This window comes from Xenopus laevis, chromosome 1L (assembly GCF_017654675.1).
Source record: "Xenopus laevis strain J_2021 chromosome 1L, Xenopus_laevis_v10.1, whole genome shotgun sequence".
Lineage (NCBI taxonomy): Eukaryota > Metazoa > Chordata > Amphibia > Anura > Pipidae > Xenopus > Xenopus laevis.
The window spans coordinates 60,198,414-60,342,592 of record NC_054371.1 but is presented as its reverse complement, the minus strand read 5'-3'; the positions used below and the strand labels follow the sequence as shown (position 1 = coordinate 60,342,592).

The 144,179-nt window shown below is 37.8% G+C and overlaps 2 protein-coding genes across 6 annotated transcripts in view; one reads left to right on the top strand and one right to left on the bottom strand.

Annotated features, from left to right (window-relative positions):
- The first annotated feature begins 41,862 nt into the window (after positions 1-41,862).
- On the top strand, positions 41,863-109,316 carry LOC108699412 (serine/threonine-protein kinase DCLK2). Of its 4 annotated transcripts, none has more exons than XR_001932776.2 (18): positions 41,863-42,932; positions 58,471-58,805; positions 78,206-78,305; positions 79,048-79,143; positions 82,676-82,714; positions 84,238-84,332; positions 88,171-88,237; positions 89,729-89,837; positions 91,607-91,664; positions 92,522-92,641; positions 93,304-93,450; positions 94,740-94,873; positions 95,889-95,966; positions 97,441-97,537; positions 98,906-98,986; positions 102,150-102,263; positions 103,679-103,766; positions 106,977-107,115. XR_001932776.2 is itself a non-coding variant. In XM_018231499.2 (18 exons), exons 1-18 carry the CDS (start codon positions 42,512-42,514, stop codon positions 106,988-106,990), a joined length of 2,118 nt encoding a protein of 705 aa, XP_018086988.1. In that variant the 5' UTR covers positions 41,863-42,511; the 3' UTR covers positions 106,991-107,138. The 4 variants fall into 4 exon arrangements, 2 of the variants coding, with proteins under 2 accessions (XP_018086988.1, XP_018086978.1); XR_001932775.2 differs by having other exon boundaries at positions 103,679-104,938; positions 106,977-107,090; XM_018231499.2 differs by lacking the exon at positions 103,679-103,766 and adding an exon at positions 104,926-104,938 and having other exon boundaries at positions 106,977-107,138.
- A 30,311-nt stretch (positions 109,317-139,627) lies between these two features.
- LOC108699406 (lipopolysaccharide-responsive and beige-like anchor protein) overlaps positions 139,628-144,179 on the bottom strand; it is a 392,949-nt gene continuing 388,397 nt past the window's right edge. For both annotated transcript variants that reach the window (XM_041589518.1, XM_018231478.2), the window contains exons 55-56: positions 141,888-142,039; positions 139,628-140,943 (exon numbers count right to left, since the gene is read on the bottom strand). In XM_041589518.1, coding sequence (XP_041445452.1) covers positions 140,853-140,943; positions 141,888-142,039 — 243 coding nt within the window. In that variant the 3' untranslated portion in view covers positions 139,628-140,852. The remainder of the gene's footprint in view (positions 140,944-141,887; positions 142,040-144,179) is intronic.

Below are 144,179 nucleotides of genomic sequence, written 5' to 3'. Positions count from 1 at the left end.
AAATCTGCCCTATCTGTCCTCATAGCAAGAGTTGAACTAACTGTTTTTTCTTTTGGTTCAAACTCATAATCAGACTTATTTACAAGACTCACATAATCATTTACCTGTTGCTGTGAAGGCAGAGGCTGTAATATTGACAACATCACCAATTGATTGCTAGCAGCATGTATAGTTGTGCAATATGAAAATCGCTTGTAGCGCTGACTGTTGCACAAGGAATACGCTGGATAATATCAAGTTGGCTTTATTAAATCACACAGAGTGAAAACATTATACAGTGGGTGCGCAGTTTATGGGAAAACCTACGTGTTTCATGCCTATGTAGTGGGCACTTCCTCAGGGTTGAGTATAGTACCTCTTCACAAATCTCCATAAAGCCTGTTTAAAATGTATATATTCATATATGAGTTTAAATACATGCAGCGACATTCTTACCTGTTAATATCTGTTACTTTAATTTAACGTTTATTTGACTATTATACTATAGTTTTAAAAGCCCAATATTGTCAGTTATAGCATATACTGTATGCTTGTTCAATTCAGAACATTAACAAAATAAAAAAAAATGTCTAGGTTAAAGCATTGTTATCTTTCTTTGATGAGGTTTGCTGCAGCAAACTACACTCGTGGCTCTATAGTAGAAAGGGTCAAATGGTGACTTGTTAATGCCTTTTATGAAAAAAGTAGACAAATATAGTAAAAAAAGGTGGAAGCAGAGGGTATCATTACTGAAGCTTATGCAATGGAAATGTCACAGCAATAAGATTTAAAGGTTAGCTTCCAGGGAATTGTGTCTGTATAATGCTATGGCTTTTCAGTATATTCTCAGAAAGTAATTATCACAAATTGACATTGAAACCAGGAACGTTTTAACAAATTCCAAACTTCATAATATTTCATGAATTGCTTTTCATCTTTTTCTGCTTCATCTTTCTTTTTCCTATTTTTTTCACCTTTTGCCCCTTTTTTTTATTAACCGCCCACTCTTTTTTTCTTTCTCTCGACTGCATTACATTGTCAATGACACAATCACAATTCCCACATTCTACAGCAGTGATCCCTAACCAGTGGTTTGTGAGCAACATTTTGTTCACCAGCCCCTTGGATACTGTTCTCAGTGACCTCAAAGCAGGTGCTAATTTTTGAGTTCCAGCATTGGAGACAAGTTTTGGTTGCTTAAAAACCAGATGTAATGCCAAACAGAGCCTTTTGTAGGCTACCAGCACATATAGGGGCAAATTCATTTACCTCCGAAAATTCGCCAGCAAAAGCTTCGCTCACAGCGCAACACTTAGCCAGGCGTAGATTCACCAAGACAATGCTAATTCACTAAAATCCGAAGTTGCATCCAGAGTGGCGAACGCTGGCGAAGTTGTGCGAGCATTACTGCGGCAAGCAAAGCGAAGTTGCGCTAGTGTTGCCTAATTTGCATATGGCAGGAAGTTAAAGTACAATGGATGTACAGGTATATGTTGCAGCAAATTCATTACACTAAAAGCCCAGGAAACCTTAATAAAATAAAATAGAGCTGTGATATTGCCCTACACATGAGCCCGGTGTATAGTTTATGTGCCATATTGTAGGAAATGTAGGGGGAAAGCTGGTTACACCATAAAAAATTTACGCTCTTTTGCTGCCTATAACCCTGAAAAAAGGAAGACGCTAGCATTTTTTGGGACTTTGAAACATTTTTAACTATTGTTTAGGAACTCCTATCTACTCTATTGCACTTCGCCTGGTCCGAGGTGGCAAAGGCAAGTCTGGCGCAAGAGGTAACGTTCAGTAAAATCTGCATCTTAGGGAATTTGCGTAGTTTGGTCCATTCACCAGAGAGCAAATTTTCCTGGCGTTAGGGAGGGAAGTACCGCTAGAGTCTCCTTCGCTAGCGAAGTTATGCCAGCGACCGTTAGTAAATCAGCGAAGTTCCAAAGTCACTTTAGTAAATTTGCCCCCATGTGGCTATCAATAGCAAATCACAGCCCATATTTGGCACCCCAGGAATGATTTTTCCATGCTTATGTTCCTTACAGCACTTTGATCCCAAAGATTGGACACGTTTTTCATAAACAATGTTGCCCTCAGTGCTGGCACTTCATCAGAGTCACAGAGGGCACGAAACACGTTAGTTTGACCACTTACCCACTGCCGATGTAATCACATATTGTGTGTAAATAAAGCCATATTTCAAAGCAAACAGTAGCAATTCTGTTGGATGTTTCGGTCAGCGCTGAACAGCGGGTCACATGGAGTGATGCAAGTTCTGGACTGAATTTGCCCGGTTACCGCGGGAGCAGCGGCCGACTGGGATGTGCTACAAGAGAGTGAGCTCTGTATATTTTCACAACCCTTATTATGGTGGAATGTGCACATGGTTTTAGAGACTCACATTTGCTTCTTTATTTGCAACTGTTTCAATATATATGCACAATTTTTTTTCTATGTTACACAGGTGTTAGCTTTTTTCCTACTCTTAACACAGTTCCACTTATTTGTTTACGGGCGTTGCCATTACAACCAGTGTTTTTTTGGCGCCATTCGCTTCTGGGGGAGGTTATTTAGCAGTTTGTGTTAGTCATAGTCTGGTTTATTATCCTGGAGACAGAGCACAGTTGGTGTTCGAAACGTCAGATTTTTTTCAATAAATCTTGATTTTTTTCACAAGTATTCCCGTTGAGTGCGGTACAATGTCACACACACATCAAGGACCTTGATACAACAAAAATAAAGACCTGAAGATTTTTTACATGGGTGTGCCGGTTCCTTTATATTCGTGGATATGCATAGATTTTATACGTGCACCCCTGCAATATATGTAAAATTGCCTTGGAGTGCAGATACTCATCAGGCTGATATATATATGGAACAAGGAGGAGCACTCACCAAACAAAAACACAGCATGCCTGGGTGCAGGTAAAATGTGTACAAAATACTGTAGCAAAAAAATACTGCACTCAACAGACTCAGTTAGAGTATATATACACACACACATACATATTCCTTAAAAATCTTTTAATAAAAGTATATTTCACTTCTATTGCCATTATATTATACAGTTCCAATTCTATTAGTATTAGTTAATAAGTATCAATATTTTATATTGCTTTTAATTTTTTTGAACAAAATGCTGGCAGTTTCCCTATAGAGATAAAGTAATCCCTGTAGCACTTTTAAGCAGGAGTTTTATATGAAGTAATTAGACTTGGTTTACTACCTTTGTATGCAAATCGGAAAGGATTTGGTCACATTTACAATATTTGCAAATGAAATATGTAGTCCGAAAATATTAACTACATATTATTTGTTACAGATTACAAATATGTCTTATCTGTGATTACAATGTATAAATAATCCATTTGTATTTGGATCTTGAAAATAATTTATGTAAATAAAGTGGTGTATGTAAAGCAGAACGTTAGGTTTAACATTACTAATGATTTAATGTCCTTACTTCAAAATCTGATTGGGACGAGTTAGCAAGATATTAAATTAATGTAAATTACATGCATAACAAAAATAGTTTTGCTGCCAAATGTTTCCCTTGGGGTTTATTTCACTTTCTATAGTCTACAGAAGTTACAGAATTTGTTAGGTATTGAAATATTTATGAAAGTGTGACTTCAAGGAATGGTTTAAAAGTACAGCTTTTTTTCCAAATAAGGAAATGTAAGAATAAAGTATTAATCAGTAAGAAAAAGTTGCATTATTGGTGTCAAATCTTAAAGGGTACAGTATGTGCTCCTCTATATGAAGAGAAGTATCAGCAAGCACTTTATAGAAAATATGAAATAGTGTAGCTCCCAACATTGCAAACTACTACTTTTTAGGTTACACCCCATATCCAACAAGGCCAGGATTAGTAATGGGCCCTTTAACATTCACGCTTTTCAGTAATGCCCATTTTTTGGTTTGTACCCAATTCAGGACTCCCTGAATTGCTTTACCCCATAGATATTCACCACCCTCCCTCCCTACTCCCCAGTGCTCCTTCTTCCCTGTGACTGACGAGTCTCAAAATTTTTGGCTTCCTCACCTCATCTTACTACCTTCCTACTTGATCCAATTCCTTCCAAACTTCTCCGCAATGCCATTCTCTGTCAAAGCTTTTACTGTTTAGTCTCCCAAAACATTCACAAATGGATAAAACAGAGAAACCACCAAACTAGAGTTCCTTCCCCACCCCCACTTTGTAATATGACTCCAAGCCATCGTCTGTTCTACCAAACCTAAGAGATCTTTTATCCATGTTGTATATCTTTGTGTATATTTCTCTACAAATGTGGCATCTACTATCTGGAAACCCATTATCCAGAAAGTACTGAATTACAGGAAGGACATCTCTCTTAGGGGCAGATGTATGAAGGGTCGAATATCGATGGATAATTAACCGTCAATATTCGACTAGGAACTAAAATCCTTCGACTTCGAATATCGAAGTCGAAGGATTTAGCGCAAATCCTACGATCGAACGATCGAAGGATTATTCCTTCGATCGAACGATTAAATCCTTCGAATCGAACGATTCGAAGGATTTTAATCCAACGATCGAAGGAATATCCTTCGATCAAAAAAACTCAGGCAAGCCTATGGGGACCTTCCCCATAGGCTAACATTGACTTCGGTAGCTTTTAGCTGCCGAAGTAGGGAGTCGAAGTTTTTTTTAAAGAGACAGTACTTCGACTATCGAATGGTCAAATAGTCGAACGATTTTTAGTTCGAATCATTCGATTCGTAGCCGTAGTCGTAGTCGAAGGTCGAAGTAGCCCATTCGATGGTCGAAGTAGCACAAAAAATACTTCGAAATTCGAAGTTTTTTTAATTCGAATCCTTCACTCGAGCTTCATGAATCGGCCCCTAAATGTCCTTTTAAGCAAATAATTCGAAGTTTTAATCATTATTTGTTCCTTCTTTGTGATAATAAAACAGTACATTACTTTATTCCAAATAAAATATATTTTATTCCTTGCAGGGGGGGTTTGAGCACTGTCATTTAATCTAATGAGGAAAATAAAATGTGTGAATAATGTATGGAGAGACCAGAGAGAAATTAGCAAATTCTGGCTTTATGTATGGCTTCTCCAACCTAATTAATATAAATGGCCTAAAGGCTAGGGGTGTCAACACAGTATGCTAATATCACTACCAGGCTTTGTTTCAAGAGGAGAAAATTGAGGACATTTTCCCTCCAAAGCAAAGGACAAAAGGATTCCAGAGAGAGACAATATGGAGGCCAGATGGAGGGGCAAGATGGATACCTAGGGAGGGGACAGGGGCGCTCCACCAATGAGGCGAATTGAGACACTCGCCTCAGGCGGCAGCGCCCCCCTGGTTGCCAGGGGCGGCAAAAGTGCCGCTCCTGGTAACTAAGAGCTGAATTTCCGGTTTTCAAACCGGAAATTCGGCTCTTCTAGTGCAGAGAGCGCTATTGCTAAGAGTCGCGGACCGCCCCTGCCCTCTCTGGCGCTGTAAAGGTTAGTGCCGTGGGGAGGGGTGGCGAAAGAAGGCAGCCTCAGGCGGCATAATAGCAAGAATCGCCCCTGGGAGGGGATAACTGTAAACTAAATAGGAGGTATTGGTAATGCATTGACATTAGTGTTCTATTTGCTGTTATCAAGGAGTCATCTAAATCTCTCTTAGCACTTTCCATTAAAGAGAGCAGAGAGATAAGGCTTAATAAACCTAGGGGCTGATTCACTAACCAGCAAAAAAATCGACATCAACTGCTTCGCACCAATCGACCAGTAGGGATGTCGTGGACTGTTCGCCCGCGAACTAATTCGCGCGAACATCGACCGTTCGCGTCCGCCGAATGTTCGCGAACGTCGCGCGACGTTCGCCAATTTGGGTTCACCTTAGCTGGCGCTTATTTTTGCCCTCTCACCCCAGAGCAGCAGATACATGGCAGCCAATCAGGAAGCTCTCCCTCCTGGACCACCCCCACACCCCCTGGACCACTCCCCTTCCATATATAAACTGAAGCCCTGCAGCGTTTTTTCATTCTGCCTGTGTGTGCTTGGAAGAGCTAGTGTAGGGAGAGAGCTGTTAGTGATTTGAGGGACAGTTGATAGTAAGTTTGCTGGCTAGTAATCTACTTGATACTGCTCTGTATTGGAGGGACAGAACTCTGCAGGGATTTGAGGGACATTTTAGGTTAGGTAGCTTTGCTGGCTAGTAATCTACCTTCTACTGCAGTGCTCTGTATGTAGCTGCTGTGGGCACTGCTTCTGATCTCTCATCTGCTGACTGCTGCCTGTAACCCAATAGTCCTTGTAAGGACTGCTTTTATTTTCTTTTTTGTTTTTTTACTTTGCTACTATAAGAGCCCAGTGCTATTAGTCTAGCTGTGTTGGGGAGTGGGACTGGTGTGCTGCTCCTCCTAGTAGTTCACCACTACCAGCACCAACCAGAGTCAAAATTGTTACAAAGTATCTTATTTGCACCTGTTAGCTGTTCTGAGCTCTCTGCCAAAAGCTAATTAAGTTAGAAACTGGTTTTTTTCTGGCTGTTCAGTTCAGAGAAAAGAGGGACTGGTGTGCTGCTCCTCCTAGTAGTTCACCACTACCAGCACCAACCAGAGTCAAAATTGTTACAAAGTATCTTATTTGCACCTGTTAGCTGTTCTGAGCTCTCTGCCAAAAGCTAATTAAGTTAGAAACTGTTTTTATTCTGGCTGTTCAGTGCAGAGAAAAGAGGGACTTTCCAGTACAAAAGAGGGACAGGGGGTTGAGTGGTCAAAAGAGGGACAGTTGGGAGGTATGCAAGTGCCACCTAGCTGTGTGAGCTTTTTCACATTCTGTCTAAATAACAATAATAATTCCGTGTCCGTAAACATCACCTGAGTGATGTTTTTACAGCAGCAATAATATATTCCGTATCCACTACTGTATACATTGCCCTTGCAGGCATTGTTTGCCCAGTCTTTAACCAAGTGCCACCTAGCTGTGTGAGCTTTTTCACATTCCGTGTTCAGAAACATCACCTGAGTGACGTAGTGTGATTTCTGCCCTTTACAGCACAAAACGCAGCGCTGTGTCAACAATGTATTTTTCAGATACATTTTTGCCCTTGATCCCCCTCTGGCATGCCACTGTCCAGGTCGTTGCACCCTTTAAACAACTTTAAAATCATTTTTCTGGCCAGAAATGTCTTTTCTAGCTTTTAAAATTCGCCTTCCCATTGAAGTCTATGGGGTTCGCGACGTTCGCGAACCGTTCGCATTTTTGGACGCATGTTCGCGAATATGTTCGCAAACATTTTTTCCGCCGTTCGCTACATCCCTAATCGCCAGGTGAAAATTCGCTCAGACAACACATTCTCTAAAATGCAGAGTTTCGTTGTGGGCGTTGAACGCTAGCGACTTTTCGCTAACGTACTTCAGCAATGCAAGCAATTCAGAGTGACGATGCACTAGCGTTCATTTCTGCCTAGAGCAAATTCGCTAGAGGTCTTGCACACAGGTTAATTTGCATACGGCGGGAAATTTAACGTTGAATGGATGTCTTTATGTTATATGTTGCAGCAGATACATTACATTTCCACTGTTAATTACACATGTCCAGGGAACCTTAATAAAGACAATAGAGTTGTTATAATGCCCTAGAGATGATGCCATATGTTAGAAAATGTATGGGGGAAACCAGTTACCCAAAAAAAATTTTTAGGACTTTTGCAGGCTATCACTCTTTGATGCTTTTTCCACTCAGAATAAAAAAGATTGAGGAAGATCTATGTACTCCAGTGCACTTTGCCTGGTCTGAGCTGGTGAAGGCAAGTCTGGTGAAAGAGGTAACGTTCAGTTAAATCCACATTTTGGGGAGTTGGCGGAGTCACGTCCATTCGCCAGAGCGAATGGTCACCTGCCGATAGCGTGCGAATGAACGTTAGCGCCTATCTCTTTCTCTAGCGAAATTGTCGCTTGAGTCCGTTAGTAAATTTGCGGAGTCCCTGCAGGCGGTAAGGCCGGCAAATCGTCGCCAGCGTTTGCCACTTCTCCCTTTAGTAAATCTGCCCCCTAGTGTCAAACAAAAGCTGACCCTCGACTATGCACGTTCATGTTACTTTCCAGGCACCACCTGCTGCCTGAAAACAAAATTACAATATAAGAAAGCTTTTCTCCCACTGCAGTGAGATGATACGAGATAACATAAGCTGTCCTGTTTGTAACTAGTTTCGTTTTGGGATTATTGGCAAGTCATCTGTATGAATCCAACAGGTGACTTACTTTAGAATAAAACATTTGCATTACATTTTGGTTAGATTTCCAGCCTTGGTTAAAGCTCTAGTGTGCTTCCAATGCAGTGTTTAGTGGGAAACAATTCAACAAGTAAGTAACATCATTACACTGACACACCCATCCCATACAGGTGAGTAACATCATTACAGTGAGACATCAATCACAAATAGTAAACAAATGCACCCACATGAACAAATTCAGATAAACAAAAAGTAACAGATGAGTAAAAAATGGTGAACAAGATACAAATCCATTAGTTATTGGCCAGTTGTAGTTTTCATAATACATTGTCGTCAGTTCTAGCATGTTATACATACAGTATAAACCTTATTAAAATACAAAGTAAAAGATGCATGCTAATTAATTAGTCATGAATGTCCTTTCTTAAGATGTTTCAATTAACAAAGCCTTATGTGAAGTAGAGATGTTTTCAATGTCGCTTTGAATAGTGTTTCAGTTAAACTATGACAAATGCCATATTTCTCAGGAACTTTTGTGATAGTCCAGATTGTACATCCCTGCACAATATGGTGATGCTAAAAATAAAAGGCAATAATTGCTATTTTTCGTTTGTAAATAGAAAAAAAACTAAAAAATGAGTTGACTGTTAAACTAAAACAAAAAGGTCAGCACTGTAAAAATCATTGACTCAGAATAAGACAGAATTTGATATTCCTTCCTGCTAAGTAACGATCAAAGTGTCATAGTTATATCCACAGGCTAGTACACATGATTAAGCTGTTTACAGAAAACATTAGTTCTTATTTACATAGTTACACAGTTACATAGTTACATTGTTACATAGTTAAATTGGGTTGAAAAAAGACAAAGTCCATCAAGTTCAACCCCTCCAAATGAAAACCCAGCATCCATACACACACCCCTCCCTACTTTTAATTAAATTCTATATACTCATATCTATACTAACTATAGAGCTTAGTATCACAATAGCCTTTGATATTATGTCTGTCCAAAAAAAAATCATCCAAGCCATTCTTAAAGGCATTAACTGAATCAGCCATCACAACATCACCCGGCAGTGCATTCCACAACCTCACTGTCCTGACTAGTGATGGGCGAATTTCTCCCGTTTCGCTAATCACACTCGGCGATTAGTTTTCCGAAGTCGCCCTGAGGTTTGAGGCAACTTCGGGCGAATTCGGAAAATCGTTTGCGGTGGTTACTAGGGAATACACCATTAATATCAACAAAAGATCCGTGGAATTGGCTTAAAAAAGCTTGCTCCTAGGGCCTTGAAAGAGATCAGGAAGTTTGCAGTAAAAGAAATGCGTACTCCTGATGTTCGTATTGATACCAGACTAAACAAAGTTGTATAGGCCAAGGGTATCAGAAATGCTCCTTATCGCATACGTGTTTGTCAAGGAAACGCAATGAAGATGAGGATTCTCCTAAGAAACTTTACACACTGGTCACATATGTACCTGTCACAAACTACAAAGGCCTACAAACTGTCAACGTTGATGGAAACTACATGGTGTTTCATTGTTAAAATAAAAAAAAAGTAAAACTGAAAAAAAAAAAAAAAAGAAAATGTGCATTGTACAGCAGATTGCTTTCTATTGTCTATCTATTTCCCAAAATTAATTTTCACTTTAATCATAGTAAAATCAATGATCGGCTGGGATGATGAGAATCATTAGGTCTTCTACAGAAAAAAAGGAACAACTTTCTTCCATTTCTATTAGTCAGAGTGAGAGCTTTCATTTCTGTGTTGAAATATTGCATAATAGAACGATGTTTTTGTTGTCAACTGCATATAACCTTTACTTAAAAAGGTCAAAATTCTAAAAGAAATACAAGCAAACCAAACTCTTTTTGGCAAGTATTTCCTCTTGAGATATGAAATAGCTAAACTAACTTTGAGCAATACTTCAAATTTATGTGCTGTGAGACCAATTCACATATAATACAGGCATCAAGGAAGAAGAACCTTGTCACTTGGTATGCTAATAATTCAAAGCTACCAAGGTGAAGTATCAGCATTTTCAGCACTAGTGGATCTTTCATTACAGATCTGATAATGATACAACAACAAAGAAAGTAAATTTTGTGACCTTAGCTATAAGTCACCAACTCTTAAAGGACCAATAAAGACTTCTAGTTGAAAGTGTATCGCTTCTGTGTTACATATACAGAATCATCTGATTTATTGACCTCCAGATTAAAAAAATGCATATGATACTAATCTATCATAATGCTCATTTCAATTTGCCGAGTATTACAGTACAAAGTTGGGAAAGTTCAAGAACAAGATCGGTACTTTGTCGTTAGTATCAAGACTGATACTATGCACATCTCCATAGAACATAGGACATGTTTTTGCCTAATAAAAGAAAACACAATTATAAGCAACTTTCTAACATCAATTTATTGAAAATCTGTGGTGCTTTAAAAGTTATTTGTAAATGTAATTTCTATTGAAAGCAGCATTTGCTTAACTCCTGGTTGTTACTTTTTAAACAATGTTGCAACAGCCGATCTCCTCCAGCAAAAAAATGTCTGTCCATTCTTTGTATTACGTTGTTTCAAAAGCCAGAGCCACCAGGGCTGAGAATAGAAAGGAACAAACATTACTTTCAATAGCAATACATATTCAAATAACTTAAAAACCATAGAAAATTTGTAATGAATGTATACTGAAAAGTTGCCTAGAATTACAGTGAAACCTTGATTTTAAGTTCCCTGATTTTAAGTTTTCACGCATTTTACATTTTTTATTTGTGGTCCCACCAATTTATAATGTATTTCAATAGGTGCATTTCCATAATGTTAAGTAATGTTCTCCCGCATTTTACATCTAAATTTTGTCCTGATGTACCCAAAACTGCTTTTTTTCTCTATGAATGTTATTATTTGTGAAATAAAGAGGTTTGAAATACTAATTAGATGTATATTTTGCCATGGTTCTGCCTGTAAATGGTCAATTCCAATGATTCTGTCCCTTATAGCATCCTGCACCAATCACTTATTGCTTTAGGTTGTGTATGTGACTGACAGAGAGTCTTGCACATGCCCCCCATAGTGTAACATTAAGGGGCAGATTTATCAAGGGTCAAAGTGAATTCAAGGGAATTTTCGAAGTAAAAAAATTCAAAATTCGAAGTAATCTTTTGGATACTTCAACCATCGAATAGGATACTATGACTTTGACTTCCAATTCGATTTGAAGTAAAATAGTTTGAATATTCGACCATTAGATAATCAAAACTTCGATTTCAATACTTCGCCAAATTAAACCTACCGAAGTGGTATATTAGCCTATGGGGGCCTTCTACAGCTTTTTTTGAAGTCGAAGTAAAATCGTATGATTGTACGATAAAATCGTTCGAATCGTTCAATTCGAAGGACTTAATCGTTTGATCGAATGATTTTACTTCGACTGCAGAATACCCAAATTCGATGAAAAAAGTTCGAATTCAATATTCGAATTTGAAGTATTTCAATTTGATGGTCGAATTTCAAAGTATTTTTTACTTCGAAATTCGACCCTTGATAAATCTGCCCCTAACTCTGCAATGTTTAACCCTTATTATTAACACACTAAATATATTGTATCTCAAAGTAAAAAGGACTCCTGTGCTTATTCAGTACTTGAAGAAAAAGTTACTTTAACACATTTCCCTGATTTTCATTTTCCCGGATTTTACATCATTATTTCCAGGTCCCCTGAAAAACGTAAAATGGGGGTTCTACTGTATGTTTTATTTTATTAGAAAAAAATTATTATTAAAAAAATATAGTGAACCTCAAGGCTGCTGTTAAGAAAGCCAATCCAAAAGGCTTATGTAACATAAGCCTTTTGGATTGGCTTTTCTAACAGCAGCCTTGAGGTTCACTATATTTTTTAAATAATAATTTTTTCCTAATAAAATAAAACATAATTCTAAGCAACTTTTCAGTATACATTCATTACAAATGTTCTATGGTTTTTAAGTTATTAGTATAGTATTGAAAGTAGTGTTTGTTCCTTTCTATGTTATGTCTTTCCTACATAGCACTAATGTTTTTAGTTGGTTGGCCAATTTACTAACTAAAGTTGCTACTATGCTGTCTGTTGGGGATGTTGGGAATGACAGAAACTTTATTCAAAATTCTGTTCAGTCTTGGACTTCTTTTTCAAAGGACTGTTCAATATATATTAAACTTTTCCAGTACATGCTGATAATTATGCAGACATAATATAATAATAAAACTCAATAAAAAGCTAATTTTGAAAATGAAACCGAGAAAACTAATGAAAAGCTAAGAAAAATGTTAGACTGACAGTTTAACTTTATAATTAATTTAAAGGCCATTATACCTGCGATGAAGTTAAGCCCTCAAGGAATTTAATTTTCCAATTTTACTGCTGCAGACCGAAGCACATATTCTTTCATGTTGTCCATACTAAACTATAAGACTTTGGTCTTGCTTTGGATTTAATACAGTCAATTGTAAGTAGCCTTGCTCACTTATCCAAGCATTGGAAAATATATATTTTTCCCTATCACAACCTGGCTGGTGCACCTTGTAATTATGGGTGGAAAGGCAATATACTGTTGCTCAATGTGAAGATATTTTTCTAGGTCACCCTGTGTAAGTCGAGGAAAAACAAGCTGTAATCTCACTTTTACATTTACAAAGTCACTAGGCTTTAATTTAAATGGTAGCTGAGGAAATTATGTTATTGACACTTTTCATGTAGGTTTTATTTGAGCTAGGTAAAGTGTAATTACAGTTAGTCAAACAGACAGACAATGGAAACTGCAAAACTGTGATAATTGCAGAAATGCTTTAGTTTATGTGAGGTCAGAGAAGTTAACAAAGCTTTCAGCATTTACCTTAGATTTTATAATCCTAGTAATTAAAGAAAGCTCTTTACTTTAATGATAATATGTTTATCAACTAAAAATATTGAAATGTAACTTAGACTCTTATTGCAGAAAACCAGTAACCTCTACCAGCCTGATTGGTGATCTTGCTTCAATATGGGAGAAGCTACAGACGTTGCAACCAGACCTAGGGGCCCAATTTTTTTTACAAAGGTCTTAATGCTGCAGTATGAATTGTCTGATTAATAATCCGATATGCAGGAGCAGTGGTACAAATGGGTATAGGATAATAACACTAGTGGGTATTGGGGATACAAGGGCATGCATTTTGCACTGTGGGCCATGTATCTCCTTCCATGCTCCTGACTTTCAATGAATCATATACGGTTCTTCTTATATTGTCAAAATGAGCAATTGAATTGCTAAATAATAGTTGGTTTGTTTGCAATCTCAAAGCATGTGCTAATTTATATAGTGAATAAAGTACCCCCTCTTGTAAAATATAAGGATATTATAATATCCTCATATTTTGCAACTGGGGGTACTTTATTTATTATAATACACAAGTTTCAGTGAGTCATGTGACAGAAATGACATCAGAACTCACCGTTTATAACTGATGACATCAGAACTCACCGTTTATAAGGATATAATTTACAAGATATTCATGGCTTTTGTGTATTATATACCACTACCCACCACATATACTGCTGGACATGCAGCATTTACATAAAGTGGATAAACTTTCAATGAGAGGCTTTTTTCTCTTTTCAGAGAGGCATCAAGAGTGTTAAGTACCTTATACAAATTATTCTACTCATTAATTGGATCATCTTTTCAGTTAGGTTTTCATTTTATGTGGGGTACTATATACACACATATATATATATTATCAGTAATCGGTAGATTATCTGTAATCTTATAGTCTTCTTCTGGTGCTGCTGTAATTTTTGTCACTTCCTCTGCATGCACAGTTATCACGAAGCATAAGACTGCTCCATCAGCGAATGTGCTGATACGGTGCTTAATAAACGAAGATTACTGAAACGCTGAAGATGGCCCTGTGAGCTCCACTGCGCTGACTCTGCAACGAGGGGTAATTACAGTCTTAGGGGCATATAGATGTTAACACCTGTTCAGGGGGAGCAGGGAGGGGGGGGGACTATGGAGGGTAGGGGTTTTTATTAGCAAGGGGGTTTAGTTCTCCTTTAATGGTTATGGCAGGAGGCAGAGGTTGGCTTTGGAGTAGAAGTAATTCGTTTTCCCCATTTTGCTTGAAGACAAAATTCCCTTGTTGTTAATCTCAGGGACGTTTTGCCACACCAAATGCAGTATACATGGTTGCACCTAGAGAGGTAACACACCCATAAACTGCTGGTGGGACAAGATTGTATGGGGAACCAAAGAAAATCGATCAGTGCTCCATGTGGTCTACTGTTAAAATTGAGATACAGTGTTCAAAACTTGAATGCAGCATTCCTCCCTCCTCACCCATATGGAGCTTTCTCCTGAGGAAATGTGGCATGCACCACTTAAACCGTGTAGCGCTGTTTCTTATTCTCTTAATCCTACTGCATACTACAGAGTATGGCGAGTGAGTGTACTTGTATTCTATGTCATGAAAGGCAGCAAAACTCCAGATATAAGAAAAGCTTTCCCCCCATACATACTGTATGCAAAATGTGTGCAAGGCTTATCTTAAAGTCATGAACATAGTGACAGGATTTCCAAGTCATGACTCACAGATAATAAGGACTTCAAGACAAGAAGAATATAAGATGGATGAATACCTATCAAATACAAAACAATCTTAAAAATATAGTTACATTTGGTTATTTATGGAACGCTATATATTTTTTATATAGTTATCCAAATATACAATGCTTGTTTTTCATCAAATTTGTAAAAGTAATTTCTTTAAAGATTGTCGTTGTTCTCCAGTGAGTTCCTGTGTGCATAATACTGATACATATATTTATAATACGGTACCAAACTCAGATATGGGTATGTGTCAGGGTTTTTTAAAGTCATTTACCACTTAAGGCAGCAGACCCGTGCTGCACCCCTCCTTTATCCCCACCTTTAACTCTTCTTTGGTGTCTTAAAGGTTCTCTACTGAAATTTAATGCATTTCTTCTTTTTGGGGGTGCTGTTTGCATTATGTCAAGCTTGCCCATACTTGCCACAACTGGTGTAATGTTAGGCCAAATGCAGCAACCACTGCATTGAATCCTCACTAAATCCTCACCAAATAAAGCAGCAGTAACAGCACTTTGTGGATGGATGTTCACCAGGTCAGTTAAAATGCTATTTACTAAACCTGCACAGTTTCAGGGGATGTAGAGCTAATAAACAGTTTTGATGGATTATTCTTAGCATTATTTAACAAACACTTAATAAAACATTCATGCTCCGAATCTAGTTTAGCAAACTGGCAATCACATTAATTACAGTCTAATGATATAGCATTATAAAATTAGGTTACGCATATTAGTCATTGCCATTGAAAATATAACTCCATGTCCACCATACACAGCTATTATAAAACACAAATTTCAGTAAGTCATTGCACTGCTGTTTATAAGGATATAATTTAGAATACTCAAAGCTCTTGTGTATTACCTACTACCTAAGTAAAATTAAACAAAAATAAAAAGTGCAAAATATCAGGATTCAAAAACTATGTGGATGAATTAAAAAAGTTGATTTTGGACCAAACTGGTTCATATGGGACAAATAAAATGCAATTTTTTTTAATAGTGTAGGTGACCCAAAAGATCAACTTCCCTACTTGCTCAAGAAGGCCCAGTTTTGCTACCTATGCTCTGTTTGAGGAAGGTTTCCCCAGATGGCCCAGAGATCTTGTGATATGTTCCTGCCCAGAAGTTATATAACAGAAGGGAGAGCATTGCTCTTTGTTTTTAGACTCAATCTTTTACCAGTGTTGGATATGCTGGGGATCCTAAAGCAGAAGGTCACAGTATTAACAGAAATAACCCCTAATGAAGCCAGGTAACAGGAGCCTGTGAATGAGAGAAAGGCAGTGGATATCAGTTCTGCCATAGCATGTTCATAAGAGTTGTGAGCCAGACATGACAGTTTAGAAAGAGCAACATTGAGCTTCACTGAGGAGTAGAAGTAGTTTGGAGATGTTTTGCCAAATTGACATCTACTTATTGTAAAGGCTACAGTTTGGAAAGTGTCGCAGGCTAGTGTATTTCCCAGAGAGAATTTCACTGAGAGCCTCCGTTACATTGAGGTTTGCTGTGTAAAACAAATATCACCAAAAAAGGTATAAAAAGCTGTGTCAAATAAATGGCAAACTTATCAAGGTGTGTGTATTATTTTATGCAATCTGAATGCCGGATTTGACACTATTTTACATCGATTCAGACTTCACAAAGTCCATTACAGTCAAAGGGGAAAATTCAAGCACCAAGTAAGTTCTGGTGAAAGTCGCTCTAGGAAAAACCCGAAAAAGTCTTGATGGACAATAGCTGTATTTTTCCATAGCGTGGCTTAAAGTTATGTTATAACTCTACGTGGTCAACAAAAATCAGTAAAAAGCTTGATAAATAAGCAAAGCCTGGTGATGTGTGACTAAATTGTGTCACTGCAGCAAATGTAGTTTAATCCTCCTAAAACTGTAAATGGCTGTAAATAATACTGACACTGTATGCCCAAGATGAATATGCCTGATTTCGAAGTGTGCCTTTAAGATTCCATGATGAGCTCTTTGTTGTGGCTCATTCCACTGGCAATGTTTCTTGATTTAGGCTTTTAGGGTTTTTATTATACACCATTATCAGAAATAGGTGTGGCCTAAATAGCCAGTTCCACTAACCATAAGTGGTGCTTGAAGAATAATACAAGATATAAATATCCAAATGTCTGGAAATGTGTAGTGTAATCACATATATATTCTTTAAAGGAGAAGGAAAGGTTAAAACTAAGTAAGCCTTATCAGAAAGGTCCATCTACATATACCAGTAAACCCCCAAAGTAATGCTGCTCTGAGTCCCCTGTCAAAAGAAAGACCGCATTTCTTTCCTTCTATTGTGTACACATGGGCTTCTGTATCAGACTTCCTGCCTTCAGCTTAAACCTCATTGCCCTGGGCAAGAGCATGCTCAGTTTGCTCCTCTTCCCCCTCCCCCTCCCTTCTCTGCTGTAATCTGAGCCCAGAGCAGGGAGAGACTCAGGCAGGAAGTGATGTCACACCACATTAATTAGTGGTGCTTGCGAAGCAAAGCATCACTACTGTTATCTTGCAAACTTATTTTTATTCTTCTTCCGTATGAAAGTTTGGCGCGTTACTAGTCCCGCACCGTTTGTCCTAGACCCATGAATGAGGTGTCAAATCGTGCGGCTTAATCGGGAATGGGGTGGTATGACTTTTCTAAGGGGTGGGTGGTTAATTGCCCCTTGCGGGGGCAATTAACCACCCCGAAAAGTCCCATAGATTAACATTGAGGCCAACTTTTGACGGATTCTAGCGCAGAGAGGGAATCTTGTAGAAACGTTAAATTTACCACATTTGAAGAGGTTTGCGACCTGTGTCAGATGATACCCCACACGAGGGTATAAGTTTTACCCCACGGGGCAGGAGAGGTCCCCAAATTTGCCCCATTGACTTATAATGGGGAATTTATCGAATAATTAGTTTGTCGCAGACCCATGAATGAGGTGTCAAACCGTTCAGCTTATTCGGGAATGGGGTGTTGTGACTTTTCTGTCCTATTTTGGGGACCCAAAAAAGTGAGCGGAGCCGCAAACAACCAATCAGATTTTCCCTATTGACTTCAATGAGAAAATGTAAACAGCTGTAATTCTCACAGTAATAAAGCCAGAGCTCCCAAACTTGGCACCGTGGGTCACTGGGTGACTGCAGCCAAAATTTACAAAAAGTGGGCGGAGTCTACAACAGCCAATCAAATTTCAGCCATTCAATTAAATAGGAAAATTTTAAACTGCTGCCGCTCTTAGACGGTTAATGGCAGGGTCCTCAAACTGGGCACAGTTGGTCACTGGGGGACTGGGATTAAAATTAAGAAAAGTGGGTGGAGCCAAAACCAACCAATCAGATTTCTTTGATTGGTTTTAATGGGAAAAATTAAGAAGGCTGCCATTCTCTCAGTATTGATGTCAGGGACCTTGAATATCACAAATGTGGTCGCTGGGGGTTTCCACTTCAAGTTTAGAAAAAGTGGGCGGAGCCACCAACAACCAATCAAATTTCATTCATTGATTTTCAATAGAAAAAAATAGAAATGCTGCCATTTTTACACATTAAATGACAGCATTCCCAAACTTTGGTATGTTAGTCACTGAGTGACTGTGGTTCACAATTAGGAAAAAAAGGGGCGGGGCAACAACAGCCAATCAGATTTGGGCCTGAGTTTTGCCACGGCAAGCACCACTCACATTTTCTTCAGGAAATGTACCTCTCTAGTACTGCAGCTCCTATCCTAAACAAACAGAGAGTTTCTAGAGCTTTTTACTCAGGTATGGTAAAACATTCTACAGAATAAATATTGCATTCTAGCTTGCACTATTGCAGCTAATCTATTGCCAATAAAATGGCTCCATAGCTTTCCTTCTCCTTTAAGCTGTATCATCATGGGCATTTATTATTTATATATTCATGTATGAATTAGCATACACTTTTCAGCACTGTGGTGTTCAGCAAAGGAGCAAAGTCAGAACAAGCTTATTTTCGGGCTTCTGCTGTTATGCTGAACATCAGAGAGCAGAATTGGATGTAGCTGATTTTGAAGAAAACATTTCAGAAAATAAACTAATATTTTCTCCATAGAAGTATGCAGGGTGAGTTGAATGTCTCTTTGGTAGAGAATTTGCCTACCTGACCCAAAGGGCATTAAAAAGGTATATTAATCAGGAAAGAGAACTTTAGGCATCAGAGATGTCATTTTATGGTCATTTTAGTTGGACATCAATGCAAGATATTTGTACATGTAGGTACATAACAGCTGTCACCAACTGGCAGAATTTATTTGAAATGGGACAAGTAGCCCATGTGTTTGGTAATATACATATAGATTGGAATACTGAAGCATTCTTAAAGGGCAAGTCAACCCCAAAATAGAATTTTGCCTAATAAAAGAAAACTTAATTTTAAGCAACTTTGCAATATACATGTATTTAAAAACGCAGTGCTTTTAAAGTTAAAAACAATTGCTAACAATTAAAGCAGCATTTGCTTAACTCCTAGTTTTTAAACAATGTTGCAAAAGTCTTAGTTGCCCAGCAAAGGCAGGTTGGGCCTTGTCTTTATGGGGTGCCGTTTGTCCCAAATACATTCTGTATACAAAACTATCCCTAATACACAGAATGAATGTCTCTCATGTTATATAAGAATTTGTGACCATACACAGATAAAAAAATATACAAAAGACATTTCTATTAAAGAATGAAAACAAAATCTGGTTAGTGCACAAAAGGATGTCATTATATCACAAACTCCATTCTGTACAGTTTAACAAGCAATCTGTCGCACAAATGTATAACCTCCATGTAACGGACGCACTTATGTGCAAAGTTACTTACAGAATGAATTATGTAAAAACAAAGTTGGACATAATATATAATTGTGTAACTAACTAGTGCTTGTCAAGCTAGATTTGAATGACAAAATAGATATTTGTGACAGAAAGCAAGATTTTATAGTACAGGATTCATTCTTTCCACAAAATTACAGTTTTGTTTCACAAAACAGATAAAATAACCATTCTGTGAAGCAACACTGTCAGTCACATTCCTGAACCAATAAGAACAAAGCTTATTGCCATATACAAACAAGATGAGAAGTGGCCAGCTCTGCTCCACATGGCTAAGGCAAAGTATCTGGCCTGCTATAGAGGGCACCCTCTAATGTCCCCTTTGCTGCATAGTAATAAACATGAACAAACCTTTCCTAAAAGAACTGCAGTTAAACACTACAGGTTCATAAATGGAAGTTTTTACAAATGGCTGAGAAATATAATGCTGCACTTATAATGATTGTAGAAAAAGAAAAGTATGCAAAACATAAATATGATCATTTCAGGTGATATGGCTATTCTTATTGTAGTAACCTGCTTGTGTGGCCATTTTGGTTAAGGGCATTCCTGCTGTTTTGCCATTATCTTATGATTTACTCCTATTCCTCTTCCTGTCTAAGCTGAGAGCAATAATGGGACAGGCCACACCCACCTGCCATCTTCTATTAAATGTACCAGAAGTTACTGTGCTTGTCTGGCTGCTTTGCCTGACTAGTCAGTTATAAGTTTTGTCTCCTCCTAGCTGTAATCTTGCACCAATTAGCTTGTAGTAGTCTCTTAATAATGTGCTTAGCTATAGTTCAACTACTACATAATAGATTTAGCCAGAGACTTGGGACTGATCATGTGCATCACACATTGTGTATAGAATGATGTGTAGGTTATATGAGCAGCCACTCCTGAGTACTGTGTGTAAACAAAAGACTTCAGGATTTCAACTTCACCTCCTTCCGTGAATTCGGGTCTTTTCACCGCTTCGGGACTTCAGCTTCGTCTTTTCGGCACTTCCGCATTCGGTAACATGTGAAATGGCCGCGAGGCTCGGGCGCTCATAAAGGGGACCCGGCTCTTTGAAAAATACAGCACTTCTGGGCCCCCCTTCAGGCCCGGAACACTTGTCCCCCCCCCTGCTGGCGGCCCTGGACATGCATGTGACATGGGCGCAGTTGTGCTCTCTGCTCTAGTGTTGTGCCCCCCTCGACCCACTCTGATGTGAAAGGGTTAAGCACTGAGCAGGTAAGGGGACGGCATCATTAGAGTCTTTTGTTATAAATAAATATAAAGCATTGTATAGCTTGTTGCGTCTATATAAATAGATTATGATCCCCTAAAATTGCCCCTGCCTAAATGACCCCCTTTTGTTTACAGTACTCAGGAGTGGCTGCTCATATAACCTACACATCATACTATACAGAATGCGTGACTGTGCACATGATCAGTCCCAAGTCTCTGGCTAAAGCTATTATGTAGTAGTTGAACCATACCTACCAACATTTTGGAAATAAAAAGAGAGACAAAAATTTTTTTTGCATGTAGTGCAGCAATTTTTTTTGACCACACCCATTTTGTGGCCGCACCCCCTAATTACCATGTTCATTTTACAAAGTTTGGCAAGTTATAAAAATTTGAAAATATTTCTCCTTATCTAAACTGTTAAAATTACTTATTTTCTTATCTCAAAATTGTTATAAAGCATCTTAGTTGCACCTGTTAGCTGTACTGGCCTCTCTGCCAAAAGCCAATTAAGTTAAGTTAAGTTTTTCTGGCTGTTCAGTGTAGAGAAAAGAGGGACTTTCCAGTACAAATGAGGGACCTCAAGTTGAGCTGTCAAAAGAGGGACTGTCCCTCTGAAAAAGGGACAGTTGTGAGGTATGTGTGCACATGATCAGTCCCAAGTCTCTGGCTAAAGCTATAATGTAGTAGTTGAACTATAGGTAAGCACATTATTAAGAGACTACTACAAGCTAATTGGTGCAAGATTACAGCTAGGAGGAGACATAGGAGTCTAACTATCATATACAAAACTTATAACTGTCTCTGAGAGTCAGGCAAAGCAGCCAGACAAGCACAGTAACTTCTAGAAGATTGCGGTTGGGTGTGGCCTGTCCCATTATTGCTCTCAGCTTAGACAGGAAGAGGAACAGGAGTGAGTCATAAGATAATGGCAAAACAGCAGGAATGCCCTTAACCAAAATGGCCACACAAGCAGGTTACTACAGTAAGAATAGCCATATCACCTAAAATGATCATATTTATGTTTTGCATACTTTTCTTTTTCTACAATCATTATAAGTGCAGCATTATATTTCTCAGCCATTTGTAAGAACTTCCATTTATGAACCTGTAGTGTTTAACAGCAGCTCTTTAGGAAAGGTTTGTTCATGTTTATTACTATGCAGCACAGGGGACATTAGAGGGCGCCCTCTATAGCAGGCCAGATACTTTGCCTTAGCCATGTGGAGCAGAGTTGGCCACTTCTCATCTTGTTTGTATATGGCAATAAGCTTTGTTCTTATTGGTTCAGGAATGTGACTGACAGTGTTGCTTCACAGAATGGTTATTTTATCTGTTTTGTGAAACAAAACTGTAATTTTGTGGAAAGAATGAATCCTGTACTATAAAATCTTGCTTTCTGTCACAGATATCTATTTTGTCAGTCAAATCTAGCTTGACAAGCACTAGTTAGTTACACTATTATATATTATGTCCAACTTTGTTTTTACATAATTCATTCTGTAAGTAACTCTGCACATAATTGTGTCCGTTACATGGAGGTTATACATTTGTGCGACAGATTGCTTGTTAAACTGTACAGAATGGAGTTTGTGATATAATGACATCCTTTTGTGCACTAACCAGATTTTGTTTTCATTCTTTAATAGAAATAAGTCTTTTGTATATTTTTTTCTCTGTGTATGGTCACAAATTCTTATATAACATGAGAGACATTCATTCTGTGTAGAAGGGATAGTTTTGTATACAGAATGTATTTGGGACAAACGGCACCCCATATGTCTTATGTTGTTTCAAAAGTCTGAACCAGCAGAGAATAGCAAGGGACAAATACAGCTTTCATTAGCATTACATATACAAATGAACTAAAAACAATATAACATTTTAATAAATATATATATTGCAAAGTTGCTTAGATTTATGTTTTCTATTATTAGGCAAAAAAGTATTGTTTGGGTTCACAGTCTGTTTAATATTATCTTTAGTGATGGGCGAATAAATTCGCCTGGCACGAATTTGTGGCGAATGTGCGTGTTTTACCGGTGTCAATTTCCTATTTTCATGATTTTTTGGTGAAAATTTTCGAATTGCTCGATTTTTTGGTGAAAATTTTCAAATTGCTTGATTTTTTTGTGAAAAGGTTTGAATTTCTCGATTTTTTTTGTGAAAACATTTGAATTGCTCTATTTTTTGTGAAAACTGTAAAATTTCACAATTTTTTAGGAATTTTTCGCCTTAACGGGAGAGATTCGTCCATCACTAATTATCTTTCCTCTAGGTAACCCAAATACAATGAATCTGTTTCCATTGGGCAATGATAGGAAAAATGTTGTTCACTGGGCTTTTCTTTAGTAGAGAAGTCTATTCCTTTACCAAAGGTGGTTTGACATTACTATGAAGTATCTTAAGATTCATTACCCCAGCTGCTTCCATGTCCCCTGTCTGTGCACACACACCTCTTTCTTAAAGTATACTCCCCACCCTTTCTATTGTTCCCTCTTTCCCTCAGAATGATGATGATATTTCATTTCTTTGTTCTAAGGACAACTCTGGACTATAGATGTGAAGCTACGGCCAGGAAACCCAGCACAGAATGGGACTTCTTAATCACAGACTAACTGAAACCCTTAAATCATCATTATCATCATCATCATCATCATTTATTTATATAGCGCTGTCAAGATATGCAGTGCTTTACTGCAGTTATAGCAAACAGGGATGAATGGTGGATAACAAACAAGGATTACAGAATACAATCCAGTAAGGGATGGTCCTGCAATTACCGACATAAAATGAAGCAATAAAAATAGGATATTAATGAATAGTTTTCAAGCCCATGACATGATTTTCTGCGGAATAGACTGAGTTTAACAGGTTAATTGTGGGTGCAAAATATCCTTTTAGAACAGTCTATTAGTGTAGGGGCTATAATCTTTCATGAAACAAACCTATGGTGGGTTGATGGTCTCCTACATAACAAATTTAATATTAGGGACATGGTCTCCACTGAAACAGAATTACTGTTCACAAATACTGTATTTATCATGTGTAACAGACTAAATGATGCTCATTAATGAATGGGTAAGCACAAGTTGTGACAAGATTCATTCTAATGAGCATCAGCATGTGATGTAGAATCATTCCATGTGAACTGGTCCTTTCTCTTGTTAGGCAAACGTCCAGATAATAATAATAATAAAAAAAATAATAATAATACATCTGTGCTCTGCAAAGACAAAGGAAGCCATGGAATTAACATTGTGCAGGTTTTCTAATTAAAGTAGTTAGCTAACAATTTACCAAACCTTTTTTAAGTCTTTTATAAATTACTATATTACATTTTTTTTTTTTAAACTAAAGGTGTTTTACGTGCAAAAGCGGGCAGAGGTCATATAGTTATCTGGACAACTCACTATAGGATTCATGAACATCTCTTGAAGAGGTTTAATGCAGCAATGATCTCTAATAGATTTAAACAGGGTCAAACTGGGCCGGCCCAGATCTGCACCCAGATCTGCGATAGGCTTCTTTCTATCGCGACTGCCAGAAAAACATAGTGGGTGTGTGCGCCTGTGCACAAGCGCATGCACTTGACGGCGGCGATGTGGCTGGGGGGGGCAGGGGGTTTGGAAGAGGGGCCCAGTCCAACCCTGGATTTAATTAATCTAATAAATAATTGTGGGGGGGACTGTCCCATGCGGGCAGACTTAGGGCCCCATTTAAGAATTCTCAAGCCTTCAGGCTTGAGCTTTGACTAGTAAAAACACAAGAATACCTAAATTCTCACATGGTTTCTCCTCAAATTTGTCAGTGGAGTACCGCAGGGGTCTGTACCTGGTCCTTTGCATTTCAACTTGTTTATTAATGACCTGGAGGTGGGCATTGATGATACAAAATTGTGCAGAACTACAAGTTCCATGCAGGATGTTGCCAATTTGCAGAGTGATTTGACTACATAAGAAAACTGGGAAGCAAATTAGAAAAAAATGAGGTTCAATGTTGATAAATGCAAGGTTATGCACTTTGGTACAAATAATATAAATGCAAGTTATACACTAAATGGCAGTGTGTTTCCTTAATTGAGAAGAATGTAGGGGTTTTTGTAAATAACAAGTTGTTTTTATATACATTCTCTTGCTGATTATGATAATTAAAAGCCCAATAACAACAGTTATATACACATTTTAACAATTTGAAATAAATTAAATAACATTGTTATGCGAAACATGGCCCTGCCATTGCCCTCATATGGATACCTTGGAGCAATGGTAAACATATAATTATAAAATAAAAGCAACCGTCCTGAATCCTTTTAGTTTTTCCTTCTAGACAGTTCAGAGTCTTTTAAAACATGGCTAGTTTTCCTACTTCTCTCTTTGATGCACTAACACTGCCATCTTGAGGATTTCTAAATAGCTACTTTAGTATCTGTAAATGGCTACACTAGCATAGTACAGTATTGCACCCATTCTGAACCTGAAGAAATCCAAGTAACTAAAATGAAACCACGGTTTCCATTAAAACAGTTTTTCACAACTAGCCTGACAATTTGCTAGACAACAGTTTTTTTCTCTATAGGTTCCCATAGAAAAACAAAATATAATACACTTCCTAATTCCTGGAATTGGTCAATTTAAAAAAACAGAAACAAAGAGCTCAGAGGAAAGTAAATCCAATATCTTGGCAATTCATAAATATGTGTTTTTAATAATAATAATAACAATAGTTAAATGTAATGGTCAGGAAGAAAAGGATAATGTCAGTACAAAAAGGGTCCCAACTTGAAAAATAAAACTATGTAAATCAGAGAAGTCCAATTTGTGACTTTGCAGGCATTGTTTGACAACAACTGCCAGATATCAACTCATAGCCAGTGGGGTGTTGAATTGTTGTTAACTTTTACTACTAAAACATACTCATTCCTGAGAAAACACTATAAGGTTATCCATAACCATAGAATAAAGTATGTATAAGACTGTTGGATACGCATAGTTGCTCAAACTAGCCATGTGTAACTGGAGCAACAGTACTGCTACGACAGTTAATGATAACATGTTTGTAAACTTGATTGTTGATTACTCAAGTACAAATGAGTATAGGGGTCATTTTTAAATATCCTTGATGCAAAAACATTGCACCCTTTAGTGCTCATTCAGTGCTGCTGGACTAAAAATAGTCAGTAAGGACATGGTTCGTTGCACTATGCGCATGTCATTGCTTCCTGAATTCTGTGTCCAAATGACATGCAAGTAAGTAGTAGGCAAAATGAAGGGCTTTATGATTCTGACCCAGCCCACCCCTCATGAATACAGCGCTGTATTAATGGGGAAAATAGAGGTCTTTGCTTTCCTTTCTGGAGCACAAGGTTCTGCACCTGTGGGCATTCATGGCAGGGACAGCATATAAAATGAGTTGCTTTTGTTTTAATATATGTTGCCCGAAAATACATACATTGGGGTAATAAAGGCCCCAATGTTAGAATCTAATGCAAGTTTATGTATATGACATTAATGTTATGCAAGCTAATTACAGTAGGCACTTAATGGAACTAAGTTATTCCTAGATGGAGAAAGACCGTAGGCACCTAGACCTAAGGAAATTGTTTATAGTAAAGCAAGTAGCAAGTGCTCAGACCCAGTGCTCAAAAGAGCTTACTTTAAATAGACAGAATCAAAAGAAGAGCAACTAAACTGATGAAAGAATATGGAAAGTCTTAGCTATGAAGAAAGGCTTGCCAAATTGGCATTGTTTACAGTGGAGAAGAGGTTCTTAAAGGGAACTCAGTAACTATATATACATATATAAGGGCACCATATATATTAACCTTTTTAAGTACAGTTAAACTTTGATGATAAAATACCTTTGAGCATTTATACCTAGGGAAACTGGTGTATAATAAAATTATCTGTAGCAAGTGTCTCCAGTGCTCAAAAAGGCTTACATAATTAGACAAAAGATGGAAAGTATGGAAAGATGATAAAAAAAAGATGATAAAAGCGTATGGAAAGTCTCAGCTATGAAGAAAGGTTTACCAAGTTGGCATTGTTAACACTGAAGAAGAGTTTCTTAAAAGGGAACGCCCGCAGCATCATCCTCCCACTGAATCTTGCAGTGATACTGGCCTTCTCCGGTTCCTGCATCTCTTCTGCCTTTTCTTGACTGATCTGTAGCCTGCCTACTCAAAGTTAGTGTTTCACACACACGCTAATACAGAATCACACACTTTTTACACTAATACACACATTTTCCTCTCTGCACAGCCTTTCTGTCCCGATAGTGTAGATTTAATTAGGCTGCTGTTGCTGACAATCACCACTAGATGTCACCACTATTTCTCAATATGACTATGAAGATTTTCATTCATCCAGGTCATGGTATATCTAGTATAGGTCAATCTAAAAACAACTGGACTTGCTGAGTAATCAATGAAGACATTTCACTACTCATCCGAGCAGCTTCTTCAGTTCAACTGACTGGTGTGGGAAGTTTTCGGCATATAAACTCTTCCACTAATCCAATCACAATGGCACATTGTAACTCTTCAAAGAGGTGACATCTGAAGAATTCTGTAGATGTGGATTCTGTGTAGTTGTGATAGGATTATCCAATATGTCATGCAACTCCTCGATACAGGTGTTACTGGTGAGAGTTGCATGAATGGATGTGTGAAGTGTTCTGAATCCGCCGGGGTACAGAAGTTAGAACAGCATTGTATGTAGCAGACAAGTGGTATTGAAGGCCCCCGCCTCTGTTCGGAGATGGTCTCTCCACCTTGACATGAATTGCCTCTTTCACGCCTCGTTCAAACCAGCGGTCCTCTTTATCCAAGATTTGGACCTTGCTATCTTCAAAGGAGTGTCCCTTTGGTTTGAACGAGGCGGGAAAGAGGCGATTCATGTCAAGGTGGAGAGACCACCTTGGCGGGGGCCTTCGACACCAGCAGGAGAAGAGCTCAACCCGCACCCGCCCGCGAGGAGCAGTGCGAGGTCGACCCAAACCCGCCCCTGACCCACGGGTTCCATGGTTGTTTTTGCCTGTAAAAATACTGTACACTATATTCTTATTTGGGAGCCTCTACACACCACATAGATTGATAAATCTATGCATATTCAGGCCCGGATTTGTGAAAAGGCCACCAAGGCCCTAGCCTAGGACGGCAGGACTTTAGGGGGGCAGCATGCTGCTCAACCACACCCTCATTGGTTCAAGAACACTGGGGATGTGCTGGAGATACAATCAATTCTTAAATTCCCAGTACTCCAATCCCCATTACTCTGGTCCTGATGATGAAAATTTGCAAGAATAAAGGGGGGGGACAGGGGAGACAGACAGCAGTGGGCCTAGGGACGACCACTATGTAAATTGTGCATATTGGATATCAAAACTGTTCAGCAGACCCCTGGTGTTCGTATTTAGGATGTTTTATAATTGTTTGTAATGAATTGTGGAGCATAAAATGAAGTGAAATGCAAGCTGTTGAAATTTCAGAAATTTCATAAAAACCTCTCTCTAAGGGGCTGATTTAAGAAAATTTGTAGAATGTTTGTTTCTCCAAATTGTACGCAAACAAACTTAATCCACGATTTTTTCATAATTTATCAAGTGTAAAAAACATAAAATACTCATTTTGTAAAAATAGTGGGGGGTAATGTAATGAAAATTGCAAAGTTCATACCAGGAGATGTATGCATTTTATCTTTAATTACTTATTATTTACCACAAAACCTTCTTAGAACATAATCCTTAGCAAAGTTATTCATCATCAATGCATATTTTAACTGTAAGAACTTTACAAAATTGAAATATGGATGGAATCTAGTTCTGGCAGTTAAATCCGAAAACTAGTAATTACTATCAGACAATGCCAGTCTTCATTCTTTTGTATGAATCTGAGCAACAGCCAGTGATGGTGGGAGTGATGCAGTTAGCAGAGGGAAGTTTCAGTTTTATCTGGGAGATTCCCAGGCTTGACTACTAGGTTTAAATTTACTCAGGAGCAATCTAAACGAATGCATAAGAAAAAAGAAGTAAATTATATTGTGTTAGCTTTGGCACTTCATGGTTCACTGCATTATTTTCCACATCAATTACATTTTCTCCACATTCACATAATGTAATTCAAATGTTATCACTACCAACCTGAAGAATGATATAAACTGTGATAACGTGTATTTAGGGCTTCCTAGATTAATCATTAGCACCATAATTTAAATGAGAAAAAAAACCCTTATTAAAAAAAACCCTACCCCCCTACCCTACATAGACCCCCCTCCTTCCTCACCCCCAGCCTAGCTGCCCCCCGGGGAAATGCCCCTAACTTTTTACTTACCATTATTCAGGGATCGGAGTTCACGACAGCCATCTTCCAGGTCTTCGTGTCTTCTTCCGGCACTTCAGCAATTTCCGTCCATTTCAGCGAATGTGCAGTTGTCGCATACCGGGAATTTGCTCCAACTGCGCATGCGCCACTCCGCCGGTCTCATTCTCAGATTATGGAAGTAACATCTATTGAATGAGACAATCATAGGGGAAAAAAGCATTTCTCCACAGGGAAGGTTTAGTTGCCACTTTAAGAATAGACCCACAGGGGTCTGGACTTGTAACTACCAGTACAGTACAGTTATCAAGAAAAGGCTTCAAATAATGGGAAGGTCATCCCCCATAAAGTTAATTTTAAGCAAATAATTCTAATTTTTAAAATTATTATTTTGAATAATTTCCTTTTTCTCTGTAATAATAAAACAGTACCTTGTACTTGATCCTACTTAACCTGCATGAATTCATATTGGTGGCAAAAATCCTATTGGGTTTATTTAATGTTTAAATGAGTTTTAGAAGACTTGAGGTATGTTGATACAAGTCATAGAAAGATACCTTATTCAGAAAACCCTTGAGCATTCTGGAAAATAGATCCCATACCTGCCACCCATTGATACTGGTTCCAATAATAAAATAAGTGTTTTTATATTACGATGCATGCAGTGAATATATACTGATTCAAATACCTTCCAGAGAAAACGTTAGCATAGCCAATAAAGTGCAAATTAATTCATGGAAAATGTAAAGGCCCACGTTCCAAGCATTCTGGATAATACATCCAATACATGTATGTATCAGATACACATAGGTACAAAGTCATACACATATGAGATTTGGAATTATGGAATTCTTGGGACCTTGGTTTGGATACATGGATACGTGGTCTTTCCATAATTTGGATCAACATATGCTAAAAAAAATTCAATATTAAATAAACCAAATAGGTTTGTTTTGCCTCCAATGTGTATTTATGGTAGCTTAGTTAGGAAAAGAGAAATCATTTTAAAAATGCTTAAAATATAACCTATGAAACATGACCTTCCAGTAATTCAAAGCTTTCCAGATATTAAGATTCTAGACAGATCCAATAGCTTCTTCCAACTTTAGCATTGATTTTTTAACTACATATGTTGCTAGCAGAGATGTTTCAGCTACATATCTTGACAGTAAAGATTTTTCTGCAGAGCATTTGCAGTACAAATTCTGTCTATGTACATTACCTTAAGCTGTAGAGCCTGGCAAATGAATATGTTTAAAAAGAGAAAGAGAGACAAATACAGTTTTTTGTTAAAATATAGTATATAGACAAAGATACTAACACTCAACAGCCATTGTGTAGCCTGTAGGCAAGAAACTATATCTTAGTAAAACAATAATTCAAGCTATATTGCAAATTCTGCAGAGTATCATTAACAGATTCTGCTGAACTGAAGGTCTAATTGCACGTTTATTGCTATTAAAAGAAGAAAGTTCTCCTGATGTTCCTGCTTATGTTGCATACTTATGACTTTTCCATTTAATTACTTTAAAAGGAACGTCAACCTCAAAAAAAATATTTTTAGCTAATGAAAGAAAACATAAGAAACTTTGCAATATACATGCATTACAATTTTTTATGGTTTTCAAGATGGCTCAGACTGTTGATACAATGTAAGACAAGGCAGCTGATTAACAGACCTGTCTTTCCTGGGGAACCAAGACTTTTGCAACATTGTTTAAAAAGTAACAACTAGGAGTTAAGCAAATGCTGTTTTTAATAGTAATTGTTTTTACAAATAAGTTAAAAAGCACTGGAAATTTTTTAATACAGGTATGGGATCAGTTATCCGGAAACCTGTTATCCAAAAAGCTCCAAATTATGGAAAGGCCATCTCCCATAGACCCCATTTTATGCAAATAATACAAACTTTTTAAATTATTTGCTTTTTTTCTGTAATAATAAAACATTACCTTGTACTTGATCCAAACCAAGATATAAGTGACCCTTATTGGAAGCAGAACCAGCCTATTGGGTTTATGTAATGTTTACATGATTTTCTAGTAGAGTTTAGGTATAAAGATCCAAATTACGGAAAGATCCATTATCCAGAAAGCTCCAGGTCCCGAGCATGCTGGATAACAGGTCCCATACCTGTAAGTATATATTGGAAAGTTGCTTAGAATTAAAGGACATCTATAACCCCCAAACAATGTAGGTCTCTATAAAAAGATATTGCATAAAACTGCTCATATGTAAAACCCTGCTTTGTGTAAATAAACCATTTTCATAATAATATACTTTTCTAGTAGTATGTGCCATTGGGTAATCATAAATAGAAAATTATAATTTTAAATTTTTTTTAACAAACTTACCTAACAAACCATACATGTTAGGTCACATGAGCCAATTAACAGACAGAGTTGTGTCTTTTGCTTCAACACTTCTTCCTGTTACAGTTAGAGCTGTAGTATTTCTGATCAGGTGATCTCTGAGGCAGCACACAGACCATCGTGAAATGGTGGTTCAAAACAAGAGATGTAAAAGGACAAAATTTACTTAAGTATATATACCAGTTTGGTAAGAATTTTTGATATGCCACTTAATTTGATATAAACTAACTGTTGCTTACGTATTCGTTTTGGGGGTATAGTTTTCCTTTAAGTTGTCTTTTATTGGGCAAATTTTTATTTTGGGGTTGACTTGCCTTTTAATAATTTTCCAGATTTTATTAAACAGATCTAAAACAGAAATGCTGCTGTTTATCCATTAAGATCCATTTAGATCCACTAGATGGCAACAACATGCTCAGACTACTTTTTTTTGCATAAGAGTTTGTGTTTTTTTATTACAGTTTGCTTTTTTTCTTTTGATAAAATTGGCTTCTTTTCTAATGTGAAAGCCAGAAAGGTGTAAGAAAAATCAGCAGGATCTATCTACAGTGCTCTGAACTAGATGTTTGTAATTAGTAGAACCAGTGGGCCCTCTTGCTTCATGGTGAAAAAATGTTTATTAACGAAAGAATATAGTAAGTAGATAAAAAAGACTATGAGAATAAAGAGGCTGAGTGAGGAGAGGAGGTATAATTGTTTAGAAAGTGGGCCCATGGTCCAAGGTATTCTGGTGGGCACATGGTCTAAGATTTTCTGGTGGGCCCCTGGTACCCCAGTCCGACACTGAGTAGAACAAGTTATTTCACTAAACTAAAACTGTCATTTACTAATACAGTAGCACGTTTGGTTGCTCTGCAATAGACAGAAAAGGTAATTGAGCTCCTGCCCGGATGCCAGAAAAAGTTTTTGAAACTTAATTAAAGAAGCTTTTTGGCAGAGAGGCCAGAATACGCAGCAGCTGCACTTAGATACAATTGCAACTTATAAGATAATTAGGTCTCTTGGGAGAACTGGGACTTGCAGTTTAAGGACAATTCACCTTCATTAGCAAAACTGTCATAACAGATAAAACATGACCCTAAAACCCCCAGAAATGTGTTCAAACTTTCCGTAACCTGCCACATTTTGTAAAATGGATATGGTATTTAGGGGGTGTGGCCACAAAAATACCTTTTTGTCCCTCTTTCCATTCTTCAAATGTTGGGAGGTATGTCCTTGTACTTTTGTATATTTGTGCCATTCACCACTCCCTGCGGCCTCTTCTGCTTAATTATATATACAGTAAGTGAGCAGATCAATAGGTGCAGCAGACTTGCGCCAAAAGTATCACACTCTAACATAATTTTAACACAGATCACCAAATGATATAATCCTGGCTCTGAAAATTGCTTTTATTTTCATGCACTAGACACAATTCTCAACTCAGCAGCAATTATAATAGTTTTTGTGCACAAACATATATAGGTAAAACATCTCGTGACTTGCTCTTTCTTCAACTGTCAACAACATGAAATTGTTAATAAAATGCACTTTGCAATAAACTCATCTCATACAAATGGACTCATTTTCAAATAAAAATATTAATTACTTTAAAAACCAAATGTACTCACGTGAAAATGATTGCCTTTAGAACTCAAAGCTTCGAATAGCCATAAAGTCACCTTGGTCCATTACATTGCAGTGCCTCTTTGCCTGCAGAATAGCATCATGAAGTCCACTGGGGTCCAACAGGGGTCCTAAAAATGCGAAAAATCAACACAGTGAAACAGCAACCCGAGATGTACAAGATTAAACAGAACTGGCACCATGCAAAGTCACACAGGTTTCTCTGTTGTTTTTAAAAAAATTGGACAGGCAACCAGAAGTGTTAGATGCTTTGAGGGCATTCATTTTCACCCATACAATGTATGCAAAAGTTTATTTTCTGTTCCCTATTAAAACTGACTCAGTTGTATGGTTAGCCCTGCTTTTTTCCTCAGCCCTTTAACATCAAGTGACATCTATCTGCAGCTTAATGAAAACGAACCATTTATGTTGGAAAATTTACATTAAAGCAACACCATTGCTTACTGAAGATATGCAAAAATAACTCCATATAAAAACACCATCAGACATGACTATTAAAACACATTCATTAGCTTGGGATAAAGGACTGCAATGATGGATATAGAAACAGAAATGACTCAACACTGGTATATTTTTGGCCTGCAATTTCACGTGAAATTCCTGAGGTAAGGTGGCAATGAGGAGTGTAATTGGGTGGGTCACTGTTTTTCTGTTGTCAGCATGGCTACCCTTTGGCAGTGAAGTTGCTATCCTTATAAATATAAATTATTGATATCTTATCCATATTGATATATTTATTAACATGTGTCATGTTATTTTGAGCCCCCCTCCTATCAAAGTCTTGAAAGCGATATATACAACCTTTTTAGTGCTGTAGTGGTGTTGGCAGAAGTAGTAGTGGGCCTGCTTCCATCCAACCTGGTGACAATTCAAGTCCCCAGTAACCAGGCACACAAGAATGTCAGTGCAATGGGCACAGCCTGACTTTATTGAACAGCTGCAGATGTAAGAAAGGATTGCTAAGAAATGGGAAACAATAGCAGAAAAAAATAGAGTGGTATCAGAGTGGTATACAGATCTGCAAGATGGCGCCCTTGAGCTCCACTGATCTTACTCTGCACCGATACATGAGCAATGTATGTTCGGGACACTTTCAGGGGTAATGAACTATGCAGGGGAAGCATGATGGGGGGACTGTCCAGGGTAGTAGGTAGGGTATTTTCTTATTGGGGGGTTCTCCTTAAAAGACTCATTTATAAACAGAGTGCAAATTTGCACCTGAGCAGTAATTTATGCCAACAAATCAAATGCTTTAGTTCCTCACATTTTTATGCAATCTTTTTGTTCAACCCACTGAATTAAAGCTGAAAGTCTGCAGTTCAACTGCATCTGAGTTGTTTCATTTAAAATTCATTGTGGTAATGTACAAATTTATTTAATTTATGGTAGTAGAATAAACAGAATTAAGTTTTCATGAATTATCATAAAAAACAGTGTTATGCTGATCTAGGTGGGCCATGTTAATTCTAAATTTATTTTACAAAAATACAGTATCTGACCCATATGATGCAAAGGATGATCACACTAAAGGATGATTAATGCCATAAATGAGAAAAAGTCTGCTTTTACACATAAGGTATTTAGCAGTTATTTAAGGGGAACATCAAACACAGAATTCCATTTTATACAAACCTATAATGACTATGATTTCAAAATTAAAAGAAGAAGGAACCTTTGTTATTTATCCATGAAACTATTTACAAGCCTTGAAAGCTTTCTATAGCATTTTATATAACTTCTTCTTCATTTAACAAAATTATATCACAGACTTTTATTTATGTTGAAAGAGAAATAGCTTGGGTATTTCCCCTATCATGTCAGCATGTAGGCTTGATCCTAACTCCAACCCTATAAGCAAGAATGTTTTTGTCCCAGAAATACATTACTTTTTTATACACAGTGAATGCTTTATGAATGACAGTAATTGACTGCTACAAAGAAGACATTGGTGGTGCAGAATTGGTTAAAAAAACAGAAGCCTCCCAAGGCTGATCAGACACTAGCCACCACTATATTGAGTAACTGTAAGAACTATAGCAGAAGAAATACTGTATGTTTACTAATGTGAGATCTACTTTTAGTGACCTTGTTCCATATATGATCTACATACATAAAAACATTGTTAGCATTCTGTTCCTTGGAAAATATTACTTGAATATTATATTGATTTATGAGAGAATTTATATTGCTAGATTTAACAAACAACTATTTTTTATGTAACCTTAACATAATAAATATCTGAATGAAAAGCATGAAACAGGAGGGTGATTTAGACAAGCTTTTTGTTGACAGTGTCTACTGATCTACTGATCATCAGCTAAAGGTCTACTGGTAGATAGCAATCTATCTTTTGGGCATCCCTGCTGTATGATATATTAAAGATCATAGGAAGCATGGATTTGATAAATAACAGGACAAGCTTACCGCTTTCCATGGTGGGTCCAGGTGCTCATGCCCCAGACTTTCAGCAAATGGGAGCAACACCAGTCCGGAACACCAAACTCAGTCACTCAGTAGAATCCAGGAGCCCACATTTTTAAATAGTACAAAAAGTCTTTATTTTACATTGTGTATAAAGGATAAAAGCCTGATGCGTTTTGTGTCCCCCAAGGAAACAATCAAAGGCTAACTTATTTCTGATACATGCATTGTATTTAAAGGAAAAGGAGCCAATAGAAAATGTCATGAGCGGAGTTGAAGTTAATCAACAGATATCTGTATATCATTGCCCCAAGTGGCTCATTTATAGAAAACATTGTATATTGTTAAGCTATTTAAAGTACAACTAAGTGCTTCAGCATAAACATTAGAGTTTTTTTGTTTTTTTTTATAATACAGATTATATACATAATGTTAGATAACTAGTATTATAGAAAAATACAAATATAAATACAAGTTCAGGGTTTTGTTAGATAAAGCAAGAGATATCAAAATCATAATTTAAACCCAATGGTTGTCTGGTCCCTAGGTGAAAAATCCATTTCGACTCTTTTCTTAAAAGGTCTGAAGTTCTATTCCCTCCATGAATATTTGGTACTATTTTATAGATGCCAATTACACTTAAGTATGCCACATTTCTATTGTTACAATCTGCAAAATGTTTGGCTACGGGAGTCACACAGTTTTCTTTTGTAATATTTAGTATATGTTCCCTAATTCTAACTTTCATTTTCCAACCAGTTTGACCAATATATTCTTTCTGACATTTGTTACATGTTAGTTAATAGATAACGTTTCTCGTATTACATTTAATGTAATGTTGTATTTTGTGTGTCTTGTTTGTGGTAGAAGAAGTAAAATCTAATGTTTTCTTTAAATATTTACAGGTGATGCATCTATTCGCACCACATCTAAAATAACCTTTTTATTTTGTAGACAAGTATTGTGTTGTTCTTTCAATCTGATAAGACTAGGTGTTAGTTTATTACCTAGTGTTTCTGTTCTCCTAGGAATGTGTGTCCTTTTTTAAGGATTTGCTTTAATATAGAGTCAGTTTCTAGACTAACCAGATTCCTCTTTATAATATTCTTTATTTGGTTAAATTGTGGACTGTATGTTAGTATACATGATAAAGTTTCAGATTGATCCTTCTTTATTTTCTTTGGGTTGTTTATGGTATCTATATTAGTGTCTGTATTGTCAGTAGTATATATTTTAAATACATCTTTTCTGTTTATTTTAGTTGCTCTTTCAAGGGCTCAAATCTAAAATATCTCTTTTATAGCCCCCGTTGTGATAATTTTGTGTAAAGATCCTTAGATTTAACAAAAAAATCTTCGTCTTTTTTACAGATGCGACGTAAACGTAATCAGTGTCGGACTGGCCCACCGGGATACCAGGAAAACTCCCGGTGGGCCAAGGTGTCAGTGGGCCCTCCTGCTTCCAAACTGACAAAGGTCAGTATCACTTTAAGACCTTTGTGGTAGGATTGTAGCCCAAATAGACACTATTGCTAATGATATATATATTGTTTTCTCCACTATCATATACTGTATATGCCAGTGTACTGTGCCTGTCAATGCATGTTTCTATGGTGGTCAGGTTGCATGAACACAGGGGATGGAAGGCAGAGGATTGCCATTTCTCCACTGGTGTACGTATGACAGCAGAATATGGCCCGTGAGCCTTTAACTAAAGGACACATCTCCTTACACACAGCTCAGGATTAACACTCAAAGGTGCTTGGACTTATTTAAAGCAATAAATGTTATTAATTGAAAAAAATGATAACTTTGATTGCCTAACCATTTTACAAAATATATTGATGTTTATTCTTTTCAACATAGAAATTATAGGTACCACTTTTGTAGCCTTTATACTCACCCTTTTCAGTCAGCATTGCAAAACATATTTACAAGTACTGAGTAAAAATATGAATTATACATGAAATCAAGACAATGCAAATTAGAAGGGTGTGCACTGTGAACAGATCAGTACACACCAAAAGGGCATCTCAGAAGTCATAACTAGATCCCACGGTCATGATGTACCACACCCATATAAATTCAAGAGAACATGATCGGTTTTGCCCTGGCTAAAAGGAAAATAAGATATGTATAATATATGTTCTAAAAGATCATGTCATTTATTCTTAGTCATAAAAATATGCAAAAACCATAATTGCTAATTGTAATGCTAATAACTAATAAGTAAATTCATTAAAGAGGCTTTGAGAGGGTAAGGGTTATATAATATATAGCAGTTGTACGAAGAGAGAGCACTGTACTCGCAGTCCTAGTTAAAGGAAAACTTTACCCCCGAACAATGTAGGTCTCTGTAAAAATATATTGCATAAAACAGGACATATGTAAAAACCTGCTTCATGTAAATAAACCATTTTCATAATAATATAAATTTTTAAGTAGTATGTGCCATTGGGTTATCATAAATATAAAATTGCCATTTTAAAGGGCTTCCCCTTGGGATCACAAAGAAACCATATATGTTAGGTCACATGAGCCAATAAACAGACAGAGTTCTATCTTTTGCTTCCACACTTCTTCCTGTTACAGTTAGAGCTGCAGTATTTCTGGTCATGTGATCTCTATTGCTGCACACAAGACCATCACACAATGGTGGTTCAAGGCAAGAGATGTAAAAGGGCAATATTTACTTAAATACATTCCAGTTTGGTAAGATTCTTTAATATGCCACTTGGGGTTGTTCACCTTCCAACATTTTTTTCAGTTCATTTGGTTTCAGATTGTTCACCAGAAATAAAAACGTTTATCAATTACTTTCCATTTTTTATTTTTTACTGTTTTTCCAATATCTAAGTTTAAAGTTTAAAGTTCGTGTCTCTGGTATTTCAGTTTGGCGCCTCAGTAATTCAAGTGCAGATTCTGAACTGTTACAAAAACAACATTTAATTGATACATTACTCAGCAGCATCTCTGGAGTATTAGCAACTATTGTATCAACAGCTGCCTGCAATGAGATTCAGGGCTTCTGCTCAGCAGGGACAAAAATAAGAAATGTATCAACTAAATTTATCAATTTAGAACAGTTTACAGGGTCGGTGTTGCTTAAAGGGCACCAATCATAACAAAAATAATTTACTAAGTAATACACTATGTGAAAATTCAAGAAATTCTATTTTTAAAACATTTAGAATTGTTTGTTTAATGTAAATCATCAGCTCACTATACCTTCTGCAAAATCTCCCCTATCTCCACTCCAGTTCTAGCTGAGGCAGGCATCTTGGATTTTACTGGCTCCTCCTACCTATATCTTTCGGTTCATCTGTGCCATCTTCTGCATACTGCTTTCAAGAGCGACCTCTACTTTCGATTCGGCAGAATCGCTCCACCCATGCCCAAGATGACCTGTCTACTCTTTGGCGCATGTGGCAAATCGCCTGTTTCCCTGCCCTAGTTCCAGGCCTGCTTGGTACCTGTCTGTTGAACACAAAGACATAGGTTGCATTTACCTCAGGCTGCATTAACGAGTGATAGATACGTAGGTTCGGTAAAGCCCAAAAGCTGCGTTTTCCTCAGGCTACATTAACGAGTAACTGACCTTTACTAATCAGCTTCTCAAATCCTTTATTTTTAAGCTTGGTAGAAAAGACTGTCCTCATTAAGCAATTTGCCATGGTCAAACAGGTGCTTTCCTGAATGCGCCATAGAACAGCCACGTGGGCATGCTGCTTTTGCTGACTCCAAAGAAGCATTCGCTCTTGAATGCAGCCTGAAGAAAATGCCACTGGCGAGCCTAGAACTGCTGGGAGCTGTTCAAGATGACTGTATCACTGATTGTCCCCTTGTGCCTCTTCATTGATTATCAGTGCTGGAAGTCCATCTCCTGCCTGATAAAGTCAATACCAACCTGAGATCCATCTCTAAAAGAGGCTTCCTGAATAGCTGAGTCATTAGAGCATGTGCCTTTGGTCCAAAACCTGGTCCAAAAGGTTGTGGGTTTAATTCCCGACACTGCTAAAAACTCAAAGCACCAAAGCTGCATTTTCCTCAGGCTACATTAATGAGTAGCCAACATTTGCTAATCAGCTTCTCAAATCCTTTTATTTATTTATTTATTTTTTTAAGCTTGATACAGAACACTGTCCTCGTTAAGCAATTTGCCATGCTCACACCAGGCAATTTGCTGCATAGAACAGCCATGTGGGGATGCTGGCTTTGCTGACTCCAAAGAAGCAGTCGATCTTGAATGCAACCTGAAGAAATTGCCACCGGTGAACCTAGAACTGCTAGGAGCAGTTCCAGATGACTGTAATAACCAATTGTCCCCATGTGCCTCTGCTCTGACTGGCAGTGCTGGAAGTCCTTCTGCCTAATAAAGTCAATACCAACCCGAGGTCCAACCCTAAAATAGCCTTTCTGAATAGCTGAGTCATTAGAGCGATTGCCTTTGGTACAAAACCTTGTCCAAATGGTTGTCGATTTAATTCCCACCACTAGCAAAAACTCAAAGCACCAAAGCTGCATTTTCCTCAGGCAACATTGACGAGTAACCGACCTTTGCTAATCAGCTTCTCAAATCCTTTTTTTTTTAAGCTTGGTACAGAACACTGTCCTCATTAAGCAATATACCATGGTCAAACCAGGCAATTTGCTGCATGCACCATAGAACAGCCACGTGGGGATGCTGGTTTTGCTGACTCCAAAGAAGCAATCGCTCTTGAATGCAGCCTGAAGAAAATGCCACCGGCGAGCCTAGAACTGCTGGGAGCAGTTCCAGATGACTGTGATAACCGATTGTCCCCTTGTGCCTCTGCATTAACAGCTCTGGTCCGCTGTGCATCCCCAACCCTCAAGAGTGATGGAAGGACAAATCCATAATCCGCCTTCCATTTGGCTGACCCTTTTTCTTACAGGAGTTGTTTTTCTAAGCTACCCAGGTATGTACTTCAGGCCAGGGGTTCCTCATCTAGCACCTTCCATTACCTTACCATCAACTTGGGTCTTTTTCCTCATACAGTACCCTTTTTGGGGTTTGCCTAGCATCAGCCTGAAGTTGACCATGGCAAATTACTTAATGAGGACAGTGTTCTGTACTAAGCAGAATGTTGTCTTTGGTAAACAATTTACCAAGGTCAACAGTGACCTGATGCAATGCACGCCCAAAAAGGGAGTAGAGGAGGGGTTCTTACAGGCAACCCTTGTAAGGGCAGCCAAATGGATTTTTTCCTGGAGACAGCCCTTCAGCGAAGGAAGCTGCCAAGGCCCCTCCTTCCCTTACAGGCAGCAGGCAGGGTAGCTTCACCTCCACCTTGCCGGTTGATCTGTGCCATCTTCTGCAATCTGCATGCTGCTTTCGATTTGGCAGAATTGCTCCACCCATGCCCAAAGAGACCTGTCTACTCTTTGGAGCATGTGGCAAATCGCCTGTTTACCTGCCCTAGTTCCAGGCCTGTTTGGTACCTGTCTATTGAACACAAAGGCATAGGTTGCATTTCCCTCAGGATACATTAACGAGTGAGATATACGTAGGATTCGGTAAAGCACCAAAGCTGCATTTTCCTCAGGCTACATTAACGAGTAACCGATCGACCTCAGCTTCTCAAATCCTTTTTCTTTTTTTTTAAGCTTGGAACAGAAAACTGTCCTCATTAAGCAATTTGCCAAGGTCAATATCAGGCTGATGCTAGGCAAACCCCAAAAAGGGTTCTGTATGGGGTAAAAAGACCCAAGTTGATGGTAAGGTAAGGGCAAGGTGCTAGATGGGGAACCCCTGGCCTGAAGTAGATACCTACAGGGCCAGATTTCACTGGCGGGCGCCCCTAGGCCTTTCAGTCCTAGCCTCCCGCACCACTCTATGGATTGTAGGTGCTCCGGAGCACTGGGGAGCTGCGTGCCCTAGGCCCGGGCCTTTTTGGCCTCGCCACAAATCCGGGCTGGATACCTGGGTAGCTTAGAAGGACAACCCCTGAAAGAAAAAGGGGCAGCCAAATGGAAGGTGATGATAGATAGATAGATAGATACCTTTTATCACATTACCTACAGCCTCAGCCATTAGATAAAGTATTATTACAAAGTACATACAGATCACAACCTGTAAAACGCTAAGACTCTCCGTCTTTATTATCAAAACTGCAGTTTATGCGTCTGAATAAATGACATTTCTCAGCCAGAAGTACCTTTACTATTAACCAAACGCTGCAGCAAATGAGACGGGTGTAGCATGAATATGACGCTCATATGGCAGTTGCAAGTGGTGATGGATGTCTCAGCACACAGTGTATCCCTATGACTGCGGTACAACTGGAACCTTTTGCAGAAGAGTCAGTGACGTCAGAGGGCGTGGCCTAGATGCTCTTTGGGTTCTCCTACACAGCTGAAAAAGGACCAATCGTGTGGCGGGGGTGTTGGTTGCTGCCACAATCGGCGTTATCTGCATATGAAGCGGCGTTATCGTGCTGGAAGCGGCTCTTGCTGAAAGGCCAACTGGTTTCCCTATTGTGGGCGGCTGCCGGGTTGTGCGACTCAAGAGGCAATTTTAAAGCGGTGTCCGAGCTGAGTAGAAATTCCATGCGTCCCTGGCAAAAGGAAGAGCCATTGATATAAGTGCCACTGTGAGAGGCTGAGGGCAGGAAGCAGAGTGAGCGAGGCATGAGGATTGGGCTCCAGCCTTATGTGAAGGGAACGCTCTCGTATCCGCAAGGAATAAGCAGCAGGGGGGATGCTGCTCCCTGAAAGGACTCAAGGGGGTGTGCCATTGAATTGTGCGGGGGTGAGCCCGGCGCTGAACATCTCTCAGCTGTACCACATGCCTGTCACAATCCCAGCGCTTTAATTGATTGTATCGTTCCGTCACCGCCGCAGCGTTTGCTGGGATAGCGTCCGCTAGTGAGTGAGCTCGCCCAGGCTCTGACATACGTGACAATGGCGAGCGCCCGGAGCATCGAGCTGGAGCACTTCGAGGAAAGGAACAAAAAGCAGAGACAGTCCCGGGGGGGTCGCGGAGGGCAAAGCACAAGCTCTAGCGGCTCTGGGCAAAGGGGCAATCACGGCCTCATTCCCAGCCCCGCGCACAGCGCCCACTGCAGCTTCTACCGCACCCGCACCCTGCAGGCGCTCAGCTCGGAAAGGAAGGCCAAGAAGGTGCGATTCTACCGCAACGGAGACCGCTACTTTAAGGGCTTACCCTACGCCGTGTCCGCGGAGCGTTTCAGGTCTTTGGATGCTCTGCTCATTGAACTCACCCGCTCGCTTAGCGACAATGTCAGCCTCCCGCAGGGGGTGCGCTGTATCTATACACTGGATGGCACCAAGAAGATTGGCAGTTTGGAGGAGCTGCAGGAAGGTAATGCTGTTCTTTATGTCCTTGCACCCCCCATTCCCATATACACAGTCAGTAGCCCATGGGCAACCTAAAGGCCTCCTACACACTACAGTCTGCAGCTGCATTGTCATCTGAGTCTATAGCAGCCGGCCATTGCTTCAATCCAATAGAATGTGTGAGTGTATCTATTGATCAGAGCCCAGGAGTTTAGCCCAACCTTACCAGCCATGGACCAGTTTGCTTTGGAGAAATAGAATCCAATTTTACTGGCTACCCAAGATATACAACTGATTATCCACAGGGACAAATGGTCAGCTATTGGTATTAAGTGTATGGGCAAATGTCTGTGTGCTCCTGCAGCCTATAGATCAAAGTGCATTGCAAGGAGTGTGAGGCTGTTCAGTACTGGACCAGTGATCCCAATATTCCCAAGTCAAGTCATCTGTTGGTCTAGTATTATGTTTTGCACCATCATTTTAACTGCAACTGCAGTTGATGGCTTGGGGACCACACAGTACAAATGATGATAAAGTTAGGCCACTAATTTGTATGAAATATATGTGCGGAGACAGCAGATGAAAAGGTATTCGACAAGAAATCCATGAAGTTTATTTTGTGAATGTGGAGTATGGCAGATTCCATCTCTGAATTGTGTCCGTTTCTGTTACAATCACAGGCGTAACTATAACCTTTTTTGAGGTGTTGGGTCATAAAGATGGGGCTTCTACCCTAGAGGAGGCCCCTTTGATAGAAAAATTCGGATGCACAGAATTCTTTTCCTTAATTTTGGATTTGGCCAAATCCTCCACAAATGTCAAACGCCAATTCCAAACCTAATATTGAAAATACAATACACCATCTAAAAAGTTGCAATGGAGGGCCACAGGTTCAGCATTTCTAATTTGTTTTCATCTTTCTTTCTCATATTGGTGGCCTCAGCTTTTTTTTTGTTTTTGCATTGCCTGAATCCTCTTTATTTCTAAACTGTGGCCATGGATACCATTATTTCAGTTATAGGCCTGCTTATATAATAGTCTGAACAGTATTTATCGTGATAGTAAAGTGATTAGCACAAGAGCCTGAGACAGACACCTACATATGTCCATCTTATTTGTGACCTTTTTCTACTGCTTTAAATAATGACTCTGCAGGTTTTTCCACACATAGAGACAGAGAGAATCATGCCAATCAATACTGGGAAAGCCTGACGAGTACAGGAGTTCTTGTCCCGAAAGAGATTAAGGCATCAGAGCAATTAGGCTAGCAGGATTACATAGCAATGTTGTAACATCTATATGTTTTTGATTAGGAAATTCCAATTTTACTCAATGAATTCTGTTTTTTTTATTAATCTTCAAGTGGTTGTTGCTAAGTGTCATGGTGGTGACATGGTAAAATATAACCATCACCATGATTTGCCATGTTGTTTTCGCCCACAAAATATATATATATATATTTTTATTTTTTTTCTTTAAATTTAACTTTAGAGTGCAAATTAAATTTGTAAAAGGGAAACATGGTGCAAGAAAACACATGTGTTTATGTATGAGGTTTAGGTGCCTAGAGCTATACCTGCTTGCAGCAGGAAAAAATCTGTGATTTCTTTGGGATAGGAGTTCCCCTGAAGTGCAGAAAGGTAATCAACCACCAGACTGGACTGGAAGAGTAGAGAAGTGACTGGAAGCTTTTAGGCACAGATGGGATGACTGGAGATGCTTGACAATACCACACAGACAAATAACAAAGCCTCTTAATCTGTCAATCAATAGGCTAAACAGCAGCTGCAAAGCATTTAGTGAAAGCGTCCAGAAAGGTGGGTGGACCTAACCAATTATTATTAGAAGGAAAAGTTAACTCTTACGATAATAAATGGGTACTCAGACTCTACAGTCACACAAGGTATCAGTTAATTGTAATGAAAAGAGAAAAAGAAAGAAAAGAACCTTGTTTTGTAACTGTATCAAATGCTACACCTCTGTAGTTCAACCACTTCTCTCCAAAAATAGTTTCAATTCGTTGTATAGTTTAGAAAAGTATACCCTTAATTATTGCAGTAATCCGAATTGAAACTATGTTGGTAATCTTTAAGGTAAACTGATAACACCAGATTAGCAAGTTACAATGTTGCTTATTGTTAAGGTCTAGTGAATTTAACTCCTCTCTACTGGATATGGCAATTCATGTGCAACATTCACCTTCAAACACCTTTTAATAATGATTCTAATAAGGAAACAACTTTACAGTTGGTATCATTTGTTATTTTATTCCGGTTTGACCCACACAGTCGATAACCAATTAAACTAAAAATTAAGAGTTGATTACTCCCTATTCAATCACTTATAATTTAAGGTGCCGTTTATCTTATAAGGATTCCAAATTCATTGAATCCACTCTCAATATTCTTAATCAATTTAACCAATAAAAGGTTTACTATTGTAATTCATTAAAATGTATAATATAAAGTGACCTGTGCAAACAATTCAATGTTGAATAATTCTGATGTGCTCTGATTAATAAAGTGCCATGTGCAATTAATTAATTCACCATTCCATTAAAGGAAAACTATACCCCCCAAACAATGTAGGTCTCTATTAAAAGATACTGAGTAAAACAGCTCATGTGTAAAACCATGCTTCATGTAAATGAACCATTATCATAATAATATACGTTTTTTAGTAGTATGTGCCATTGGGTAATCATAAATAGAAAATTGCCATTTTAAAAAATAAGGGCCGCCCCCTGAGATCGTAAGATTCACTGTGCACACATACAAGCCACATGTAAGGTCACATGAGCCAATTAACAGACAGAGTTCTGCCTTTTGCTTCCTCACTTCTTCCTGTTACAGTTAGTGTTGTAGTATTTCTGGTCAGATGATCTCTGAGGCAGCACAGATAGAGTCACGAAATGGTGGTTCAAGGCATGAGATGTAAAAGGGCAATATTTATGTAAATATATATTCCAGTTTGGTAAGATTCTTTAATATGCCACTTAATATGATATGAACTATCTGTTGCTTAAGTATTCATTTTGGGGGTATAGTTTTCCTTTAAGTGGCTTGTGCATAAATTAATTAAAATCTAGGAGTTAATCACTATGGTCAAAACCTCCTGGTTATCAACCTCTTAATTAAAAGTTGAGAAAAGTGAAATTGTATAGAGGGTGGAGTTGCTCCCAAGAATATAACTATAGTTTTTTCTAAGTCCCTAGGAGCACCACAAAGATGTAGAACGACAGGACCTGTAGGGCTGCGGTCTCAAATGTACCTTTCTATCTGTTTGAAAGAGGCTATCATAACCTACAAAACCGCAAACCCCACAGTCCTTAGAAGAGAAAATAGATGAGTAAAAGAGTCTGAGAATATTAAAAGGATTTTTTGTTTCAATCCCGCCCCACCATCCGGTGGTTTAAAGCTAAAAACAAGGAGACCGTCAGTTGCCCTGACGCACGTTTCACAATTCGCTTTTTCAAAAGGCAATTAATTACAAAAGGCAATCGCTTTCAATTCGGATTACTGCAATAATTAAGGGTATCCTTTTCTAAACTATACAACGAATTGAAACTATTTTTGGAGAGAAGTGGTTGAACTACAGAGGTGTAGCATTTGATACAGTTACAAAACAAGGTTCTTTTCTTTCTTTTTCTCTTTTCATTACAAGACCTAACCAATTAGACATTTTTATAAAATGCCTAATTTTTAGAAAATGCCTAATTTTTAGTTTTATGACCATTTCCACTAATGTTTTGATATCCTTATATGTGTAAAAGGAAATGATACTCCCCTTTTTGATATTGATGATTCAGTTGGGTTTATGTATTAAAGGTGCATAAACGCTATTGGAACCTCCAATAGATATAAGAAAAAAATCTTCTCACAGACATAGCTTATTCAGTAGATCAAAAGGAAGCCACAAGTCTTATCTCTGGTCATGATGGACTCTTGAAGTATGTGGGTTCTCGATTTCATTATAGTCAGTTTGTATGTTGTCCTATGTTTGAATGGATTTTTGTGCATTCTGGGCTCTGGTCACTTTAGTTTAACTTCCACACTCCCCAGAACATACTGGCAGGTTTAATAGCTATTAATAAAATTGATCGTTGTGTTTGTAAATGCAATTGAAACCTTAGTTTGTAAGTTACACTAAGGCAGGGGCTGATGTATAACCTCTGTAAAACACTGGAATATGTTGGCTCAATATCAATAAAGGTATAGGCCAAAGGTCCCCATAAACACAAAGATTTCTCTTTGGTGAATGTCCTATTTTAGTGCAATCCAACCAATCTGTCAAATTATCGTGACGTAAGTGAGAATCGAACGATTGCGCATCTCCAATTTTTCGTTCCACATCTGTCAAAAAATTCATCGGCCAGGTTAAAAAATTTTGATCGGTCACAGTGAAATCTATCTATGTTTAAAGGGCCAAGCAGGCAGCTACCCTCAGTTTTCCTGGTGTCAAGTAGACAACATTGCTTAAAATAGTCTTTTTAGTTGATGGACAAATTGTACATTTAAATGATCCTTTCAAGATAAGCTTGGTCTAACGATAACAAAAAGATCTTTTAAAAATCTTTACATCTATCACCATCTTTAGAGCAGTAGGGCAAAATCAGACTGGAGGCAGCTATTGTAAATCATAGAATACTTGAACAGAGTTCAGAGTAAGGAGGTTTGCAGAATTACCTTGAGTCCATTACTTACATTGTGCCATTTGCTTGTTTTGCTTGAAACCTTCTGAAATTGCACCTACACATAACAGTACAGAGCCTAAGTTTTAAGCATTTCAATGTAATAGATGAAAAGTCTTGCAGATGCTTACACCTGTGCAACTGGCCCTGCAGAAGTAAGGGGTTTGACAAGGGAAGGTAATACAAAATGGCAAGGGGCTTTAACCAAATAAACAATGTACATCAAAAAGATTTAAGAAATTAACAATATATATCAAAATAGATTTTTAGGACTTCAGATTAAAATTTTCATTCAGATGCTTTATGTCCACCCTAAGACTTTTTATGCACAATATTTTGTTTGGCTGGTCCACTTACTGTTCATAGAGAAGGATTTTGAGGAAAATTACATTGTGCTATTTCTATGAGCAAACTCACAAAGCATTTACTTACTTGTTCAATTTCCTTTTTTTCAGTTCAGTTTTTTCCAGATTTTTCACAAGAAATAGACTTTTTCCATTTTTTTGTGTGACCATTTAATATTGAAGTGTAAAGGTTAATTTTTCATTTAAAGCAGGGGTCGTAAACCTTTCTAAATTGATACATTTAGTTGATACATTTCTTATCTTTGTCCCTGCTGAGCAGAATCCATGAGTTTCATTACAGGCAGCTGTTAGAATTGATACAATAGTTGCTAATACTCCAGACATGCTGCTGAAAAATGTATCAACTAAATGTTGCAAAATTGTAACAGTTTAGAGTGCAACTGAATTAATGAGCTGAGAGACACCAGAGGCAGGAATATTAAAAAGATTTCTTTATTTCAGGGAAACAAGCTGAAAACAGTTGGACTAAAAAATTTGGAAGGTGAACAACACCTTTAAATATACAGTTAGGCCCATAAATATTTGTACAGAGACAATTTTTTTCTAATTTTGGTTCTGAACATTACCACAATGAATTTTAAATAAAACCACTAAGATGCAGTTGAACTGCAGTCTTTCAGCTTTAATTCAGTGAGTTGAACAAAAAGATTGCATAAACATGTGAGGAAATAAAGCCTTTTTTTAACACAATCACTTCATTTCAGGGGCTCAAAAGTAATTGGCCCAGGGGCTCAAAAGTAATTGGACACTGACTCAAAGGCTATTTCATGGGCAGGTGTGGGTAATTCCTTCGTTATATCATTATCAATGAAGCAGATAAAAGCCATGGAGTTGATTTGAGGGGGGGGGGTGCTTGTATGTGGACGATTTTGCTGTGAACAAACAACATGCAGTCAAAGGAGCTCTCCATGCAGGTGAAACAAGACATTCTTAAGATGCAAAAAACAGAAATATCTGAGAAATTGCTACAATATTAGGAGTGGCAAAATCTACAGTTTGGTACATCCGGAGAAAGAATGAAAGAAAGCACTGGTGAACTCAGCAACGCAAAAAGACCTGGACGTCCACAGAAGACAACAACGGTGGATGATCGCAGAATCATTTTCATGGTGAAGAGAAACCCCTTCAGAACAGCCAAACAACACTCTCCAGGAGGTAGGCATATCAATATACAAGTCTACCATAAAGAGAAGACTGCGTGAAAGTAAATGCAGAGGGATCACTGCAAGGTTCAAGCCACTCATAAGCATCAAGAATAGAAAGGCTAGATTGGACTTTGCTTTAAAAAAAACATATAAAAAAGCCAGCGCAGTTCTGGAAAAACATTCTTTGGACAGATGAAACCAAGATCAACCTCTACCAGAATGATGGCAAGAAAAAAGTATGGAGAAGGCGTGGAACAGCTCATGATCCAAAACATACCACATCATCTGTTAAACATGGAGGAGGCAGTGTGATGGCTTGGGCGTGTATGGCTGCCAGTGGCACTGGGACACTAGTGTTTATCCATGATGTGACACAGGACAGAAGCAGCCGAATGAATTCTGAGGTGTTCAGAGACATACTGTCTGCTCAAATTCAGTTAAATGCAGTCAAATTGATTGGGAGGTGTTTCATAATACAGATGGACAATGACCTAAAACATACAGCCAAAACAATCCAGGAGTTTATTAAAGCAAAGAAGTAGAATATTCTTGAACGGCCAAGTCAGTGACCTGATCTGAACCCAATTGAGCATGCATTTCACTTGTTGAAGACTAAACTTCGGACAGAAAGGCCCACAAACAAACAGCAACTGAAAGCGGCTGCAGTAAAGGCCTGGCAGAGCATTAAAAAGGAGGAAACCCAGAATCTGGTGATGTCCGTGAGTTCAAGACTTCAGGCTGTCATTGCCAGCAATAGGTTTTCAACCAAGTATTACAAATTAACATTTTATTTTCAGTTTTTTAATTTTCTAATTACTTTTGAGCCCCTGAAATAAAGTGATTGTGTTAAAAAAAGGTTTTAGTTCCTCACATTTTTATGCAATCTTTTTGTTCAACTGCATCTGAGTTGTTTCATTTGAAATTTATTGGTAATGTACAGAACCAAAATGAGAAAAAAGTTGTCTCTGTCCAAATATTTATGGGCCTAATTGTCCATACAGGGAGGAATCCAGTATAAAAGTACATCATACATATGCATTACCATGTTTAGACAGGACAGCTAAGGAAGTTATTCCCTTTAATAAATTAACAGGCAATTTTATACTCAGTTTCTCTTCAGTATCCAGGCCCCAAAAAGCATTCCAGGCAATTCATTTAGTCATAAAAAATTCAGTGACTGGTGCTGTGAAGTAAGGAATGTATAATATTCTTATTATAGCCAATACATGCATTGTACATATAAAGTAGCATGGTAAGCAATTAAATGTAAGGTTTCCCGGTAATTGCAGGTAGAAACATTCATCATTTTTCTAAAATAAATAATGCAGGTGTTTGGTAACTGACCAGTCTGCAGATTCTCTGAAGCAGAGGTAAATGTGAGTAGTTAATTGTAAGGGAATACTGGACCATAAATAATTTGTTTTAACAAGAACTCAAGTTTCCCAGCCTGATAATTCTAGCTTCATTTGTAATGACTGGTGCCGCTAGATAAATTACACACAATTTTATGTCTGTTTGAGATGTTAAAGGAGATGTCCACCAATATTTTTACAGTGGGGATATTTTTTTTAAATAAACACTGTTTTTTGTTATGTTAAAATGCCATACCATTTTAATTTAGTGTTCACAACATCTCTGATTGGCTACCATCAGAGTAGATCAATTAACTTTATCCTTAACAGTGGGCAATATTTCCTATATAATGATGATCATAATTCTTTATGGATAATAGAAAGGTTCGGAATGGGCCAGCTTTTTTGGTGCAATTCTACTTCTCTAATATTATTATTTTTAACACGTATTTATAAAGCACCACTTGTACATATTTACCTTTGCCTAAGCAGCCATTGTGTCTCTGGCATCCTGACCACAACCTTCCTTATCCCCACACAGACCTTCTGTTGTGTTTATAATTCCACTGCAAGAAGGTCGAAGTTAGGGAAGCCTTTGTTTCCGGGGCCCTTGTATCATGTAATTGAAACCATGACCAGATGAACAGGCTGTAAAAGGTAAAGTACATAGCAAGGACAGCTCAGAAAATGCTGTGCCCCACAGCTATTGCCTACTGCTCAATTCTGCAGGATAAATTGAGTGTACTGTGTTCCTTTAAATCTCCTAAAACTAACCTTGTTTCTGTAATGATATAAATACATAGTATCTATACAGTTATAGGGTTTTCCAGATAAGAATTAATTCTGTAATTTGGATCACCATACCTTAAGTCTGCTAAACATCATATGGACATTAAATAAACCCAATAGGATTCTACCACCAATATATATACCCTGCAGCTTATCAAGTACAAGGTACTGTTTTATTATTACAGGAGAAATTTAAATATTAATACAATACAATAAATAAGTATTAGAATCATTTGCTTAAAAAAGACTCTATGGGATGTGGCCTTCCCACAGTTCTACAGCTTTCTAAATACCAGTTTTCCAGATAAAGGGATCCCATACCATAATAAAAAAATTGACTGTGTCTTTAGTTCAATATCTGCTTTGCTTCTGCAGAAGAGAGATATACATTGCCATTTAAAGCTGCCAAAAGCAAGCTAGAATTGCAGCAATTGCAAGGGAGCCAAAGATTTCTGATCAGTATGAGGCAGTTGGCACAGCTACCTTATATTTCAGCAGCTGCCTTTGTGCTCCCCACCCTTTCTGTTTCCAAGAAATTATACATATTTGTTTTATTATTGAGTGAACTTTTACCTTAGTTATTTGCCTTAGTTATTTTCTTTTTCTTTGTTTTTGTGCTAAAGATTATATCTATGTTGTTTTTATTTCCTATAAAGCACCCTAAGATCAGAAATAGCCATAGTTCCAATCCGTTTCTAGATTTATAACTATTTCTAGATGTTTTCAAACACTTTAGAAAATAGTCTGAATTGCCTTGCATGTAGGGACAGTATGAGAATCTCATACCTTCCAACATTGTGGAAGTAAAGAGAGGGACAAACATTTTTGACTATGCCCCTTTCTGTGGCCACACCCCCTAATTAACATGTTCATTTTACACAATTTGGCAGGTTATGAAAGTTTGAAAATAATTCTCCTTATCTAAACTGTTTTTTTGTGTCTCAAAATTGTTACAAAGTATCTTATTTGCACCTATTAGCTGTTCTGTGCTCTCTGCTAAAAGTCAATTAAGTTAGAAACTGTTTCTTTTTCTGGCTGTTCAGTGCAGAGAAAATAGGGACTTTTCAGTACAAATGAGGGACTGCAGGTTGAGCTGTCAAAAGTGGGACTGTCCCTCCGAAAAAGGTACAGTTGGGAGGAATGGAATCTGCTGTATTATGGAAGTGAAAAGGTTTCTCTGAGATACTGAAAGCATTCATGACTATGGTGCGCACAGTAATATCCTGGTGGTGTTTTTCTTCCAGAATGCACCCATGCAGCTTGTCATTTATCAAATGCTCATTATCTGTATGAATGTTTTCTTTTCTTGTGGGCGTTTTCCATCAAGGGTAATGGCATGCCATGATATTTGCAGTGTTATCTGATTTATTGCTCAGCTCCTGGCTTGTCCTGCTTAGTGACATGCATATATTAATATAAAAAAATTCAGTTCTCAAATGCTGCACTCATGTCATCACGGGAAGGGTGACCAAACACATACTTCCCAACTGTCCCACTTTTCGTGGGACAGTCCAGTTTCTCAGTGCACATCCCGTTGCTCCTCTTTGGTTTTTCCCTGCAGCTTTCTGCATCTCAAGGAAAAAAAATCCAAGATAGATGTTCATTCCACTGTGGAACACACTGCAGTCTTTTATTATTTTACATGAGTTTAAGCAGAGGGAGGCAGAAAGACAATCAAGCAGCAAACATTAGGAAAGAATAATTCAGGTTTTGGTATTCTGTTTGCACAAGTGTTGGTGAGGTAATGCTTCAATTTAAAAATTTATGGTGCACAGCAGATCTTTTTGTCATCCTTCCTATTTTTCTAATATTGGGAGGTATGCACTACTGTGTGCCATTACCCTTAATTAAATAACAGCCTAATTGGTTGCTTTGAGAATAGACCCACTGTGCCAGAGAAGTCCTGTGTGCTTGGAAAAGGATGCAGAAACTTAAGACAGGGAGCAGTCCAAACTTGTTTTTCCTCAAAAAGCCATAAACCCTCCAGTTGGAAGGCTTATAGTCCTTCTGTCCTTCCACTGTTATATTACTGTTCTGGGCTTAGGGGTGACGGAGTAGCATCCCCAAGCCCAACTGAGCACTGACATCTTCAGCAAAATGATAGCTGTCTGACAGGGAGACGATACTTGCAAGAAGATACAATGCAAAATAACACTGTTTCTTAGTGTACAATATTTAGAGTACCTTGTTCCTGTCAAATTAATGACATGATGCAGTGCTGGCAGTCAGTGGTTCTGCTGAAGCTGTCATAACACTGTGAAGGGTTAGGAATGTTATTCCAGAGCTTACTGCATAACAGCAGAAGATGAAGGACACCATAAGAAGGAAAGCATCAGTTTGGAGAAGACTCCAGCAGAGAGAATTAAGCAGTAAGTCCCAGCTCTGCATTGATATAGTATGATTTGGGTTTTTTCAGGAAATGAACAGCATTTTGCCGCAGTTTTGCATTAGAGTTTTTTAGTTATTTTAACACTTAATAAATCTTGCATTTCTAGAGTTTTTTTTTTTTTTTAAACTTGTTTTTATTGCAAGTGGTAAAGCAAAATCACAAGAAATAGTTGTAAATGTTGTCATAAAGCAGGCAATACAGTGATTATGATAACAAATATAAAACATTCAAACAATTTTCAAAACAGTCAGCTCAATTACAGGAAATGATATGGGAAATGGATCCTATGGGGGGGGGGTTTAGGTAAGAGGTCAATAGTCTGTTAATCTGATGATTCCTGGGAGGCGCTGTATCAAGGTGCAACTGATCTTGTTGCATGGTTGCTAAATATCGGGATGATTCCACGATCAAAGGGTGATTTGCCAGAGATTCCATGTCATACCATGATGTATGTCTGAAGGTATAAACTGTAAGACATTTGATATGTTGCGGGAGGTGTGTAATGTAGGTCGACCAAATCGTGAAAATTTTTTGGGTATTATGTTCTTTCCTAGTCATGGTTTCCAACCAGTCCATGTGAAAAATATGGTGCAATTTTTGTTTCACCAACGCCAGTGGTGGGGGGTCAGTGTTTAGCCATTGTTGTAGAATGGTTTTCCTGGCTCCCGCAGTCAGTCTACCCAATAGGTGTTTATCGGGTTTCGCGATTTGAGTAAATGATGTGGTGTTGCTGAACAAAGCCCATTTTATGTGTGTTTGGAGAGGTTTCCCTATCATCTGTGCACCATAGGAAATGACTTCCTCCCAAAAGGGTTGTATCAAAGAACATGACCATATAGTGTGTAATAAGTTCGCTTTAGGAGTGTGGCATCTCAAACATTTATCGGAGGAGAGATTACCCATTTTAAATCGTCTAGCTGGGGTGAGATATGAATTATGTAAAATTTGTAGCGACATTTCTTGATACCTGCTTGCTGGAAGTAGTGCCATAATTTTGCTGTGTTGTTTCAGAATGTCTGATTCCGTGGAATTTGGTATGTCTGCAATCCAGTTAAAGTTGGGTTTATCTACGTTACCTACGTCCATTAATGGTTTAATAGTTTGGTAAATATGTGAGGTTGTGAGTTTCTTATTTCTATTTTTCCAGAGTTGGTTGAATATGTTATTTTTGTCGTTGTGCGTCAGAAGTCGTAGCGTTGCATTTGCAAAGTGAATGATCTGCAGACTTAGGTACATATGAGTACGTACAAATGGAAAATTTTCTGTAAGTTTATTTAAAGAGAGTATTGAATAGGTATTATCGAGTAAATCATGGATGTTATGTAAGCCGTTTGTACTCCATTGGTATAGAACGGGATATACCCGGAAGGAAATTTTTGTTGTCTATCCACGATAGATAAGGGGAAACGTAAGGTGAAATACTATGTCGTTTCCTGACCGAGTGCCAGGCTTTGTATGTGTCCAGGAATAATGGGTTATCTCTGATTCGAGGTGGAATGTTCTGAAAAGGTGTGTGTAGTAAATGGTTGAGGGAGCAATTATCCGATTGATATTGGTCTAGAGAGAGTGTCGTGTAGAGGTCTCTATTGAGAATCCAGTCCCCTGCGAAGAAGGGCCGCTTAGTTGTAGGCTTTAATATCGGGGAAGTTAAGACCCCCTAGATTTTTGGGTTGCTGTAGTTTAAAGAGAATGATACGTGAGCGTCTTTTATTCCATATGAAAGATCGGAATATTTGGTTTAGTCGTTTTTGATCTGTCGGTTTAATATAGTAAGGTAGCATCTGTAGTGGGTATAAAAGTTTAGGGAATAGGATCATTTTAATAAAATCTATTCTGCCCAGGAAAGATAGGGTAATATGTTTCCATTGTAACGTTTCCCGTTGTATATCGTCAATTATCTTCCTTATGTTTAAGGAGTAAAGATCTTTATAATGTGAGGGGAATCTGATTCCCAAATATTTAATGTTTTGTTTTGTTTTCTTGAAAGGGAAATGTGACGGCCAATCCGTGTTTTTTGTATGGTGTAGTTGGAGAGCAGCTGATTTGTCTAAATTGATTTGAAATCCTGCAATGGCACCAAATCTCTGTATAATTTTCAAAAGGACGGGTATTTCCGTTTTTGGGCGGTTGACAAAAAGCAGAATATCATCAGCAAAAGCTGTTACTTTAAGATTCATATGACCAATTTGTATCCCCTGTAATTGTTGATCATTCAATATATGTCGCAACAGTGGCATTTCTAGAGTTGTAAAGAAATAAAAAACACAACTTTTTAGAGAAAAAATACATGAAAAAAATAGTTGTTAATAAATCGACCCATTAGAGCAGTGATCCCCAACATATTGCTCTCTGACCCCTTGGATGCTGTGCCCAGTGGCCTCAAAGCAGGTGCTTATTTTTGAATTCCAGGTTTGAAGGCAAGCTTTGGTTAAATAAAAAACATGTTTACTGGCAAATAGAGTCTTCTGTAGGCTGCAAGTCCACATGGGGCTACCAGTATCCCATCACGACTCATATAGCACCCCTGGGATTCTTTTGCATGTTTATGTTACTCTCCTATTTTTTCTGTATTGGATCCACTTTTATTCAGTTTGTTCATTAATTATGCAGGCGAAAATACAGTGTTACTGAAATTGGCTCTTAGCTCAACATTTATTCAGCAACTGGTCCAACTGCTATCTTGGAATCAGGAAGAAATATTTATCCATTCTGAGGCAAATTCTGAGATGTTTCAGATGGGGTTTTCACCTTATTGTTGATCATCTATTAGCTAGTCAGCTTTCATTTAGACATCAAGGTTTAACTTGACTGATGTGTGTATTTTTTCAATGTTTCTTACTATGTTGAGTTTTTATTTTACAGCATTTCCATATTGATTGTACTTCAGCTTCCTTCTCCGAATGCTAATAGAAAACTTTTGCTATTTCTTGATTTTCATGTACAGCACAACTGTTATTTTACCCAGACTTAAGCTTTGCATCAATAATCTTGGTTCCTGAGTGAGTAATACAGGCCTGCTTGTGCCATTACTGAGAGAAGAAGCCTGTAGAGTGCAGGTATACAAGCCTTTAGTGTGGAGCTCTGCAAATAATGAGAAGGAGGTAGGAAGCAAGGCAAGTTGGTAGTACCATCCTCCTCATTTTTAAATGATTCTATTTTCTGGCTACAAGGCTGAAGAATGGGTACTTGCCTATTAATGTGTTTTAGGATTACTTGCACTTAAAAATGTTGCTTCTTTCTTGATCCATGATACGTCTTTGGTTTGAAATGGCACGTTACCCATAGGTAAGAACTTTATATGGAAAGTATTGAGTGTTCATTGAAAGCTAGGTTTTGGGCAAGCAGTTGCACAAAGACATACCCCAATCCAATACATGGTTTAAATTATACTGGTACCAGCTAAGTTGGGCAGGAGGACTCCATGTGATACATAATGGTACTGTATGTTGTTAGAGATTGTACAACGTGCAGTGCTTTCAGCTGTTGTTGGACACAGGCCAGAATATTTTAGGTGATTCTCGGACTTGGAGAGCAATAGCTTGAGGCCACAAGTTTATCCCATATAAATACCTAGCATGCTGTGTGCTGAATGTACAGACATATAGATAGTAGCATGGGGGATATTGAATTCCTAGGAGAGCTTGGCAGGTGTTGACTTAAGCTTTCATGTGAAAGAAATATGCAAAGGAGTTGGGGAACAGCACTTACATCATCACTTTTCACTTGCAAAGATCTGAAAAAAATCATGAAAATAAATAATTTATAATTATATGATCATGAATGGAGCTCCTCTTTCAGCAGATTTGTAGATGTTCCAAACTTTCATAAATGTCATAAAATCGCTGCTAATTCGACTGGCACCTCATAAATAGTAAATTTATTTATTTTTCCTGAACTAGAGCCAAAATGTTAGATAATCCTTTGGAATCAGTGCAGTAGATCTTGTCTCACTGATTACAGAAAACCAGCCTGAAAGAAACTGCGTATAACTGTTACACAATAATGGCCAATAGCTGTCTCATTGTCACATCCTGTTTAAATATCAGGCGGAATTCTTGGTCCATAGCCACTTAAGACTAGTGAGTCAAGCATGTGAGTATTCACAAGGAAAAATACTCAATATTCAATTCAGGAACTCCAATAAAATCTTTTCAACTAAAAAAAAATAATCCAGATTTAAATGCAGGATTGTGTTAAAGCATTAAAGAAATACTATTGTTGCAATACTGATACTTTACACATTATGGGGCATATTTATTATGCAGTGTAAAAAACGGCGGGATAATTCACCACACATAACCAGGCTTCAACTGTACATTTTTAAGAGTTTTTTTAGAGTGATTTCCACCAGAAGGAATGTAAAATAATGACAGCAAATCTGGTGCTCTCGTGGAGTAAACTAAAACACACCTTGAAAAATTCTCCATTTATTTTACACAGCTTTTTATAACAGCTTTTTCTTCAAATTTTGTTTTACACAGCATAATAAATAGGGCCCTAAGTGTGATCTATTCTTTGGGACTGAAATTACATGTTTATCAAGAGACAAACAGCCATGCATCATGTGTATTATTAATCTGGCAACCCCAACTTTGCACTGTGTTGTAACTTATATAAATGATAGTTATGTTTATGAACAACTAATCACAGCTTTTTGGGACTTGAATTAGCGTATGTTCTACATATCTTGGCTGTAATAAAATATCTGACTGTACCTTTCATTATGTAACTCAGAAATCATCATGAACACCAAGAAATGTCTGTAGATGTGGAGATGATTTGTGCATTGCAACTATACACTCACTGTTTATAATTAATTTATTTAAATCCTAGGTGAAAGTTATGTCTGTGCCTCGAACGAGCCATTTCGCAAAGTGGATTATAATAGAAATGTCAGTCCGAACTGGTCTGTAAATGTAAGAACTGGATCTGGTCGATCTCTGTCTGCTTTAATGACTTTGAAAAACGAGATGAAAGAGAGCAAAGATTACATCAAACCCAAGCTGGTCACTGTTATTCGAAGTGGGTCGAAGCCCCGCAAAGCTGTGAGAATCCTTCTAAATAAGAAGACAGCCCATTCCTTTGAACAGGTCCTCACAGACATCACAGAAGCTATAAAACTAGATTCTGGGGTTGTCAAGAGATTGTGTACTCTAGATGGAAAACAGGTAAGCGGGAGCACCTGACTTTCTATTTTCCCAATTTTCACTTAAAGACAAGGAAAGAAACTAAAGAAGTAGACTAGAAATGTTGTACATTATGTTTTGGGCTTCTGTACCAGCCCAAGGCAAACCCAGCAGTTTGGCAGGGAAGATCTGTGCCTCCAAAGATGCCCCGGTAGCTCCCCATTTCTTTTCTGCTGATTCACTGCACCTGCTGCTGTCACTTACTGAGCTTAGGGACCCACTCACAATACACAGTACACATAGAATATAAATGTTACAATATAAAGCTGATTAGTAATTGATATGGATAATTAATACATGTCAGCACAGAAACCAGTGCAACTAGCACCAGAATTTTCTGCTTGAAAATTTGTGACCACCCCTAAGCTTAGCTTCTCAACAGCTGCTGAGAGCCCACTGATCATTAGGGATGTAGTGAACCGCCGTTTTGGTGTTCGCGAACGCCGTTCGCGAACACCGGCAAAAAATGCGAACGGTTCGCGAACCGTTCGCGAGCTTCGAACACCCGCAAAATCGTTCGATTCGAACGTTCGAAGGATTTTTCGTTCGATTCGAACGTTTGAAGGATTTTCATTGTTCGATCGAAGGATTTTCATTCGAATCGAACGGTCGATGGATTTTAATCGTTCGAACGAATGGAAATCGTTCGAACGAATGGAAATCGTTCGATTTTAGCGGTCGAATGGTCGCGAACTCAAATTGCGAACTTTCCCAAACGTTCGCGAACATTAGGCGGACGCGAACGGTCGAAGTTCGCGCGAACAAGTTCGCAGGCGAACTGTTCGCTACATCCCTACTGATCATGTGAGTGTTGCAGACACTTTCCAAGATGGTGACCCCCTGTGACAAGTTTGAAGTCCTGGATCATTCCTTCAAAATTAAGAAATCTGTGCAGTCTTGCTCAATCTGAATCTCCAGGTTATTTCAAATCTGTAATCTGTATAAATTACATTCTGGATTCAGTGCCTTATTAAAGCAAAAATAGTTCTCATATCTAACCTCTACACCACTGCTTGTCAAAGCCTGCCATTTAGATTGTTTATACAGCTTCACTTAGCATTTGCTAGATGATATCCATGCCCACACTCTTCTAATCTATCTTTTTGTTTCCATTTTGACCAGTGACCCTCTATAAGAGATTATATTACTTTTGTTGTGATTATAGCTTTATATTAAACAGTCTTGTTTATTCGTTTACAACCGGTTTGTTATTTTCGCTCCTAGTTAAACTTTCGCAGGTCTTCTAAAAATAAAGTAACTTTTGTAGATATAACCCTATCACCATCTTTTTTTTTACTTAAAATAAACTAGCCAAACCGCTATAAGATATACATTTTCAAGTGTAGGCATACGTATCTAAATATCAAGGAAACAGCACTTTATTTTTTTATGCAGCCACATATTTACAGTATAATTTCAGAGTAAAAACTGTCAGTTTTAAATGACATTGAACATCCCCCTGAGTCAGGGGAAGACTTAGTTGGGCTATGGCTCTGAGACATTTTGCATATGTAAAAGCCTCTCTGGAAGAAGTACCACAGAAGGCCAGAGACAAAGAAGCCATAACATGTAGTGAGGATTTTTGTTGGATCGAATGCTCAATATGTCACTTATTTAAAGGGGTTGTTTATCGTTAAGTTAAATTTTCATATGATGTAGAGAGTTATATTCTGAGACAATTAGTAGTTCGTTTTCATATTCACTTTATTATTTGTGATTTTTGGGTTATTTAGCTCTTTATTCTGAGCTCTCCAATTTGAAATTTCAGCAGTCTGGTTGCTAGGGTCCATATTGCCCTAGTAACCATGCATTTATTTGAATAAGAGACTGGAATATGAATATTAGACTGCCTGAATTTAATGACGAGTTATAAAAAGGAGCAATAACTATTACAGAGCATTTGTTTTTACATGGGACCAGTGATTCCAATTTGAAAGCTGGAAAGAGTCAGAAGAAGAAGGCAAATAATTCAAAAACTATATATAAAAAAAATAATGAAGACCAGTTGAAAAGTTGCTTAGAATTAGTCATACTATAATATACTAAAAGTTAAGTTAAAAGTGAACCACTCCTTTAATGGGTTTCCAGATTAAAAATCCTATCCTTGTATTTCACCATCTTCAGACAGCAGCTACACTTTCCATACAGCTGTAATCGAACATTGACCAGTTATTATCTGTGCATTATATATGGTTATTATAAAACAGGTGACGCAACCTCCTTCAGTAGCATTATCTCCTCTGACATTGCAGTATTGCAGAAAACATTCCATGATAGTGTTTAATAATTCAATTTCAGGTTAACGCTCCAAAGAATTTGTATACACAATCACAGACACTGCATTATTAACTATTCGGTTACATTTTTTTTTGTTTTGGTTTAGATGTTAGATTTATACAAATTGCACAGTGCTTTTATAGTTTCTGGGGGATGGCACGATAAGTTAGAAGCACAGTTAAGGTATGTTTTTTTTGTCAGCTGGAAAAGAAAGAACGTGACTGTATAATTAGCTAACAACGGTTAAAAGACAATGACTCATTTTAACTATGGCGTACTCCTAATAATAAAATGGTGTAGATTTTGCATTATATAAATTCATTTATATATGTAGGAGAAAAAAAAGCAATTTACTGGGAGTTTAGTATGCAACAAGATATGTTGTCAGAACAAGTAGTGTTTGAATATTCAGATAAGTTTAGCTTGTTATTTAGTATGTATGTATTCCTAGCCTAACCCAACTGACATTTTAAATATGTAGATGGAGCAGACCATTCATCCATTAGAACTATGTTGTGCACCCTGAAGCTCCCGCTTATAGATACACATATCAAGATAAAGATTACCTATGACTGTGTATATAATTGTACAGTGGACAGGAATATAAAGTGGCAGTAAGCTTTAATGATGCATGTTCTATATTTCTCAACATAATTCGGAACAGTGCTGCTGAAAGGAGGTCAGCCTGTCACATAATTCACCTGAATGCCACTTAATTATGCATCATCATTATCTCAATTCTTGAGTGGTCTTTCAGGCATACTCTTAAGCTGATTGTCAAATACAAGAGTCCTCTGCACTCAACCCATTATCAATATATTTAAGACAGCGACATTTTGTGCATACTGCTACTAAAAAATGCCTTACCCTTTAAACAAAACAGGGATTGTTTGTCCATATATTGCAATATATTTAAGCTGGCCAACTACGTCAAAGTCATCCCATATCTGGCCTCTTAAGCTGGCCATAGATGCAAAGATTTGATCGTTCGAATCCTCAAATGATCGGACTTCCCCCATCTCCCGACCTGCCACTAACCATTCCGATCAAATAAAGTAGTTAAAGAACAAAAGTTATGTCCGACAAAGCTAGTGACAGTCTCCCACTGAAAATCTGTTGGCAGCCGACAGAAATATTTTAACCTGTCCGATCGACCAAACGACCAATCTCCGTGGGACGAAAAATGTCGGGACTCTCCACACATGGTCCGAAAATCGTACGAATCCTCGATTCCTATGATCAGATCTTTGCGTCTATGGCCAGCTTTATGTATATAGCAATCCATTTCTAGTTGTGGTGAGTTCTAATTCCTCCTAATGAGTTGGACAAAGTGACTTTTCTGTGTGTACAGGTGTTTATGGTAAACTTATTATGATCAGAAATTGTGACCAGATATATTAATTACCAGTAGATTATTATGACAGGAGTAGCTGCACAATATACACACGTATACATATTCCCCTAGAAAATATTGCTTTCATGGTTGGTATTGCACTTTTTACTTGCTGCAAAATCATTTAAAAAGTGTAGGGAAATTATAAAATGATTAGGGTTGGAAGGAAATTGGAGGAGTGGTTGGCTCCAGTGAACATATCCCTAATGATACCTAGACATTATTCACCATTGTCCGCAATATTGTTTCTTTTTCAGTGTCCTATAAGGGTGATGGAGAGGTGCAGACCCACAGACAGTGTTTCCATAATACTGTGCTCTTTTTGGATGGACACGCATAATTTAGTACCTACTCCTCTGCACCTCGCTACTGTGTAAGTGGCCAAAAGAAAATTTGAGGGACACGATTTAAAGGAGAAGTAAAGCTACCGAGGCAGTTTATTTCCAATAGATTAACTACAATAGTGCAAGCTAGAATGCTATATTTATTCTGTAGAATGCTTAACCATACCTGAGTAACCTGTTCTAGAAACTCTCTCTCTGTTTGTTTAGGATAGCAGCTACCATATTAGCTTGGTGTGGCATCACTTCCTGCCTGAGTCTCTCCCTGCTCACTCATAGCTCTCGGCTCAGATTACAGTAGGGAGGGGAGGAGGATGGAGGAAAAAGGGAGAGGGAGCGAGGAGCAAACTGAGCATGCTCAAGCCCTAGTCCTGGAGGTTTAAGCTGAAAACAGAAAGTCTGATACAGAAGCCCATGTGTACACAATAGAATGACAGAAATGCTGTGTTTCTTTTGACAGAGGACTCAGAGCAGTATTACTGTGAGGGTTTACTGGTATATTTATTAAGATCTTTTTAATAAAGCTTACTTGCTTTAAACCTTTCCTACTCCTTTAAGGTGGCAATACATGTTACAATTACCATCTTTCCTGCAGCCATTGGTTCATTTTTGTTAATTTTCTCTACTCACTTTAAGAGCTGAATTGACAAAATAGAAACAGTACAAATCTACCTCAATCTGACAATTCAGCATTAACATTCTGCAGACATTTGGGCTCCTTCAAAGACACCAGATAAAAATGTTCTATGCTGTCCAATCAACGAGACAACCGATCCAAGGCTTTTGCCGATATATGTTGCCTCATCTCCCACCCTACACGCACCAAATATCAATTCAGTTTAGTGCTTATTGCAGGAACTTTTGTTGCTGTGAATAGTGCTGGGAGATCTGAAGAAAAAGATGAGTACAGGCATGCTATTCTAACTTCATTCACACAGTAAATGCCAGTTCAGTAGGAGTTTTTTTTTATAGCTACAGGGTATCACTAACACACTTGTAAATGAAGTGTATTAAAACAAGAGCAGATGGAAACGTTGTAGTTAGTGTCTGTATGAATCATGGCCAAGTTTATGATACTTAGGATACAAAATCATCAGGCAATGCTCTTTGTGAGAAGTAAGACATTTGTTTTTCTCTTTAGAAAGTCAGATGTGATATTTGTTCATTTGGCTCTAAATTATTTGTGAATATGTTGGGATTCTAAAAATACATGTTATTAATCATAATAATAATAATAGTAATATATGTGCTTCAAGTAAATATGCTTTTTCATGTGCAAGTAAATGTACCTGCTGCTAATTCTGTTGTTACAACTTTGACTTGGGAGCAGTGCCAACTTTGACTGTGGTGAGAAATGCAGTTACCCACATAAATACGGAGATTCGTGTTTCCCCCGTTTAGTTAATTAATTCAAAAAATCCAACCTCAATCTATTATTTATTGATAAACATTAGCAAAGCATCACTTTGGTGCAGGAGACTGGGTGAATTTAGGTATTGCACTTGTCTGTTGGTAAAATTAGCAAATTTATAAACAAACGTAGTTTTATTCTTCTGCATTTTGAGATTTTACACATCATTATTGTAGATGTAGGACTTGATGATAACATTCTTATTCTATAAAGGTTGTAAAAACACATTGTGAAATCCTCAATGCATGGTGTCTATTTTCTGCAGGAAAATCATTGGCAGCTTTAAAGGAATAGTAACATCAAAAAATAAAAGCGTTTTAAAGTAATCAAAGTGTAATGCAGTATTGCCCTGCATGGGTGAAACTGATCTATTTGCTTCAGAAACACTACTATTGTTTATATGAATAAGTTACTGTGTAGCAATGGGGGCAGCCATTCAAAGGAGAAAAGGCTCAGGTCACACAGCAGATACAGATAAGCTCTGTAGAACATAATGGTGTTATCTGTTACCTGTTACCTGTGCCATTAGCCCTTTTTCATTTTCCATCATTGCTACACAACAGTTTGTTTATATGAACTATAGTATTGTTTCTGAAGCAAACAGATCTGTTTTACCAACAGCACTTTAATTTTTTAGTGTTACTGTTCTTTTAAGGATATAAAGGGATTCTGTCATGATTTTACACTGAAAATAATTTACTCTACAATATAAAACTTCATTCCTGAACCTGAACCATTCCTGAAGTGTATCTTTTTTAAGTTGTAATATTGGTGTGTAGGCAGCCATCTTAGGTCATTTTGCCTGGTCATGTGCTTTCAGAAAGAACCCACACTTTAAGATGGAACTGCTTTCTGGCAGGCTGTTGCTTCTCCTACTCAATGTAACTGAATGTGTCGCAGTGGAACCTGGATTTTAACTATTGAGTGCTGTTCTTAGACTTACCAGGCAGCTGTTATCTTGTGTTAGGGAGCTGCTACCTGGTTATCTTCCCATTGTTCTGTTGTTAGGCTGCTGGGGGGGAGGGAGGGGTGATATCACTCCAACTTGCAGTACAGCAGTAAAGAGTGACTGAAGTTTGTCAGAGCACAAGTCACATGACTAGGGACAGCAGGGAAACTGACAATATGTCCAGCCCCAGCCTCCAGATTTTAAAATTAAATAAAAAAATCTGTTTGCTCTTTTGAGAAATGGATTTCAGTGCAGAATTCTGCTGGAGCAGCTTATTAACTGATGTGTTTTGAAAAAAACTTTTTTCCCATGACAGTATCCCTTTAAGGAAAGCATAAGACAGAGTGAGAGATATATTGATATCTGAACTGGTCAGATACAAGAAGTTTACATTTTTTATTTAACCTTTTCACTGCCAAGTACGTATGTGCTGGCAGAAAAATGCTCTGACTGCCAAGCAGGTAGTACCTACGTGCTGTGCAGTAAAGGGCTCCCTCACTCATTTGCCACTATGCAAGCGAGTCCTATGCACCCCAAACTCCTAGGCAACAAGCCAGGGGGGCTGCCACCTCGGTCCAGTAAGACAATCATCTGTTACCTCCTACTCACAGGATCCATCGCAAGACCTGACCTCCAGTGTCCCCAGTGCCACCTAATCACTTCCTGCTGTGTAGTCTCTGCGATTCTGCACCCTCCAACGCTGCCAAGGGCCCCCCTGCACACATTTATACATGAACATGCATTTACACATACACAGTACACGTTACTACTTTGCACTTTTGTACATATTTATGCACTCACATACACATATACACACACATATACACACACATTTACAAACTTTTTAGAGCTTTACACACATGCATAGGCATGGCCTACAAGAGCGGGGGCCCATCGGGTTCTTTCACTGTGTCCCGCCGGCCTAGTCCGTCCCTGATTCTGACCGCTAACCACGCTGTCAGATCAGTTATTTCATTGATTTGCCTAATTGTATTTGATTATTGTGATTTTATTGCAGTTTTTTTTTTTAGGGGGCACATAATACATAGTCAGGGGCTTTGTTCACAGAAGGCGATTCATATGCACTATTTTAATTTGGGGTCCGCACATGCCAATTGCTTTGATATATCGATTGGGCATCAAACTGTTCAGAAGGCCCTTGGTGTTCATATTTAGGATGTTTCCCAATTGTATGTAAGAAATTGTGTGAGATAAATTCTGCTAATTGCAATAAATGTAGGCTATTGTCAGAAATGTCATAAATGCTGCCTTTAGTGTAGCTTTGCAGTATGGTAGTTGATGTAGAAAGATATAATTACCCATTTTGGATTTGTCAGAATGTATACTTTCCAAAAAGATATTATTTTTATGGGTCACCATACCTTATTGTTGCTTTTACCACACATAAAACTGCCAGTGTGTTTATAAGTTAGGGTAAATGTAAGCCATCAAATAAGTATGCACAAGGTAGATTTTGGGGTCTTTACATGCCATGTACTTCAATAAACTTATATACTTATATACATTGTGCATTTATATTTAGGGTGTTTTATATTGGTACCTAAGGATATGTGGTAGATAAGATGCTGCAAATTGGATGCCTTGAGGTGATTTTCCCAAATGTCACCAAAATCACCAACTTTAGGAAAGCTTTGCAGCTTGGCTAAACGTCTGTTTACTGCAAAGTACCATTTTGGATTTTGGGGAATTTGTACTTTCCAAAAATATATGGCTGTCTGAGGTGAAGCCTATAACTTTTTAGAGAAGTGGAATTACAGGAAAATTCTAGCATATTTTGAAAGCTTTCGTTGTCTTGAACAAAATGATATATTGTTTTTCTGGTTAAACTAAAAGACCCCCCCCTTGGGAAAAGCCCCTAAAGTGAAAATGTTCAAAATGGTCTGGCAATAAAGATATCAAATTGGCTGGAAGTGAAAGGGTTGAATGAATAATTTTCCTTGCTTTGGATACTGGATTGTTGCTTTACCCCAGACTGCCAGATTCATTTAACTCACACACTAGGTTATTTTCATATTATGATTTTAACATATATAGTGTATTTGAATGTTAATAATTCTATTTCATTTTTGGCCAGTTACTGTCTTTTATTTATTCCACCTTTTTAATAACTTGTATTGATTGGTGCTTAAATCTGTCATACAGTACCATCTGTCATTTCTGAGCCAAATCACACTGATTGTGAGCATATCCTGTTGAGTATACAGTGTGTCCCATGGAGCATTTGGCTAATTAGTGTAGTAAAACCTGTGATTTTACTGCAGCTGTCATGTACTGTTTTGCTTTTTGCATCCCTAATGAACATGTGTTGCCTTTAATCAATTTTCTACCTATATAAAACACTATACAGTCAACATATGTAAATGTTAACGTATCTTAACATTGCACACAAATTGTCAAACTGTACAAAAGCGGCAGCAAAATTGTGTTTGTGTGCATATCTATCTATATATTGCAGAGCAAGTGAATCTGCATGACTCAGGTCTTAGTATGAAACATCTTCAATTTTTTATTGTGGAGACTGCACCCAGGAAACATTATCATATACCTTACTCGAGAGCCTGCCCATTTGGGTTTGATGTGGAACCGGCTTTTCAGTCTTCGTTACACATCATCATCATGCACCCAAGCTGATTTATTGATCTTCCCGTTGCGAGTGCTAGCTTTTTCCTGTATGTATGTATGTATATATATATATATATATATATATATATATATATATATATATATATATATATATATTTCTATGAATTGCAACATCTAGCAGATTTAATAAATGTGTTAAAATTTAACAATTGGGGAAATTGCTGGAAATCCTTCTTGATTCACCAGATTGATATATAATAAATAAGCCCCATATCAGTATCTTCATCTAGATAAATAGCATCATAATAAGCATAATATTTATTGAAACTAAAATACAGAACATTTCAATAGCTGCTTTTATTCAGCCCATTTGATATATCCACTTGCATTCTTATTTGGAACAGAATCTTAATCATTTTATGTATGTGGAAGTGCAAACAACCGTAACCTCCCAAATTAGTTTCCATATTTGTTGAACTTGTGGGTGACAAAAGCTTCAAAATCTGAGATTCCAACTACTTTCCCACTTAATCACTCTTGGTGGGACATTCTGTTGAAAAGACTGAAGAATGAATTTGTGCAATACATCAATTCTCTTATAAATTATGTAGACCCTTGAAAGGACAGTGATTTTTTTTTCCAGAAAAGTTGGTTAAGATCTCCATCAAAGCTCAATATATTTTTAATCCTGAATACAACAATGGTACAATGGATGTCACATATTTTAGTAATAAATTAATTTGCAGCATTGTATAAACATATACATTATCTGCAACATCTACAAAATGTAAGGGCTAGAATTGTGTTAAGTGTGCTTTTTTTAATAAGAGGGGAATGTTAATTGTGATTATAATAGGGAATGATAATTATGATTCAAATGCACAAATCAGGAGCCCATAATGGGGTTGAGTATGACCTGGTTTAAGCAATTCAGCACGCTTGATTTGTAATGTGAAGGAACATTTGGAAGGCTAAAAGGCAGATGTCACGGAGGAAATGTATGTCCTTACTGTTGACATATAGAATTAGATGAGTAATGAATTGTTTTCCCTGGGGATTATTCTATTGATTATTCTAGTTTTGGCCAAAGAAATTTGGTAATTCTGTGTTTCAGTTCCACCTCTTTATTGCTATTGTCGTGCTGGGGAACTGCAGCCTTTCAGTGACTCTTGGAAGAGTAAGGTATGGGACATTTTATTAAGAGAGTAGAGTAGGCCTTAAAAACTGCATCAGGGGCCAGGGCCCTGATTCTCTAATAATACTCTGCAGAAAGTTGTTCTATATCCATTCCCTGTGGGGGTAACCTGTCTGATTTTCTTATTTGAGTATAATAGATGAAAAACGGCTGACAATGCACAAACACCTTTGTGTAGATCACAACATGTTTTGGGATACATCCATTTATCAAGTGAACAATAAACAAAATGGGGCTTGAGCTTCACATACAAATGTCCATAAGTATTCCATAAATGGCCAGTAAAGCGCCCGTCTGTGCTCCAATATCTATAATTAGTCCATCACAATGTTAAATAAACATATTCCTTCACAATGTATGGGACAAAGATGATTGTCTGTCCATGCTGAAACTGCAACAAAAGTCCACAAACTTGAAAAAGCGTTTTTTTTGTAAATAAATCCTCATATGATCAATATATTCGGGGACACTACAGGTTTGTGGATGACATCCTTTTTCTATGGACAGGGCCAGCAGATTTCGTAAGAGAAATGGTTGATGAAGAAAAAGTGAATTATGAGAGATTGGGGGAATGTAATAAAAGTCGCAAAGAGCAAAACAATTCGTACAAATAATAATAATAAGTCTAATTTCGCAATGTAATAGTTAGGTAGTACATCGCAAATTTTAATTGTACACTGTGAAATTTAATTGCGCATTGCCCACTTTTAAGAAGTGCTTGAAGGTGTTGTAATCTTTTGGAGCAAACATAACAACTTTTTCATTAAGAATTTTTATACATTCACTGCACACTGGCGGTGGTCGCTAAACAATTTCCGGGTTCGCAAAAGCTATATTAAATTTATGCTAAGGAAAATTTGTTCGCACAGAGGCATAACTTTTCGCATTGCAAATGTTTTTTCCATTACCGACTTTCATTACATTCCCCATATGAGTATTAAATTTACAATAGAGCTCTCAGACAAGTCTATTATTTGTTAGATGTGACCATATATAAAAAAAAGATGGGGAACGCTGCACAAAACTTTACCGCAAACCCACAGATAGAAATAATCTGCTGCATATGGAAAGTTTTCACCACCTAAAAGTTAAAAATGGGATCCCCAAAAGCCAATATTTGAGAGCAAGGCGCATATGCATCAGTGAGGAGAATTATGATAAAGCAGCTAAAGGGTTAACAGCAAGATTCAAGCAGTAAGGATACAATTCTAATCAAATAGAAAACACCTCTAAGGAAGTTAAACTGATACCTATAGAGGCCTTGTGCAAGGAAAACTGTGACAAACAAGACAATGTACAGGTCCCACTTTGTATGTTCTATCTTTGTTTTCTTTCAGACTGATTTTGTTTTGTGCTGGAATTAATGTAGCAAAACCTTTATTGTTTCGAATTAATCCCTACATGCCCCTGTAAACTGGGAAATCAAATTGACTCTTCTTTACCCTTCTGTCCTCTATTAAGGGGATAAGTGCTTGTTTTTACAGCTTCAATAAACTCCATTGGGTTTATAATGAAGGAATCATGTTTGTTATGTACATCTGCAGAGTGACTCAGAAAAGTCACTGTATTGGAGAAATACAAGTTAGAGAGGAATTACATTTTTTAGTTTGGAGGAGGCACAACTTATTGGGGCTCATTTATAAAAACTGCACAAATTTGCACCTGGGCAGTAACCCATATCAACCAATCAGTGATTAGCTTTTTCCAGCCTGCTGCAGGTTAAGCACTGAAAGCAATCGTCTCATTGGGTTACAGCCCAGTAGCAAATTTGCCCACTGTTTATACATACCTCCCAACATTTAGGAAACAGAAAGAGGGACAAAAAGATTTGGCACGCAAACTTTTTGGTCACGCCCATTTTTGTGGCTACACCCCTAATTACCATGTTCATTTTACATAATTTGGCAGGTTATGAAAGTTTGAACACATTTCTGTGGTTTTTATATGTTTTTACAGTTTTGCAATTGAAGGTGAATTGCCCTTTAAGCTATGAGTCTTCGTTCTCATCAAAAGTATCTATTCTGGTCTGTCTGCCAAGACCCAATCAAGTTAGAAACTTTGTATCTGTTTCTGGCTGTTCAGTGCAGCAGATCAAATAGAAACTCAGAACATATCGGTATAAATCCGTGACAGCGGGTTGATCTGTCAAAAGCGGTACTGTCCCGCTCAAAACGGGACAGTTCGGAGGTATGGAAATGGCACCTGGTATGCACTATGCAGCCTGCATGTACAGTCAATCACAGTACCTTTGGCACCAGTTAGATGGATAAAGGAGCGATCATATAAAAACCAAAGGCCTTTACCTGCAATTTAAATTCAGCATGTTCTGTTTTTGTTATCTTTAAATGTTAATTAAAAAAAAAATGCATAAATGAATGTAATAGCACAGTGACTCTGCAGTGTCGGGGTCCAGAGTTTGATTCTGCCTGGGCACTATCTTTAAGGAATTTCTCTGTCTCAGCATGGGTTTTCTAATTAATTCATGATAAAACTGGTCAGTGTGTGTAAATATGATAGTGGTATGATAGTAGTCTAAGCTCCACTGAGGCAGGAACCAATGTGAGTAATGTGTAATTTCTGTAATGTGCTGTGTTAATGTGTCAATTGCATTACATAATATAACGATATATAATATTAAAACAATACTTTTATTTATATAAACTTACACAATACAGGAGCCACTGCTTGGCCACTTATACACTTCTTTAATATTCTGGTTTACTAATGCCAATAACATAAACAAAATTGCTCCTCCTTTCGGCTGAATAACTAATAAACCCAATCCAAATTTGAGCAAATTCCCCCCCCCTAAATAACTTTCCATTTCTATAAATTCAAATGATTTTAGGGATTACGTTTCTGTTACTTGAACCGGAATCCTGGTTCAGTACAACCTTACTGTCTTCTCATTACGTAGAATAAGCAAATTGGTTAAAAAGTATAGTATTTCAAGGCTTTGTGGATGAGATATCCTGTACCTGTAGTAGTTCAGGCTTAAATATATTCTTTTTATTTTGTTTCTCTGACATAGAGCTTGTAAGCTGTAGAGCATGTTAATGGCTTTTGCTTTTAGATGTAAATTGCTCCTTGGCAATGGATAACAGCATCTCACATGGCACTTCCCTCAGACTCAGCAGGAATATTGCTTTCTGAATCAGCAGGAGTACTGTGCTGCTTCGTTATTACCAAAGGCCTTTGTTGTCTGAGAATTGGAATGAACACACATTTTTTTTTCTGTGTACTGTACAAATATAAGCAATGTGCTTTCTTTATTAGCTTATAATAACCTTTATGCAATCATTGCTTTAATTTTCAGTGAAGTTTTCAGGTTACTTTTATGTTCTTATATATCACCGGTTGGATATTCTGTATTTCATAAACCTCCTTATAGTAGGCATAGCGTTTGCCTTTTAAATGTTTTACATTGAAAATAAAAAACATGGATATGCTTTTGAGTGCTATTTATTCAGCTAATTTTATTTACTTCTATAAAAACACTAGTCATCATTCAAGCTCAGTTTCTATTTTAAAAATATATTTTTTTTTCTGGGTATTGTGTACTTAATAGTGTAAAGGCAATAGTTTGAGCAATAGATCTAAAAATGCGATGATCGTAAAATTGTAATTGTGTTTGAACAACACCACAGGGGATCTTGAAAGCTCTTAGTCACTTTTACAACCTATTTATGCTTCGTTAAATCACAAGAATGAAATCTGCTTAGTGGAGCTAAAACATGCTTAATCAGAAATGCTGTCCACATTGGAAGGCAGCTGATAGCTAAATAATAAAATAAGAAGAAGATATATACAGTACATTACATTCTCTATATCTTTCTCTCTATTGTGTGTCTTTCTTATAGACTTGAACAAATCATTCGAAAAGTTAGAAAGCCACAATTCTGTTAAGCAATGTACAAAACAATCAATAGCTCTGAAAACCAAGTGTCTCCTATTGCAAAGACAACATTTATCTTACTTCCGACCCCTTGAAACAGATTAAATGTATTCATTTTCAAGCTATGATTTTGTTGCGGTTCTCAATTGTGTTTTTTTTGTTTGTCATTGCTGTGTTGTTGTTTGAGTTTTTTCGAAAATAAAAATCTTGTTTTAGATGGAAACCTGGGAAAAGGCAGATGTGCAGGGAAAAAATGATAGAGATTTAGCCAAGAATTGTGACTGTGTTTGTTCCCCCAATTCCCACCTTTATTTAAGCAGAGAACAGATTGCTCCTTTTAATTCATTGGACTTCCACTGACAATGGAGAGCACACACAAATTAACCCTAGCTGTGATGGCAGTTGAGAAGGGGGAACCTAAATGCACAATTTCTGGGTAATTCCGAAACCCCGTCCCCAGCCTTACAATGAGTAGGTTAAAGGTGTGTCTTAGGATGTTCTGCAATCCCCAAGCCCCCATAAATCAATGGTCACAGTGTAGTTTATGGATTAGCAAAACCCCATTACTGTGTATTACTTGTCATTTGGAGCTTTAGCACATTTCGTTATGGATATTTTCCACTGGCATTTTTGGCCTTTTTTTCAATTTTACCCCTGCTTTAGAGCTAATTTTTAGTTTTTAAGCTGGATGGACGTGTTCTTTCTTACCAAATAAGTAACTACTTTACAGCAGATTCATGTGCAAATATGTATGGCAATTGGTTGAATACTGTTTCAGGACTGGTGTTGAATCCCGATAGACAGATTGTTTGACCAATCACATGCACTGACTGGGGATGGTTCATGTTTACAATACACTATGGCTTTCTTTGACTGATGCACTTAATAAAGGGCACCCAGGGGCACAACATGTTTCAATAAATTATACCGTTCACAAGTACACTTGCCTTTTTTGCTTCCCCTATCCTTTATTTGTGGACACAATACAAATTTATTTTAGCCTTCTTGCATCAAACGCAAGAAAACATGCCACTAAACAACTAAATGTGGAAAAAATTTAAAATAAATACTGCACGATATATTAACAAATGCCAATTTTTTTCATTTTTCAAGAGGGAAAGGCATTAAAATCTCAGTTCAAGTCAGAGCAGTTCTTTAATGCATCTCATACACAGCTGCTGTGCCTATAATCATTAAAAACTGTTGATGACTTTAATCAAGCCTTATTCTGCATCCTAAATACATGAATAACAGAAGTATCAGCACTGAATAAATTAATGAGTAACCAAGTTCGGAAACAAATATACAGACACATTTGAAACAACCTGGCATATCCAATAAATGAGCATTAATTATCTTATACTTCAAACTAATTAAATATTTTATAATGCCCTGTGTATATTAAAGAAGCATGCACAAAATAGACCAAATTTAGAGTGGGCCAGACTAACCCTTTTATGAAAGCTGTGGCATATTTGCAATATACCAAATGCTACCCCTGTTACAGCAGTAAAAGCAGAGGCATCTTTCAGTTGACATTCGCCACAGTAATAGAGCGCTACATTGCTATATGTGTGCCTATGAAATTAAAATAGCAAGCACCATGCCCTACTCACTTCACACCAAATAAAGATAAATACCTAACAAGATTGTTGATTTTCTGTAACGCTTCTTACTATACGCCAATGTAAGACTTCTTGCTAATATTAGCATTCACATTTATCATTATTCCCTTGTGAACACTTTGTGGTTTCATAAACCACTGTGTCACACACATTAAATATTCAAATGTGCAATAGCAAACAGATTCAGAGATTAAAAAAGAATAATTTTAGTCAGTACTCCCTATGGTTCTGTTTATTTAATTTCTGGACATTTGCTTTTTTTGCTGCATAACAAAAATATGGGTGTTTTAGGCCACATTTCTTATCCACTTAGGCTGCTCACAGCTAAGTAGTGTATAATGTTAATTCAGAGACTCCACCATCCTTACTTGAATGTACAGCCGCCAATCAAAGGGTGTCTGTGCAGCACCTCTGTATCAAAACAAAGACTGGAAGGAATACATTAACTCATCCTCGTTGTTCAAACTGCAAAATGTTTATTAAAGCAGTGTACGGTAGGTAGATTTAATTTTTTTCAGAAATATCAGGAGAGCTAGGCAAAAATTAACAGATATCTATTTAAGTGGCTGGTATTTTACTGGTCTGGCCAATAAAAACTATGCTTGATGTCGATGTTGTTAACAAGGATAAAAACTAAAATTATTGAAGGCTGTTTTTTTTCAGAAATATTGGGAAACTTTTGGGTCAAAACCAGACAGGTGGCAACCATAGCCTAAATACTGAGCTTGCCTAATTTCCATTTCTGGTGTTTTTCTCCATTTCTTGTTTTCAAACAAAGCTGAGCATATAATTCTGTCTGCCTGACACAGTATGTTGTTCTCAGCCCCTGTGTGTCCAAGACCTGTTTCTTTCTTTTTAATTCAAAAGCATGGAACGAGAATCATACTCTGTAACGTAACTACCTGGCACAGGGCCTGGGTGCAGGCCATGCAGCTGGGCCCCCCACCCTCCTCTGGAAGCAGATATTGTGGCTGATTTGCAAGCCCAAGAACTGCCGGCAGCCCTGAGGGGGTCTGGATCCTCGCTGGCCTGCAAAGTTGCACTACTGGCTCCTAGACTGCAGTGGTCCACATTGAGTACAATGTTGTTAAAAGTGTTCGTACACTGAAAGATCCGCTAGTTTGGCGAGGTTGCAAAGCAAGTACATCTTTTCCCAATATGCCCTCCTTGAAGTGAGCGATATTGAGTTTATTTGATTGCACAGCCAAGGGCCAAAGAATTGGATCACATTGACCAGAATACGGGCCGTTGGGCTGAAGACCACATCAATGAGCCAGATTTCTGTTGGGTAGGCCCATTGGAGGGCCTCATACATAAGCTGATAAGGCTGCGGCTTAGGGATGGAAGGGTCACATATGCTAACAGCATTTTTGTTTCTGTAAGACTTAACACAAAAAATGGAAAAGGCTTTTCATACATTTCCCCATATGTAATAAATAACACAACATTTTCCCATGTGCTGTGAACCATAAGATCTAGTAAGGTGCTAGCTTTTATACCAATGACCAGTATATTCTGCTTGCTATATTGGTTCCTATAGGTGACGATAGCTTTGAAAGTTTTACACATTTTATTGCATAACCCCACCTAAATATATTATACTGCACTAATAAAAAATAGTCTGGTTGTTTGTAGAAAAAATGGCAGCCATTGTTATTTTTTCATTACTAAAATATGGTATTCAAATGTCTAAGATCACTCTAGTTTATATTATAAGGATACAATGGTTTTTACTAGACTTTGTAAAATTCTCTTTTATTACAGTCCCCCAATAGAATGTTCAGTGGTTCCTACTATTTTCTTCTTCATGAGTGACTTTGCAATGTCTGTTTTTTACAAGATTTCTTTCCCTGATTCATGCATGTCAGGCACATCCTGCTATCCGACATAAAGGAAGCACAAAGCCTCTAACAAGCCTTGCATTGTCTTTAAACTGTCCTGCCTCTGCCTTCCTGCCATGCCTGGGGCCCCCATGTCTCTGACCCCAGTGAATGCTTATGGATTTTTTTACCCTTAAAATTAAATTTTCTTAGCAATATCCTGACTCCTCTGTATGCCTTTTATTAGTACATAATTGCAAAACTGTAAGGTTACACAAAGTTATCTATAAATTTAATAATTTTTGTGTGTAACGTTTGGGCTGAATTTTACTGTGATTTATTTGTTGTGGAGAGATCTTCCCTTTGTGTGGTTTGTGCCAAGCTGTTCTGTGCAGTGTCTGTATTGTTCTGGTCTGTGAAACGTGTTCACATTCCCAGATATAGTGAGGGGCCAAGGGAAAACGTGGACAGATCAGCTAAGCTCCTAGGGTGGAAAGTTTACATAGTCCTACACGTTGCTGTTGAATGCTATTCATCCAGAGCAGCTGGATCGAGTCAGCTGTTTTCAGAAATGTGCTGGCAGTCTGCCTTTTTCTTTTTTTCTCCTTTTTCCCTCTTTTGTCCGAATGGAATGCAAGGGAATATTATTAGAACAATATGTTTGAACTGTTTCTGTTTCTCTTGACACTCAGAAATCTGTGCATTCTATATAAATCCTAAAATGCTTATGCAGAAAGAGGGACACTATGGGGGTTATTTACTAAAACTCGAATTCATCTCATATTTGTATTTAAACAAATCCGACCAAACTCCCATCCACGATTTTATCTTATTTATCAGTAAAATAACTTGAAAAGTCAGGTCGGGAAAAAACTCGATAAAAAGCGAGCAAAAACTCGTATTGTACGAATTTTTCAGATCCGACGCCCGAATCACTTGATTTTTTTTGGGGGGTTATTGACCGAATCTTCTAAATTTTTCAGAATTTTTGCACACCACAATATCTTCAAATGGTAAAAGGGACATCTGCCATTGACTTCTACATGACCTCGGCAGGTTTGAGATGGCAGATTTTTTGGATTCAGACTTTCAGCAACTTCGGGGTATAATAAATCTCAAAAAATTCAAGTTTTCTTTTTCCTAAGGAAAAATCTTGATCAGAAAAAAAATCGAGGTTTTGTAAATAACCCCCTAAGTGTGCTGAAATCTGCATACAAAATCTATACCTAGAACAGAAGAATGTATATGCATATGTCCCAGCAGTCCCCATTGAAGTAGCACAGACTGTCAATAGCAGAGGTCATTGATTGGTTTGTTTGCAGTGTTGCTAGGTATTGTCTGCTCATATTGCCATGAAAAATATATGTTGTACATGAGATAAAGATTTAACTTCTGTTATGATTATACATTTAAAAAAACTGCAGCTAGTTTATGATCTAATGAATGCAGTCACACCACACACCACCAGCGGCTAGGGATTGTGTCTGTAGTCAAGTGATACATTTGCCCCCATAGCTTTTGCTAAAGCTGAATCATTTTTACACTCGCCCTTTTGTTAGTGTCATAAAAAAATTTCCTGCTAAAAGATTGCTTATGTGCAAATAGGTAGGAAGTTTCCTTTGGCCCACAAATGCCTTTAACTTAAAGTTCCACAGCTGGGTTTCCACTAGGTTTTATTTGACCAATTTTGAATGTATTTTCTATATTTGTTTCATCTGAAATTCAAACACTTAGCCCACAACCCAGTAACATTAACATGTATTTATATATTGGGTTTTATTATCCCTTGTGAGACTTTTTTTATGTGACTATTATTCCCGATTGCATTTTGTGAAAGAGTGCTTACATTTTTTGTTCCTTGTATTATTACAGGTAACAGGTCTGCAGGATTTCTTTGGAGAGGATGATGTTTTTATTGCCTGTGGCCCAGATAAATACCGTTATGCGCAGGATGACTTTGTTCTGGATCATGGTAACTACAGAGAGAAGCAGGAAAACAAAATCTATAAGCTTGAGTATTTGTGTGTGTCGAAAATGCATTACTCTGCTATGCTTTTGTATTCCAAGGCTTAACTTAGCTCAGGCAACATGAATGTATAAAAGGGAATACACATATGTCTTCAAATGCTGCTCTGCTTGACCATCTGTAGGCCTTTTCCATTTAACATATGTTAATCTTTCTTGACTTATACAATGAGCATGGACTGTCTGCTTAACCAGAAGCAGATCTGATGTTGCTGCATGTTGTGGCTTCTGATAATTTATTATTACAGAGCATATACTATATGTGCCAGATTAATACATGTAACATGAGGAAGGAGCACCTGCCCATCTATTCTGAGACTCTCACAGTATTTAGTTGCCAGCTCACAGTGTGGATGGACAGTTCTGTATGAAGCATCACATAGCATCATATAATTTATCAGTAACCTGTATACTGCAGCCTTCAAGGTCTCTGTCAAAACATCTACATAGAATACATCTGTTTTATGTTACAGGCACCACTGAGGTAGCTAAATAGTTGTATTTTAGTTGAATATTGTATAGTTTTGGCCTGGGGAAATGATACCCCAGTTTTCTACTATATTTTCCCTTGGCTTGATAAACTATTCTGCTAATGTTTGAATTTGTAAAAAGCTAAATTCTTACTCTGGCAATATATCTAAGCTTTTTGGCTGTTTTTCTCACATGTGTAATCCTTCTTTACCATATAGAGTGTAGGGTCTTGAAAACAGCATATTCACGTACTCCAAGACAGCCAGGTTCCAAAAGTCCTGGGGCATCACGGCGCAGTAAATCCCCTGCAGCAGGTAAGAGATGTATATGTATGTTATCTACGAAATAAAGTAGCACACACTCGGTATAGTAGAACAAATGCCTAGGTACACAAAAAGAATACAGAAAAAAGTTTGGCACAGGACTTGCAAAAAAATACTTAAAATTTATATGATTAGTGCATAAGAACCAGTGCTTCAGCCCCACCTGTGGGCCTTCATAAGGCAAAGTATTTTTTGCAAGGCCTATGCTGTGCCAAACTGTATATACAGTATATGTTGTCTATGTATATAGTTGCTGACTTAAATATATATGCACATTTACCGTGTAACGTGATACTTAGGTGGAGTTAATTTTATCCAGGAGACTCTGTGGGCAACACCCCTTAATGAATATTTGCAATGATTGCACCAGAAATGGTTTTTCAAAATTCCATGATTGGCCAGTGAGCCCCAGCAGCATGTGTACAGAGTGGTAGGCTAACGTGTAATAGAATGTGGCTGACCTTTGCTAGTTCTCTGATAAGCAGACCTGCACTAATTTCCAGTTTAATGGCAAGCAGGCAGTTTGAAAGTATATTTATGGAAACAAGGGCCATCCTATGTCTAGTAGCCAGTCATGCCGTAACCTTTCTATGGGATGGGTACATGGACAGCTTTAGCTGTGAAACCATAGGGACATCTACGAAGAAATAAAAAACTTTGCAATCCACTTTTTTTCCTCTACTTTGCACCATGTCTTACACGCTACACAGAGATCTGCTGATTCCTCCAATAAACACAGCACTACCTGCATCTGGCAGTGCTCTATTCGCAGGGATGGACATAGAGAGGACTCTATGCCTGGAATCTTCATAAAAGGCTTATGTCTTTGTATTTCAGTGCAAATGAATTGTCAGTAAATTTTCCCCCATTAATGCTAGAGTTTGTTTTTAGCGCCAAAGTTTTGGATCTGTGTATGTTTATTAAACTGTGAAAAGCATAGTTGGGCTTAAAATTTCTTGCTGTATTTCTATAAACTTTAAAGCGACAAATTAGGTCCATGCAATTTTCTGCTTTACAGGAGAAGGAAAGGTTAAATCCCCAGTCGGTGCCAAATGTTAGGAACATACCAGTGATTATAATCACTTACCTGAAACTCTCGGCTGGTGCTCTTTTTAACAGAATACTGCGCCAACCCTGGTTTCTTCTGAGCGAGCATTACAGAGGGAATTTCTTCCTGCTTCTTTGGGCTAGGTGCGCATGTGCACAGTGGTGTAACTAGATGTTACTGGGCCCCACAGCACAGTATTTTTCAGGCCCCCAAAAAAGAGATTGACATATTTTACCAACATTTATTGAAATTATATACGAATTAGGGCCTCATGGGACCCCTATACCTCAGCCGCAGGGTCTGCTTCCTCTATAGTTACGCCCCTGCATGTGCAGTAGAGTGAAGAGCCACTAGCTTTTGGTACCCTCAGTGATTTAAAGGAACATTGGAACACCAAAAAATTAAAGTGTTTCAAAGGAATGACAGTATAATATATGTATGTGTATTTTCTTCAGAAACTCTACAATAGTTTTTATAAACAAGCTACGGGGGCAGCTATTCAAACTGAAAAAGGAGAAAAGGCACAGGATACACAGCAGATACACTTTGTAGTATACAGTGGGATTTATCAGAACGTATCTGTTATCTACTGTGTATCCTGTGCCTTTTCTCCTTTTTCAGTTTTGAATGGCTCCCAATGGATACATAGCAGCTTGTTTATATAAAGTCTAGTTGTGTTTCTGAAGCAAACTCACCAGTTTTATCAGTGTGGGGAACAGTTCATCATATTATCATTCCTTTAAAACACTTTCATTTTTTGGGTGTTACTGTTCCTTTCACCTTTCCTTCTCCTTTATATCAAACATTCCCCCATTCAAATCATAAATATACAAACATTGGTCTTGTTAAAAGTGAAATCAACATCATCTGGTGTATTTTACTGGTAACATTTGGCTATTGCACTTTACTAAATGGACCTGTTAGACTGTTTATACTCTGTTTTATCTTAAACATATTTATTTATATCTTAATTGGAAGTTGTTATTTTCCAGCACATGTGCACTCCTTGCTGCAGTTTAAGAAACTGCAAATTTAACCTTTTTAATGCCCTTTATGTGTCACAGAGAAATACACAGTAATACATTATTTTCTATTTGAGTCAGATACAACTATTTTGCAACTATCGAGTGTGTGTATAGTTGCATATACTCTACAGTCCTTTAGACTTTTTTAAAGTTAAACCTAAATGCAATAGTTCTTAAAAGGGTGCTATTTATTTTTCAACCACTTATCATCTTGGTGAAATGAAATATTATCATCATCTCTCTTGGGTACTGTCAAGTCATGCAGTTAATGAGATATCACAATATGAGACCTAGCTGATATGCTTTGGGTTTATGCTATCAGTATGCAGTAGAACACTTATATAGAGACTATCTGTTTTTTTTTTTTGTTGACCCAACAGTCACACTCAGCAGATGACTGTTAAATTGTTTTGACAATTTAGTATGGATTTCCTTTATAATATACATTCTAAAATGTCACCCCAGAATTTATGTATCAATATTTAGTTTAGAGCAGTATTTTGCATCACTGCCTGTAATGTTTCTAAATTACTGACATGCCACCAGAGAGAATCTGTGTAGATCCATTTATTTATTTAGAGATAATAATCATTCATGTCAGACAGTCCCTGCCCCAGTAGAGTTTACAGTCACAGCTCATTTGGAAGCTGTGGGTGGGAGAAAATAGAGCTCCCAAAACTTGTCAACCCTGCCAAATTTTTGTCATCTGTATCTATACTTACAGGGTGTCATGCAAGGGTATAACTGCAGAACTTCAAGGTATAACTGAATGTGACCAACGATTATCTAAATTAAGTTTCTAGGAGGTTGGGTCCCTGAAAAGGAAACGTTTGTAGTATGGCAAATGATTATTAAAATTAACAGTTTGATTAGGAAAAACATAGGTGCACTTAAAAGCAATCTGTAACATGTAGTAGACTGATGTACTGTTAATGAGTTACATCATTTCCTCTGCTTTATTGAGGATCTTTTTAGGTCCTCGTGTTTAAAAAGGAAGCCCTCTCATACACCAACTGATATTCTAGAGAGTCGCTGAGAATGGGTCACTAAAGTCACTGATCCTCATATCTCATATTTTCACTACTGAAGCCTAGACATGCCTTTAAACAGAACATGAAGATTGATAAATATAATCCTCATTCAGTGTTGTTTCCCAGCAGGTGCTGCAAAATCTGTGTGCTGAAGGGATAATATACCATTGTAATCACACAGTAGCCCTACAACTAGTGTTCTTTCTTTTCGTAAATATATAAAAAACAACAAAGTAACGAAAGTACCAGAAAAAATGTATATGATTGCAGCTTCCCTTCAATTTTCTTAAGCTCTTTAACTCTTTGGTAATTTTGTCAAGCCAGAAATCATGTTTATTTTTTACTTTGATTTTGAAATGATATGCTAATTAGTTTATTTTCTTGATGCTTTCATCGTTTGTCTGTATAACTGAATGCAGTAAGGAGGGGTGGCCACTATTACAGCACAAAATCTCCAGGTGAGCCATTTTTATTGCACATTATTTCTCCTTTATCTTGCCTTCACCGGCTCACCTGCCAACTCACACTCTGTTCAGCTTCATAGCATCTGCTGCCAATCAGTAAAGCAGCACTTTATTGTTGTATACACTTGTCAGTATCCTTTAGTATCTAGAAAAGCTTTTATATGGTGCTGTGTGTTCCTTATAATCTCTGCCAGTTATATAAATTATAGCAATTCTACTCTACAATCTTTGATACATTTTGATGTTGTGTTCATGTCCAATGAGATTGACTACAGTGAAATGGCCTTCAAACTTCTTGCTGACATTGAATATGCATATGTTGGAAACATTACGGTGTCTGAAGATGGACTTGTAGTCTGTGCTTCCTTAAAGTTTTCTGACGTTATTCTATTCTTGTTTGGTTATCACTGGCATCTTCCTGTCTTTTATTAATGCCCTATGTTATAAGCTCATGTGTTACAGATTACTAGCCCTGTGTATTCAATGTTTGTGCAAATAATTGTAATTTATCAAATGGGAATTAAACTCTTACCAAAATAGAAACCTTCAGCATATGGCCAGCCTTGTAAATGAAACATGTAATATTGAGGGGTGCTGCCAATTGTTTTTAGCCTCCTACTAATTCGAGCAATAACACTAAATTAACTTGCCTCACTTGCCAGCCCAAGAACTTTGTCCCAGCACTGACATAGCTTAAGCCATTAGACCTCTGACAAATAAGCTTCATGACTAACCAACACTGCCAACTAATTCGGTCCCCACTTGAAAGTCAGACAGTGTGTAGTTAATGGGACAAAACTAAGTCACCCATGGCCCAAATTACTGTATCAATAAACCAACTGGCCCATGTACCATTCATAAAAATTTCCAGATATAACAGCCAGCCCATGTTAACTAAGTTATTTGGGCATCCACATGTGTCACCCAGCTGTACAAATATTTGAGTGGAAAATACAGGCAGTTTCTGATTCATCAGATTAACAGACTATATAGAATTACTACCTAGATAGCAGCCATGCCAAATGAATATGTTCAGTGTCCATGAAGTTATTTTCACCATTATGTTGTCGATTTGCCTAGATACAGTTCATTTGGCAATGTGGAATGATCGATGCATGGAGGAAACCATGTGAATGTCCAATAAGAATACATAGTATTAAATAAAAATCATATTCTTTTATGGCTATTTGCCATGGTAAAAAATGCATTATGCTTTTGGTGGGAGCACAGTGCCTGATGGCAAAGAGTCTCCAGTAACACACACTGGTAAACAACACAGACAGTATTTCCCAAGTAACAAACTAGCTACTTGTAAAGTAGTGTGTCCTGGCACACAGCAATATACAACATTGCCAGTGTTACTGTAATGTGAGTTGTTTCTTAATAAACTGCTGTTTCTTAAATTTACTGCTGATGTTTAATTCTATCCAGGGGCCAGTGGGAGATAAATGATAGAACATTACCAATTTATTCTTGTTTTCTCCTGTTTTATTTAAATTATGTTTTTCCTTTTTTAGTCAATGGAACACCCAGTAGCCAGTTATCCACCCCAAAATCTACAAAATCCTCCTGTTCATCTCCAACCAGCCCAGGCAGCTTCCGAGGCCTAAAGGTAAGGAATACATCACATTTTAAATTGACTCATTATTTAATTTAATTGGTACCTACTGTAAACCCAGCCTGTTATTATTCCATCTAAACACACTCACATTTCTATTCTCCAGGCGTTTCTTCGGGTCAGTTTGCCAAATTTGTTTGTAAAATATAAAATGTTTTCACTGCATACTTTTGACTTTTGACTTACAGAATGGGACCAAATGCTCACGTTTCTATCATCTCAGAACAGCAGCAGTCTTTCAGCTCCACAAACCACCTGCAATTACCGAGAGTTTGGTCTGAAAATGCATGCTTTCACATTTTTGCGGGCAATCCCCACTCCGCTCCCTGTACCTGCACTCAAGTGGAAGCTGTACTTTTCAGTGCAGATAAACAGAGCTGCAAAAGGGAGCAGGTTCGCTTCTCTCAACCTGCAGAAAAAAACACAGACTAAGAGCAGTCAACCCAACACTGTATGTCCTTGTCTTTAGGAGGGGCAGATGGACAGGGCTTGCCTGCACCCCATTATGCTGTACCCCGGTAAAGTAAAGACCCCTCTAGTCTTTACAGCCCTCCAAATTTTTTACTAGTCAGTCCAGATATATTGTATGTTGTGGGAAGGCAGTCTTCACACAGGAGCTAGTACTTTCTTACAGGGTGTCGTGTCAACATTCTTGACTGCTCCCAGGTATATCTTCTGCTGTCCTGGGTGGAGTGCACGTTCAGTATATTAATTCTTGGCAGTCAACTATACGGCACATTCAACCCAGCTTCAGTTGGCACACCCTGAGTAAATCAATGCAGTGGTAACCAGGAAAAAAATACCCATCTCTAATAAATCAGAGTGTGATTTCTGCTCTGCAATGTGTAGGACCGGACCTCCTGTTTGTTTGTTGCAAACTCTGTGAGATTAGACTCATAGGTGGATGCATCTGCAAGTCAGAGCAGAGAACAAATCACATCCTCTGCAAAAGTCCCTCCATCTGGCACAGTACAGAGCAGAGAGAACACTGTGCCAGACCTATGGTGAACTCTGCTTTAAAATACATTTTCTGAAAAAGCTGCACAGCCTAGGGGTGTTTTTGTGTCAGACAAATAATCCTACTAATAACTAGAAAAGCAATAACTCTCCATGTGTCACATATCCGTAATAACATATTGTTGCACAGTATTGGCAAGTTTGTTTCCTCCAGCTTCACCCTTTTCTGTACTGAAACTAAGAAGCAATAAATATGTTGCTTGTGGAAGGAAAATGAAAGTCTGGTGCAACAAAATAACAATACAAAACCCCAGTAAAGGAAATTGTACCGGTTCCAAAAGGCGTTTATCTGCTCACTTCCCACAAATCCACATCAGAACTAGAGTGTTGTGAGGCCTCTATTTTTAAACAGTCAGGAAATAACACATTAATTTTGTGCTGATTTTCAAATGTCATATCAACTAATCTTTTAAAGCGATACTGAATGTAGCTTATAGGAATATATATCTAATGCATAAGTAGGATTTACATTCACTTCAAGTGTTTTAAATTAATGTTCAGCTATTGAAGCATTGGTCATCTGCATAGGGGTATTTATTTGGTCTGATGGGAGCTGACATACCGATTATATATGTGTCACACAAGAAAACTGAAAACACTGGGAGCTTCGCCCCGAGGTATACTCCCAACATGTTCCCAGTGACTCTTTTCTCTAGGGCTGTGCACAGTATAGTAGCATTTCACATTTTCAATATATTGCGCTTATGCATAATCCCAGGCACCTATAATATAGTTGTGCAGTGCTGAACAGCTGAAAGGGCCACTGGGAAATTCTCAAATATGGTGTTGCTGTTAGTAGTATACCCTGGTATACTGGTTCATTTTTTATCAGCCCAGGGACCAATTTCAGTAAATGTAATCATACGGGGTAATTGAAAATAGGTATACCCCCAGTGATTCTTTTTTTCTTTTTAAAGCAAGCAGCTTTATCTATTTTCGATTCTAGCCATCGGGAAGGCAGTTCGGGGAGATTAGGCGCCCAAGGAAGAGGCGATTTGTTGCTGGGCGGCTAAATCTCCCCGAATCTCTACCTGTGTCTCTGCCCTGAATCATATAAAGAAATGGCAATAAAAGACAACTTTCACTAAACACAGACATACAGCCTATTGAAGTTGTCCTTTATTGCCATTTCTTTATATGATTAAGGGCAGAGATTTACCTGGAGATCCGGGGAGATTAAGTCGCCCTGGGACAAATTGTCCTCTTCTTCGGGCGACTAATCTCCCCGAACTGCCTTCCCACCAGCTAGAATCTAAATTGCCAGCGGGATGGCACTCGGAGCTCTTCATTTTCCAAAGTTGTCTGAAGTTGCCTCACGAGGAAACTTCGGGCGACTTTGGAAAATGAAGTGCTCAGAGTGCCATACTGCCGGAAATTTAGATTCTAGCTGGCGGGAAGGCAGTTCGGGGAGATTAGTCGCCCGAAGGACAGGCGATTTGTCGCCGGGCAACTAATTTCCACGTTTGTCTCTGCCCTTAAGTTACACAGTGAATCCAACCCTGGGGAACTAAAAGTGAAAGGAAGTGGGCTTGATTGTGAGAATTCATTATTTTAGACTTATCTTTTGGGAGTACCAGCATTGTTTTCCTGTTGGCGCCGCTGTTTTTACTCAGCAAGGGAAGCTGTGCAAAACTATGTTTTTTCCTTCTTTAAAATCCCACCCTGTTTCTTACAATGTCCCTTTTAATAACATATCACTTATCACGGACTGGGAAACAATTTAAGCAAAAAATTGATTTTTTTAAATAAGCTCAATTTGGCAGTTGCTGTTGGCTATATCTGCAATATGTCACACAGTTATAGGAAGGTGATATATGCTACCATTTTGAGTGGGCCAAAACATTATGCTAGTTTCACCAAATTGTAATTGAAAAGATATAAAACAAGAATATGTCCTGTTAATAAGCTTCTAGTTTCCCCAGCTGGAGTTGTGTATTAATCATTTTGACTGCCAGCTATGGCAGCCACTGAATATTGCAATGTTGGATTCACCACTAAATCAATGGTTCTTAACAGTCCGGTACACGTATGCGATCTATTATCCAGAATGCTCGGGACCTGGGTTTTCTGGATAATGGATTTTTCCATAATTTGGATCTTCATACCTTAAAGGAATTGATCAGTATAAAAATAAAAACTGGGTAAATAGATAGTATGTGCAAAATAAAACAATGTTTTCTATATAGTTAGTTAGCCAAAAATGTAATGTATAAAGGCTGAAGTGACTGGATGTCGAACATAATAGCCAGAACACTACTTCCTGCTTTGCAGCTCTCTTGGTTTCCATTGATTGGTTACCAGGCAGTAACCAATCAGTGACTTGAGGGCAGGCCACATAGGTCATAACTGAATCTGAGCTGAATTCTAAGGATCAATTGCAAACTCACTGAACAGTTATGTCCCATGTGGCCCCCCTTAAAAGTGCTGACTAACTCAGAGTTAGAAGTGGCAATTCAGTGATGTGATATAGGTATGGGATCCATTATCCAGTAACCCATTATCCAGAAAGCTATGAATTACAGAACAGCTGTCTCCCATAGACTCCATTTTATCCAAATAATCCATATTTTTAAAAATGATTTCCTTTTTCTCTATAATAATAAAACTGTTTGTTTTACTTAATCCAAACTAAGATATAGTTCATATATATTAAACCTATTGGGTTTATTTAATGTGGACATGATTTTCTAGTAGATTTAAGGTATGAAGAATCAAATTACGGAAAGATCCATTATCTGGAATACCCCAGGTCCCATACCAGTACTGTAAAAAATGCTAAACATACTGAAATAGAATTCATGTTCTTTGATTTCAGCTTCCACCACATTGCGGATCCACGTCAAATGTGAATGGTCTAACGGAACTACTCAATAGTCCAGAAGGTATGTACACAGGAGAGTTATGCACCTTGTTTTTATCTTTTCTAATGCCAGTCAGTCACCTATAGAGGCCAGTTGTTTGTGGTGAATAGGTTTTTGTTATTATGCAGATCTCTTGCCTCAACTGAACTAGCAAATTATATATTTAAAGTTAAAGGGGTGGTTCGCCTTTAAGTTAACTTTTAGTATGTTATAGAATGGCTAATTATAAGCAACTTCTCAATTATAATTATTTATTTTTTATTGTTTTTAAATTATTTGCCTTCTTCTTCTGACTTTTTCAAGCTTTCAAATGGGGGTCACTGACCCCCATCTGAAAACAAATGCTCTGTAAGGCTACAAATGTATTGTTATTGCTACTTTTTATTACTCCTATTTCTATTCAGGTCTCTCCTATTCATATGCCAGTCTCTTATTTAAATCAATGAATGGTTGCTAGGGTAATTTGCACCCAGTGGAGCCAGTTATTTTTTTTACTCAAATGCCCCCAAAATAATAGAGTTCCGTTCTCTGCCAAGGTAACATGCCTTAAAGGGATACCGTCATGGGAAAAAAAAAATTCAAAATGAATCAGTTAAAAAAATTCAAAAATGAAAACAGCTCCAGCAGAATTCTGCACTGAATTCCATTTCTCAAAAGAGCAACTGATTTTTTTATATTCAATTTTGAAATCTGACATGGGACTAGACATTTTGTCAATTTCCCATTTGCCCCTGGTCATGTGACTTGTGCCTGCACTGTAGGAGAGAAATGCTTTCTGGCAGGCTGCAGTTTTTCCTTCTCAATGTAACTGAATGTGTCTCAGTGAGACATGTGTTTTTCCTATTGAGTGTTGTTCTTAGATCTACCAGGCAGTTGTTATCTTGTGTTAGGGAGCTGTGTTCTAGTTACCTTCCCATTGTTCTTTTGTTTGGCTGCTGGGGGGGGGGAAGGATGGGGGGTGATATCACTCCAACTTGCAGTACAGCAGTAAAGAGTGAATGAAGCACAAGTCACATGACTTGTGGCAGCTGGGAAATTGACAATATGTCTTGCCCAAAGTCAGATTTCAAAATTGAATATAAAAAAAATCTGTTTGCTCTTTTGAGAAATGGATTACAGTGCAGAATTCTGCTGGAGCAGCACTATTAACTGATTCATTTTGAAAAAAAAAAAAATTCCCATGACAGTATCCCTTTAAGCTTTTTTCTTGCAAAAATATGTTTGGTTTATCTGCCAGCCATGATGTAGCATTTGCAAGAAATGATTGCATTATGTGGGAACCAGTAATTTGTACACCTATTAATTGACATTTGTACTAAGAGGGTAAATGATGTTTGCCAACAAGTCTGATTCCAAGTTGTATTTAGGCCATTTAGATTTGTACACTTATGCAGAACAAAAATTGCCTATATTGCCAAGATAAGGAAGTCCCTAGTAGTAGGGTTTGTAAGTTCTATGCCATAAAATACTCTGAACTGTAAATTGCGTTAATTCTACCTTTTTATTTAATAGGACTTAATGGAAATAAATTCATTGATGCCTCCATAATACTTGAGAAATATAAAATAGGAAAAGTGATTGGAGATGGGAATTTTGCTGTTGTAAAAGAATGTGTGGAGAGGTGAGTTCATTTATACTGAAGATTTTTTTATTCTATTTGAAAAACAGTGCCTTGTTTTTCTGTCCTAAATTCTCTTCACCTTTCTCCTCCAAATTCAACGTTCACATTATTTTATATTATTTATGTTAACAAAAACTGAAAAAGGAAATTACTGTTTAGGTTCATGTGAAGCTAGAGGCAGGCAGGTAGACAGTCCTATCAGGGATCAGCATATCATCTAATACTTTTAGTGACAGTGATAAAGGGCGCCTGGAAGCAGGGCCGGGCCAAGGTCTTTTGGTACCCTAGGCAAGTCCTTCAATCGCGCCCCCCCCCAGGTACCATTGTGAATTCTCACAATACATTAATGAATGTAACATTTAATTTGTGTAATTATAAGTATTGACACAACAAATGGAATACAGTGGAATCCCCATATTAAGTTTTTCAGAGGTGTAATGGTGAAAAATCCAGGAAAACATAACATCAGAGAAATTTATTATGCATTATATATTGGTGGAACCACAGAAAAGCAGTGTGAAATGTTCCAAAACTTAAAAACAGGATATGATTGTGCCAGCAGTCATCATCCAGTCAAATAAATTTAACCCCCACCTTCCTGATTTCTACATGTTCCTGTGCCAGAAGTCATCATCCAACCAAAAATATCACCCCCCAGATTGCCCCCATGTACCTGTGCCAGCAGTTAGCAGCAGCTGCCAGCCAGTGACAAAAAAAAATTGCATCGTTCTGCCTCTTTATTCAGCACAAGTCCCATCAGTGCAACAGGTCTAGGCACCAGGCAGGGCATCAGCCAGATTCAGTCGTGATAATAACGTCGCATGTGCCGCTGCACACAGCGCATGCGCACATCGCAAGGAATGGTTCCGGCCAGCACGAAAGCTGTAGGGGAGCGCAAAGGAAGTTAAGAGTACACAAGACTGAAATCAGGACTGGGGCGGCCAAAAAGTTAGGCAGCTCTTGCTTAAATGTAAAAACCACGATTAAAGACCAAGTACAAAATGGAAAAAGAAATGAAAAAAAAACCTCCTGTTTGCGCCCCCTATTGATTGCGCCCTAGGCGGGTGCCTACCCTGCCTACCCCTAGTTCCGGCCCTGCCTGGAAGGGACTCATTTTAGGAATCTATGCAATATATCTAAAAAATCCTCATAGAGTTGCTGTTGCCCATGAAAGGAGGGCAGTGGTTTATTGGACTTTTTGGATGTGGATTACTGAACTGAATAAAAATGACTGCCCCACAATTATACTGGTAAAGATGGCAATATGTAACAGCTGTTATTTGTATAGGTGTAGAATTCTGGTTTTGGTTGGACAGTTTCATGCCCGGGAATTATACACTTATTAGGAAGCTAAATATAAGTGATGTGTTTACTGCAATTTACTCATTGGGGGAAAAGGGGGTGCCACTGTTCTGCATGTCTTAAAGTTCCTAGGTAAATGGATGGAGCAGAACGGCCAATTTTGGATATTTGTGTTTTATAGCCCTGGAATATGAGTAAAGAGAGGGCAGATTGTTAGCTTCATTCTTGGTTACTGAGATTCCTGTGATGAATATTCATACCCACCCTTTCCTGGGCTGAATCTCCAGATGAATAAACATGCCTTCCATTTTCTTTTGTTCGCTATTTCAATAAAATTGCAAACCTAGTCAGTAAATATATTTATAAATGTAGTGCTAGCATTTACAATTTCTTAACAGCTGAAAAAAATGTATTTCTGCTGTATCTTGCTTGTCTGATATTGTATGCTTGATTTATTTCCATGGCAGATCAACTGGAAAAGAATTTGCTTTGAAAATTATAGACAAGGCAAAATGCTGTGGGAAGGTAATCCTTTTTTGCAACAATTACCTTTTAAAATCTCCACTTAAACCTGTAACTGTATTTAATATATGTATTCCCATGCAAATATATCATTTCACAGCTGGTATATAATGTGCTGTGTATTATATGATCCAAATTATGGTTAAAATATTAATTAATTTAATTTATAAAATACACAGCTTTTCATACTTTCAATATAATCCCATTTGGCATAAAGTTAGATTGGTGGGGTAAAGAGAAATAATGTTACCTGTGTGTTAAGCTGTGTCCTGTTTTGGAAGTGCTGCTTCTCTCTGGTTTACAGAAAAGGAGTTTAAACACACACAGAGGTCAACTGTGAGGGAGATCTGATTTAAATACATTTTCCTTCTCCCACAATAAAAAAAGGTTAGATTCAGTGTAAATTAAAAGTGGCCTTTAATTTTGTCATTACTAAACTACTACTTTTCTACCTGGTATAAAAAATATATAACTGTAGATGAGTGTCCCCCCCATATTTTGGACCATCAAGGATCTCTGTAATCCTTCACTCACTCTCATTTGCTATGAGTAAGTGTGGGCAGCATAATTTACTACTGAGCCCTGGAAGCAAAACCTTTGCGTATCTGAAAACATCTTTCTTTTGAATATATTTGTTCCTTTACATTTTTAATAATAATACGATGTATATAGTATTTTGTATTAAAACATGCAAGATGAACAATGCTATTGAATACTGTTCTGAAGTTGAGTAGTTTCTAAACTGATCATATAGACATGCATGTGATCTTGATATATAAGTACAGTAGAGATCATCTTTGCCAGGATTCATGATCAAATCCTCTACAAAAAAATAATGAAAGTATGTTTCCATCCGACAGGAGCATTTAATAGAAAATGAAGTGTCAATATTGCGCCAGGTTAAACATCCAAATATCATAATGCTTATTGAAGAAATGGACACCACCACAGAACTTTATCTAGTAATGGAACTAGTAAAGGTACAATTAATTTTCATTGACTTTCATGCAGCATGATAATTTGCCTGTGGAATCATTGGTTTTTAATGTTTGTAAAAGCTGGTTATGGGTGCCAGAAGTTTGTTGCAATTATTGCTAGTTATTAAAGGGGAACTATCGCGAAAATGAAAATTTAATATAAGCTTCATCATACTTCACTAAGAAACAAAATACATTCAATTAAAAATTCTGTACTGTTTCTGAAATAATCAAGTTTATTTTCACTATCCCTTTCTCAGCATCTGTTTCTCTTCACTCTATCTTCATGCAGCAGTTGGGTGTCAGATAGTCATTGACAGTTAGATCCAATAAATCTTATAGGGGGGCTTCCTTTCCTAGCCGATGTATCAGAGCTCACTCAAATACATCTTCTAGGCAAAAGGAGCCCCCTATAAATATATTGGATCTAACTGTCAATGACTATCCAACTCCTGCATGAAGAGAGATTAAAAAGAAACAGATTCTGAGAATGAGATGGTGAAGATAAACTTGATTATTTCAGAAACGGTACAACATATTTAATTGATTGTATTTAGAAAGTTTCTTATTTCAGTTTGATGAATATTATATTAAATTTTCATTTTCTTGATAGTTCCCCTTTAAAAGGAATGTTTTAGTGACATTTTCTATACATTTATTTCCAGGGTGGCGATTTATTTGATGCAATTACATCTTCAACAAAGTACACTGAACGGGATGCTAGCGCAATGGTGTACAATCTTGCCAGTGCTATGAAGTATCTGCATAGCCTGAACATTGTCCATAGAGATATTAAACCTGAGAACCTCCTGGTAAGAAACTTGTATTTGATAGTGCTAGTTTTTATATGGGAGAACACAGCTGTCGGCTCATGTGTAAGTGACAAGTCCATAAACTATTACAGTATCATATAGATAGTCTATGTGGTCTTCATTTAACCTTCAGTAGAGACCCATTAAGTGCCTCATCCGAATTCAGTTGAAACATAATGTTTTAAAGCAAAACAAAGAATTTATGATCACCAAGTAGTCAAGGGTGTTGTCTGGTGAAAGGCTGGTCTGATGTTCTTCTGGTTAGGAAAGATTTGAGTGAAGAACATCAGACCAGCCCTCTTTCTTTCTCCCGACAACATCCTTGACTACTTGGTGATCAGAATGGTCAGAAACTGACCAGCAGGTGGTGCTAAATAAATTAATGTATATTAACAGCACAGCTTTCTTTTAATATCTTTGAATAAATAAAAAAGAAATAATGAATGTACATTGCAAAAGTTTTAGAATAACACCATCACTATTACATTCACTCATTTTAAAGGTTTACTTATCCTTTAAGCTACTGACTAGTTCTGGAGTAAAAAGTAATTTACAATAATGTATAAACCCTAATGATAGTGTAACATCTGTCCTATGGTGAGAAGCCATATACTATGCTAAAAATACCTCATTAAGCAAGTTGTTGGGAGTAGGCAGTAGTGTTTGAAATATATCTACTAGTTTCTAGTAGAATAGCAGAAGAATTTCAAGTAGTTCCATGTGCGTAATGTCTTTTTCAGAAACAAAAGATTTCCACGCACAGGCAGATCTGCTTAATTGCTTTGGCTTTGTTGGAGCTCTGAACTGGGGTGACATTATGTAGGATGAGACTTGGTCCTATCTCTAACTAGGAGCAAATGCCCGTTTCAATGAAATATTAAATGGATTATTTTGACTAGGCTGGATGTATGCCTTTCCTCTGTCATTTTTGGGAATAAAGGGGATTCTACAAACATCATTATTCTAGAAATCTGAATGTTGTTCTGAATGCTTGGATTAATCTTTTATGGTAGAATCTAATAATCATCTCCCATGTGCAAAAATTAAGATTAAAAAGTTAAACTTCTTTATAATGCATCATCTTGTGTTGTATTTCCTGTTTCTTAATGCTGTTTACCTACAGTTTTTTAATTTTACATTTTCTTTGGCAGAATGGTGTCAGTGAATGGTGTTAGTGTGATTGACAGATATACCTTTACCTTAAATGTTCATTTAATGCAGTCAGATTCAGTTATAGATAGATTGTTACCGGACTTTCTCCACATGAGAATTTATATTTATCTTAACAGGTGTGTGAATATCTGGATAAAACCAAATCACTAAAACTTGGAGATTTTGGCTTGGCCACTGTGGTTGATGGGCCACTCTACACTGTCTGTGGCACACCTACATATGTTGCACCAGAGATCATTGCAGAAACGGGGTATGCTATTTTCTTTAGTTATAGTACTGCAGGAATAAGAGATTAACAAGAAGTCTCCCTTCTGCTTTGGATATCCTCAGCCAGCCCCTGAAATATAGAATGTATTTATTGCTAGAGACTTGCTTTATGGTAGCGCTACCCACAGATGGCTTTCTTGTTGCAGATCAGCAATTCGAATTGCAGTGGTAGGCTGGCACAAAAACTGGACTTCACTCCAAAAATAGATGCAAATAGAAAAAGTTTTATTGTACAGAAAGAATCATCTCAGAGGGTGGCCTTACTCGTTTCGTGCCTTCTGGACACTTGGTGGCACATTTACTTAGCTTGAGTGAATGAATTTCGAAGTATTTTTTTGGCTACTTCGACCATCGAATTGGCTACTTCGACCTTCGACTACGACTTCGAAACGAACGATTCAAACTAAAAATCGTTTGACTATTCGACCATTCGATAGTAGAAGTACTGTCTCTTTAAAAAAAACTTTGACTAGCTACTTCGCCAGCTAAAACCTACCGATCACCAATGTTAGCCTATGGGGAAGGTCCCCATAGGCTTTCCTAGGTTTTTTTGATCGAAGGTATATGGTTCGTTCGATGGATTAAAATCCTTCGAATCGTTTTATTCAAAGGATTTTATCATTCGATCGAACAATTTTTCCTTCGATCGTTCGATCAAACTAAATGTGGTAAATCTTTCGACGGTCGAATATCGAGGGTTAATTAACCCTCGATATTCGACCCATAGTAAATGTGCCCCTTGGATCTAGGCAGATCAGCAATGCCCAAAATCTTCTAAACTGCGTTGGCATGAATTTTACATATGCTAAATCTAGACTGGATATCCTTGACCAATTATAATAACGTTTCATTGCCATCACTAGAAAACTTGGTTGTGCAATGATCTCCATAGCTATGTGAGTAATTGGCCAACCTGAAGGAGCATAAGGCCAAAGCAACACTCTACAGTCACCAGTGTATTATATGATGTGTATATTTTTCCCCTTCCTTATCCTTAGGTATGGTTTAAAAGTGGACATCTGGGCAGCGGGAGTGATAACGTATATCTTGCTTTGTGGTTTTCCGCCTTTCCGCAGGTGAATTTTGCAATTAAATAGTAAATTTATGTGGCTGTGTCGTTGCATGATAACAATGGCATTATTTAACTTTGATTGTTATTTGCTTATTATTTGAATGTCATATGCTTTTCGGAATAAGAGACAGTCTCTGTTAGATTCACAAATATATAATTTGCTTAAAACAATAACTCTCCTGAAGAGAGTCCAAATTGATGATTTGATTAGACATGAATAGTGATGGGCGAATTTGTCCTGTTTCGATTATAAAATACGCAAATTTACAGCAAAGTTTGCGAAAATGGGAAAAATTTGCAAAACGCATTGAAGTCAATAAGCATCAAAATTATTTTAATGCACTTCAATTTTGTTTCCTGTGACAATTTTTATACGCGCGCCTATTTTGTCCAAATGCATTAAAGTCAATGGGGTCAGAATAATTTTGACGCGCAACAATTTTTATGCGTGACACTATTCCGATGCGCACCATTTTTTTGACCCCGGCGGATTTTTAGGCTGTGAATTTCCGTCGCAGTTTTGAGTATTTATTCGCTGACGGTGAAATGCTGAAATTTGTAGCGAATTTGCACCTGCCGATTTTATTCGCCCATCACTAGACATGAAGTAGGTTACAGTTCCTGCCCAGTTTCCTTTTGATGTGGGATAGAAACATTCAGGGGCTGATTGATCAATTATAGGGATGCACCGAATCCACTATTTTGGATTCGGCCGAACCCCCGAATCCTTCGTGAAAGATTCGGCCGAATACCGAACCGAATCCGAACCCTAATTTGCATATGCAAATTAGGGGTTGAAAGGGGAAAATATTTTTTACTTCCTTGTTTTGTGACAAAAAGTCATGCAATTTCCCTCCCCGCCCCTAATTTGCATATGCAAATTAGGATTCGGATTCGGTTCGGCCGAGCAGAAGGATTCTGCCGAATCCGAATCCTGCTGAAAAAGGCCGAATCCTGGCCGAATCCCGAACCGCATCCTGGATTCGGTGCATCCCTAATCAATTATGACATTTGTGCATTTTTTTGGGTGGGGGGGAGAGCAATACCGGCCAGCATCTGAAAATGGTTGTGGGGAAATATTATGTGGGACATGAGGTATCTTCATATAGCAACTCTTTAAAAAGGTCTTGTTTACAAGTTCACACATTCTTCATTGTGAGATCATTTAAATAAAATGAATCCTTGTAGCTGGTTACACTTGCATTTGTGAAATTAAAAAAAAAGGTGTGATCAGGGTGCAGCTTTGTTTAAAGCAGCTCTGATTAAGAAAGATTTTGGAGTGAGATGGAAATCACTTAGAAAAACTATTTATTTTTATGTTTGTATGTTTTCATAGGCTGAGGGAAAGAATATGAATATGGTATTATTTTGACAAACCATTAAATATAATTGCGTATTATCAGTGACAAAGTAATTCTCATTGAGAGAGTGAATGTAATTGCCTTAATCCAATTTCTTCTTCTGTTTTATTTACAAAGTGAGAATAACCTTCAGGAAGATCTTTTTGATCAGATACTTATTGGGAAACTGGAGTTCCCCTCCCCTTATTGGGATAATATCACTGACTTGGCAAAGGTTGTATATGTGTTTATATTCATATTTGTACTTTGCACATGCAGTAATGTATTAACAGTTACTCATTATAAAAGAAGATCAATACATTGCATTCAGGATGGTAACGATCACACGGGATGATGAAGATAACACAGTTTGGTTTTGCATAATTTTATTGAAGCTCTTGTGAAGTGGAACAGTAATCTAATTGCTAAACTGTTGGAAAAGTTGGCCACAGTTTCATACACAGATAATGTGCTGCAGAATGATTACTCAAACATACTCAAAAGAAGGGTGGATATAAACAAAATATAAATAGGAAAGAATATAAGGATATTAGGAGTCCGCATGGAGTTCCATGTTCATATAAGACTATAATTTGGAAGGTGCACACCCTGAAAATTTGCTGAGGTGCCAATCCAATGGGGGCCGCCCAATCAAAGCCTCCTGATAAATATCATATAAATAAATAAATATGTGGATTGCACACTCAAGTAAAAGATCAAAATTTATTACATCAAACAACTTACATCATAGCAGAAAACCCGACGTGTTTCGACCACCATAGTGGTCTTCATCAGGGGAAAATCACAAAAATAGTGAAAAAAGGCAGAACGATTGCATGTACTGTACACCATTCATAAGGATATAATTTACAGCATCTACGTGGCTTTTATGTAATATATAGAGAATTATTTAAGAGATTTTTACGATGAAGGTTGAAGGCCAAGTGCTTTTATACAGATGATGGAACTCTAAAATACTCATATATTACAACATATGGTGTACATATAAAACACAAGATTTAAAAGTCATGTGACAGCACTATGCACAGATTATAACCGGTGAAGGATATACAGGCATGGGATCTATTATCCAGAATTCTTGGACCTGGGATTTTCTAGATCTCCATAACTCAAGTCTACTATAAAAATCATTTAAAAATGAATGAAACCCCAACAAGGTTTTTTTGCCTCCCGTGAAGATTAATTATATATTAATTGGGATTGTGTACAAGGTTCTGGTTTATTATTACAGAGAAAAAGGAAATCCATTTTAAAATGTTAAAATATTTGATTAAAATGGAGTCTATGGGAGATGGCCATCCTGTGATTCAGAGCTTTCTGGATAACAGGTTTTCGAATAATGAATCCTATACCTGTATTTTATGGCCCTTGTGTATTTGCTGTCATTGTATTGCAAGTCGTATCATGCCACTAACTGTATAGGTTCATTCTTTCCATCAAATTAAATATTAACAGCAGTTTTATTATTGTTTTTTTATAAGTTTTTTGAAAAATGTTCCTTCTAATGGTAAATGATGTCAAATGTGCTATATGTTCCCCTTAGGCTATCAGTTTATAGATTTTTTTATTTTTCATTTTCTAGGAACTGATTAGTTGTATGCTACAGGTAAACGTAGAAGAACGATATACAGCTGAGCAAATTCTCTCACATCCCTGGGTGTCTGTAAGTAATCTCATCAGCTTGTACCTTTTAACTAGTTCCATGGTGATGATTAGTGATGGGCGAATAAATTTGCCAGACACGAATTTGCTGTCAATTTCCGCATTTCACCACAATCAAATTAATGCGTGAAATGGTTGCCATAATTTGCAGACAAAAAATCCTGCGAGTCAAAGAAAAAATTGTTGCGCGTCAAAATTATTTGGACACCCATTAACTTTAATGCATTTCATGCTCATGTCAAAATTGATGTGCGTCAAAATTATTTTGACGCCCATTGACTTCAATGCGTTTCGCAAATTTTTCGAGGCACAGATTCGCCCATCATTAGTGATGTTCAGTGTATTTTATTTTTCAAGTTCTGTAATTGTTATGCTTTATTTAACTCCCTGTTAATTACCCTTGGGCCCCATTATGTTGCTGTACTTCAAATAACTAGCATCTGTGAATGTTTGATAATACAGTATATTGAAGGGTGTTGCGAGTTTGGGGACCCAAGGCTAAGAAACAAAGATTAGTGTATAGATATATATATATATATATATATATATATATACATACTATATATAGTAGTGCGAAAAACCGGCACTCACGATAATAGGGTCACCGATGCCTGGGTGCAGTCCTCGGTAAAGTAGAATCCATGGAAATATTAAAGATCGCACTCACAGGTCTTAAGAGTAATAAATGGTCATAATTGATGGACAATTACTGACGTTTCGGCTGATACGACAGCCTTTTTCAAAGTGAAAAGTGAGACATATATATAAATATGAAGGATATATATATATATATATATATATATATATATATATATATATATATATATATATATATATATATATATATATATATATATATATATATATATATATATATATATATATATATATATGAAGGAATGTCCGATCCTGACATTAAACTGGTAATATACACATGAGTAGAGTTATATTCTGCTCTGCCCTGAATCGGGTATATTTTCTTTACTTTTGCTGTAAAAAGGATTCATTAGGAATATTTTGTTTTAACTCTATTCTCTTTCTTTCACTTGCACTAAATCCACATTTTAAATAGCGAAAGGGAGAAACTGCATAAATTGTAAAGAAAAAAATTGAAAAAGGGTTCAGATGCATTTGGCTGAATACTTGGTATTCTGATTATTCTGAATCCTGCTAGAATTTTGCTGAATCTCAAGCCAGTTCTTGAATTAGTGCATCCATACTTTCACTCCCTCCCCTGGAATAAGCTGTGTTCGGTTATAAATAAATTGTAAAGGAGCCCTTTCCTATTTCTGTTGTCTTTGCCGCAGGGGAGTAGTGGGGTATGTATTGTGAAGGAGATCTGATTAAATAATGTTTCTTTCTCTGCATTTACTTTTAAGAGCCTACAAGGTTGTAACCTGAAAAAGGTGTGGGTTTTTTTGGTACATCATATACCAAAACTTTTTTTTTTTTTTTTTAGTAAACCAATAGGCAGAATTGTCAAGACAACCCCTATTAACGCTATTAATTCATGTAACTCCTCTTAAATACAGGTGTATATTGGCATTTTAAGGATTTTAACAGAATGTTTAAAACCCTAAAGAAAATAACTATGAAGGAACTGCAACAGATGACTGGAACCCAGTATTAGTATTGTATTATTGAGATTTGTCCCCCTGAAAATTTTTCTGCAATAATCTCTCTTTTGTATTTAATTCTTATAGTGTAAGGGCTGGCATTGATGAGAACTACAGTAAAGGTGACCATGCAATGGTAACCTATACGGAATATGGTCTAATCACTGCTGCAAAAACATTCACAAAGATTGCAGGATTTCTAGGTCTGAACAGCCCTTGATTGGACATAAAGCTCCTGATGGGCAAACCGTATTTGTTAGTTTGCAAAAAAAAATAAAACAGCCTTTAACAGGACTTTATCCAGTCAACAGCAATTCATAATCTGTGGATTCAAGGAAACACCTACCACATTTACAACTAAAATATATTGTCTGAGACAATTTGCAATTGTTATTATTTGTGGTTTTTGAGTTATTTGGCTTTTTATTCAGCAGCTCTCCAGTTTGCAATTTCAGCAAATTTGAATAACAGACTTGAATATGAATAGGAGAGGCCTGAATAGAAAGATGAGTAATAAAAAGTATCAATAACAATAAAAGTGTAGCCTTACAGAGCATTTGTTGTTTAGATGTGGTCATTGATCCCCATTTGAAAGCTGGAAAGAGTCAGAAGAAGTTGGAAGATTAATTTAAAAACTTTAAGAAAGAAAAAATGAAGACAAATTGAAAGTTGCTTAGAATTGGCCATTCTATAACATACTTAAAATTAACTTAAAGGAGAAATCAACTTGTTCCACGCGTCCATCTTATGCGTCCTCGGTAAGATAACTGAGAGATCGGTATTTCTGCGCATGCGCAGTTGGAGCAGATTGCCGGTTTGCGCAACTGGGCATGCACGGAATTACGTGGAAATTGCCGATCTCTCAGTCAGTTTACAGAGGACGCAGAAGATGGACGCATGGAAGAGCACCAGAAAACACAAGCACAGCTGTCAGAGATATGCTTTGTGGCTTTTTTTGTGTTTGCCGGTGATTGCACTAAACCAGGACTTGGCACAACTGCTTTGTGTACGGAGCTTTGGCAATTGGAACTCTGCCACTGGTACTAGTGTGGTGTGGGTGATTAGAAATGTGCATTCCATGTTCTTAATATTACACCACACATAGCTGCCAATTGATAAAAGCAGGACTTAGATGGCCTTGGTGCACTTAGCCCAGAGTTAAACATATTGTAATAATCGCCCTGTTTTTGCAGCGACCAATCTCCCCAAACACCTTCCCTGAATATGCGCCGGCTAAAATGACGGTGCTAATCACACGCAGCGGTTCGTTTTCCGAAGTTGCCTCGCGAGGAAACTTCGGGCGACTTCGGAAAACGAATCGCTGCGTGTGATAAGCGCCGGCGTTTTTTAATTTTAGCCTGCTCATATTCAGGGAAGGCGTTTGGGGAGATTGGTCGCCGCAAAAATGAGGCGATTAGTCGCCAGGCGTCCAAATCTCCCCAAAATGCCCTGTGTGGCCTGGCCCTTAGTCTTTGCCCTGCCTAGGAAAGCAACACATTCTGTCTCTACTCCAAACATTGTAGGTTTCCTTTGTTTTTTATACTGTAGGATGATGCATCACAGGGAAATAATATGCAGGTCGAGGTGACAGGTAAACTGAAACAGCATTTCAACTCTCTACCTAAAGAGACCAACACTACAGCTGCAGTGTCTGTGATCATGGTAAGTTTGTTCAGTGCTTCATTGATTAAACAGAATATGTGCTTAAAATGGCAGGCATCGCATGTTACACACCTTTAATACATTAGTTTTATTTTGGTCCCCATCTCCGGCCATTTATATTTGAACAATTTAGTAAAGAAACCATCCACTTCTTAAGTAAAACAGGGATATTATTAATGATCCACCGGTTGTTTTTACAGTCCATTATCTAGAATCCTCCTGTTTGTCATCCACTATTAGAAGATCCAAGGATCACAAGCCATAGGACCTGACGCAAACCTAAAACTTTCAAATCAATTAGATTAAAATACCTTCTTTTTTATAGTACAGTCTTTTTCCCATTCCCATTAATAGGCTGTATATTTCTGTACAAGATAAAAGTTTAACTTAATATTGTATTTTGTTTCGCTTGTTAAAAATCACATATTGTACATCAGATAGCACCACAAATGTTATTTTTGACTCCACAGTTTATTCAAGATGGATGTAAAACTTTTAGGTTGCTCATGGAATGTTAACCTTTTTCCTCTGCACAAAAGCCATACTGCATTCCTTACTATTTCTACTGTTTTACAATAATATGGAGCATAGTGGAAGCATGACTGAAGTCCTGAAGTTATTAGATACTTGTCTGTCTGCCTGATAAAGCCACGTGCCCGTTTTCGAATATCGAAGTCGAAGGATTTACCGCAATTCGTTCGTTCGAATGATTACATCCTTCGAATCGTTTGATTCGAAGGATTTTAATCCATTGATCGAACGATTTTTCTTCGACCAAAAAAAGATTGCTAAGCCTATGGGGACCTTCCCCATAGGCTAACATTGACTTCGGTAGGTTTTAGGTTGGCGAACTAGGGGGTCGAAGTTTTTTTTAAAGAGACAGTACTTCGACTATCGAATGGTTGAATAGTCGAACGATTTTTAGTTCGAATCATTCGTTTCAAAGTCGTAGTCGATGGTCGAAGTAGCCAAAAAAAACATTCGAAATTCGAAGTTTTTTTTTATTCTATTCCTTCACTCGAGCTAAGTAAATGGGCCCCTAAGTGTACCGATTGTAGTCACCACTGTGTTACAGTCATATACTAAAAGCACAGTATATGATTCGTATCTTGTAAAATAACTACTCATTTTATTGGTTTAGGAGAGGACAGCAGAACATATGGCCACATATTTTACATTTGGCTTATGGTGGCTTCATTCTCCAGTTACTCCAATTTTAGATGCTTTTCTGCAGCCATGCAGATTGTCTATTTAGCCCCATGCAATTAACATAGTCAAGCAATAAGTGCTTAATCAACCTGTACTAGTCCATTGCTATATGGGTAGTAGATTTATAGCTATTAGCTACGTTAACTTGCAAAAGGTTTGGAGTTGATACATTTTTCAGATGACCATGTTTGCATTTCATTTTACAGTTTGAGTTTGACTTATAAGAAGGGGAACCCCTGAACCTGATGTCTTACATTGTGGGGCGAGTGGAGATGAGCTTGGTGGAGTGAAGTGGTATAAAAGATGACATTTTATAAAAGCAGCCCTGCATGTATCTTATCTTAGCTCACTTCTTGCACAAAGCTCTTTATTCTTTGCTGGTGGTGGGATTAAATGGCCATAACTGGGCTTTTGAACTGTCTAGAGTTATTTTCCAGATATAACATTCTCTGATTACATCTCCATTATCAATTTGATATACTGAAAAGATGAATAATTCTAACATTGTACACTTTAGCTGATGCTGGATCTAGTAATTTGAAGAAGTGAGCTTTAATATATCTTCTAGGCAAAGGCCCCCACTGATGTATTAGCCCTAACAGTCAATGGAAATCTGACTCTTGCATGAAGAAAGCCTGATTGCTGAGTTTTTTTTTTAAATATACTCCGAGAGGGTGAACAGGAATAGTAAGTTCAGAATGAGATGAAACTCATATAACATTTTTAGCGAGTTCTCCTTTTAATAGTTGTATACGTGGGTTTTATCTTTTTGGCATTTTATATTTTTAAATATGTCAGTACCTGAGGGCCACAACTCCTAAAGCTGCCATCCTAGGTATGGGCCCTCGGCTGCCTATATACATAAATACGGTACTGTAAGCAAGATCTAGATTTGATGGTGCCGTGTTATCCTGAGAAAGAGTTTACAGTATTTAGAAATAATACAGTTGTGCTAGTGAATATATAAGATACTTTATAGGGTTACGATCATCCATTTTTGTCTCAAAAAATATCTTCTCCAGATCAGTTCACTCTTCCAACTTTAATTCCAGATTATCATCTCCTAAAAGCAGGAATTGCAGTAAATAATTGGCAGTGGTTGTGCATACACACCCACTCCCTACTTAAAAGAATGTCAGATATGACACTGCTGAGCTCTATGAAAGCAGACAGTCAACGAAGTGAAGTTTTATAGTGCAGGATAAAATATAAGAAATGTAACTGTGCAATTGCTAAATGTACATGGAAGCAAAATGTAAGTAGGTCTGATTTTCCTTTGTTAAAACCCTTGATTGATATGTATTATGCCGAAATGATATTTACAAATATAGTGTTGCACTGGAATTAGTGTTTATGCTGTTGATTCTGCTTTTAGTAAGCATAGTTTCTATTCCTTGCTTCTTTCCTCCATTACTGCTGTTTCCAAACATCTTCCTTGCTTCCTTCTGCCTAGGTCCACGACAACGGTATGTACTAACTGCATCCACAATACTTTGAGTGCTGCACCAGTGCACAACGTTGTAACCTGTTCAATGTGAGGGAAGGAGAAGTAACAGTCATGTAGTGTTTCTTTATAGAACTAAAACCTTCTATTTTAAAGGGGTTAAAATGCATTTCTAAAAGAAATCTAGAGATTGACCAACTGATAAAGTTATCCATCCTTACCAAAATGAAACTGCACACAGTTATTATTCAGAGCTAAAGAGGTCTATTAATTGTTGAATATTAGAAATCACTTTGTTACTGTTAATTCATTTATTCAACTGATTAACACACACTGAGAAGACTTCTAGTGTAGTGGAGCAGAGCCCTTAGGGTAGGGGTCCCCAAACTTTTAAACCTTTAAGCGTCATTTCAATGTAAAATAATTGGAGAGCGACATAATCATGCAAATAGTTCCTAGGGGTGCAAAATTTGGGATGTGATTGGCAGTTGCTAGCCCATATGTGGACATGCAGCCTAGAGGAGGCTCAAGTTGGCAGTACACCTGGTTTTTATACAAACAAAACTTGCATCCAAGCCAGAAATTCAAAAATAAGCACCTGCTTTGAGACCACTGGGAGCAACATCCAATGTGGCTAGTGAACAACATGTTGCTCAAGAGCCACTAGTTAGGGATCACTGCACTAGAGTATTTAATCAGAAGCCATTAAGATCATATAATAATGAAAGATTCACAAGAAACTGTATTGTTGTGTGGAACCTTTAATGTTTGCATGTGTTTCACAAGTCAGCACTGTCCAACTCTTCCTATTTTGTGGATCAGTTAGCTGACATTTTACAACATTTTCATGGACTGGATTGTATCTCAATGTCACACACAGCAGTCTATGCTGCTCAATGGCAAGCAGAGAGCTATAAAAATTCCTTTAAGTACAACCCTGTGTAATCTTTAATATTTTCCAATCATTAATAAAATGACAGCACTGTTGAGCCACATCATTACTAGGTTTAGGATATATTTTAATGCTGTATTATGTGGGTTTTAAACCATAAATACATAAATCAGTAAGAACAAGAAAGTGGTGGAAAATGGCAGAACGACTAATAGATGTAAATAAAAAGTAAGAGGGGAGGAGGCATCAGACAATCCGAAAGTTTCCCTTGTACTATATTAAAATGTATTTAGTTTTTAATGGCTGGTTTAAGTTGCAGGTGTTAAGACTACAACATGTGAGAATTGATTGGAACCATGTTGTTTACCTGCCATATTTGGTTAAACTTCTTTGAATCTCCTCTTGCCATATAGGTTGGGCAAGAAATGATGGATTACGTTTTTGCGGTGGTTAAGTAGTGATAGAGGAGAGATGGAACATGCAAGAGGAAAATAGCCTTCCATGTACACCTATATGTACACAATCTCCATAGATATGCTCCTATTTCCTAGCTTATTTTATCATACTAGGCCTTTGCTGTCACTTGCATTTCCCACCCTTTCTTATTGTCCATTTTAGTGAGTATGAAAGTCCAAAATTGCTGTAGCCCACTGATCAGTTTTTATCATTGCCAAAAGGGGTTTTATTTGGCTCAAAAGCTAGACATTAATTCATGGTAACATTTTGGGACACACATGGCCAACTATCAAGCCTGATAAAGCATTATAAAGGGCCCAATGTGGCCCAAAATGTTGCCCTGAATTGATGTCTACCTTTTGAGCCAATAAAACTACTTTTTGCAATGACAAAAACGGATCAGAGTGTCTCTATGACATTCAGTTACCGCATTAAAATATCAAGTTCACAAATTGCTCTGTGCACCTCTACTCTATATCTATTGGCAAATTTAAATATAAGCATATTATATATTTATAAGGCATTTGATGGGTTTCTACAAACTGAACAGCACTAAAAAGTTTTATTAGTAGAGCAGGTGACTGCCAATTTTTTATAACTAGTCGGTTACTTCTCCTTTTCTCTGTAGTGCATGCGTACATAGATATTTGTAGTATTGTTTAGTAAGGTGACATTCATTATCAAGCTTTTTACATGTCTAATTTATCTGTAGAACACAGCTCTTGACAAGGAGATGCAGATCATCTGTGTGAAATGCTATCCGGACACTGGCCGCAATGACCTAAAGAAAACCTTTAAGGTGACTACATCGTCTCAAGATCTTCACCTTGTTCCAGGAGCCACAGACCTGCTGTGATAAATTTGAGCCTGTGAAAATCGCTTTCTCTTGCCAGATGTATGTTGGGCAGCGGCACAGCCCAAGTAGTTGACTAATGACCAAAATCAGCAAGATTATACTTACAAAACCTGCCCTTGTATGACTTTTCTGCTATATATTTCATTCATTAATGGATGATCTTTATTATTTCTGCCATCTCTTGCAGAGTCTTGTATATTCAAAGCTAGTGTCTGAGACCCAACATTATCCAGTAGATCACATTCAGGACCACATTCCAAGGATATTTTAAAAAAAGACTGTGCTTTATAAAAGGTGTAACTTTTTTTTAAGTTATCAAACTAGGTAACTACTGCTTGTCTACTGATTTGCTACTAGAATAGAAGCAATGGTTTGCGGTTAGAGGGTTTCCACACTTTAATGTGGCAAATAGCTTTTACAGTTTCAGGTCAGGCAGTAATGTTAGAACTGATTTGCAGTTATAGGGTAAATAACATACACTCACAAAAATAAATATATATAAATTTGAATGTTGAAAAAAATCCTATATTTTCATAGCCTGCATATGAAAAAGTCTTCTGGTTCAGAAAAGGATGGAGGGTTAAATTGTACTTTGTATCTGCTTGGCCAGATGGCAAGTTTGCCAGAACAAAGGCAGAAAAAAAAGATGATTTTAGAAGTAATAAAACACTCAGTTCAGTGACTCTCTCTCCTAATTAATTATATCTGTATCAACTAGCTTACTAAATAGAAAACTAGTTAAGAATGCTAGACAACATGTGCGTGCTGAAAGGCAAAGTCTTGATGTGTTTGGCACATTCATACTGGAGGCAGTCGGTGTGTTTGGCACATTCAGACCAGGCTATGTAATATCAAAGGGTGGAATTCATTTGTTGGCACATACACATGCCAGTAATCATTCCTTTTTCAAAACACATAGAAAAATTCATCTTCAGATGTCGATGAAGCTGAAGCATTGCTGCTTCTTTAAAAAGACAAATGTTTGTTTCCTCTCTGTGAGTGCGTGTGTTATTTATTTAATGCTAAATGATGTTTTTTGGGAGTTTATATACAAAGTAGTTTTTTGGCTTCTTTGCAGAAGTATTATGGGGTTACACAGTTTCCCTGTTAAAATGACTATTCAGTAGTGCAGCAGAGTTACTCCATCCATCCATTAATTGTACAGTGGGTTAGTGCTTGCCTCTCTGTCTCAGAATGGATGAGCAGCTGCATGTTGTAACAATCATATACAAGAGAGAACTTCTGCGGTTTTATCCAGCAATATACGGTATTTGTCCTTCTTTCACGAGGAGCAGTGAGATGTTGATAATGGGGATTGTCTTAATTTCAGTAGACAATTGGAACTGAAGCTATAAATTGCAATGACTGTATTTTTTAACATCTAACTGTATTCCTCGGCCAGAACAATGGTTACCATGTACAACTAGTGGCCTGCCTTTATACTTAATAATGAAATAATAGATAAAGTGCATGCTTTGTCCTGTTTTTAGGACAGTTAAAAGGAGGCGTATGACACACTCGCTGTTTGTACACAGTATCAAAAGTGAACTGAATGTGCCATTCTAGGGCTGCTTTGAGCAAATACTTGCTAACCGCACAGATTTGCTGTGACTCTTTGATTTCCAAACTGCAAATCTGACGTCCTACCCCAGTATGTTTTTCTTTTGTACCACTCAAGGTTCATATATGCAGGCAAATATCCGCATGCTTCTTATTTGTTTCAGGTTATTGGACGTGCCTGTGTGAATGTTTTAACAAAATAATTATTTGGTGACAAATAGAAGGCTTCAGTGCCTACTTATAATGGGGTGTTGCAACTCACCAAGAACATTTGAGTGCAGAAATTAGAATAGATAACATCTTTAACTTTTTCATTAAGTCTAACCACCAACCCCCATATGTAATAAAAACTACTAAATTTGCCCAGGAGCTTTAATCCATAGCAACTAATAAGATGTTTGACCAGTGAATGCCACCAGCTTAGTATATTGATCCTGGATTTTCTTTTCTTGTTGATCTGCAGTTATTCTTACCTTAATGATGGACCCTAACCTACCACTGAGTTTACCAGCTAGCTGCTGTCATTCTCTAGGGGTCCCCAACCTTTTTAACCCGTGAGCCACATTCAAATGTAAAAAGAGTTGGGGAGCAACACTGACATAAAAAGTCCCTTTGGGTGCCAAATAAGGGCTGTGATTGGCCATTGGCCTAGAAGAGGCTCTACTTGGGACTATAATTAGTTTTTATGCAATTAAACTTGCTTTCAAGGTTGGAATTCATTAATCAGCACCTGCTTTGAGGCCACTGAGAGCAACATCCAAGGGGTTGGAGAGCAACATGTTACCCACGAGCTACTGGTTGGGGATCACTGCTATAGGGTATCTGAAAAACAGCTTTGATCAGAGTCTGAAAAGTACAAAAAAGCAGAAGCAGAACCATGTTTACACTGTTATTCTTCCGTTATTATGCTTTGGCCTAGATTCATGAGACTATTGTAAAAACGGCATTAAAGTACATCATGTAAAACTGCATGCAGATCAAATGTAAGTGTCACAATATCTAAATGATGGCATGGTGATGGTAACATTGCATAGCAGTCCTCATGCATAATTACTGTAGGTCTATTAGATAGAGGAAAACATTAAGGTCTCATCTGAGGTGCAACGTGGCCTGTGGTTGATTAATTCTTACTATAGCAGTAATGGATTCCATGACATTCTGTGCAGTGTGGCTACATGTCATTTAAAGCATCTATATATTTTATATTGCTTTAATTACTTAAGCGTAAAGGGAGACTAAAGGCTTAGTTATATGTAAGTTTTAACTTATGTACCTTTTTGTTTAGAGCTGGTAATCACTTCTGACTGTATGGCAGCTCCTTGCGTAGCAAACACTGACCTGAACTACTGTCTCGCATGTTGTCATGCATAGCAAACGGCACCCCCACCCCAAGGTGCATCACCATAAAACTGGGGATAGAACTAGACACAGGGACATTCATTACTGAGTAATTGTTCCAGTTGTCAGTACTTGCTCTGAATTGTTCAATAAATACCTATGTTCTGCTAAATGTATGGCTTTTGTTTTCAGGGCTTTGATACCCTTGAAATCCTTCCTCTGTTTCTACTTTATAATCTGATAGCGTATTTCTTTTATTCATCATTTAATACAGCCTTGTAGCTGAAAGAGGTCATGCCTTATCCTTTGGCAAAAAGGTGCATTTTGTATTAATAATACAAAGACTTAAAATATGTATTTGTATTCAGTACCATGGCCAGAAATGTGAAAAGCAAACAAACCCTGAAAGCAACAGCCTTATGGGTAGATTTATTATGATGTTATCATAGTATTAACACTTTTCTGATTGTCTGGAGATATTACCCATAGGAAGATAACTGGAAAGTATCAAAGTTTTATTTTTTTTTTTAACGTGGCAGTTGGTCACAACTGATTCAAAGCCTTCTGCAGTCAAATTCTTAGCAGCTTTCCAAAAATGTCAAGTTATTTATAACTCTGCACTACTGGTTCTGACTCCTGAAACCATGTTTCTAGAAGTCAGCTGATTAACAGACCTGGAGGAGAACAGACCTGAAGGCTTGCCAATATGTTAGATGGAAATGCAAAACTGTAATATTTACTGATTTAATTTAAAACATATACTGTGTAAAGAGAGTCTACTTTATATTGCCGTTTGTTTGAGGGCAGATGCATGGAACTAATGATATGACAATGCCTATTGCCTAACTCATTGATTGTAGAACTTTTGTTTTTAAACATTCTTTTCTCCACTAATTCCTGATGGTTCATATGTATGTTCACAACGGTAATTGGCTCAGCAAAAACGTTGTGGCATTCCAAAAATACTATTAAATATGTATGAATATTTAATTATTAAGAATTCTTGGCTCAATGAAATGGATACCCTATTCCTGACGGTTATGATTTGTTTCTACTCAAAACAATGCCTCAAAAGATCTGGGTTGTCTTTTACAAGTATTGATTCCAGTGAGGCAGGTATGTGAGCAAACGGAAATTCAGAAATGCAAAGCAAATATATTGGGGAAATGTAGTACATTTGCTCAATAAAACTGCCATCGCACACACACAGCCTGCACTGGAGCTGTTTTTTGTACACTGTGTAACATGAAGGTGCACATAATCTGTAAAGTGTTTCTGTATTGCCTCTCTTCCTTTACAGAGAGAAATGAGTGAACTTGAGCCAAAGACTCGTATATGACATATATATATATATATATGTCTGTGTAACAGCCCTGGGCTTTGCAACCAGTCAGAGGGGCTTATATGTACAATTTGCTTCATAATTTACTAAAGTGACCCTGAAAATTAGCAGTATGGATTTATTAGTTCAAGTTAATTTAGGGGCAGATTTACTAAGCTCGAGTCAATTTTCGAATTTAAAAAAGTTTGAATTTCGAAGTAATTTTTTGGATACTTCGACCATCAAATAGGATACTACGACTTCGAATTTACTTCGACTTCGATTCAAAGTAAAAATCATTTGACCATTCAATAATCGAAGTACTGTCTCTTTAAAAAAACTTCGACTTCATACTTCGCCAAATTAAAACTACCGAAGTGCAATGTTAGCCTATGGGGACCTTCCACAGCACTTTTCTAAGTTTTTTTGATCGAATAGAAATCCTTCGATCAATCTCTAAAAATCGTTTGAATCATTCGATCGTACCATTTAATCGTTCGATCGTATGATTTCTATTCGCTTGAAGGATTTCAATTCGAGGGTCGAATTTCGAAGTTTTTTTTAACTTCGAAATTTGACCCTTAGTAAATCTGCCCCTAAGTGTTTCTGGGCAGGTCAGACACATTTTTACTCCATTGGGTTTTTTTTTTTTTAATAATTGAGCTTAGTAAACTACTATATTGAGCACTACTGGACCTTGGAAATACAGTCAGATTCAAAGATGTTTTTAAATTTGATACATTTAACCAACCACTAATATTATTTATAGTTTAATTCAGCCACAATTGCACAATAACTGTGTATTAAAAGCAACATTACACTGTACAGGCTCTAATTTATTTGTTTTCTTTGTTCTGCCGTTTGTTAGAGCATCTTTATTGTTGGATTTCATTTTGTACTAGAAATGGTAAAGATTTACAATAAACATCCTCTTCATGGAAAACTACTAATGCAACGGATATTCTGTTTATTTTGTTTGATTGCTGTAAAAAAGGACCAACACACAAATAACCCTTTAAGCGCCAGCATAATGTCCCGTTTCATTTGCACAAAGTGCCGAGCTGTTTTTGAACATTTTGCACTGTCTCTATTTATTCCTGGGAGAGGATTAAGTTTACCTAGAAAAACTATACATTGATTTTTCCCAGGAGAACCTGAGCTTTCTACATGAGTTTTTTTTGAATTTCCACATCTGGGAAAATATTTACAGCTCTGAATACAGGTACCTGTTATCCAGAATGCTCGGGACCTGGGGTCTTCCGGATAACGGATATTTCCATAATTTGTATCTTCACACCTTAAGTCTGCTAGAAAACCAGGTAAACTTAAATAAACCCAATAGGCTGTTTTTGCTTCCAATAAGGATGAATTATATCTTAGTTGGGATCAAGTACAAGCTACTGTTTTATTATTACAGAGAAAAAGGAAATCTTTTTTAAAAATTTGGATTATTTGGATAAAATGGAGTCTACAGGAGACAGACATTCAGTAATTTGGAGCTTTCTGGATAATGGTTTACCAGATAATGGATCCCATACATGTACCTAAATAAACAAAACATTGCAAATTTTTATTTATGATATAGGGCTTCATACCAGAAAAATATTTTACATTTAAATTAAACTAATTTGGAAAGCCTCATGTCTCTCAAATGAGCCAGTACCAAGTTTGTATAATTGTATCGAGAATTCTGACATCTATAGATTAAAAACTCCCAGCAACACATTTTCAAACACTACAGCATAATGACAAAATCAAAATGGGTAAATACTCCTTTCTGCTGCAAACTGCTGAATGAAGAATTTTCTATGAAATTACTGAAAATCATTTGCATTTCAATCAGCTTGCATTTTACCCCATTATATGACCCAAATGTTGTAAAGTACCAGCATAAAACATCCTAAAGATAAACGGCAGCTACTCCTCTGCTCCCCAACTTGGAAGTGCTGTAGATCATAGAATCTACGATCTGTGAGACTTAAATCTTTTTATCCACAGGTGTTAAAAGAGATACCATAAGTATTGAACTTACATTCTATAATATAATAATTCACATTTAAGGACCTACTTGTATAAAGATTTAAAGGTATAGTAACAAGTTCAAGTTTTTATCTGCACCAACAGCCAGCGTCAGACCGTAGGCCAAGAGGTCAACCAAGGCTTCTGCCACAGAGCCCCCCTCTGGGCTTTCCACCCCCCTATATCTGTAGCCACACCCCTAGAAGCTTCCCGCCTCGGTGGAGTGTGATTCAAAAACATGGCAAAGAGAAGGGTTGAAGGAAAAGTTCTGCAACATATTGGCCTGTCAGTAGCGATCCTAGAGGGGGGCGGGCCCTGGTGCATGATGCGCAGCCGGGCCCCGCCCCCTCCGTACGGCCGCATTTGGCCGCATTTGTATGTGGCGCACGGACTGCCGGGGGGCCCTGAGGGGGTGCGGGCCCTGGCCCGCTCACACCCCCTGCTCCTCCGGTAGTTCTGCCACTGTGGCCTGTAAATGTTGAGCTAAAATTCTGTGTTTTTCTTTCTTCTTTTTAATTGAGTTTGCAATAAAATAAATAAATTGACTTGATTATTTGACAATCCCATACATACAGTATGTCTATGCAAATCCATGGAAATGATGTTCAAACATTTTCCATAAAAAGAATAAACAATACATTTTCTAAAACAGATTATAATACACCTGAATTCAGAGCTGGAACCTATCTGTATGCTTGTATACTTGTGACCGCCATCTTAGTTAGGCACATCATTTGCCCCATTCTGCTCATTGTTCCTCCTGCTTAATTACTAATCCCAAACACTAGGACATATGGCACATACGTTTGCCTGGGGCCAGGGTGGTAGACTGCAAAAATGGAATTATGTGATGTAACTCTAGTTTAAAAGGCTTGAGGATACTTCAGCTTTAGGAAACATAGGACACTGAGCAGCAGTCAGTAAATGTTAGTATTGACTTTTACATGGACTTTTCAGATAATTCTTAATTATTTATATTATTTATTACCTTTCCTTCTCCTTTAACTGAAATTGTAGCTGTTTAGGGAATTTGTACAAAAAATAAATATTAATGATTTGAATTTACATTTCACAGATAATTTCTCTAAAACGGAAACAGAATTTTTAGACATAAAACTAAGGGGTGTATCGAAAAAGGTGAATACTACGATCTACCGCAAGCCTTGCAGTGGAAACACATTATTACATGCACATTCTTGTCACCCAAGGAGTCGGATAGCTGGAATCCCTACCGGTCACTTCCTGCGTCTTGTAGGGACTGTACAACCATAGGGGAATATAAAATGGTCGCAGAGGATATGAAGGGGAGGGTTAAAGAAAGGGGCTATAGTAGTAAGATCATTCATAAGGCTTATAAAAAAGCTGGAAACACCGACAGGGGTTCCCTTTTGTTTCCAAAGAATAAAAAACAAAAACCATATGAGAGAAATAAAATATCTTTTATTACAAGATTCAGCAGACAGTATAAAAATGTAATAAAGAAGTTTCTGCCGATCCTGTATGCGGATCAGGATTTCTGTAATACACTGGCCCCAGGGGTGAGTCATGTGGTGCGAAGGGCACATACTCTGGGTGACCTTTTGTCTCCAAGCTTATATATAGAGAAAAACAACACAGAAAACAAGGAGATTTTTTAAAATCTAGAGGCTGCTATAAATGCGGACATAGCCACTGTGTTACGTGCAACTACATAAAGGTGTCACAAGAATTCTGTTCGACAGTAACTAAGAATACATATAGGATTAAACAATATATTAATTGCTGTAGTAAAGGGATTGTTTACCTCATCACTTGTACTAGTGATATGTGGGGTGCACTACCAGATCATTTAAAGAACGCATGAGAGAACACATTAACCAAATAAAAAATATTAAGCTGAGTAACAAAACAAATGTCACTAGACATTTCGCAGAGTGTAATGAGAGTAATCTAAAATATTTGTCCATACAAGGGATAGAAAAGATTAGACTAGGTACTAGAGGAAGAGATTTTCTGACAAAATTGCGCAAAAGAGAAGTATACTGGATATTCCATTTACAAACCAGGTTGCCACTTGGATTAAATTATACTTTTGATGTAACTTGCTATACTGTACATAATATTTTAAGACTATACTTTGTATAATTTATACTGTTTTCTATAATACCCTGTAACATGGATTATATATTATATAAACCATGTGATGTTAAACAACTGACAAATTGAGCCAATAACCCGGCTTTGAACAATCGTTAGAAGCAACATGTGTTGAACTGTGATTGGTTTTATTGTGGGGAGGGTTCTCGAGAGCAGTAATTTAAGGAATAGAAGAAGCTAACTTGTTAGAGATTGCCTATGACTAAGTACTAGGTAAGCATGAAATGCGTTAGGCGGTATAACGGGGTAATTTTTGACTTTTAATATGTGAAATAAACGTATACGGTTCTGGGATAATTTTTCAAAAGTTATAGTTGTACCTCTGTTTGGCCACTAGAGGTTCCCAGTGTGCTATAATATTCTTTACTAGGCCTCTCATCCAAGGGACTTGTATGTTTAAAGACTGAGAAGGTCTAAAACTCCAACCCAATACACCTTTACACTGTCTTTCTGTCTCACTCACTTGGCTCACTGACAATCACAGAGAACTTTATTTCTTGATAATTTATGAGAAAAAAAATGTAGAAGTCACATGTCACTTTTTCTTTTCTGACCAGCAGCAATGAAGTTATTTGGCACAAATGTCCAGCAATATAAAACATACAAACCAAGTGAGCTGGCAGGTGACACTGGGAATTGTATTCAAACAATAACTTTAGGGCATCCACTTGAACATTCCCATAAAATTACAGTTGAAGGATTGTAAATATAAGCACCTTTTAATATTTAGGTGAACAAATGTATTGTTTTTGTGGGGTTTTTTTTATTGATCTCAAGTTGCTTTTTATACTGCTGATTGCTGAAAAAAATGAGGGAGAGTGCTGCACAGCCTATTTTTTATTGTGAGACACAAACTGAGTGGGGATTGTCACATTGTTTATTTATTATAGTGAGACAGTAAACTGTGGGCCCAGTGCTGCTCCCCCAGCTGCTCCATAAAGAGCTGAACATGTCCTGCGGTGCAACGTATTCTTGCATGAATGCTCCAGGCTTGGGAATTGGAGGTCTGGAGGGGGCCTCTCGGAATTTCCATGAGGGCCCTTCATTTGCAGACCCAGTGGGCTCCCAAGGCTCCAGTCTGACCCTGGTGTCAGTCGATTTGCTTATGCAAGTCAACATGCATGAGAATGACTACAGCATTTGTGCAACGGATACTGTACATCTTCTGGCACAGTTGAGCCTCTCCCTGTGTCTAATGGGCTGGACACAAATCACTACAGGTAGCAGAGGAAATGCAACATTTAGTTATTTTTCCCTACTGTAGACAGTTTGCTGAAATGACCATTAGGAGGCGCTGTTGTTTCATATTTGTTAAATTGTGTTAAATTGTAACTACAAAACAATTATTTCACAGAGCACTCTGAGCAATTGTACATTCATTTGTTTTTAGGGTTTACATTGTCTTTACACGCAGGATAAAACAACATTTAAAAAGTGATAACTTTTACTTGGGATTAATGATTAATCCTGAGACAAGGCTCTGAGCAAAATGAGTATTTTATATGGAACAATATTAAATATATGACTATGAAGATTTTCAATCATCCAGGTCTATATAGGTATATCTAGTATAAGTAATTGTAAAACAACTGGACTGGACTGAGAAATCATTGAAGACGTCATTACTCATCTGAGCAGCTTCTTCAGTTCAATTGGCCTTGATACCTTGGTAATCCTATCACAGTAACTACACAGAATCAACACCTCTGTGAATTTCTTCAGATGTCACCTCTCTGAAGAGATACAATGTGCCATTGTGATTGGATTAGTGGAAGAGTTTATATGCCGAGAACTTCCCACACCAGTCAGTTGAACTGAAGAAGCTGCTCGGATGAGTAGTGAAACGTCTTCATTGATTACTCAGCAAGTCCAGTTGTTTTAGAATTACTTATATCAGATATAATATGAAATATACTAAAACGCCCACTAGGTGTCATTGTCGTCTCATGCAAACAAAGATTGCAGCACACAGATGTAGGGATGCACCAAATCCACTATTTTGGATTCGGCAAAACCCCCGAATCCTTTGCAATAGATTCTGCCGAATACCCATCCCGAATTCGAATCCTAATTTGCATATGCAAATTAGGAATGGGAAGGGGAAAATTTGTTTACTTCCTTGTTTTTTGACAAAAAGTTACGGGATTTCCCACTTCGTCCCTAATTTGCATATGCAAATTAGGATTCGGATTTGGTTCGGCCGGGAAGAAGGATTCGGACGAATTCTGCTGAAAAAGGCTGAATCCCGAACCGAATCCTGGATTCAGTGCATCCCTACACAGAAGGTTGCAGACTAGCGATGATTTATGAAGCGGGCCACTAATTCCAGTTCACTTTGGAAATAACTAATGTGCTTTGCATTAAAGAGACGTACCTACATTTTTAAACAGTGCATTTAAAAAATGCAGGCATTTGACCAGATTAGCAAATCTTTTCCTTTTAAGCAATGATAGAAAATAACATACAATATAATATAACAGCTCCTTTAGGAAAAGTGTCCCTTTCCTTTTGAGGTTTAGCACTAAACAGCATCTTGTGGTTTAAAGGATTCTTACACACAGGCATTTGTAACTGCTTTTCCACACCGTAGTTTTTATATGGGTTGCAATGTACAGGAACACAGGCGTTAACTGACTCTATGGGGCAGATTAACTAAAGGGCGAATTGTCGCCAGCGACCACTTCGCACACATCACAGCACTTCGCCAGGCGCAAATTCACTACCACTATGCTAATTCACTTATATGCAAAGTTGCGCCCTGGGTGCCGAACGCTGGTGTTTTTTCGCCAGTGTTACTTCAGCAGTGCGAGCATTTCATAGTGAAGATGTGCTAGCGTTTGTTTGTACCTATAGAAAATTCACTAGATCTTGCGCTTAGGTCAATTTGCATACGGCGGGTAATTTAAAGTTGTATGGACGTCTTTATTATAAATGTTGGTGCAAATGCTTGAAGTTACCACTTATTATAACATGTGCAGAGAACCTTAATAAAGACAAGAGACACATGAGCCCACTGTAAAATTAATGCTCCATATGTTATGAAATGTCTGGAGAAAACCGATACCCAAAAAAAGTTTAAAGATGGGACTGCACTAAAACACAAAGAGGCAGATTTATCAATGTTCAAATTTGGGTTTTTGTAGGGTTTTTTAAGTAAAAACTCACAAACTCAAATTATAATGTCAAATCAAGTAAGGTAAAACTCGAAAATCTTGACTGTAGAACTTTGGCATCTTAAAAGTCAATAGGATACAATCCTAGACAACATTTCCATTATCTTCAGTTCCAATTATTTTAGTTTGAGTTCCAGTTATCTTAGTTGATTCAAGGTAGTTTTTTCCAGGATTTAATTCAATTATATTCAATTTATATTCAGATTTTTTTTTTTTTAATAAGCAGACATTCTAGTTTTTTTAACATGACTTTTTTCGAAGTAGAAAATGTTTTTTTAAAGTATTTGATTTTGATAAATAGGCTTTAAAACTGGGCATGTGCCTTTATATTATGCTTACATCTTGTTTCTCCTTTATACTGTATGTTACCTCCTGTTATATATATGATATCGTGCCATACAAAACAGATGCTGTATCGAAGGTCATTGGAGTGGAAATGCGAGAGAATCCATTCATGTAGAGGCATGAAATCACTGATTTTTTGCATGGTACATGCAATGACTTTTTGAAATAGTTGTGGAATTTATCTCCATCCAGTTTCGGTTTCATGAATGAATGTACCTGAGGTGGAGGTCGATCCTGCATATGTAGAGATCAAAATACGTGATAAAGCTTGACTTGGACTGAGGAACAGTAACTGCAAGGAGACCCCATAGGGCTGTCTCTAAAGGGGCTGTTAATTGAACTTGGAGCCTGTAAGTGCCAGATTCACTCAATTATTTCATTTAAGTGACTTCAAGCTTTAATAGTTTATAGAGACCATAAGAAACAGTCGGGTAAATTTATTATTGCTTCAGGCTCAAGTGGAAGAGCACTAAAGGGTACAAAAATGCAGCGGAGATGTTGCCTGTGGCTTCTTTATTTTGTGATCTACACCTTGTACCATAAATACAGGGCTGCCAAACACAGTTAACATAGGGGCAGATTTACTAAGGGTCGAATTTCGAGGGTTAAAAAACCCTCGAATTCGACCCTCGGAGTAAAATCGAACGATCGATAAAATTGTTCGATTGATCGAAAGGATTTTTATTCGACCACAAAAAACTTAGAAAAGTGCTGGGGAAGGTCCCCATAGGCTAACATTGAACCTCGGTAGGTTTAAAGAGACAGTATTTTGACTATCGAATGGTCGAATAGTCAAACGATTTTTATTTCGAATCATTCGAATCCTTTGATTAGATCGAATTCGATTGAATTTGACCCATTCGATGGTCAAAGTACCCAAAAAAATACTTCGAAATTTGAATTTTTTTATATTCGAATCCTTCACTCGAGCTTCGTAAATCTGCCCCATAGTGTTTATGGCAGTATATTTGTGGTCTATTCTGCAGCTTAGCTTATTTCCTACCAGGTGATCAACATATGACATACACAATATCACAAAATGATGTCTCAGAAAGCAAACAATTTAAGCATAAATAGGCAACAGGCAAATCTGGATGTTCACTCTCCATGTGCTGTTTGGTTTTTTTTAAATAAATTGCTGCTATTTTATATAAATGTAAGGAAAAACAAAACAGCCATTTTAACAAGAATGTTATTTTTCAGAATCCATTCTAAGATTCAATGATAATATATTGAAATGTTATGAAACGCTGGTCTAGATTTACCTGCAAATTATATGCACAGTGTTTCTGGAATTTTACATACTCAGAAATGATATCATGTGGGTTTAATAATAATAATGCTCAGTCCCTAGAAAAAAAAATCAGCTCATTATTGCATTTGCATGCAAATATAATAAAAAAAAAACTTTTTTCCTGCATAGCAACCACTAGAGGGCAGTAAAGCATTGCATTTCAATATTCCAAATGACGTTCCCATGGAGCCTCCCATCATAAGGAGCTTGTTGTCAAGTTCACTTACAGTTAAAAATAGCACAGGTCACATCATAATTACACACTCAGGTGTTTGTGACCAGATGGTGTTTTGCAGTGTAACAATGAGAAGGGAAAAGAGAACAATGATCTCAGCAGTGATCCATTCCCAAGTCTGGATGTTCAGCATTAGAGTTCCAAGCCAAAATCAACATGCTTTTGTTCCGCAGGTGATGGTGCCACTTTCTCCTAAGGTTTATTGTGTCCTGTACTCGTATAAAACTCACAAACAATTACAGAATAACATGTAACAATGCAGGAGGCACCAATAGGACCTGCCCTTGTGGTTCCCAAATAATGACTAGGAGGGGATGCATGTGTCTAATATGTGTCTGTAGGAAGAGACTCTTGGTAACTAACACTCTCACTGAAATTGTATTCCTTGAGTTTCCATTTTTGTTGTGGATCGTAATACAACCAAATCTGGTCAGGATTTTTAAAATCACGCTTACATGAATCACAGGGGGCTCTTGGCTTTAAACGGAGTTTAACAGATTATGCAAAAAACTGGGGACACTTCTAGGCAATATAGTTAGAATATTATATAAATAGCTAAAATATCCACCTTCTCCCAGGATGTGTCCTCCACTGCACACACACAAAGATCAGCAATGGCAAGTACAGCTGGCAATATATTTAAAGGGATACTGTCATGGGAAAACTTTATTTTTTCATAACACATCAGTAAATAGTGCTGCTACTTCTGCACTGAAATCCGTTTTCAGAAGAGCAAACTGACTTTTTTTTATATTTCATTTTGAAATCTGACATGGGGCTAGACATATTGTCAGTTTCCCAGCTGCCCCCAGTCATGTGACTTGTGCTCTTAGATATATGTTGTTGGATGATGTAATCCTTTCGTTGTTTAGTTTGGTTCAACTTCAGAGTTAGGCACCGCCAGACCTACTGACTTTCACAATATATAGATATGACTCTGGAGAAGCAATTGCTGATTCAGTGATTCATTTATTCAAAACCAGTGCACGACATGTTTTGGGCCCAGTGGCCCTTCCTCAGGTGCTTGTACCTACAAGCACCTGAGGAAGGGCCACTGGGCCCGAAACATGTCATGCACTGACTTGAGCTCTTATAAACTTCAGTCACTCTTAACTGCTGTACTGCAAGTTGGAGCGATATCACTACCCTCCAGCAGCCTAACAACAGAACCAATGTCGGACCGGCCGCTATGACACCGGGAAAAAACCTAGTGGGCCTCGGCTCTCATGGGCCCCGGCTCTAGTGGCCCCCGCTGGCCCAGATCTGCTCCCTATCAGCACTGCACTGAGCCCTGGTCAGTAAAGTGAAAGGTGTGAGCGAGCACATGTGCAGGGGCGTGCATGCTGGGTAGTGCTCGTACGCGTCCCCTGTTACGACAGCCCTGAGCCTGTGGTAGTGAGAGGAGCAAGCGCATGCAGGAGCCAGGAGATGTGCCTCTGACCAGGGACTTTGCATTGAGTAGGAGAAACAACAGCCTGCCAGAAAGCAGTTCTATCTGAAAGCACATGACCAGGCAAAATGACCTGAGATGGCTGCCTACACACCAATATTACAACCAAAATAAAAATACACTTGCTGGTTCAGGAATGAAATTTTATACTGTAGAGTGAATTATTTGCAGTGTAAACAGTGTAATTTAGAAATAAAAATGACATCATAAAAATCATAACAGAAGATTCACTTGGGTGATATCAGCCTAATCCTGGGTTAAAGGAATCTACCGGTAATAGAGAAGGTAATTGAAATAGTTACTTCAAAAGTCTCCAGTAGTGATGGATGGGCGAATCTGTGGCGTTTCGCTTCCCAGAAAAATTCACAAATTTACGTGTGGCAATTTTTATGTGCGCGACTATGGCAGATTTTCACCACAGTTTCGCGAATTTATTCGCTGGCAGCGTAACACGGAAATTCACCGCAAATCCATGCCTGCGAATTTATTCGCCCATAACTAGTCTCCAGTAGAGTAAGGAAAATTGTGCTGTTTTATGGAAACTGTGGTGCTCATGTAGCTAAAATAAAAAAATGCATAAAAGTGATTTTTAATTTCATTTTTTTTGGCCATGTCATTGTTTACTTTCCCTAATCCAGAGACACATTGAAGAGACTGATATGCTTCTTCTGTGTTCTGTTTGAGTAAAGACACAAGTAAGGAGAATGACGGGCAAATCTGTCTGCCGGAGATTCGCTAAACAGCAGAAATTTTAAAAACACGTTGAAGTCAATGGGTGAAGCAACTTTTTCCAAACAGCACAACTTTTTATTTTACAATACATAGGATGGGAATAGGAATTTTTTCGTGGCAAAACAAAAGTTTCCAATTTTCGCTTATATTAAGGATTATTTACCCATAACACTTTTTTAGCGTATTTGTGTTACATTGTGTACATTGTATAATTTCAGCAGTGAATGAAACCTACTATATATCACAATTCACTAAGCCCCTAACTTGATGGACAGGATTTCTAGCACTGACCTTTGGAATTCTGTCATTCAGATTATTTTTCATAGCTACTATGTTGCTCGCAAAGTTGAAAAAATATGAAAAAATGCTCTTGATAGAACATTGATTTATGTGACTACTGACTGCCAGGGAATGCCGGTATTTGTAGCCAAGCATAAGCCTTTTATAAACAAATGAGAGATCGATTTGTCTACCTTTGGTTTTAAGAGCTGTCAAGGCTTTTTCAGAGATTACCAAGTAAAGTTTAGCAAAGGGACATCTCAGACATTCAATCAGAAGGCTGGGGCCCTATGTGATAAGCTAACCCTGGCAACAGAGAACTCAATCCTTGCAAGGGAATTGATTACAGCTACACACTTAGGACAGAGACAGACGAGAACATTCGGGGAGATTTAGTCGCCCGGCAACAAAATGCTTCTTCTTCGGGAGACTAATCTCCCCGAACTGCCTGCTTGCCGGATGGAATCTAAATCAACCGCCGAATGGCACTCAGATTGCTTCATTTTCCGAAGTCGCCCGAAGTTTCGACTTTGGAAAATGAAGCAATCTGAGAGCCATCCTGCCAGCGATTTCGATTCTAGCCAGCGGGGAGGCAGTTCTGGGAGATTAGTCGCCCGAAGAAGAAGCGTTTTGTTGCCGGGCGACTAAATCTCCCTGAATATTCTCGTCTGTCTCTGCCCGTACACTACTTAGCAGATACAGGAGAACTTGTATAACTTCCATCTCTATACTATAGACATTTTACAGCTGATCTAAGTACTAATATACAAGATTATATACAATATGTGATGTTAGCTGTGTCATATGAGTTATTGAAATGTGTCCATTATAAAATATAATAACCTGTTGTAAAATATGAGCATTTACAAGTCATCTTAGAGATCCATGTTCTGCATAAAAGCAATTGGCCTGCACCCTCCTGCCTTCTGATATCAATATATTTCATTTTACAGATAATGTTTTGTTTTTTAGTTTTTATAACTACTATAATGTCCTCCCATCTCTGTATTCTGGGGCACATATGATACTTGGAAAACTGAGTTTTTGGACTGGTCGCAGGAATTGGAGTGTCACAATATAGATATCAGACTCTTCTCTAATGTGCAATGGGATTATTACTTTGGTGTTATTATGCTGATTATGGTTTGTTTGGCCAGACTAATGTGCTTGTCTATTGATTTTCCCAAGGCAATGCTGATTTTTTAAGACAATAATATCATTGTTAGTGTAAGCCTATACGGGTATGGGACCTGTTATCAAGAATGATCAAGATAACGGGTTTTCTGGATAAGGGGTCTTTTATGCCGTATATGTGCTAAACCCAATAGGATTAATTCTATCTTAGTTTGCATCAAGTACAAGTTACTGTTTTATTAAAAAGGAAATGTTTATTTAAAATTTTTAATTAATTAATTAATTAATTAATTAATTAATTAACATTGAGTCTATGGGAGACGGACTTCCTGTAATTCGGTGCTTTCTGGATAACGGGTTTCCACATAATAGATCCTATATCTGTAGAAAATTGAGGGGTACCGTTGCTCTAGCTATGAGCCTTACCCCAATAATGTGCTCCGGATGAGACCTTAGTTCCCAGGGGTTGAGCCCTCACAACGGTGTGGAGGCAGGGTGTTGCACAACTGTAACTGGATGCGGTGCACAATAATTGGGCTCCAGTGGTTCGTGAACAATAACAGAACTGATTTATTAGAACAGATCCACATGGGAGAATAGCACAATTATACAGAAGGCAACCATGGAGTAACAATCAGTACATAAATGTTCCAATGATGAGACTAATGCAACTCTGATCATTATCTATTGTCTTGTCCAAAGTTCTATTTTTTTTTTTTTTGGAGGGAGGTCACTAGATTCTTGAACACGAAATTGAAAATAAGAATAAAATTATCCTCCTGTTTTGCATTATTGCATCTGGAAAATAACAAGCTTTTTTCAATTTCTAAATAAAAATCAATTTCCCAAGAAACATTGACAACTTTGATTTTGACTGCCTCCAAGAAAGCTTTATTTAATTACTGGTTAAAGAAAAGAGTCTCCTTCAATAGATGATATCTTCCCATATCTGAACCAGTTTAGTTGGCAGGAAGCTTTAAAAGGTAAATGAAATGAGAATAGTTCCAGAGAGTCCTTCAGGCTGACATGTCTCCTTACTTTCAGATCTGCAACTCTAGACAGAGACCAAATATTTAGGTTCCTCCATCTTTAAAGTAATGACAGCTATTCCGACTTTCCTGTAAACAATGGGGTTTTTTTTTTTTGGTGTTCTTTCTTTCTTTTGATTCTCTACATGCACTGGTTTAGTTAATAAGTTAGGTTATAGCCAGTTATTTATTCTCTTCTTTTTCTTCTCTTCTTATGTATCTTCTCCATTCAACATTGTTGATCTTTTGATAAATATCATGTTTTTGTGTAAATTATAGCACGTTTTTCCGTATCCGCATGGTATTTGCTGCCGTGTTGATTTTTCCTGTTTATGTGAAATTCAATAAAATATTTTAAATTAAATCAGTACAAATAATGATAAACAATCAGTCTTCCCAGAGTTTCTTCTGTTTCTCTAGGGGACACTTCTCATGGGAAACCCGAGGGGGGATCTTTCTAAGTCCTTATTGCCCTGTCCCTGGTTCCTTGACTAGGCAACAATGCCTTTGGGATCTTATCCCTTCTGTCACTCCTTGGTGGAGCCCAAATCCAATTAGGAGAGGTTCAGACAAATGCCTCTGGCAGAATCTTCTACAAACTCCCTTCTGAGCCCACATGGCTCAGACATTTATACTATAGCACAAATCAGGGATAGTTAAGGGTCATACTGTAGCCCAGGAAATGGGGAATTGCTCCTTCCCTTAAACTAGTTAGGACTTTTTTATATGACTATAAATGGACAATGGAGAAACTGACCCTTTCATTGTCTTTGTGTAATGGTGTTCGCATGAAACATTTTAGGGGTGATTTTCTTCCTCAAGTGTTGTGAGCAAAGTGCAATTCTGAGGGCAGTTGGAGTCATTTCTGTTTTTTCAGCGTAAAAGTGATGCTGAACTAGAGAGCAATTCCAGGATTGAACTGGATACTCATGGGAAGATATTTGACCAGTTAAGCCAGTCTTTCCCTAAATTGTTTGCATCTTATTCGTGACCAAAAACAAAACAGATTTCTGGTTAGGAATTACCCTGCTGTGTTGCACAGTTTCTTTTCTCAAATGTTAATAAATACATTTACTTATATAGATGAACCACTCTCCTATCTGATCAGTTATTTCAGGTAATTGCCAAGCAAACAAATCAGGGCTTGTATTGGCACAGGGGTGTTTGTAGACAAAATGGCCAGAGATCGGTTTGTCAGGATAATGATCTAGTCCACTCAAGTCTAGCCATCGTTATTGATAGATTGTGGCTAATGTTGTATTAGTTGCTGCTGAGTACTAGTCAGGGGTAATATTACTCCAGTTCTGTGAATCCTCCCTGTTGTTTGTTGGGTTTCTGTAGCAGGGGCACTTTTGCCAGGGTTTATCTTAGTTCTAAACTTATGTTAGAGAATTGCCTGGAAAAGATCATGCTTCATATACAACCTTCACTTGGAATGAGCGTTGCTTAGGCACCTGTCAGAAACAGTTGTTTAATGGGCACATCTTTAGCAATAAAGGGATTTTCCACTTCTGAGATAACTTTTAGTATGACGTAGAAAGTGATGTTCTGAAACAATTTGCAATTTGTTTTAATTTTTTATTATTGAAGGTTTTTGAGTTATTTAGCTTTTTATTCAGTTTTCCGTTTCAGCAATCTGTTTTTTAGGGTCCAAATTACTCTAGCACCGATTTGAATAAGAGACTGGAATATGACTAGGAGAGGGTGTTTTTAGATGGGGTCGGCGACCCCCATTGGAAAGCTGGAAAGAGCCAATAGAAAAGGACAAATCAGTAGAAAAACTTTAACAAAGAAAAAATGGAGACCAATGAAAATTTGTTTAGAATGGGCCATTCTAGAACATATGAAAAATTAACTCAAAGGTGAACTACCCCTTTAACTATGATCAGCATAGTTTCCTTCTCTCCACTTTGTTCTGCATGAAATACTTAAATATGAAATGAATCCCAATGGACTGCAGTGTATTTATGTAAAGAATAAATATGTACATACAATAACAAAGTAATCAGTTTAATCCCTCAGCAGAGAACATATCAGAATTTCATTTCCAGACATAATTACGGCAATAGCAATAGTTCATGGCTGAGTTCCAGTGAATGCAGAAGGGACTGAGAGCAGGCAGGGCAGAACTATAAGGTGACGTATGACTTGCTTCCATTGAGAAACAATATTATTATTATTATTATTACTAAAAATGTTCCCTATAGTTGTGCGTTGTGAGAATATTAAGCAAACACAGCCCATTGAATCTTCCCATGGCATTCTTTGTAGCTGTTCATATTTTATGGTTCCAATCCTTTGGGAATAGTAAAATGAATGTGCTCCCCTTCAGCCATTATTTGCCATAGTCAGTTTCCTTCCTCTTACCCAATGTACATTAAATAAGGGCCTAGCTGAACACATCAGAGAATAAAACACGTCCTTTCTAGTTTGTGTGCAGTATATTTGTCTCAAAGTCCCTTTCACATGTTTCTGCTAGTTGTGATCGCATCTCCCAGGGGTAACGGAGCTTCTTAAATTGCACAGCCTGGGGCCATTTCTAGCAATGGTACAATTAAGATAAACACCATCAGGAAGAGTATGGTGATTTCTGGATGCAGGGCATTTTCACCCAGTCTTTGATTATGTCAAATAAACAAATAATCATCAAGCTTCAAGTGTATCCCATTACAGAATTGAGTTTCACTAGAGGGGTGCAGAGCTCCCCAGCCATTTCTCACTGGCCTCTGCTGTGGAACCTTTGAGCACTAGTGAGCACAATCATTATTTATTTAAGGGGTTTTCAACTGTTGGAGCTTCAGGGCTACGACTCCCAGCAGTCCTATTCATGGTTTTCTTGCAACTGCAGCAAACAAATTTTCCTAAGGGCTCTTACACACGGGCAGTTTTTCCCGCGCTCCCCTGCATTGCGCTTTTTCTCCGTTCACCGGCAGGGGAGCACAGGAGTAGATGCATTCAATTATCATGAAGGGGGCTGTACTTACACAGACGCATGTAAGCGACAAACGCAGGTGGGACGCAGCATGTTGCATTTCACCTGTGTTCGGCACATACATGCGGGTCTGTGTAAGTACAGTCCCCTTCAGGGCCAGATTTACATAGTGTGCGCCCCTAGGCCCACTGCCATTCGTCGCCCCTGTCCCCTCCCCTTTATTAGTGCAAATTTTCATCATCTGGACTGGAGCAATGGAGATTGACGCATTGGAAATTTAAAAAATGATTGTATCTCCAGAGCATCCCCAGTGTTTTTGAACCAATGTGGGTGTGGTTGGGCAGCATGCCGCCCCCCTAAAATCCTGCCACCCTAGGTCAGGGCTTAGATGGCATTTCCACAAATCCGGACCTAGCCCCCTTCACGATTGCGTCCACTCCTGCGCTCCCCTGCGGCTGAACAGAAGAAAGCACAACGCAGAGGAATGCTGGAAAAACCGCCCTTAAAATTGTAGATATGTACTGTATATATAGTGAGAAAGATATAGAAACGGTGCAGGTTCTCTTCACTTGTTCTTACCAACAGAAGAAACTTCATCACAACAGTCAGGTGAAACGAGGATTATCTGTTGGCAGCCACTGATCATACACACCCAGATGATTAACTAAACAAAGATTTACTAATGAGACCTGTTATCCAGAATGCTCGGGACCCAGGGTTTTCCAAATTAAAGCACTGCGTATCTTGACAGCGCTATATAAATAAATGATGATGATGATAATTAAGGATCTTTCTGTCATTTGAATGTTCATACCTTAAGTCAACTAAAAAATAATTGATACATTAATTAAAACAAACAGACTTGTTTTGTTTCCAATAAGGATTAATTATATCTTAGTTTGGATCAAGTACAAGCTACTTTTTTTATTATTGATAGCTTTCCTGTAATTCAGAGCTTTCCTGATAACGGATCCAATAACTGTATATTGCATAATAGAGAATGAATATGACAGTGGCACAGATTTACTAAGCAGTGTTACATTTCTCCATTTAGGGAGATTTCTAGATTTGGCTAAGTACCAGACTGAAGGCAAACAGTCACATTTTAATAATAGCTGGCATTTGGTGTATATTCAATCTACGGGGCAGTTTTCCAAAGCAACCAGTAAATAATTTGTTTTGATCAGTCTACTACAAGTTAGAAGATAAAAGACCAGTTATTATCAGGAACTGGACTGGTGAGGGTTAGTAAATCATCATCAGTAAGTAAACAACCGCATAAAGCTGGCCATAGATGTGAGACCACGATTATCTCGAAATGATCATTCAAATGTACGATGTGTCCATCAACTAAAAAGACCATTTCAGGTGATATTGCCAGGGGAGCTGCCTGCTCGGCCCTGCAAACATAGATAGATTGCACTGGGACTGATAAAGATTTTTTAACCTGGCCGGTCAATTTTCTGACAGATGGCGAAAAATCGGAAGATTACGATCGTTCAATTCCCAATAATTGCACAATAATTTGATGGATTGGTCGGATTTCGCTAAAATCGGTCGTTCACCAAAGAAAAATCTTTGCGTCTATGGGGACCTTTAGGGTAAATTGGACTCTAGAAACTGGGTCCAACAAAGACCAATTGCTTAGTATAATATAGACTATCTATGATCCTATATAATAAAAACAGTTAATTTAAAGCAGAACTACTACTTTTAGGAAAACTACACATTACTGGTAGAGGGTCACCTTGAGTTTTTAGAGTAGGGCACATATCACTTGCATGCCAACTGTACAACTGAAAATTCTCAACGCAACTCCCCCATATAATCATGAAAAGACTGGAATTCTGGGAAAAAACTGCTTTGTTTGAAAAAACATGGAATTGTTCTTAAAGGGGGTGTCAAAAGTTAGGCACCCCCAAGTGATTGTATTTACTTACCTCACACCTTGGGCTGGTGCTCCTATCAGCAGAAAACTGCACAAACTCTGGGTTCTCTTTCTTCAAGTGGGTGCGCATGTGCAGTAGTGAAAAGCAAAACTTAAACGAAGAAGCCAGTTATTTCATTCTACTGTACATGCGTCTGCCCTGGGAGAAGAAGGAAGAGGATCTTTTTGTAGTGCTCACTGGTATAACCCCGGGCCGGTGCAGTTTTCTGCTGATTTTCAGCCTGGGGAGTCAGGTAAGTCAATACAATCACTTGGGGGTAGTGATGGGCGAATTTATTCGCCAGGCGCGAATTCGCGGCGAATTTGCGCGTTTCGCCGCCAGCGAATAAATTCGCGAATCGTCCGCGAAAATTCGCGTCAAAAAAATTCGCCGGCGTCAAAATTTTTTTTTCGAAAAACGGACGCCGGCGCCCAAAACGGGCGCCGGCGTCGAAAAAACGGGCGCCGGCGTCAAAAACGGGCGCCGGCGTCAAAAACGAGACGCCGGCGCCGTTTCGCGAATTTTTCGCCGTTTCGCGAATTTCGCACGAAATTCGCGAATTTTTCGGCGAAGCGAAACGGCGCAAATTCGCCCATCACTACTTGGGGGTGCCTAACTTTTGGCACCCCCAATTAAATATGCCTATCCTTCTCCTTTAAAATTGCACTTGTTTTCACTTTCTCACCTTGACTTAAATAGGAAATGTCTGCTTGTGGCTAAAAGGTGACCTCTATGTCAATATCCTAAGCATTAAGACCCTTTTAATGGAAAATACATTGCATGTGTAGCGCTATAATAAATTGCGTGGCATAGTCTCTATTATGAGCTTACTTTCAAATATGATTGTTCCACGGATGAGACCTTTCTTTCAGGTGCAAGCCCTCGCAATGGTGTGGAGGCAGGGTGTAGTGCAACTGTAACAATGTGCTTATGCACAAGAACAGGGCGCCAGTGGTTCTTTTATGCTTAAACAGGAACTGAGTTTATTTACAGAACAATCCACATAGGAGTACATAGGACATATAACATAAAGGATTATCTTATACTCACAGCATCAAGAACACCGCTTGATCTCTGCAGGCAATGGAACAGTTACAGCAGTAGTTAAGCAGCAATTGAGAAGGTACCCCAGCTTTCAGCCTGCACACTAAGTGGAACCTAGGGGAAATTCTACCATACTTAAGTCTATGCACTTAGTCCCTACTTCTGGATTATTAGTATCCGGGATCTTAATCCCTCTGACACTCCTCGTCTGAGCCTTGAGCTGCTCAACTATATAACCTATCTATCAGTCCTAGAGTGATCTATGACAATGTATAGCTATCCACTTTACTAGGGCCTAAGCACCTAGGTTCCATTATCCATTCCCTTCCTGCCTGCTTGGTAAGGGCTAAAGCAAAATGGACCCAGACCGCATGGTTTGCTAGACCTTTATACTATACCACAGTGCCATCTAGTGTACACTGTGAGAACTACAGGGGCACACATAAGCAGAGCAATGACACAGGTCCCTATTAGGACCCATTTAGGTGTCTAAAACCTTTAGGATGTGCCTGCCAATATTATCTGAGGGTGTCTAAATTATCACATCCCTACACATGTATTCTTAAAGGGGACTTGTCACTCAGACATAAAAAGCTGTAACTACTTTTCAAATTAAACATGAAACCCAAATTCCTTTTTCTAAACATCCATAGCTTTCCCCACCTGTATTTTTGAGGCTCCGCAAATACTTTCACTTTCATTTCTGCACTTCCCTGATGTCTAACTCTACAAATCTGTAGCTTGCGCATGGGCTTCTGTATCAGATCTTCCTTTTTGGGACAACCCGGCCTAGATAACTGGATAACTACATAATAGGCATCAATTGGTGCATATCTGCTTGCTGTGATTGTGGATTCCAAAAGAACAAAGGAGACAAAATGTAATAATTTATATAGTACAAGTAAAGTTTATTTAGCTTGAATAACCCAAAAGAATAGAATTTATTTCTGAGGGCGACAAGTTCCCTTCAATTGACTTCTACATGGACATATTTTTTTCCATGAGTTAAAACCTGCCAGAAACTGTTAAATAAATGCAGTGCTCATAAAATTACAATTACACATCGAATTGCCATTTTTTCCTTTGCATAAAGTTTCTTATCTTGTTCCCTCTGCTGATCAGTCCAGTTTAGAGCTCTTAATCCTGCACTTATTGACACAGTGAGTCTCAGACAAGATCACTGACCACTGTGGTGAGAATGTTCTGTTGTAAAGCTAATTAGCCCTAAATCATGCCACAACTGCTGCTCTGTAAGAGAAAAGGAGAGGATTATTTCATTTAATTACACTTCCCTATAAGGGCTCTTAGGGTCTGGCTACACAAGCAGATTCGGGGAGATTAGTCGACCCAGCGACAAATCTCCTCTTCTTCGGGGCGACAATCTCCCCGAACTGCCTTCCCCCCGCCCTCTAAAATGAAAATCGCCTGCGGCAATGCACTTGCGGTGCTTTGATTTCCGAAGTCGTTTAAAGTTTCCTTGTGAGGCGATTTTCATTTTAGCCGGTGGAGGGCGGGGGGAAGGCAGTTCGGGGAGATTGTCGCCCCGAAGAAGAGGAGATTTGTCGCTGGGGGTGACTAATCTCCCAGAATCTGCTTGTGTGGCCAGACCCTTACACATGGGCGTTATTTATGCATGTTTGTGAATTAGTACACTGAACAATCAATATGACAAAAGCATATAGGAGCAGCTAACTATAAATCTATTTGTACGGGACATGTGATTATCACATAGAAGATGCAGCGGGGTGCAATACAGACAGAGGTTGGGACTGCAGCAAATAGAAATATAAAAGGGAGTTGTTTTCTATGCCTTTCTACTCCCATTGGATTCTGGGTATTGTAGTTGCATATTAATCTTGGCTGTAGGCATTTGTTAAAGGAGAACTAAACCCCCTGTTAATCAAAAATCCCCATCCCCTTCTGTCCATTGGCCCCCCTCATTGCTTTCTCCCTCCTTAGTAACTCAGTTGAAAAAGTGTCCCTGTACCTTGGCATAATTGTGCAGAATAGCGAAGCGGAGCTCTCTGGTGCCATCTTCTGTTTCTTCGCGAAAGTGAGCGCTGCGCAGTATTTCACGCATGCGCAGTTGAGACCATTTTGGTATTCATGCCTACATCGCATGCGTGGAAAGCGCTGAAGATTACTAAAGGAAAAGAAGATACAGAAGATGGCGCCGGAGAGCTTATCTGCACTACTCTGCATAATTATGCCAAGGTACATGACAGGGACACTTTTTCCAGTTACTAACAACGGAGAAAAGCATTTAGGGGGGAGGCAATGGACGGAAAGGGACGGGGATTTTTGATGAATGGGGGGTTTAGTTCTCCTTTAAATAAAAACTATATTAACAAAAATGCACTGGGATGGCACATTAGGGGAATAAATATTTGGCTAGTTTTTTTTTTTTTTTTTTTTTTTTTTTGAAATTCTTTTTATTGAGATTTTCAATAAAATACAAGTATATGACAAGTATATGACAATATGATAAACATACAGTGTTTCAATAAGGAGCAAAAGAAGTATTCATGAGCATTACAGTAAACATTTGACATGAAAGACAACAAAATAAATAAACAAACAAAGAAAAAGGGGAAATACAAATAACATAAAATAATGAAATATCAGAATAATAATAATAAAGTAAAATAAAATTAATTTAGATAATTTAGAAAAATAGACCTGGTATTCTCTCCTACCAATTAAAGTCTGACAATGCCAAAAAATATATGAAGAACCATTTTTGTGAATGAAGGCATTAAATATCTCTTTTAGCATTTTATTAGCATAGATCTTGTCCCATAAGACCAAGGATAAATTACCTCTTATCAGCCTCTAAAGATGAGATATAAAGAGACCATCTATTCCTTATTCTATTTCTCTGGAGAAGATCATCCATTCTAAATCTAATTGGCTAGTTTTTAACGTACAAGCCCACCAAGGCTTCAAAAACTAGTCTGAATTCATACCTTGGCTAGTTTGTACTTTGGAAACATGCCTGGGCTTGACATTAGTAGCCCAATTTGGCAAAAAAAGAGGAGAGAGCGAGAGAAAGAGAATGAATTCTGGGAACTGTAGTATTCTGTATGACATAACTAACACATACCAGAAATCTGTAATAAAGATGGAACAGTGGTGTAACTACCAGGGGAGCAGGGGGTGCAATTGGACCAGGGTCCGCACCCCCGCACGCCCCCACCCCCCCCGGCAGATCACACCCTGCTGTAGCCAGCTGCAGTTGGCTGCCCCACCTAATTACGTTACTGACATTGAAAGAGCACTAACCGTATAGTACGGGCAGTTAGATGTTATATCCCAGTGATGTATTTACTTAACCACACAGAGGTATTTAATCCAGAGCCGATTCCCATTGCCAGTTCCTGTACATTTCATGATTAAGTTGAGTGTAGGGTTGACACCAGGCCGGTGTTTTACACCTGTCGAGGCAAGGGTTGCCACCTTTTCTGGAAAAATATACCGGCCTTCTTATATATATTTATCTTTTTTCCCTATAAATAACATTGGGATCAACCATCATTTTTACCGGTAAAATACCAGACAGGTGGCAACCCTAGCCGGGGCCAGTATTACAAAGTTGCCAGCAATGTGGTTGTTTACATTTGTGCAGTTGTAATGGCTACTCAATACAGAAGGTGTGTTGGTATAAAGTGAAATGAGTCAGTACACACACTATCAATCAGGCAGAAATGTTGTGTCAGTCAGGTCTGGACTGAAAATCAGAATAGGCCCTGGCATTTCAGGTTCACAGAGGCCCAATCAGCCCACTAAATAGTGACTTTCTATGGCACCTTATAGAAGCCCCTCTGGCATTTGCCACCAGAACCCACAGATTGCCAGTCCGGGCCTGGTGTCAGTACTTTGTTGTTCAGAACTAAGGGCACTGGAACTTGAAAAGAGGAAATTTGCTGGCACCGTACAGGAATCTGGCATTATGTTAAATCCATACACTGTCCAACCATCTGTGGAAGATTTCAAAACTGAACAGGGTGGTCCCCTAGAGAACTGAATGAGATCCCCCTTTTGGAGCTTTATTTGGCTTGAAATGGTTAATGTATGGTTTCTTTATCTTCGATAAATCGTCATAGCCTTTCTTTATTAAGTATACAGACAATGCCTGTACATACAGATCGATAGACAAAAAATAGGAAATCTGCTCTCTTGTGCGATGTTTCATTATAACTCAAAGCTGGGTTTATAAAATGAAAATGAAAGGCTCATCCTCTGAACCAGGTCAGATTTCAGGTAGAAATTGCAATTAGCAACAAACGTTTTACTGCATCTTCATAAAGTTAAAGAAATTTGTTTCTCAAGTTTATTAAAAGCCAGGGGGGAACATCAGTCTCCACTGTGATAAGAAGACCAAGATTTTACCATGTACAAAGCAGAATGAACTAGTGTTAATATGGTTATGTAAAGACGAGGACCTGACCACAACTCTGAGGAACAATGTGTCAAATCCATGGATCCCCTACTTGCTTGTTTGTCAAATATGATACTTGTTTTTCATTTAAAAACATAATGGACCATACATCACCTAAGAAGTACTGTGAAAGATGATTCCAATAGGACTATATTACTATTAATCCAGGGGTGTTCGTCCTGTATTTTTTGACACACGAGTGACTGAAGGTGGTGGTAGCTTCAGGTAGGGTTGCCACCTTTTCTGGAAAAAAATACCAGCCTTCCTATAAATTTATCTCTTTTCCCTATTAATAACATTGGGATCAACCATCATTTTTACCGGCCAGGCCAGTAAAATACCAGCCAGGTAGCAACCCTAGCTTCAGGTTATCCCAGTGTCAATATATGCAACTACTCTCAGATTAGGTGGTGGGACAGAAACAGCGAGAGCTGAGAGAAATAGAGCTGAGCTATGTGGAGGTGCAAGCAGGCCCAGACTGGTAATTTGTGGGTTCTGGCAAATGTTAGAGGGGCTGCAGTATGTTACCATAGACAGTTACTATTTATTGGGCTTGTGGGGGTTGTTTGAGCCCCTGGTTGTGCTCTTTGGGCGTCTGTGTGCCTGAAACACTATCTGGGCAGTACCCAGGTGGGATCATTACTTAGGTTGGACTTTTATTTCTGTATGTTTTTAGTTCAAACAACGAAAAAATCGTGATAATCTGTGCCTTGCTGGTACTTGATCGTACTTGTACGTGATCCGCTAATTCGTGAAGACCGTGAAATTGGTGAAGCAGTGTAAAATCATGAAAAAGATCCAGAGGTTGCGTTCTGCTGTTAAATGCACGCACTATAACAGACTGTGCGCCATCTTGGATCATCGTGAAAAGGACATCTGCAGAGCAGTGAAACAGGCTTGAGATTGCCGAGAGTTCAAACCCGGCTGTTCCCTCGAGGAAAAACCGGAACTGAGAATCTGATGAGATCAATCCAATTATTTTTTGGGGGGCTCTTACAGCTGGCAAGGAGGAGGGAGTGGGGGACGCCCCAACACAGCTGCTAAGAAATTGGCTTTCTATCCATAGCCATTCATCTATCTGCCTGTTAATCCACTCTAAGATAAGCACTCTGCATATTTCACTGCTGCACCATATGGGAAAAGTTTTTTTGATCTTTATTCCCAATTGAAATAACTTTTCTATTTTGCTGAACTACAATTTACAGATTTTTTGTCAATCCACAAGCATACACAACAACCAAGGAACAGTTACTATATTATTCTTCACAGGAAAAGTGATTATCCACCTGGATTGAAGGAGTAATTGTTTTTATGCATATTTATTGATAATTTATTTACTGTGTTTCCTGGCCGGCCAGTGTTTTAGAGAATTATATGTGAGCAATAAATTGTGCATTTTTTCACATACTGGCCTCATAATGCACCTTCTATCTGTTTTTCTTAACCTGAAACACTAGGGCCTATTTTTGTTCCCAGACCTGGGTGCAAGGAATGGCTTTGGATGCAAGTACCTTTAATTAATGGTGCCAATTTGTGCAACGATTGCCTCCATCTTTGCATGACTGCAAATGCAGTAAATAATATCAATAAGCCTCTATACCTCTATTATAGGGTATAAGTGTAAATAGGTTGAAAGAAGGAACACATTGGGGTTTATAACTCATTGTGGATAGAATAATGTTGTGGGCCAAGTCTGAAATGAAATACTTTTATTCAAATCCTATTTTTGATAGACGATAGACACATTTAACGTCTTAACGTTATTAAAGGTCCACCAATAAAAATAGATAGGCCTCGGAGAAGGTTCTCTAGTTAACCTTGTACCATACGATAAAGCATATGGGAGAAATATTATCTCATAACTTTTGGTGCCCAGGGCAGGGTGGTTGGGTCTGGGAGGAGATTCTGTGTATAGAAGTGGAATGGTAAGTATTTGGTTTTTATGGTCCAGGACTCCTTCATTCTTGTATCAGAGCTTGTCTGGGGACCCTGGGAGGCTTTGACTTCCGTGTCATTTACATAGTTACATAGTTACATAGTTAAATTGGGTTGAAAAAAGACAGTCCATCAAGTTCAACCCCTCCAAATGAAAACCCAGCATCCATACACACACCCCTCCCTACTTTTAATTAAATTCTATATACCCATACCTATACTAACTATAGAGTTTAGTATCACAATAGCCTTTGATATTATGTCTGTCCAAAAAATCATCCAAGCCATTCTTAAAGGCATTAACTGAATCAGCCATCACAACATCACCCGGCAGTGCATTCCACAACCTCACTGTCCTGACTGTGAAGAACCCCCTACGTTGCTTCAAATGAAAGTTCTTTTCTTCTAGTCTAAAGGGGTGGCCTCTGGTACGGTGATCCACTTTATGGGTAAAAAGGTCCCCTGCTATTTGTCTATAATGTCCTCTAATGTACTTGTAAAGTGTAGTACTTTCAATGCCCACCTCCAGGTCATTAATAAACAAGTTGAAAAGCAAGGGACCTAGTACAGAGCCCTGCGGTACTCCACTAACAACACTGGTCCAATTAGAAAATGTTCCATTTACCACCACTCTTTGTAGTCTATCTTTTAGCCAGTTCTCTATCCAGGTACAAATACTATGTTCCAGGCCAACATTCCTTAATTTAACCAGTAACCTTTTGTGTGGCACTATATCAAATGCTTTAGCAAAGTCTAAGTAAATCACATCCACTGCCATCCCAGAATCGAGGTCTCTACTTACCTTCTCATGAAAAGAAATTAAGTTAGTCTGGCAAGATCTATTACGCATAAAACCATGCTGGCACAAACTCATAATATTATGATTCGCTATGAAGTCCAGTATCTTATCCTTTATCAACCCTTCGAAATCTTTCCTACCACTGACGTCAGACTAACTGGCCTATAGTTTTGAGGCTGAGAATGGGATCCTTTTTTGAATAGAGGCATCACATTAGCAATTCGCCAGTCTCTCGGCACTATGCCAGATCTCAATGAATCCTGAAAAATTAAGTAAAGAGGTTTGGCAATCACAGAGCTAAGATCGCTAATTACCCTGGGATGAATACCATCTGGCCCCGGACCTTTGTTAATCTTAACATGTTCAAGTCTCTTTTGAATTTCTTCATGTGTGAACCATGCATCATTAGTTGTATTACTAGAATTGGGACTATTAAGAAGGAAACCTTCCCTTATTGGTTCCTCATTTGTGTAGACAGATGAAAAATATGAGTTCCGAATCTGCACTTTTACTTTGTTTTCATCAACCAGCTGACCCCCCTCTGATAGTAAGGGTCCCACCCCTTCCTGCTTCATTTTTTACTATTAACATATTTAAAAAATAATTTTTGATTTTTTTTACTGCTTGCTGCAATATCCTTTTCTATATCAATTTTAGCTTGCCTTATAGCTTCTTTGCATGATTTATTGGCCTCCTTGTACCTTATAAATGATTCGGCTGTACCAGCTAACTTGAAAGCCTTAAAAGCATGTCTTTTAGGACTTTTGTTCACTAGGACCATAACAGTCAGGGTCAATATGTCATTTTGTTGAGTTTTTGTCGAGTTGAGGTAACCCCCACCCTTCCCAACTATAGGCAGGTGATCCCACTGGTGTCTAATAAAAGGGCAGCCAAGTTTGGGAGTTTTACTTTGAAAGCAGCTAGTAAGTTGCAGGTAAAACCTAGTCCCTTTGTAAAATGTATAATGAAGCAATAGAATTCTTAATGAATCAGATGAAAATTGAGTGTAGGACTGGCCAGATATGGGATGACTCTGACGTAGTTGGCCAGCTTAAATATATTGCAATATATGGACAAACAATCCCTGTTTTGTTTAAAGGGTAAGGCATTTTTTAGTAGCAGTATGCACAAAATGTCGCTGTCTTAAATATATTGATAATGGGTTGAGTGCAGAGGACTCTTGTATTTGTCTATTTTGTTGAGTTAATCCATCTACACAGGACATATATTTGCTCCATGGCCACCTTTACATAGACAATGAATTGGCATACTAGTTGGGGCAAAATGAATTACTTTTGATAATCCTGGTTATAATTGAAAAACAAAAAAGTCAAATATTTAACTGTGCAATGATATAGCCTCATAAATAAGAATACACAGACACACCTTAGATTATCAATTACAAATGTATTTATTTTTTTTATTATTTTTTTTCAACCCCTCTCAAACTGAGAAACTTTATCCCACACACACAGGTAATGAAAACGCTGTCACTAAATGAATAAAAAAAAAAGGGGGGCTCTGCTTTAGCAAACAAGTAGACAAATGTGTGTCCTTGGCCTGGAAAAGATCTGGAATGTCAATTCGGCCCATACATAGGTCACTAATTACAAACAAGTCTTTATGCAGGACAGACTTACAAAGCAAAGATCACAGACACACAGCAATGTTTCAGAAAGACTGGATCATTGGAACATTGAAAAAACTTCTCTGGTTAATTAATATGACTCTGTGCTTGTGCAGTCTGCCCGTTCAATGGCAGCGAATGGGAACCGTTAACAGTCTTCTAGGAAAATGGAGATGCCTCTATGAATTGCCGTACTCGGTCTATTGACTAACAGGCTATAATTTAAGGTTGAAAAGAAAAAACATTTAAGATGCAATTTATTCCTTTCTGGATCGGTATAAACAAAAGCATTCGCATACACATGTAAATAAACATCTCTAGGAACGGTGTAACATCAGCTCCAGTGTTGGCTGATTCCATCTATTTGTTTTTCTCTCTCCAGATATTTAGTGGAAGGACAAATCATCCCTGAACAGTAATTCTCGCAAGACTTTTAAATCACTTGACAGTAATTGTTCCAATTTTTCAATAAGAAAATCATTTGGAAAACCAGAATAGAGAAGAAAAGGATAACATAAAATATATGTAGGCTGGCACAGCATAAAATGCCCCTCGCAACCTCCCTCAGCCACGGAGTTAAAATCAAGATCAGAGACCCGGCCACCTCACCAGATATAGAAAAAACATTGTTTTTAGACATCAGTTATTCATTTTCCCAGACACTGATGAAAATAGACTTCTCCTTATGACTAAAAATATATATATTTATATATTTATAATTGTTGTACTACAGAACTCAGCAGTCAACTTGCTTCAGTTCATCTAGAACCACAAAAAAAACAACAGAATTTCAAGATCTACAAAAATAGCAGTTAACTCTAAAAATATTCCGCTAATTTGAGCCTCATTTACATTCAGATGGAACGTCGCTGTTTAGAAGGATGGATGCAGTGGTAGATCGCTCGACAGACATGGGTAAAGACGCCTCGCAACAATAGGCAAGTGCTTCAAGTGCTTCAGTAAAGTATATCGGCGGCTGCTGGTTTCAGTATCTTGTCTGATATTCATGGTGCCAGCGATTGAAGTCGTTGTAGAAGAGGACAATGCTTCCAGAGGCCATGCCTGTCATTATGCACCTAGTAACAAAGGAAACATAACAGAATTATAAAAACCACTGCCATGATCAACATACATACAGATACTATATATAAAGTCAATTTCTATAGTATAGAAATGCTTTATTATCCATTATACTGTGCTGAGATATTACACTATGGTTCAGTGACTTATACTAGTCTTTGCCACAAAGGATTACAGTCTAGTTCCAATAATGCATAGTGTGCACACATATACATACACAGTCGCACACAGTCACAGTCGCACACAGTCACACACACACAGACAGACACACACACACAGACACACACACACACACACACACATATACACACACACACACACATATATATACACACACAGACACACACAGAAAGCCGATGGGACACAGGGAAAAAACCTGGTAGGCCCTCAGCCCTTGTGGGACCCGCTCACTGCTGACAAAACCTTGGTCCTTGATTTACCAGCTTCACAAGTCCGTATTTGCATCAGATTCTGCTCATTAATTGGGGTCTCTTAACCAGAGAACTTAAGGTGGCCATAGACACATGGATAATATCATACAAAACTTATTTTCGTACAATACTAGGTGCAAGTATGGTGGGAGACGAGCCAACAGATATCAGCAGAAGACTTGGATATTGGTCGGCTTGTCTATAGGGATGGCCAGAAAATTTTGATTGGTTTCCTTTGAAGGCACCTGAACATTGGCCATTGTTAGTGCTGAATTGTCAGATACAGGTAGAATTCTATTGTTTCTACTTATGTATCTAACAATTCAGCTCTACATGTGTTTATTGAAATGAACAATCTTTCCAGCAAAAATCATAATTGTAAAGTCACCTTAGCCAGACATTAACCAATTTATTTCAGAAATAGTTGGGAGTTTATCAGACTACATTGCCAAGTCACTGCCGCACAAATGGAGAAAGAAATCTCGCACACGTCTATTGTTTAATCTCACCTTTGGTCAAAAGACATGGTCATGGATCGAATCCCTGCATCGCAGCCTGGGTAAGCAAAGAGCTGTTTCAGGTCTGATACTTGCCACACCATAACAACGCCATTGTCTCCTCCAGTCAATAGGTACTGCCCGTCTCTACTAAGCAGAATTGCCTTCGGAATAAAACAGAAGGATATTTTGAAATGTATAAAAATGCTTGTATTGATAAAAGAAGCATAAACTCATTAAACAGTATAACAACATATTTATTTCAGTCATATTTATTTCAGTCAGGAGCTTGATGAAAAACTAAACATATAGACCATGGGACTATCAGGTTAATCCTAATACATATAACCTGGGATAATCCTTATAAATATTACCTGGGATACATCATTTTTATGAATAAGGTTAAAATATAAACACACACTGATTTAAGGACTAGGAAAGCCAAATTAACTATATGTGCATCTCCAGTAAGTAATACTTATTTTTTATTCCATACAGTGGTGATCCCCAACCAGTGGCTCATGATCAACATGTTGTTCACCAACCTATTGGATGTTGCTCCCAGTGGCCTCAAAGCAGGTGCTTCATTTTGAATTCCAATCTTAAAGGAAAGTTTTAGTTGCATAAAAACCATGTGCACTGCCAAACAGAGTCTCCTTTAGGCTGCCAGTCCACATCGGGGCTACCAACAGCTAATTACAGCCCAAATTTGGCACCCCCAAAAATATGTTGCATGTTTATGTTGCTCTACAACTTCTTTTACATTTGAATGTGGGACCCCTGTCTTACAGGGAAAAAAATGCACAGACCTGGAAATGTAACCCTACTGCCCATGCACAGGAATGCCTCGGCACAACTGAGCAATGCAGGTAAGATGGCGGCACAATACTGCATTAGAGAACTTCCCAGACCAGTGCATTCTCTTCCTAAATAGACCATCCTATTGGATTCTCCAGTTCACTCCATTATACATCACCCCCTGTAATTTAGTCCTTTTGATATTTAACTATTTGAGGATTCTTCCAATCAAAGTTTTTCCCACTTCATCCAACACACGCTGAGAGTCTCTGACAGGTCCCACCTGTTCTAATTGGCTGATTCCAGAGTCAGCAAGTTGCAGTACACTATTGACAAACAGCATGGTTGGGTTGTTTCAGGACATAAATATATTAGGCTGAGACAGCACACGAATAAACCATTTATATATTAAAAACTATAATAAAAAATAAATGTTAAGGAAATAAAATCTTCAGTTATTAAGTGAAAAAGATATAAATTACAACATAATAACAACAGCTGGCAATGAATTGAGGTGCACAAAATGGCACTGCAGAAAAAGAATAGATTTCTAAGCATGATGGGAAAGATTTTGAATTAGATTTCATTGTATCAGAAGACACACAGATTCCATACACAGAAATACAATGGCACAAAGTATTACAGAGCTATTTGTTCATAAATGAAATCAATACTCATTTTCCCCCCATCGGTTGCGATGCTGCCCAGCTCCCGAGGCTATTTTGAAATTGTAATTATTGCCATGACAAATAATTATTTGCTACATTTAGAAAATTCATCTGAAGAAAATCCATTAACCTTTCAGACACGGTTCACTTGGGTTTTATACGCGGGACTTTTTATGAAAGAAACGCTATACTAAGAGGCAAATTAAAGTCATTAATCTTTAACCCTTCCACAACCTGAGAAAGTGATTCCTCTGATGTCTTTATTAAATTAAAACCATCCATTCAAATTACTCACGTTGACAAAGAATATTGCCCTAGTAATCAGCTCTTTCCCCTTACAATAAATAAGAATATCAACATTTATCAGCATTTTAGGTTTCCAGATGGGGTTAAAATGGAAACGTAGCCAAGATTACGGCTCCATCTAAGGCTGGAAAACATTATATACACTGCACTACACAAATATCCAACAACAAACTGGGGGCTTTCATTAGACACAATCTGCATGAGAAAGTGGAGTCTAAATTCAAAAAGATTCTTGTGGGCTCATTCACTCTAACATGTTAGAGATTCTCACACCGCAACAATCGGAAACCTTTACATTTTGTTAGCTGCTTGTAACTGGGACTAAACATATATGTTACAACACTGATGGGAAATTGTATTCCAATTAGAGATTGTGGACTTTTCACAATATCAGCTAAATGTTGACAAGTTGGTATTTTTTCAGGTTTTTAAAATAGTAATGATTTTCCAGCCTTATTGAAAATGTGGTTTTCATTTCCAATTAACTTTTTTTATGTTTTGAAAAGTGATTATTGCATTTAGGGTTTTTCTG

Coding starts and splice junctions, on each gene's coding strand:
- LOC108699412 (XM_018231489.2), top strand. CDS start 42,512: ATGGCGAGCGCCCGGAGCATCGAGCTGGAGCACTTCGAGGAAAGGAAC. Junction 89,838..91,606: donor GTAAAAGAATGTGTGGAGAG/GTGAGTTCATTT, acceptor TTTCCATGGCAG/ATCAACTGGAAAAGAATTTG. Junction 95,967..97,440: donor GGTTTTCCGCCTTTCCGCAG/GTGAATTTTGCA, acceptor TTATTTACAAAG/TGAGAATAACCTTCAGGAAG.